A 130,370-nucleotide genomic window follows, 5' to 3' on the forward strand; every position below is an offset into this window, starting at 1 on the left:
CCATAAAATGGCATTTCTCCCAATTTAAGACCAAGTTCTTCTCGATACATCTCTGCAGAACTAGTGTTAGATGATGTAAACATTGATCAAATGAATCACCAAAGACAGAAAAGTCATCCATAAAGACTTCAAGGAATCGTTCAACCATATCAGAAAAAATGCTCAACATGCATCGTTGAAATGTAGCAGGTGCATTACATAATCCAAATGGCATTCTCCTATATGCAAATGTGCCAAAAGGGCAAGTGAAAGTAGTTTTCTCTTGATCTTTTGGTGCTATGGGAATCTGATTATATCCTGAGTAACCATCTAGAAAGCAATAAAATTCGTGGCCTGCTAATCTATCAAGCATTTGATCGATAAATGGTAAAGGAAAATGATCTTTACGTGTGACAGAATTCAATTTTCTATAATCAATGCATACACGCCATCCTGTAGTTACTCTAGTTGGTATCAATTCATTATCGGCATTCGTAACTACTGTGACTCCTGACTTTTTGGGGACAACTTGTACAGGACTGACCCATGAACTATCAGAAATGGGGTAAATGATACCTGCATCTAATAGCTTAAGGACTTCAGTTCTAACAACTTCTTTCATGTTAGGATTTAACCGACGTTGCATCTCTCTAGTAGTTTTAGCATTTTCATCAAGGTGAATGTAATGCATGCAGTCTACTGGGTTTATACCTTTAATGTCTGCTATGGTCCATCCTAATGCTCCTTTGTGCTCTTTTAAAACATCCAACAACTTACCTTTTTGTTCGTCATTGAGGGATGATGAGATGATTACCGGTAGAGTACTTTCTTCTCCCAAAAATGCATATTCCAATGTGTTGGGTAATGGTTTGAGCTCGAGTTTCGGTGGTGATTCTGATGATGGGATGAGTTTCTTCTCTGATGGTGCTAGTTGTTCAACTCTTGACTTCCATTTATTAGTGTCCATAGATGGTGCTGAGTCAAGCAGGGCGTTGACCTCATCAACCGATCTGTCAATATCAAAATCAAAACCAAAGTGAGTTAAACATGTTTGTAAAGGATCATCACTAAGGTTTGAAACAAAAGTATCATCAACTAATGCTTCAATTAAATCCACATCAACAATTCCATCATCTGCACTGTGAGGTTGTTTGGCAATGTTGAAGATGTTCAGCTCCATAGTCATGTTGCCGAAAGACAACTGCATATTTCCAGTCCTGCATTGAATGTGAGCATCTGCAGTTGCCAAGAAAGGTCGGCCTAGAATAATGGGGATGTGCTTCCTTGAATCCTGTATTGGTTGAGTGTCAATTACAATGAAATCAACAGGAAAATAAAACTTGTCTACCTAGATAAGCACGTCCTCCACAATACCACGAGGTATTTTTGTGGACCGATCTGCAAGTTGTAACACCACTGGAGTTGGGTGTAATTCTCCCAGTCCAAGTTTCACGAAAACAGAGTAAGGCAACAAATTTACACTAGCTCCTAAATCCAACAAAGCATTCTCAATTGTGTGGTTCCCTATACTACATGAGATAGTGGGGGAGCCAGGGTCTTTGCATTTTAAAGGAATTTTATGTTGGAGTATAGAACTAACGTTTTCTGTTAAAAATGCCTTCTTTTGAACATGCATGTTTCTCTTTTTAGTACAAAGGTCTTTAAGAAACTTGGCATAAGATGGAACTTGTTTAATAGCATCAAGCAAAGGGATATTAACACTTACCTGTTTGAAGATTTCGAGAATCTCACCTGTGGATTTTCCCTTCTTTCCTTTCGCTAACCTTTGAGGAAATGGAGCTTTCGGAACGTATTCTCGTGGGTTGGTTTCTTCTTTCTCCTCCGGTGATGAGTCCTCAACATTCACAGGTACAATTTGATTTTCTTTTGTCACCGGCATCTCCACTTTGTTGTCGACTTCCTTTCCTTTTCGCAAGGTCATTACTGCTTTGACCTCTCCATGCTGCTGTGGTGAACTGGTACTTGCTTCATGTACTCCTTTAGGGTTAGGCACTGGTTGACTTGGAAACTTACCTTTTTCAACGGTCATTGCCAAGGTCTGAACTGAAGAAGCAAGTTGTCCCACCATCTTCTCGAGGCTTGAAACTGATTGGGCTTGTGAATTGAAGCCTGCTCTCAACTCATTTCGTAGTCCATCAATGGTGCGATTCTGTTGCTCAATCGTGGAGTGAGTAACATTCTTGAAATTTTGGAATGCATCCTCCCATGGTCTGGGTTGAGAGTAGTTCTGGTTCTGATTGTATGGTCTGAATGGGGGCTGAGAGGCTTGAGGAACTTGAGGAATTTGTTGCATTGGTGGAGCTGGAGCTGCTGGTCCATTCTGTTGGAATCCTTGAGACCATGAAAAATTGGGGTGGTCTCTCCATCCAGGGTTATATGTGTTGGAGTATGGGTTGTAATTTGATGGCTTTCTCATTACACCTATGGCATTGGCTTGATCTGAGTATGAGTCCTGGTCATGTGGTTCTGTTGATTTAGTAGTCGATAACGATGCTATTTGTCGAGCAAGACCTTCAACCATCTCCTTGACTTCTTTGATTCCTGAAGTTGATTCGCCAATTTGAACCTCATTCACTCCTTTAATTCTTCTAGTAGTCCTAAGTGATCGACTCCGTTGTTGGGAATTGTCCGCTTGTCGCTGGAAGAATTCCCAAATTTCTGACGCACTTTTTGACATTAGCTCTCCTCCACTTGTTGCCATTAGCCATTCTTGCACATTCGGCAATAATCCCTCCAAAAAGTATTGACATTGGTGCCATTTTTCGTACCCATGATGTGGACACTTCAAGAGTAGCCCATTGAATCGCTCCCAAGTTTCGAAAAACTGCTCGTCCTCTCTTTGTGTGAACTCTGAAATTTCCCTGCGAATAGTATTGGTTTTATGCACTGGGAAATATTTATTCAAAAATTTAGTTACCATTTGTTCCCATGATGAAATGCTATTAGCAGGTAAAGTATTTAACCATGAACGAGCTCTATCTTTTAAAGAAAATGGGAATAATCTGAGTTTAACATCATCGTCTGAAAAATTCTCATATTTAAATGTTTGACAAATGGCATGAAAATCATTCAGATGATTTTATGGGTCCTCATTTTCTAAGCCATAGAATGTGGGGAGACAATTTAGCACACTAGGTTTTAATTCGAAACTCCTAGCAGCTACATTTGGGTATCTTATGCATGATGTGCTCAAATTAGCTAAGGGACTGAAGTAGTCCTTAAATGGCCTCTCTTGTGGTTGCAAATCCATTTCAAATTTATTTTTAATGTGCTTTTGTGTGCGAAGTGTTTTTTCTAATTCAAGGTCTATAGGTTCAAGATTAGGTAATAATGACCTACGACCATGCATGCAAAATAAATAAAATAAAAATAAAGATGCAAACAAAACAAAAAATAAAGATGGGAACAAAACAAATAAAAATAAAGAAGAGGGAGAAATTACGATACTAACCTTATTGCGCTATTACAACCTTTCTATAAAAATACACAAAAATAAATACGTGAAAGAAATTAACTAAAAATTAAATTAATAAGATAAACAAAAAAAAATTACAAAGAAAAATAAATAGAAAATTAAATTACAGAATTTTAAAGAAGAGAAAAAGAAAAGAAATACTAACCTTTAAATGTAGATTCACTTTTTTTTTCTTTTTTTTTAATTTAATAAAAAAATACAAGAAAACAAATAAAAGAAATTATTCAAAAAAAATTAATTCTATGAATTAAAATTACTTACCTCCCCGGCAACGGCGCCAAAAACTTGTTGTGCAAATTTTAATGTACTCGCAAGCGCACGAATCTATTGTAGTATAGATCTATGGTGACGAGTGTCGATCCCACGAGGAGGTGGATTTTAATTGTGTATAGAATTAATTTTGTAAATGGGTTGTTGGATTTATGGTGGAAATGATTTGGTATATGCTAAAACTTAAATTAAAATGGCGAGAATAAATTCTAAAATTGGTATTGAAATGGGGAGAATAAATTGACGAGAATTATATTGAAATGACGTACTTGGGTATCTGGATCCGTATCAACATGCATCATGGGCTAAATAATCCGTATTAATGCCAATTAAATCATGAGGGGGGAATCCACACCTCATGAACCACGCTCTAATCAATATGGTGCTAAGGGCTTATCGTGCCAAATAATAATAACCTTATACTAGAGGGCCGGTGAAACCAAGGCGGTACTAGACAAGATTAGTATTATTTGTCGACGAGAAGTCAAAACATCCACAAAAACTAGAGGGGAAGAGAAAATAAATTTACCAAATTAAGCCCATGACACATGTTGAGACTTCACCTTCAACCCAAGCTTGAAAGAAAATTAGCCACTCATAATTGAACTAGGGGCAAAATGAGAATTTATTAAAATACGAAGAAAATACAAGATGGAGAGAGAATTACAGAAAATGGATCCCAAAAATGGATTCAGAGATATCAAATTAGGGGGGGAGGCCCCCTTTTTATAGATACATGGAGTAAATCATGGCCATCGGATTAAAAACAGTTTGGACGCTCAGGATTGCGCCACGTCATCAGTCAACAGTCCACGGTTTGACCACGTGGATGAACAGTAACACGGTTTGACCCGACTTTGAACAGTAACGCGGTTTGACCCGGATGAACAGTAACGCGGTTTGGTTGAAAATAATCCTGTGTGATGCATGCACCGTACGCGAGATTTTTCGTCCACTAATATGCTGCCACGTCACCATCAACAGTACATAAGAATTTTAGTCCAACAGGATCGTGACACCTCATCAGTCAATGCCACATCATCGGTCAATGCCACGTCATCATCCGTCTATGTGAACAGTGTCGTGAACAGTAACGTAGACAGTACCGTACGCGTGAATAGTACCGTGCATGTGAATAGTGCCATTTTTCCTTTTATGCTCCTCCTAAGGTTTTTTACCGTCCTGAGTTCAAAAGTGATGTCCGTTTTGCCGTCTGATTTCTCCTTTATTGTGAAATGACTATAATGCCCCTAAAATACATAAAATACTTAATTAAAATAAAACACATGTAATTAAATCACAAGAAGGTTAAATACATAAAAGTAAGGGTTGTTAGTAAGACTTGAAATGTAAAATGACGGTTTTCTCCTTTATAAATATGCATTTTCTAACACTCAACACGTACAACTTTTAGTCTACTAACATGCTGCTACATCACCGATCAACAATACATAAGAAATTTTGTCCAATAGGATCGTGACACCTCATCGGTCAATGCCACGTCATTGTTCCGTATATATGAACAGTACCGTACATGTGAATAATATCGTACACGTTAACAATGTTATTTTTTCTTTTATTCTCCTCCTAAGGTTTTCGACTGTCCTAAGTTCAAAAGCGATGTTCGTTTTGCTGTCTGATCTCTCGTTCATTGTGAAATGACCATGATGCCCATAAAATACATAAAAATACTTAATTAAAATAAAATACACATAATTAAATCACAAGAGACTTAAATACATAAAAGTAAGGGTGTTAGTAAGACTTGAAATGTAAAATGACGATTTTTTCCTTTATAAATATACACTTTCTAACACTCAACACTCACTTAACAACCTGTAAAAGATAAACGAAGCATGAAATGGTCACACAAGCTGACAACTCTCGGAATAACCTTCTCAAGACTTTATAATATGGGAAATTATCAGCCATATACCCTTAAATGATACCCATATCAAACGTGCTACAACACTTTTCAAGTGTATCACTTGTATACCCTAAGTTGACAAAATATTTCTACTGTCCACAAATCCGTTAACTTCCGTTAGAAAGTTAACAGAATTGTGCCAAATTAATTATTTCGCGCTTGAAACTCAAAATGAGGTAAAAAGATAAATTTACCTTAAAAATTAACGTAAATTTTCAATACACAATTTTTTTATTTTGTTATTAACAATACATTTTTTATTAAAAAAATTATGAATTATTAATGGTATATATTATTAACAATTATCTGTAAAAAAATCCATAATCTACCATAAAAATTATTAACAACATATTATTTACAATTACACATATTATACCATAAAAAATTCCAGTTAGAGATTGGAGGAGTAGATTTTCAAAAATTTAGGTTAAATTTTGGAGGAGTGAATTCAGTTGTAAAGTAGTTTTTTTTAGCAATTATTAACAATTATCCGATAAATGGGATGACATGACATTTTTATCAATATATATAATATGACATGTCATTTTTTATTAGGTAAATGGGATGACATGTCGTTTTTTAAAAAAGACTAGATTACCCTTTTGATGTCAGCGCTTGTAAATGGCAGTTAACGGATTCGTGGATGACAGAAGTGTTATACTTGAAAAGTGTTTTAGCACGTTTGATACGGTGTCACTTAAGAGTATATGACTGATAATTTTTCTTATAATATTAATCTTATTTGCACTCTTATTGCATTGTTTAACTAAAATATGCAAGAATTCTATGTAGTTCTACAAACTGATATAGCCACGACATTTAATTGGAAAAACAAATTAAGACAATTCCACCACCTTTAGTCCTTCAATTTAACAATTTTCGCTGAGCACCTCCTTATCGTGTTAGATTTGTAGCAACCAGCTAAAGTTAAAAAAAAAAAATTATTCAATGCCTCAATCTCACTTCCCTTAAATTCCTCTTGCAAGACTAATTGCTGGCTAGAAATTGCAGTTTATATGTCAAACAGGAATAAGAATATCATACTATAGAAATAGAATTGTTTATAGTGAACAAACATGCTGGTGCAGTCAATGTAAAACAATCATGAACATCCACTTATGGCCCATGAAAAACATGGTGTAAAAGGAAATTTAATTGTTTTTAACGAGTATACAATGCTGTCCAAGGGGGTTTGTCCTCACAGACCATCAACATACAAGTTAATGAATTAAGCAAGGAAACCATTTTCTCATCATCCAAGTGCAAGCCATTAACAGAGCAAAATAAACAATTCATAACCGCAATATCATCCTTACATACTTGGTCACCAGTAGAGAATACAGAAAACCGACCAAATGAGAACATGTCGTACAAGTTAGACCTCTTCAACTACCGATATGGTGACATTTAACCCTTACAATGACATTATCTACCTGCACAGTTTGTTGAAAGGTAATTGTCATATCCTTCTTCATTTTCTTCTCCAAGAAATTAATTCCCTCTCGTTCGCTCCTTCAGTACAACTCTTCTTGCAATGAAATTAAACAATGACTCATTCCTACCAATCTCACTTTCCCTAATTCTAACAAATAAACATAAACGCCCCTCCGAGCTAATTACCACCATCATACTCTTTGAAACAAAATTAACCAATTTTTGTCTATTGTGTCCGCTTCGAATGGCACATCAATAGAGCAAATAGACGCGATATTCAATCTAGTTTCAGATATAGATAATTACTAAACTTTCAGCATCACTCAGTTTGGGTTATAGTTGTTGGCTAGAGTACCAAAATCGCAATCGAATTCCTACGCATGACAACCCATGTTCATATAATAATCATCGAAATGGTTTCCCCCAAGAAATTGCAATCCTCTTCTTTCATTTTCGGTGTCTATAGATTAATTCTCAAAATGTAATCACTTACACTGGCTGCAGTAACAACATCGCCATTGAATTTATATAGCTTATAACCCAAGTTGCAATATACGCGAATCGGTGAAATCTTCTCCCCTCAAGAAATTGCAATCGGCCTCTTTCGATTTAATTGTCTCCATATTAATTCTCAAGCGCCATCCATTAAACCCTAATTTATATTTTTCAGACATAAAACAAAGTTATTCTTTTTTTGAAGAATTTTTTCAAGCCGACACTCCCTCTGATAACCACATAATAGATCCACCTTTTAATTTCAATCGTTAGGTACAAACAATTTACATTCAATGGTATTTTAGAATGGAGATAAAAGGTGTGACATGCTGCAACAATTGAAATATAGCCGGACACTATGATTGATATGTAACATTATTCTAAAATTTCCTAATCAAGCAGTAGTTGAAAAAGATTATTTTACGTTTTATCCAACCAGCATGTCACATATTAACCGGGCCCAGGCAAAAAGACAGCGAACCAAACATGTTGTGGTAAAATGAGGAAAATTTGTTTGAAGAATCAAAGACAAAATCAAACGCACCCTGTGTATTTGTATTTATTAACTTATTGTACTTTACTGACAATTTTCATGGTATAGTCAGCCTTCACTAAAAATATCATTTTTTTAAAAAATGAAAGTATGCCTTTTTCCAATAAATCAAGTTAACAACAAGTACATAATATCAGTGGAAATACATCAAACCATAAAACAGTTTCCATCCTTTGCAATTCTAACTTAGTTATTGAATGAGCTGTGACATTACACTAAAAATATCATTAAGGAAGAAAGAAAGGTTGATTGTTTTTGGTAAATATATTATTTAAATAATAATTTTGATAACAAACATAACTTAAATTTTTTATCATATAGCTGTACAGTGCAAAAGCAAGCTTAACGTCTCAATAACTCTTGTAAGTACCATAAACTACTAATTAACCAAATGCAGTGTAAGTACCATGAACTATTAATTGACCAAATGGAGCCTGATTAGTCATTGTCATGATGTCGTGCACTAGATTCAATTGCTGGATGGAGTAGTCTTTCTTGGTCCCTTTCAATGATAAGCATAATTTTACATCATGCATGTGAATTGCTTTTGAAGTAATGGCGCAATCAATTCATTGCCCGAGAATCGATCTAACTCTGGCTGTGAACCTACGTGGTCAATCAAACTACCAGAAAAATCAATAAATAAATAAAAAAAGATATAGTATACCTCTTGAATTGATCAAGTGAGATTAATGAACTTAAATGTAAATTAGCTGTAACTTGGGTTTCTTTAGTAACTGGCTAGGGCTGCACTGCATTTAAACACCATTACCCTTAGCGCATCTTGTTCCTAATTAATTAAGACATCGTATAATCGACTGGGTCCTTATTATGGTAATAACTAGAATAAAATCTTATGAAAGAGCTAGTAAATAAAATTCGACCTCTTTCACCTTTAATGTGGATGCTTTCCCCTCTGGGGGTTAGATTTCACCTTAACCGACTTGTATTATGTACGTAAACAAATTGAATCAAATTGTAGTCGTTATGATGAATGTCTTTTGTACCATACATTGATTATACATTTTTTTCTTTTCTTAAAAGGTAGGGAGCAGTAAAGTAAAAAAATCACTATTTAACCCTCGCTCTTATTTGAGTTCAAATTAATTATTTAACCCTCACATTTTCAGAATTCTAATACAAGTGACCAGTAAAAAGAAAAAAAAAACTTCAAAATCATTCGATCAAGTCCTTATGATGTATTCAATACGTGTGTGATAAATGGAGATATATCAAGCCGCGTTGTATGGGCTGAATAAACATTTATTAACCATTTGATTTCTCCATGCCCGATCAAATATATAAATTATACGTGTTCGTCGTTAAGAAAAAAAAAATGTTATAACCTATTAGAATATAAAAAGTTGTTAAGTCAAGCATTCCGTCAATTGAAATTGATGATCACACCATCTAATTTCATTAAAATTTCTATTTAATTATTAGAGGTAATATATAATAAACCATTAACAAGGTAACATTTTTTTTAATTTAATTAGAAATCTGTATTCGATTTTGACGAGAAACTTAAAACTTTAAAATGTGCATCCATGCATATATTTAATGATACCTATAACACTTTGTACCAAAATCAATTACAAGTTGATTAAATAGGATGCCAAACTCATAAAAGCGTTGTCAATGATCACAGGTATCTTACTAGCTGCCTTTAACCCCCCCCCCAACCCCCCCCCCCCCCCCAAAGAAAAGTTCATTTTTATTTATATTACCAAAAACAAAAGGAAAACAAAAGAAAGGGTACTAGTTAGACAGGGTAGCAAAATGGACCATGCATGCAGCATGCGAGCATGTGATGAGTGGACAGGTGACAAGATGATGTGCTTGTAAATGCATATGCATGGCGCAAATGTGAAAGAAGGGAACATGCCACACATTCATGCTGAGGGTTCATTTCATGCTTAACTCCGAATGATTTGGAGGTTGATGTGATAATTAAGCTATAGTCGGTAGTATTTAGACGTCGATCTTAGATTAATGTACGTAGGTCTTGATCACGGTCTCCATCATCATTACTCATTGTACGAAATACTCAATTTAACTTAAGTTTCACATAACCTATGAGATGTTTACTTTGTTAGCGTTGGTCCCCTTTCCTTATTAGTGAGCGTGAGCACTGAGCACACATTTATCAATCGCATTTATGAAAGTTCCAATTTGATCCCTAAACAAAACCTATTTACCCTTCAACTTTGATCCACACAAGTCTAATTAGTTAACTTCAATTAAGACTAGTTCATCACTTTTTTTATTAACATAAAAGATTTTATTAGTTGAACCAATTAGGTTCGCTACTTCATCACCTTGAATAAAAGCTTTTATATATAACAAGTATATATATAACTATTATATAATTCATTAATTTAATGCTCAGATGATCCCCTTCTTCTCAGTTTATTTGAATTTGATGGATCCAACAAGATGAAATGTACAATGCGCAGGTGAAGGTCGGTCGGCCGGTGAACTGCAACCCTACCAAGAAAGAAGATTTATACTTTGAGTTCGGACTCTCTCTAGTGATTGCTGGCTTGCCTTTAGCAAGATAGATTCTATTCAAACTGACAATTCTGTTCATTTGTAACATTGTGGGGTAGATAGAAAGATTTGAGAAATATTCCTCCGGCCCGAAATCCTCGGCCCTCCTTTTCATTTGCTATTTAACGCCTACAGCTTTTGCAGTAAATCTGTATACCCACAAACAAAAAGACAAACAAAAAACTATTCATATGTTAAATTTTTAATCTGTCAAGAGGGTAATAAGATATTATGAAAACGATAAGGAGGTGGTAGTGTTTTAAACATTAGAAGTTTTTTTTTTTTTTTCCTTTGAATACAGAAATTCTTGATAAATCAGGACATAAAACCTCAAAAACAACAAGATATTTCTTGTGCAAATTCTTTAATCAATACAAAAAACCTACTATTATGTAGCAGAAACTTAGGTACACCATCTGTAGCTTGATTACAATTTCCTACTACGTATTGAATCCTAAATTCATATTTTGATAAAAAAAAAATGTTGCATTTTTTGCTATCATTAGGAGCATGCAAATTAAGAAATCACAATCTCCCTTTATAAAATTGGCACTTTCGTTTTCAGTAGTCGATTTTATTTAATACTAATTGATTTTCTTACTGCCAAATGGCGGCTTTTGCCATAAGCCAAAGACATTACTTATTTCAAGCTTTTTATGTAACTTTCGGCTGTAAATCGTTGAAGTTAGTCTGTGAAAGGTAAAGCCTTAATTCACATTCGCAGTTCAAATAATTAACAAAAATTAAGGAAACCAAGCAAATCGATTAAGTCACCTACTTAATTAGCTAGGTAAATAGTATCGCTAAGTCACGTAGCTAGTGAGATGTCAAGTATCGTTTGCAGTCCCATCAAAGTTAAAGTCACTTTTATATTATGTTCACATGGAATATGGCAAAAATTATTAATAGGCCTAGCGGAGGATGCAAAGGCCAGGGCAAAAGTAGTAAGCAAAAGCAAGCCCCATTCATAAATACGGTAGCTATTGCGTTTTTAAGGAAGGTCATGTCTGATGTAGGTGACATTTTTTATTTTTCATTACAAGTCTCTCTTTGTACGATACATCTAGTTGGCCGACAGTCACAGCTTCTACTGCTGCTGGCCCTTGTCACTCATAGTTCTCTCTCTCTCTCTCTCTCTATATATATATATCTTCATCGATCTGTACATTTTGTGTGTTGGTACTTCGTTTTTCATTCACTCTAATTAAAAATGGTGCAATCAAATAAGAAGTTCAGAGGTGTCAGGCAACGCCACTGGGGCTCCTGGGTGTCTGAGATTCGACATCCTCTTCTGTACGTACTTTATCTTTTATATATATATATATAGGATCAGGCTACGTTGCAACTGTGGTACCATGCCACGGTTGCATCCAGCTATTTGATGCACTTGAATTGGTGGAGTCCACTGGCATCCAACGGCTGGATGCAACTGTGGCACGGTACCACAGTTGCACCACAGGTTTCCCCATATATATATATATATAAATTGCTAGTTCCAATTTTCATTGTGTGATTAATTATTTATTACAGGAAGAGAAGGGTATGGCTAGGCACATTCGAAACAGCTGAGGAGGCGGCACGAGCTTATGATCAAGCTGCAATCTTGATGAGTGGGCGAAATGCGAAAACAAACTTTCCAGTAACACAGAGTTCAAATGGCGACCCTGCTCAGCCTAGTGAAAGCTCCTCATCATCATCACCTACAAACGAGTTATCCCAACTCTTACACGCCAAGCTTCGGAAATGCAGCAAGACACCGTCGCCTTCTATGACTTGTCTGAGGCTCGACACAGAGAATTCTCACATTGGTGTGTGGCAAAAGCGGGCGGGTCAACGTTCGGATTCTAACTGGGTCATGACCGTTCATCTTGGAAACAGAAATAGTGGTGATCATACTAATGTTAATAATAATGCTGATGATGTTTCGGGCAATGCATTGCCTTTGGCTGCTGATTCACAATCTCAAGGACCAGAATTGATGATCAGGACAGAAATGGATGATGAGGAGAGAATCGCCCTGCAAATGATTGAGGAGCTTCTTAATAGAAACTGTCCAAGCCCTTCATACGAGGTTCAAGAAAAAGCCGATGATCATCAGTGATGATGGATTGGTAGCTTCTTTTCTCTTGACTCTAGCTATTGTAATTGGTTTCATAAAAAAGAAATGCATGTGCTCGTATATCCTGGCAAGTGACTTAATTCTGTACTTCAATTTCTTTGTGTTTTTTATTCTGTAAGCTTACGTATACAGGGAGCAATGGATAATGATTGACTTGGGGTGTACGCTTTGAATTGGAATAATAGTATATGCAAAGTTTATAAGGAAATTGTGAATAAGGTTTTTCTTATTGGGCAAAAGTCCATTTTTTGTAATAGCTTTGTACAAGGTGATGGTAATTAGTATACTAGCTGGATGTTCATGTTCTTTCTACGACTGGATACATGGCTGATTGATTTCTCGAATAAGACTTTCCTTTCCCATAATGGACCTTTCTTTCCTTTTTCTATTATATTTTATAAATTCTGAGTATCTTTACCATAATGGACATCCGACTACTTAGTTATTTATATATCAAATTTTTAATTTTGATTTTATTTTATATATGTGTCTTATAGTTGGCTCAGCAAGACGGTTAACTAGAAGTCTAGAACCTCATTTAAGGCTTTTTTTTTCCGTCTTATTTAGAGTCATTTTGATAATACTTTAACTTTTAAAATAATTAATTACTGTTAGCGATACTGTAGAAATAATCAGTTGTAAAAAAAAACTATTAAATGTTTGGTAAAACTTGCTTTTACAAGTACTGTAAATTTTAAAAACAATCGTAGGTTTTGGTAAATCTTACTATTAAACTGTTGTAAAAATATAAATAATTAAATTGGATATTATGTTAGTGATTCTCAAAATTAAATTTTGAAAAACTACTTCTTTCCTGATTTTTAAAACCTGTTGTAGGAATGAACTTGCCAAAAGTTATTTTAAAAAAAATTTACCAAACATCAAAATTAATTTTTAGCCTTTCAAAATTACTTTTTAACTTCACAAAAACAATTCCAAATGGGTTATTAATTTTCCAATTCTTGGTTTTAATGGTCAGCCAGTGTAGTCCTTCCAAGTTCATAATGTCATAAACTAAACTTTGAACTAAAACTTGGTTAGTATTACTTTGAACAATAATAATAATAATAATAACAAAGATGATGATGATGATAAATTGAATCTTAACTTAACATGCTAACTCTAAATGAGGAACAGCCAAAAGAAAAAAAAATTATTTAATCCAGCTATTAATTTATTGAGAATTCATTTTAGAGTAGTGTTAGGTGTAGAGAAAGATGAGAGAAATTTGCCTTCTCTCTCTCTTCCATTTTCTTCTTTATTTCTCTCATCTTTCTCTACACCAAACATTTTCCTTAATTTTATCAAAGTTCTATAGTACATATAATGTAAAATGGGTAAATACTTATTTTAATCCTATATTTTGAGTTAAGTGCATATTTAGTCTTGATATTTAAAAAAAAATACTTCAAGATACCCCTACTATTAAGTTTGGTGCACTTCATGTGATGTGAGTTGCACCTATTTGTTGCCAAAGGAGTGTCTTCCTTATTTGTTGCCAACACAACTGGAAGAAGATCATTGAAGAAAAATCAAGGAACAACAATATCTTAACTCAAACTATGCATGGGAGTCCATAGTTTTCCCTTGCCAGCTTGAAAGAAGATGAGAAGAACCAAAACAAGGACGAATACAAAGACGGACTGATTGTCTCAACTTTTGTTAATCAGTTCGAAGATTAATTGTCAATCAATCCATTAAAATTGATTGAATCTGTCTTTATGTATCAATCAAGCTCTTACTGATTATAATTATAATATTTTCACTTTTATATTTGCAAATCTTTGTGTATATTAAGCATTCTTACTCATGAATCAATAAGAGAGCACGTAAAAGTTCGTAAATCTAATTCATATTCAAAAGTGAGATTTTTCTTTTCCCTTTTAACACAAATGATTGGATTGTCCTGCTAGTCTTACGAATGATACAGCCCGTACCCTATTAACGCCCTATAACTTTAAACTTGTGGAACCCAGCTGATCACTTTAGTTTAGAAAAGTATGCATGCATGTGAATTGATCTTTCAGGTCTTAATATCTATAATAATATTGATAAGTAGTTAGGGTCCAAGCCTCAACTGCCTTTAACAATATCAATAAATTGCCCTTTTGCAGCACACAATACGAATAAGAAGGTAGCACGTGTTTGGCAAATTTACGTGCTTAACGAGGTTGTGAAAATATATGTACTATCTTTACTTCTTCTATTTACTCTTTTTTTTTAACTGTTAGATTCGCTCAGTTTTTATCATCTGTTTCCTTGAATGAAAGAGAACGATGTATATATTGCATCTGATCTCTCTCCACTTAAAAGGAAAAAATAAATAAATAAGTAGCCTGCTCAAAAGTCAAAAGTAAATCCAATGAGAGCCCTAATAACTAATTAATTAATTATATTTGAAGAGAAGGTCTTTGATGCAGGAGCACCCAACACTTTTTCATAATTAAAGTGCACACAAAATTTCGATTAATTAAAAAATAAATAACACACCAAACCCTTTAGTACAAATCATATCAAGTCACATCATTAATAATTTATTATTTTTTATGTCATTAATTAACTTGCATGAATTTACCCATCACTTAATCAACCATCACCAACTTTCCTTTATGCTTGATAAAAGAAGAAAGCTTTTGTCAAGCAAAAAAAAAAAAAAAAAAGAAGAAAGCTTTTATTGGCCAGCCGGATGCCGGCAATTCCTGGAAACAAGGACCAACAAGACGATGAACTTTTGCTTCTCTCATAATCTCCAGGAGTGCAATTCAATTGCTGATCATATATAGGGTATGACCATGCATATGATGTACATTTGAATAGGTGCTGTTAGCTTATCTTATTTATCTTCACCATTCGGATTCTCCCTATTTAAGCCGTCGAAATTGATTTAGAAATAAAAAAAGACAACGCATTAACGTGCATGTAAATTAAGACTTATCCTTCGGCAGTCTCTCAATCAATGATGAATCTAATTAACATGACGAAAGTCCCAAAAATGGGGCTGCGAATTCAGACAGCGGGGTTGGGCCATCATCAATGGCGTACTGTTTTATTGGATTGTGTAAGCTGTCTTTGGACCCTGACTTAGTGACTTCTCACCAATTTCTGTGCCTAGTTTGAAATTGTAATTTAGTAATCGACCTAGTTCATTAGCACCTGTCATTATCATGGAGCCGGTTGTGTCATTGCTTCACAAAAGCACGTTAACGTCATGGACCTGTTTCATGCGTGTTTCTCGGGAAAATGGTATTTTTGTAGGCACCCCATATCAACAGATATAAATGCAGTATAAAAAATGTCTACCTTTTCGACTTGTTTGCAGTTATATATATTTCTTCTGTCAGTCAAAATATATTGTGTTTTTATAAAAAAAAAATCGAAAGAGTTTTATATTTTAATGTGTCGTTTAATGATAAAATTGGAATATAAAGGATAGAACGTCAAGGACTCAAGGTTGTAATGGATTTTTTTAGAAAAAAGAAAAAAAAGAAAAAAAAGGACATAAATTTTAGAGATAAAAATCATTAGAGACATAAGTATCATTCCCCTTGCATTGTACCGTAAGTTACTATTAAGATTTTAATTTCGTCTTGTTTTACTTCTCAAATATAATTCTCCCAAAAGTTTTTTTTTTTAATAACAATGATAGACGTAATAGTAGAGATGTTACTCCAATTATTTTTAGGGTACATGAATCAATAGAGTTATTAAACCATGCTCTAAGCATATGTTTGATTGGAAGAAATAAGAGAAGAGGACCGGAATGGAAAGGAGAGAGTGGGGAGAGAAAATGAGGGGAAAAAATGATCAATCTCATTTTCATTAATTAGCTTTACGTGTAATTCATTTTTTTCCCCTTATTTCTTTGCACTCTTCTCTCTTCTCCTTTCATTTATTCAAACCAAACATACCATAAGATGATTTATCATCTTCATCTTCTCAAAAATCAAGTCATTCATATCTCCTCACGTTATTATTTTAATCATTCATATATATATATATATATATATAATTACACACACCCCAATTTCCAACTTTAGTGATCCAGGTTAACTTGCAATCTGGTGAGGACATGATCCACGTATGTTTAGGTAGCTAGCTTGCTTGCGTCTGGCTTACTAATTAGTAATTTACCAGGTGACATCATTCGGGAAGGTTACATATGACGACTATTTGAGCAGAAATTTGTATATATTTGGACCACAATATAACTAATTATGTAATTAAAATCATGGCCTATGGCATTATTATCAACCCGTATTAAATTGCTGTACAAGTTAGGAGAGCTTATCAATCACTCCTTTGGAACGTGCTTTAGAAAAACAAACTTCTTAATGAAAATGACACCAATTCCTCGCAAGCGTTTTTATGCATGCATGCACGTCTGCTACTATGCTTAGATACACATTTGGTATGCTAGATTGGATTGGATTGAATCGGATTGGATTCGATAAGATAGGATTGGATTGGATAATACTGGATTATAAATAATACTATGTTGTGTTTGATATGCCATGAGATTAGCTAGTAACTAATAATATGTCTTATATATTAATTTATTAAAATCATTGTAGATTTACTTTAAATTGATTTGTAATATAATCTAACTTAAATCAATAATTATTGGTAAATTTATAAAAAAAAATGTAAAATCTTCCCTTAGTTTTTTTTAATATTTAACATGTTATAGTTTTTAATCCCATGAATAGTAGAGGACAAAGTTTTATCTTAGAAAATGTAATCCCAAGGGTCCCCTTGGAATGAAATTTTGTCACTATTAAGATTAAGTGGTGGGCCTATTATTGTTATCCTACCTTTACTTTTTTTACATCAAACATGATATAATGATTATTTTACACTAAAATTATCCAATCTCATGATATATAACTAAAACCAAACGGGCCCTATATGTTAAGTTGTCAAACCATCATAGGGTCATTGATTCCTTGTATAATAATAGCTGTAAGAGTCACGGAAAGCACATTAATAACGATGACAAAAATAAACCCTGCATTCTTTTGCATATATATATATATATATATATATACACACGCGCACGCACACACACACATTGTATGAGCCATGAACGTGCTCATAAACAATGTGACATTTACCATAGAGAAATATAAGTTAGATTTCTATTTAAATTCATTTGTATATATTTTTTAATCAACATTCACACCAGTGCCTTATTTAATTTTTTTTTGTTATTTAAAATTTTCTTTTCTCTTTACAAAAGAATTAATAAATCTCTTATACTTAATTTTGTACTTTTATTTAGCTTAACTGTAATTTTATCCTTCTTTATCTATGTGATCAGGAATTAAATCCTAGATCTCTTATTTTTAACACAAGAGATTTTACCGCTACCATTAAATGGCATCTATAAATATATAATTTACGCTCATCATTTATATTTTAGGAACTTTATTTCGAGAATTTATTTCACTAAATACTAGTGTAGTGATTATTTGTTTTTGTTCACAATTGATCATTTTCAGATCATGATTTTTATTTCTTGCCTTCTCTGCTCCAATTCTTCAAGATAGGGTTTGACTAAGGCAAAAGGTTGGGGTTGAATAATGAATGGTACCATTTTACTTCAAATTCGGCTCCTTCCTGTTATTCTGTTAAGCAGCCTTCTCCATGAATTTTTTCTATGGACACCCACGGTTAGTATACATGGGCCAGGCCTACTACAAATAAACCTAACAATGCTGGGCCAAATTGCACGCGTGAAAAATGTAACGCATTTGTTCGCCCGTAATGCCTCTTGATATTGGTTGTTTCCGCCTTTCCGGGTTTCATTGTGGACAGCAAATCAACATTTCAATATTTTAAGCATAATGGAACGCATATTACAAAGTTTGATTCTTTTTTTTTTTTTCTTTTTTCAATGATTTGACATCACTTAATTATTATAAAAACACGAACAATATGCGACTTCGAGATGAGAGGGGAAAAAAAATAGCGAGAAATGAGCTAGCAAAGATGCCCTATGGACCAAAACTAAGAAAACAAGAAATACTTGGATACAGCAACAATTAAGTTTAATATTATCAAAGCCACCGACAAAACAATTTGTATTGTCTCGACACATCTCACTGTAACTAATTACTTTTTTAAAAAAAAAACAAATCTTGTGATTACAAACTTGCGGGTCAAGAAATAATTTGCTTAAAGTTAGGAATCTCAAAAAAAGAAAGAAGTTAATGGAGGTTAATGCTGACCAGCTACGAGAAAGAAAAAAAAGAAAGAGACTGAAAAAACAACTGATGCGGGAAGACTGAATTCAAAGATTTGTTGAAGAACACGCGCGGGCGGCAAACATTTAATTTTTTAATAGAAGTTAATTAATTAAAGTGAAGTTATTATTATGAGGGCACAAAGGCACAAAATAAAGAATATGCTAATCCTTTCTTTTTCTTCATTTCCGTGCAAAGTCTTTGTCGTATCGATATCTGTGAACAAGTTCCATTTACGTAAACAGATATGTCATTTGTTGAACAGTCAGTCCGAAGTAACAATGCATGGTGGGCAGAAAAGGTTAAAAAAATGAGATGAAGCATATATCGCGCCGTTTCTTTTGAAATTATCCCAGTAATATGTCGAGAATATACCTCTTGAGTGTTGAGAGTATCAGAGTAATGATATTCTCCGTCGATATTCATCTCATCAACTATAATTTTTCAGTTAACTATTTGAGGAGTTATTTTTTTTATTCAAATTATAAATCAATTTAAGAAAGTGAGAGAAATATGAGAGAGAAGAAATTAATCTAGTGAGAAAGCTGAATAAAAAGTTGACAAAAAATATACTTCAGCGAGGATAAAAATTTATTTCCCTCTTGAAGAAATAACATTTTGCGATTTACCCTTACAAAGTTCTCTACTAACCTTAAAAACATAAAAAATATTTAAAAAATACGTACTACAGTGAGGATTAAAATGTCTTTTATCCATATGAAATTCTGAATTTTATCCATCGTGGACGGATAGGATAATTGATCATCTGATACAAAAGGTAGAGAAAACAGAGACAAAACTACAAATAAAAATAAAAATAAAAACAAGGGTGTCCTGTAATTATTTCAGTCATCTCTCTATTAATATATTTTGGATCAAGATCCTCTCCTGATTTGATTTTTATATGAGCAAGTGCTATTAATATTATTGGTGGTTAATAAATAACAAAAAAAATAATTAAATCTTAATCATTCACTAATATTAAAATACAAATGGCACAAGATCTGTAAAAAATCAAAAGTGTTCAGATCAGGAGAGGATCTCAATCCATATATTTTATCCATCTAACAAGATATCAGACTCCAAGCAGTCTAGGAAGTGGCAGCCTACACCACATGTAAATAATGCTATATATGTATGTAGGAACTATTAAACAGTCGCTCATCATCCAGCAAAATTGAGTCTCTCTTTTATTGATGATCTTGTTTGGCTCCAGGATCCTCCCACAAACATTGTCGAACTTTCGTAACTTATGTTTCTTTAGCAAAAGAAAGGGTACTTTCATTAGAAAAAAAAAAAAAAAAGGAAGAAAAAAAGATCGCTGTCTTACAAATTGATCGGAGCTGAAAATAAGGAATGATGGGATAATAATACTCTAAAATGGGAAATCCTTTTAAATAAAAATAAATAAATAAATAAAAGAAGAGTTGGAAAATTGAGGGACCATTTTTTTTCTTTTTTTACCGATGATGCAGAGAGTAGATTCCAGGTTCAGTTTCAAGAATATCCCCCCTCTCAAGGATCCGAATCGTCTATGAAAATGACAAATTTCCCCACCTGAAATTACTAATATAGCCTTCAAGCTCAAACGTTCGTGACTACATGTTACGCGGGGAGAGCCCAGGTCATTGCGGGCTATCATCAGTTCCAAATTTATCCCTTTGATTTGACTTTTCCCCAGTTCTTGCGACGTTGCGCTGTCGTTTTATGACAAGCTGGATGTGAAGATCGAAGGCCCACCACCGCAATCCACCACGCTTGTGGTTTTGATTTTTGAAGGTGACAGAGGCATGGATATTCCGCAAGCCCTTCAGAATTATACCATGCGTCATAAATGCGCAAATCCAAAAGCCAATAATTGCTTGGCTCGGCTTCGTTTCAACACCATCTGTGGCTCTGGCTCCAGGCTGCGGGCCATAGCTTCAGCATATAAACCTCCAATAGACAGCAGTAAAGACAAAAAGAGAAGTTCAATATTACCTATTAAAATTATTGGTTGTTCATTTAAAGTTTATCTTATTATTAAAATTTTAAAATATTATAAAAATTTAAATTTATTTGATTTTACACCCTTAATATATATAATTTATAACAGCCATTCATTATAAAAAATTCATTACCCTTATAAAATAATAAACAAAAGTAAACACAAATTATTTAGATGGCCATTTTGTTAGGGTGAAATTAAAAAAAATTAAATTTATTTGTTAGGATAGAATTTAACAAATTTAAACTTTAGTAAATATTTTTATAACATTATAATTTTTATAACATTTTGTTACGGTGTTATTTTTAGAAGATACTTTTGGGGGCACTATAATAATTTAATACAATTAGTTCACGTTGATGCATAGATACAACAAAAAAAAATTACATTACATTCAAATATTGTTTAAAGAAATCATTTACAATTTAACATGTTATTATCAATAAATATCTATGGCCTTTTCAAACGTCTATATATTAGTGAATACAACAAACCAACCACTAATTGATTTCCACCTCATTCTTCATATATCTGGAAAGGGTCCTGAGTTATGTGCATTATTATGAAAAATTCTTCTTAGAATATTTTGAGATAGATTTGACAGATTTTATTATCGTAATCCTACAATATTAAAAATATTATAAGAAGAAAAAAAAAGGAGAAAATCTTAATCAAAATAAAACTTTAAATGTCTATATTATAGTTAATATACAACTAGGGGTGGGCATGAGTTGGTTTGGGTTGGATTTTAAGTCATCCCAAACCAAACCATAAAAATTTGAATCCAACCCAAACTAACCCAAATATTTTTAACCCAACCCAAACCAAACCATTTGGGTTTGGTTTTGGTTTGGTTTGAATTTTATTATCAAAATAGTTTTTATTTTAATAAAATTTATTATAAGATAAATAATAAAATATTTTACCTATACTTTTTACATTTAATTTTAAAATATTACAAAATGTTTATTTTAAGAAAATGTTCAAAAAATAAATAATTACAAGAAAAAAATTTATTATTAATTTTTTTGCTCATATCAAAACATATATTTCTTGTTTTAATACTTAATTTTTTTATTTAGTTTCTATTCATGTAATTTATTTAATTTATAATAAATGTAAATAAAAGAGTAGTTAAAAATAAGAGTAATATTGTAAACTTATGTTGTCAGGGAGATTTTTGGCCATTTAAAAACAGAAATGGGGTAAATGATATATGTTAATTATTGTAGGGGGGAAAGTGGCAATCCCCTTTAATTTTATTTACATTATGATATTATATAGTGTGTATGCTTTATGTTCTAATTTCATTATATGATAAGCAAAGTTTTGTACAGGGCCTAGTATGAGCATTACATTCAATTATTGACCAAAAATTAGCCGCCATCTAGCATATCAGACGCAGTCCAAGCCGAGTTATTATTGATCACTAGTAGAGTCTCCTACTCTTTCTATGATGATCCTTCCATGTGAAAGGAATTATTTTTGTAAATAAGAAAAAAAATTATGTTATTTACAATAATATTTATTCAATTTAATTTTTTTTTACTATTATTTTCATTTTTTAACTGTTGATAATTGATCACGCCGTAAAAAATTTAATGGTGGCCTTTCACTTATTTGTGTTCATTTATTTTGTTTTCATTTATTTCATTTGAAAAATTTGAGTGTTGGGGTTTTGTCCATGACCCATGGGTAAACCATACCCAACCCATAATGAAATGATTTTCTATATAAAACCCACATCTAACACATTTTCATGATTTACTCAACCGAAACTATTTAATTTGATTTGGGTTTGGGTAAACCCATGGGTTATGGGTTTATACCCACTCCTATATACAACAATATAAATAAATCTCTCACTTATTTGGTTGCAACTAAATTCCTTATTAAGTGAAATCGAAAAGAATATACTAAATTTACTAAATAAATTTTAAATTACCAACTTGGTGAAATAATATTGCCAGCTAGCGTACAAGTTACAACCAGATTCTCCGTGTTCAGTCACCTTCACTATGTGTCTAAAGTCATATTGGTGGTTGTGTAGTTAAGTTAGTTGTCGTTCTAACTGCATATGACATGGGAGTTGAAACCATACTCAGTGAAGCCAAGTCATTTATCATGCATCACAGTGCCGTGAGATTAGCATCTAGCTATAGCTATTTTGCACTTACTTGAAACTAAATAATTATTTGGCTCATCTCATGCGCCATCTTCCCGCGGTTATAGACAAGACGAACGAAATAGACACTCTCGAGCCGCTACAAAAGTGAGAAATTTGCCACGTGTCAAATTAAAAAAGGGCAGAAGAGAGATATTTAAAAAGATAAAATAAAATAAAATAAACAAAAGCCGCAATAAAATATAATATCTAATCTCTCAAAATGGAATAAAACCAGAGATATACCCTTTCTAAACAAACGGATATTCCAGAACTGACCTCCCGAATATTCTTCTCTTACCGTTATATCTCCCCCGCCCACCCTTTTCTCTGCCTCCTTCTCCTGCTTCGACACATTTTCTTCTTTTAGCCCCTTTACTTTCCTTCTTAATTTCTCACCAAGCAAACAAGCCCAAAAGCCATGAAATTTGGCAAGAGCTTGAGCAACCAGATCGAGGAGACCTTGCCTGAATGGCGGGACAAGTTCCTCTCCTACAAGGACCTCAAGAAGAGGCTGAAGCTCGTGGAGCCTTACAAAGGCGGTGATAGGCCTAGTAAACGGCCCAGATTTGACGAATCTGCGGTCGCCGGAGAAGACGTCAAGGCCACTGATGGTTATATGTCCAGGGAGGAGATCGATTTCATTAGTTTGTTGGAGGACGAAATGGATAAATTCAACTCATTCTTCGTTGAGAAGGAGGAAGAATACATCATCAGGTTAAAGGTAATTCATTAATTTTTATTTGTTACTTTCTTTGTCTGTTCACTGCTTGGTTGCCAAGAAAAAAAAGATCAGGACTTTATTGTAATTTTATCAAATGAGGATAAGAAGAGTAACAAGAAGATGACCGTTTTAGATATATGCTATTCTGATGTACATGTATCTAGTCTAGTCATCTAGATGCTTGAGATATGGGCCGTTGGCAGTCATTGCCGTTACTTTTGTCAACTAGCTATTTTAATATGCCAGCTGTTGTGAGATTATGGAATATTCCATGGAATTTACTGCGAATATTGCGCTAGGTGTCCTGCTTTTTCTTTGTCAGAAAGCGTACTGCATTTGTATGGCTAATAGATGGTTCGTGTGACTTCCACTTATGTTGCTACTATGCTGCCGAAACCTCAATATATACGAACAAGGGTAAATTTTGAATTATTCTGTTCGGGAACAGATTATTTTCAAATTACTTCTTTTATTTTCGAAGAAAAACTCTTAAGAATTAACCCATACAACAATTCCTGTGTATGGCTTAACTCGGGGACTAAAAAAATGTTAAAAGACCTTTGACAAAAAAATACTTATGACGACCATAGGATAGTAGAAGTGGAACCGAGTTATCATGTCACGTAAGAAAACTTATAATCTTGGTGCAAGTTTCTAATGGTTTGATACAACAATTTTGGATTGTAAATTAGGTTTTGAGATTGGAGATTTATATTCCAAATTATATATAAGGAACCAAGTTTTGCTGGCCATTCGTGTTATATGTGCAATTAACTGGACAAAAATTGACTAGGCGTTAGCTTGGAGTTGGTTTGCTTTTAGACATAGCCGAATTGATGTTGACGATTTACTGGTATCTCTTTGATTGGAGTGCAGGAACTACAGGATAGGGTAGCAAATGCAAATGATTCAAACGAAGAGCTAATAAAAATCAGGAAGGAGATTGTTGACTTACACGGCGAGATGGTTTTGTTGGAAAATTACAGTGCTCTGAACTATACAGGTACTTCAAATTTTTTCGTATGTGATTTTGTCAAGTTGATTTAACTGTTGTACTGTATTTCTTTTACTCTGTTTGTATTTGCAACTTTTCAGGGTTATCATATACCAGAGATTATAAAATGAAGAGGAAAGTGATTTGTATATTTGACTTGTAGTTGAAATAGTAGTCTACTAATAGCTGGCATGAGAGCTTATGACACCCAAGTAAAGAGGAAAGCTGTAGCAACATGTATTTTTTGTGGAGCTGATATGCTTGCTGAAATACCTTGGCCATTAGTTAAAGGACAAAATATGGAAACTAAGACTGATTTTAATCTAAACACCCAGCATCACATGTTAACCTAGAAAAATTTAACTGTGCCTGTGGACCTTTGTTTGTGTTCCTGTGAGCTGTTTCCAGATACATAGAGAGTGAGCAAAATGAGTGTCTTTTTTAAGGGAATAATAGGTTTAGAATTTGTGAGTTTGTGATACTCAATACCTATGAACTGACACTTACAATGTGTACGAGTAGTTAGTTACTCACCTCTTTCTGTGACTAACATGGTATGCTATTAGCAGGATTGGTGAAGATACTCAAGAAGTATGACAAAAGAACTGGTGCTTTGATCCGTTTGCCTTTTATACAGAGGGTCTTACAGCAGCCCTTCTTTACTACCGACTTGATTTACAGGCTCGTAAAGCAATGTGAAAAGATGTTGGATGGCCTCTTCCCAAAGAGTGAAAAGCCAGCTTCAACTGAGGCAGCCCAAGAAGGTTCTGAGCCCACAACGTCAACAACCACAAAAGAAACTAGTGGTGATATTCTCCAAATGCCCAAGGAACTTGCAGAGATTGAGTATATGGAGAGCTTATACATGAAGAGCACTATATCAGCATTGCGAGCTTTGAAGGAAATTCGAAGTGGAAGCTCAACAGTTAGTGTTTTCTCATTGCCGCCACTGCAAATAAGTGGTTTGGATGATTCGTGGAAGAATATTCCGGTTCTCGAACAAGTGGCCAAATAGTTGAGGACTCCATGAAGGGAAACAGCACGAGAATGCCTCTGGTTTTTTTTTTTTTAATTTTACATTTTATACATCTATCATCTATATGCTGGTCTTTTAAGAAGTACTAACACAGGTGTAAAATGCTAAAGTTAGGCTGGAACGAAGTAATATGATATATACATAACTTTTGTTTATTAAGAATGTTTGTTATTTGGAGAAATATTACTCTGCTTTTCGACAAGAGGGTTTTTTGTTTGGCAGCTGTTAATTTATATGTAAATTAGAAAATATCACCGTGCTTTGCGCAGCTTTAAAAAAAGAATTTAGTATTATATTTTTTATTTTTATTTTGTATTTGATGAAACTGATAAAAAATATAAATTAATTTTTTTTAAAGATGACTTAGCCTTATAGAACTAATGTTATTTATAAAAATTAATTATTTTTTGTTAATTTTAAAAATATATAATAATATGTATAGTTAATTGTACACAATTTTTTCATCAATAAAAATTATGTTCACACTAATTAATTCTCTATTTTTTTAAATATTAATAGACTCACACGTCCTACAAAACTTAACTCTATTTATCCAACTATCTTTATCATTGTTCAACTCACGAAGAAAATAGTATTCTATGAAGCACATAATACTAAAAATTCAAATAAGTCAAAAAATAAAAACACAAGAACATTTCTAAAGAGGATACTTAATACTTAATGTTTATAGAGTTTGAAGAAACCAAAAGACACTAAACAAAAGGTTGCATAATTAAATGTGAGATTATGACATTAAAATTAGGTCCTAATAGCATTGGTGAGGGAAGATGAAAGAACATTCTTTTCTATATTAATTAGTTGATATATTTTAAACCACTAAAGTTTAGTTGTTTGCTTAATAAAATAAATGAATGTTTCAAATTTTATAATTAATTATTATTAATGGTTACATGTTGTTGAATTTAAATAGAAAGAGGAAGAAACATGTAATCTTTTGTAATCTAATAATTATTTTCCATTTATTTTCTATTTTTAATATTTTGTAATGTAATTATTTTTTAGTCTCAACCAATATATTAGATAATAGAGAATATAAAAAGATGAGAAATAATAATGCCATAAATCTTAACTACTTAATATTTATATAGTTTGAAGAAGCCAAAAGATACTAAACAAAAGGTTGCATAATTAAATATGAGATTATGACATTAAAATTAGGCCTTAATAGCATTGTTGAGGGAAGATGAAGAAACCTTCATTCCTATATTAATTAATTGATGTATTTAAGCCACTAAAGTTTAATTATTGGCATAATAAAATAAATGAATGTTTCAAGACTTATAATTAATTATTATTGATGATTACATATTACTGAATTTAAATGAAAGATGAAGAGACATGTAATCTTTTGTAATATAATAATAATTTTTTATTTTTAATATTTTATAATGTAATTATTTTTTTAATCTCAACCAATTTATTAAATAATAGAGAATACAAAAAGATGAGAAATGGTGATGTTACATCACCTCCTCTAGTCCCAACTTTACATATATACTAGAAAATAGAACCACGTTTCACGTGGCTTTGAAAAAAGAATTCAGTATTATCTTTTTTTTTTTTACTTTACACTTGATAAAACTGATAAAAAATATGAATTGATTTTTTTTTAAGATGAGGCAGCTTTATAAAAAACAAAAAACGCTATTAGCCAGCAATACAAATAAAGAAGCAGCGCAAGATAAAGAATAAAATTAGAGAATATATTATAGAGTGATTTTATTCATTCCAATTGTGTGTGTACAAAACAAAAAGATGAGTTCTCCTTTTATAGTTACATAATCACTCTATGAAATTAATGAAAAATTATGGATCGTAATTTCTTGTGAGATAGTGGGAGTTATAGGGAAGCTAAATGTTACTAATGAGAGATAGTGAGGAGACTAAGAGATATATGTTATGAACATCTACATTTATTTTAATAAATTCATCACTCCCCCTTGGATGTTCATTACAAAGGATATGCCTCATTAAAATCTTTACATAATTGTTATTGTGTAATAACAATCAAATTAATCATAAGAAGATGAAAAGCCAAATCTAAAAGAAAATTTCTCTATTTATTAGATAATAGAGAATATACAAAGATGAGAAATGGTGATGCCACATCACCTCCTCAAGTCTCAGCTTTATATATATACTAGAAAATAGAACCGCGCTTCACGCGGCTTTGAAAAAAGAATTTAGTATTATCTTTTTTTCTTACTTTATACTTGATAAAACTGATAAAAAATATGAATTGATTTTTTTTTTAAGATGAGGCAGCCTTATAAAAAACAAAAAAAACTATTAGCCAGCAATACAAATAAAGAAGTAAGATAAATAATAAAATGAAAGAATATATTATAGAGTGATTTTATTCATTCTAATTGTGTGTGTACAAAACAAAAAGATGAGCTCTTCTTTTATAGTTACATAATCACTCTATGAAATTAATGAAAAATTATGGATCATAATTTCTTGTGAGATAGTGAGAGTTATAGAGAAGCTAAAAGTTGTTAATGAGAGATAGTGGGGAGACTAAGAGATATATGTTATGAACATCTATATTTATTTTAATAAATGTATAACATTCCCCCTTGAATGTTCATTACAAAGAATATGCCTCATTGAAACCTTTACATAATTGTTATTGTATAATAACAATTAAATTAATTATGAGAAGATAAAAAACTAAATCTAAAAGAAAATTTCTCTATTTATTAGATAACAAAAAATATAAAAAGATGAGAAATAGTGATGCCACATCACCTCTTGTAGTCCCAGCTTTATATATATATATAAAAGCTATTAGCCAACAACAAAAATAAAGAAGAAACGCAAAATAAATAATAAAATGAGAGAATATATTATAGAGTAATGTTGTTCATTCCAATTGTGTGTGTACAAAACAAAAAGATGAGCTCTCCTTTTATAGTTACATAATCACTCGATGAAATTAATAAAAAATTATGGATCATAATTCCTTGTGAGATAGTGGGAATTATAGGGAAGTTAAATGTTGCTAATGGGAGATAGTGGGGAGACTAAGAGATATATGTTATGAACATCTACATCTATTTTAATAAATTTATAACACTCTACCTTGGATGTTCATTACAAAGAATATGCTTCATTAAAACCTTTATATAATTGTTATTGTATGAGAAGATGAAAAGCTAAATCTAAAAGAAAATTTCTCTATTTATTAGATGATAGAGAATATATAAAGATGAGAAATGATGATGCTACATCACCTCTTCAAATCCCAACTTTATATATATATATATATAGAGAGAGAGAGATATATATATAAATTACTTACAATGATAATAACAGTGGTATGTGAAAAACTGAAATTGAGATATTTTGATTACGATACTACTCATTGGCGGACAAGCAATGGTGCGCGTATCGGTCTCCAACCAAGAGACTACACCTGTGTCATTCAGTTGCAGTATCCCCAAATGGGCCTACGTCATACCGATGGGCCCATTTGTAATCCTTTGTAATTCGAATACAACTCCTTTGCTTTCTACAAAGATAAAAGCCGGCTGTACGTAATATACATTTGGGCTCGAAATGGCCGATCCAGATTATCATGTTTGCAAGTTGGATGTGCAATGTTTCTGTGGCTGAGGCTATTAACACCCCTCTGATCGCCCGATAAACCCCACTTTACGTTTACAAATTTAACCTTGAATTTTGTTCACATCCTAGTATCATCGTTCTTCATTTTCGTTGTGAAGGAACATGAAAGCTATTGTAGAATGTAGATGCGTTCTGTTCATACGCCGAGACTTCAGAAGATTTTCAATTATTAAGATTGACATTAAATGAGATATGAAAGAACCTTTATTTAAATTTAGATGATAAGTTAAATAAAAAACGAAATAGTTATAGAGAGAATGTAGCAATGAAAGAGATAGGCACCATTACAAAATCCTTTAAAGAATTGTTTAACCCGAAGATAAAAAAGATTTTGAGAGAAATTTTCAATGGAATATTTCTTAAGGCAAACAATACTACCATTCATATGTTTCATAGTATTTAAACATTATATCACTTATGGATACCCTAATTTGAAGAATGTTAGGGAGCTCATTTACATGGGAGGATACACTTACTTCTTTCTCACTTTTGCCCGTAGGGGGAATTAAAGAGAAAATGAAATGCACCCTATTTACTTCTCTTAAAAGTATATCTTTACTAATGCAAGTTTGGTTTTGTTTGCTTGTCAACTTTCCTGACCATGTTAGCCACCTACGGACTGTTTTTAAGAAAGAATAACCTCTATGTAAAGATAAAGAAAGAGAAATCATCATTTGAACAGATAAAGATCCTATTTCTAGGTATTGGGTGGCCATAGAGCCATCGAAGTGTTGCAAGCACCTACTAAAGTGAGTGAGCTAAGATCATTTGCCCGTTTAAGGAAGAAAAAAGATAAGGATTGATCATTGATCTTTAAATAGGAAAAAGAATAGATTCGTAGATTCCCAAATGAATTGGCTTATATGAAAAATTGGACTGTAGAAAATTATTTCAATTATTTCTAAGATAGTATGTAGAAAAGATTGATATTTTTCATAGGGAAGGGTTATTTGTGGACTAAACATGGGTGTTTACAAAAAATTACTTTTTGTGCATTATTAATGGGAATATTTAATAAATTTGTTTTATAAGAAATTTGGAGGTGGTGGCAGTAGCGCCACTCCATTTTTGTCCTACAATCATACTAAAGTACTGTCAGTATGAAAATGAGATCAGTGGCGTTGTCACACCACTGGGCCAAATGAATGAAATGAATGAATCAAATGATTTTCTTGCTTTCACACATAATTGTATAACATGAAAAGTACATAATGGAAGTACATACTGAAAAGAAAACGGTATCTTACTGTACCGAACCCGAAAAGAAGAGCCGTGTATTTGTTGATTTGGTCCAAATCCAATAGCAAGAGCCTTGTATTTATTGTTAATTTATTAATTGATGAGAACTCCGCTCACTAGGTGGTGCGACGTCGAGGGCAAATTTTATACAATTAACAGTAGCATTGCTTTCTTTTTATGTTAGTATTTATATGATAAAACCATAATCAAGTTCATATTCTAAAAACTATTGGATTACTCGGTATTTTTCAACAACTGCATCAAAATAAAGCTATAGATATTCTAGAGACTACGCATGCGTCTGCATTTTCCTATTTAGATCAATTTGTCTTTTGACATACACATGCTGTTCAAACTCTTACCAACTTGATCGCAAGTGCATGTCCCTTTTAAGGCTGCGCGCCGATGAAAGTCGAGTATACGATTCCGAAAGATGATTTTGGTGGATAAATACATTCCAGGATGTAATATTCCATTCACACATCACTTGTACATGTTAAGGAAAATCTCGTATACATAACAAGAAAATCTTCATCCCGTCACCCATCGATTGCATACGTACGTAGTGGGTATCTGATACATGTTAAGAAATTTATCAAGCAAATGAATGAATGGCATCTCCCAAGTTAAATAATAATAATTGAAATTGTACTTGACTGGGAAAGACTTGCGAAGTTAAGATACTAAGTTTATATCTCAACCAATAATCTAATATACAAGTATTACATTACTTGAAATACCAATTTTATATCTCTTCTTTATAAATTTCACCTATCTCGAATTTCTAATTAAATTTGAGAAGATTGTAATATTGTTATATATATATTGTGAATCAATATTCGCTCCTAGTTCAATATTTCTTCCATTGTGTTAATTGAAAATTTAATTTTCTTCGATTATTTCGTTCTATACAAAGGATTGAGACCTTCAGTACCTAATCATCATCTTAAAAGGATTAATGTAAATACGTAGTATATATATTTAAAACATATCAAAAGGCAACATATTTTTACTCGTCATGTCCATTAATCAACCTATATAATCAGATTAATTATTCCTTTAGTGACAGTGATTTTGATTAAATGAATGTATGATCGATAATGAAATAGAGTGGTCAAATCAATTTAAATTTCAATGAAATAATTAACAAACTTTAAGGACTCGAATTATTGCTCATCCATTTGTAAAGTACTCCCTATAGTATCACACCATTGGAGGAGAAACTTTCGTCCGAATCAACAAACTGATCCACCCCATGTAAATTAAGCACAGCTCAGATTAAAGTTAATGTGAACACCATGAAAACAATTGTGGGTGCAAGGAAATGAAGAGGAGAAAATATTTGATAGCGTGTTAAATAAAGAGGCAAGACGCGTCGAGGAACAGTAAGTCTAAAAGTATATGGATAAAGCAGATTCTTCCATTATCGTTTAACCAGACACACAATAATGCAGAATGCAGAGTGAAGTCACCCCCAACTCTTCCTTTCTTATAAACACAAACCAATAGAACAGAAAGAGGAGACCACTATATATTAATTTTTATTGGTCCCTACGCGTCTCCACTAATAAAAATGACAAGTTCAAAGATCAATGAAAAGGACTGGCAAAAGAGCAGTTTAATTAATAAGCACATATAAATACACATACAAGTTTTGGTAGGAAGGAGATAATTAAGAAGCTTAAAAGAGTGTCTTTATCTTATTGAGATTGGCTTCTAATTGTGGATAGTTCAAATGGAAGCTTTACGATTGTCTTTTATGGTGATATTGGTAATGGCTACGTCAGTACAAAGCCAAGGAGGATTGAAAGCCGGGTTCTATTCTTCATCGTGCCCAGGGGCTGAGGCCATAGTTAGGTCAACTGTTGAATCACACTTTAAGAAAGATCCCACCGTAGCGGCTGGCTTGCTGAGGCTTCATTTCCACGACTGCTTTGTTCAGGTTGACTCTATTGGATGTCTTGAAATTGAAGAACAATTGTATATTGTTATTAGAGGTTGCATGATATCATGCACGTATACTATATAAGCTAGCTTGGGGCGTAATTAATTCAAATTTGTTATTGCAGGGTTGCGATGGTTCAGTCTTGATAGCTGGGTCTTCTGCTGAGAGGAGTGCGTTGCCTAACCTTGGCTTAAGAGGATTTGAAGTAATCGATGACGCAAAAACACAACTCGAGGCATCCTGTCCTGGTGTAGTCTCCTGTGCTGATATACTAGCACTTGCTGCTCGTGACTCTGTGGACTTGGTATGCTAACTTTGATCGGCTGATTTTTTTTTTAAGGATCTTATGCCATGCACTTATGCAATAACCACAGATCATGTTAGATATATGATATTCAATAACTACCAATCAAAATTAAAAACAAAAATAATAATAATAACTATGATTTTACGAAAAGATGAGCACAAATTAAGTTAAAATCAACACTGAACCCAAATACGATTTCTATATATCTGAATCTGAACTGGCGTGTTTTTTGAAATGGGGACTTGTGCTGTGTGTTTTCACATGCAAGAGCGATGGACCAAGTTGGCAAGTGCCAACAGGAAGAAGAGATGGCAGAGTTTCATCATCGCAAGGTTTAAACTTACCTTCTCCTCTCGATTCCGTTACCGTCCAGAGGCAAAAATTTGCTGCTAAAGGCCTTGATGATCATGATCTAGTGACCCTAGTTGGTAACGCTCTGATATTATAATGTCTTTCTGTGTGTGTATATGTGGTATCATAAATAAATCGTCAAGACAATTAATTTACTAAACGTATTAGATTTTATGGCCGCAGGGGCACATACAATTGGGCAAACAGACTGTCAATTCTTCCGATATCGTCTGTACAACTTCACAACAACAGGCAATGCGGATCCCAGCATTAGCCAGTCGTTCTTGGCACAACTGCAGACCCTTTGTCCCAAAGATGGTGACGGCACAAAACGTGTAGCACTAGATATAGATAGCCAGAACAAATTTGATGTGAGCTTCTTCAAGAATGTACGTGATGGTAAAGGAGTTTTAGAGTCCGACCAAAGGCTGTGGGAAGATGCTGCGACACGCAATATCGTGCAAAACTATGCAGGCACCATTAGGGGGTTGCTTGGTTTTAGGTTTGATTTTGAATTTCCAAAAGCTATGATCAAAATGAGTAGCATCGAAGTGAAGACTGGCTCAGATGGGGAGATAAGAAAGATATGTTCGAAGTTCAATTAGTTATATAACTTACAAAGCAAATTAAGCGCGTGTAAAATAAATGTTTAATAAAAAAAGACTGCAGGTACGAAAATCAAATCGTCGCCTGAGAGATTCGAACTCTCGCGGGGAAACCCCATGTACTTAGCAGGCACACGCCTTAACCACTCGGCCAAAGCGACAGTTGCTACAAGGGGCTCTTTGCAAAACTATTATCATAATTACTTAATTCAGCTCTCACAGTGACCATCCAGGAATTAGGCCCAAAAAGGAAAAAAAAAAAACAGATTTTGTTGTGAATTTGTGATATCGGCGACTTCCTGCCGTAAAAAATAACTTGGATGAAAAGAACTAGAAAGCAACCATAGAATCAATCATAGCATATTAGCATTTTAACATGGTGATGTTTTGGAAGACTAAACCGTCTTGTCTGTAGTGTATATATTTATAGGAAAGCCCAAATCTCAATTGAATCCACCCTTGTAAGGACTTGGTAAACTATGATTGGCCCATGCACACTATACAGAAAAGGGGTAAATTTGTACCGTTGGATTTGAGAAGAGAAAGGATGATTGCCCTTAAAGGGCCTAGCATGAGCCCGGAAACCTAATCTCCTGCTGCCGCTTTTCGCCCATGCTTTGCGGCGAAAAAGAAGGAAAAAAAAAGAAAAAGGACAAGCAAGCAACAAAAGCTGCTGCCGCTTCTGTGCCCGTGTTGGGCCCTTTAGGGGCAAATATCAGTGCTTCCTCATTGTCTGTTTGTTTGTGTGTGCGTGGTGTGTGGTATTTGACCTTTCGAAAAAGCAGAAATACCGGTGCATATTTGAGAATTGAGAATTCTCTCATAAGGTATAATATCATCCACCCCCCTTTGCTCTTAGGTATTTGTAGATTTATATATTTACTTTAGTTTTATTATGAATTCATCTTTATTTACAGCATATTGATTTACAGATGACAATGAGTATCGCTCGCTAATCGCTATGAGTTTGTCATTACCAAACTCTCACTCGTAAAAAGTTAAATTATCAAACTAGTCCACAACTCGTGAATTTTAACAATTACCGACCCGCCTGCAACTCCTAGCTTGTGATTCCCACATTTAAAATCATAAATATTAAAAAAAATAATTTCAATTAATACCTACAAATTTGAATTATATAGTTTAAACTATAAATTTATAACAATAACCTTAATTCTATATTTGTTAATGTAAATGAGAATCAAAGTGTCAACATTAAAATAAATATATAAAATATATCAATATAACACAAAATATTTCTTTTGTAGGCAAACAACATCGCTAAAATCAATGCATGACTCTATTTTTTAATCAATATACAAGTATTGTCAATAATATTAACAAGTAAGTTTTGGACAATTAAAAACACAACTTTAGCAATCAACAGTTCAAGTCATTAAAGTAAAAGAAAAAAATTTAATGAAATTAAAATAAAATATCAGCAATATTAAACTTAAAAAAATACAAATTTCTACTTATTAAAAACTTTGTGTGTGTGTGTAGTCCCGATCTGGTCCAAAATTTTAAAGTGCGGGAAAGTTCGGAAAAGTTTTAAAACCATGGGGTTTAAGAGGTTTAAAACTTAATACGTGTTTTCCTAGATTTTTGTGCACTTTATATATATATATATATATATCGATGTATGCATGTATGTATGGATTTATGTATGTGTGTATATATGTATATATGTATGTATGTATGTGAGATAGATTAGATTTAAGAATTAGAAAGATTAGGTCATGAGTTGTAATTCTAGTCAAACAACCCAAGAGGGTGAATTCGGAATTTAAGATTTCTCCAATAATAATCACAATCCAACAACTCTGAACACTAAAAATCCAACAAATAACAACTACAATAATTAATATAAAGAGATATTTATATATGAAGATATATGAATAGTGAATTCGGGTTAAGAAAATGAACACAACAAGTTTTGTGTAGTTAAGTAAACTTGCTTATACATTGGCAAAATTCCACAAATCTCGATCGAGACTTGGGATCTTGATGCTTTTGTGGTGGGATCCGATAGAAAATTTTATCATGATTTACTATTTAACTTTGTATTAGGGACCTAATTTTATAATGATTCACTATTTAGGAGATGACAAGTTAATTTGATGAATCACATTGATTTAATATGTCAGTCATATATGTATAACAAGTCTGTTTGATAAATAAAAGATATATAACATATGGGGTTATAGGCATATGACATGTCATTTATATTAAGATCTATAGTGTATGACAACAAGCTAATGTCATCTGGGATAATTCGGGATCCTATTAGAGATTTATAATTTTAATTGAGATAGGATTAAGACACATTTTTTGTCCCAATTTACCAGTCAAGACCAAGTTTGAGACATGTTTTTTTAGGTTAAGATTGGCAAATCTGGACCCATCTTATCTTGTTGCCAATCCTACCTGTCTATGTCCATGCCGCTTGAATATTTGAATAACCAAGCCTTATACTCGAAGGCTCCAAAATGAGTACAATTGACTTCACAAGTGTCAACAAATCTTTACAACCTTAGATGATTCTACACCTTTTTGCTCAAGTATATACCACACTTACAACTTCTCAATTTAAAGAAAGAAATTATTCTTACAAGACCAAACTCTTCAAGACTGTATATACAAGTTATAGCTTAACAATGAACTAATATATGTAAGCAAGTTAAAGCTCAAGAATACGTAGAATAAGCAAGTTTTAGCTTAGCAAAAGTTATGAAATCGAGTTAGAGTTAGCATTTGATAGGTTTATCCGAAAACTAATGTTATTCTCTGAAAATTAGACATTCTGTACACAAATGGATCAAGGGTAATATGAAGTGGATAACTGCTTGCTGACGTAACAAGTGATAGTGGAGAGAATTTAAAATTTTAAGCTCAAAATAGATCATTACTAAGATATAAGCAAATAATTGTTTTGCAACATAATGCTAGCAGATGACTACTTAGTTGATTTCTCATATTTCAAATTTTATATTTTAGCCAAACTTTTTAAAATTATAGATTAGTCAAAATTATTTTAAAGTATTTACAAATACTTCCTTCTATAGAATTTCAACAATACTTTTATGATTTTAAAGTTTCAAAACTTTTCAAATTGATAAACAATCATTTGATTAAAAAACACCCATTTTTCTTTAAGTATAGGAACTTTTTAGTATGAAACAAAGATAAATTTAAATGTCATGATCATGATAATAACATGAGATTTTAAATACTTAATCATGCACACGTTTAATCATGCTAGTTTTACAAGAACTATAATAAGAAAGATAATTTATGCTAGTATCCTTGATGTTTGTGCTTGATTTCATGAACTTTATTTATAAATGCTTTGAACTTAATCTCACATAGATGATATTTGTACTTCAAGAGCTAGTGAGATTAAAACAACATGTTTTCTCTTTTACCTTTGACATGTATTTTGTTATCATCGAAATTAAGGTTTGTATATCCCTTAGGTCAACATAAGTAATAATTTTATCCTATATATTTATGTGATTAAATTCATTTAATGCAATTATTATGATTAAAATTAAAAAGATAAATAATTAAAAAAATAATGTGGTCGGCAATTACTCATTAGACTTTTCTCAATACTCAACCCACATGCAATCTGCAGTGGGTTCAAATTTAAAATACCAAACCCAGTCCACAACATATAAAATTACCTCCAGTGCGTCTACAATTGGGTTTTATCATCTTTATTATTGATAGCATAAAGAAGAAACTTGTGTTATTTTGATAATAAGATAGATATTTTGTAAATAAATTGATTGCTCACAAGTATCAGGACCAATGATCAAAGTCTACTATCTTGTTATTGAAATCTAAAAAAAAATAATCATGGGATAAGAAAACAAACTCCTCATTTGTATTTCAATATCTTAACTTTTGAAATCAACAATAAAATGGAAAAAGAAAACTATCACAAAAATAAAATTACAAGAAGTTTTGGCATAAAATGTTTCTAACCCACTCATAATCATGTGCTTTTAGCTCATTTTTTATGAGCTAAATTATAAGAAAACATTGTCTTTGGGTGATTGGGGGATGATTGGAAATTTCCACTTAGGGCATCTAAGAAGAGGGTAGGTGTTTATGGGACTTGCAAAAGAAAGCACCATTAGAAGTCGACGTCGGGGTGGTTGGCGACGGCACTTTGACGTTAAAGTTAGATAAATACAAAAAGGGAGAAAGGTGTTGAGGTAACTAGAGAGCAATGATACTATGAAGAATGAGGAAAAAGATCCCATTACCTATAAACATGACCTTTTGGTTCAGGTGCTCTTGAGGGTGTTTCTGTGTCCATTTAGATACGTGGGATAAACGTATTTGTCTAGTCCCTCCTCAAATAAGGGTATAATAACACATATGACTTATATTCAAATATTAGAGTCATTATGATATTTCTCCTTATTAGACAAGTGTCTTCTCTTGATTGGTTGATTCTTTGAGTTCGGTAAGAGCTCATATTACTTTACTTGTTGCATGCCCTTGTTGGATTCCAAATACCTTAGAGAAGTCGGGTGCTCTCTGATCCTTAGAGGCTAGTCATGACTAACAATCTCCTTGGGATAATTAACTAAGGTGTTGTTCCTTTTACTAGCCAATGAACGTTTAGACTTACTTGGAAATGAGTGTAATTAGTCAGAGCAACCCTATTGGTCCACAAGGTAAGTTGCTCAAAATATGATAGAGGCCCTGCCACATCAAAACTGAAGACAATTTGAAGTTGGCTTAAGCGAGAGAAAGACAAACTCTGAAACCTGATATGCTTAAGTCATCTTTGTGTTATGTCTATTTATTTATTCAATATTTTAAATATTTTCCATATCTCGAAGGAGTCTTAAAGCATTGAGGAATGAATGAAATTTATCATTCCTGTGTTGGGTGCTTCTCGACTTTCTCCTTTTCCAAACCATGTGGCATCCTCTTGTGGTCCCTGAAATTAATCATCATTATGTATTATTCTATTATTTAAAATAACTAATTAAGACGTATCCTTATGATTATTGTTAAATTGCATCTGCCGCATAAGAAAATAATACTAGGTAACCCTAAAAAATAAAATAGAGAATTTTTTAAGGTGGGCAAAAAAACTCAGGAGAGGAGCTTAAGAAAAAAACCCAGGCGTGCCCCTCTATTTAAAAAAATAAATAAATTTATAAATAGAATAATAAATTTAAATTTAAAAATTTTACGAAAATATAAAAAGAAAACTTAAATTCCTAATCTTTAAATTGATAATGATTCCAAAAAAATCTAAAATTATAATATTAAACTATCTCTTAAGCATTAATTACTATTTCGTTATTAACAAATTAAATCTCTTAGCTATTACCGTAACTTCATTTTCTCATTTGTTATTTATTTTAAAATATATATTTTTAAATTATAATAATTTATTGATTATCAACTCATTTTAAATTTATAATAATTTAAAAATATTAAAAATAGTGAAAACCCAAGCCCAACCCATATCCAGCCCACGCCGTATGGATCCGGCCTAAGTCCGAGCTATATGCTTCCTCTACAATGGACTTGGGCCTAAACTTAAAAAGGCCCAACTCATACCTGCGTTCTGCCATTCCTGAATTCTCTTAAAAGTGAAAAAAAATTTGTCCAAAAAAAAAAGTGAAAAAAAGGAAAAAGAAGAGGAATATTAACAAAAGTTGCCAAGTGCGAAAAGAGAAGGATCCGGAAGAATGTTCCAAAGTTGGTAGTCAGTCCAAAGTCCACACAAATCTCCACGTCCACAACCAATAAAACCACAGAAACTAACGAAGTTGTATTACATATTTGCCCCTCCGTGCCATGGCATTCAACTACGTCGTCGTTTCTCCGTCCCCTGACCTAACCCAACACGACATTACTTCGACACGAAACTTTCTGTTCCTGCAATATAAAATTCCCAAAAATTTATGGAGGGTTGCCAATTACCATACGCAGCAAACACTGTCAGAGAGACCATGCCCAAGTAACGCAACACCCACCCCCCGCCTCCCATTTCATAAAAAAAATACACAATTATTAAATACCAACGATAATTTAAAAAATTAAAAAGAAAATTAAACCCGTTTCTAATATCTATCCATTAGCTTTAGCTTCAAGAGTACTTGAACCGCCGTGACAAGCCAAACCTTTGTCAATTCACCGTTTTCGTACACTCTTCGTATAAACACAAAATAATTTTCAACGATTTTCAATGGCTTCACTAACCTCAATTTCTCAGTCTCAATCCTTTTTAATGAAACCCCACTTGATAAACACCGCCATCACAAGCGCCAGACCTAATTATTTCAGTTCCAATTTCTTGCCGCTTTGGTCTCGCTCTTTCTTCAAACTTCCGAGAATGACCCAGAAAAACGGCGTCGTTGTGGTGTCTGCCACGACTGCAGAGAAGCCCAAGAAGCGGTATCCGGGGGAGGCTAAGGGGTTTGTGGAGGAGATGAGGTTTGTGGCAATGAAATTGCATACTAAGGAGCAGGCTAGAGAAGGGGAGAAGGAAGTGAAGGAGCCTGAGGAAAGGCCTGTGACTAAATGGGAGCCAACTGTTGATGGCTATCTCAGGTTTCTTGTTGATAGCAAGTTGGTTTATGATACACTTGAGGGGATCATTGAGAAAGCGCCCTTTCCTAGTTGTAAGTGTTTTCTTCTTCGTTTTTAATAATCTTTGGGCACCCTTTTGTTTCTTTAGGTTGATCCTATGGATTTAGTTGCTTGTTTGGACTTTGGAGCTTCTTGTTATTTGATACTTTTGGATTATGATTGGATTTGTAGTTACTTATATGATTGTGGTAAGTGTGGGTTAGTAGTTGCTTATATTATTAATTGGCATTTTAAAACAGAGAAATTCTTTCTTAAGCTGGGTTTCTTTCACGCAAATACCAGTCTATGATTAATTGTTGTTAGATAAGAATGTAAAATTAATTAAATCTTGACCATATGCACATGTGGCTGAAGATCTTGAAAATACTCGGAGGTATTAGATTAGAAGAGAATCCTAATTTATTAATGGAGCTTATTGTCTGTTTGGGTTAATTTGGTTTTGTTTATCTATGCTGGCCAAATCTGGAGGTGAAGTAATTTTGAATATGGGTTTAACTAGTAGTGGCTTTTTCTCTTCTGATACACTGCAGAGCCTCCTTAGTCCTTAGAGATTTAACTTATCTTCTGCTTCAATGTGGCAAACAATGAACTACTTGCTTCTTGAGATCCATTATTATTCTTAACTTCTGTTGGTCTTTGCTTTGTGATTCTCTAAAGAGTCTTCTTAATAAAATCTCACATTGTCAATTTTGTAGTTTATTATATAGACTATATTGGGGCTTTAATTTATTTCCAATGGGCTTCCTCAACTTCAAGTGATCTCAATGTGAGAGGCCAAAATTTCAGAAAAACTTGTGTTCTTGTTTGTCTAAGAAATGGCTGTATCAACTTTATAATTTCAAAGTTTTTGAGCTTTAATGCGTTAGTTCTTGTAGTTCAGTTGTTGAACTGAAGCTGAGTTTGATGTTTTACAAATAGATCTTGGTTCAGTGTGTTTAGGTAATTGCTTAAGAGCAAAAATTCCCTTTGCAGTGCTTATTTGCCAATGGCTTCACCTTTGTGTATGTGTATGTGAAGTATTTTATGTGTATTACATTACATGCATAAGCTGAAGTAAAATTTTGTTACATGACTTTGCTGCAGATGCTGAATTCAGAAACACAGGATTGGAAAGATCAGAAAAGTTGGCCAAAGATTTGGAGTGGTTCAAAGAGCAAGGATATACCATTCCAGAACCTTCTTCTCCTGGTATTTCATATGTGCAGTATCTTGAGGAATTGTCGGAGAAGGATCCTCAAGCATTTATCTGCCATTTCTACAATATATATTTTGCCCACTCAGCTGGTGGTCGAATGATTGGGAAAAAGGTATTGGAATTATAATGTTCTGATTATTAGATTTTTTCCAGACTATTGCGAATGTCTTTTCCTTCTTCTCTCCAGTGTTGTGTCTTACGTGACAGGAGTTTTGCAAAATAAATTCTGTCAGTAGGAAACTGGAAGTTGCTCGCTTGTAGTGATTTCAATTTTTTGTATAATCTGTTAGTTTCTTTGGCATGCTGACAACAGTAGGCATTCATGGTAAAAAGCTATTTTGTTCCCTCCTAACCTAGGTTGCTGAGAAGATACTTGGTGGCAAGGAGTTGGAATTCTATAAATGGGATGGTGAACTTCCCAAATTATTGCAGAATGTAAGAGATAAACTAAACAAAGTTGCTGAGGTAATTTGCTCGTCTATTACAGAATTGGACTGTCAGCCGTGTTTTTCTTTCAACTCAATGTTCTATGTTTTCAACTAAAATTTTTAATGAATTACATGGTAACTGATACATTTATTTATATGTGGGAATTCACAGAGCTGGACTAGAGAGGAGAAAAACCGTTGTCTGGAAGAAACTGAATTATCATTCAAGCATTCGGGGGAGATCCTCCGTCTAATATTGTCATAATGTAGATGATTGGCTCTGATGTACTTGTGACCTTGTGCTACTAGTGGCGCAAGCCACAACATTCATGTTAATATCCACAAGCTTTTTAATTTTTTTAACTTTTCAGTCACTTAAATCAAAACATTGGAATTACTGTTGTTGTGCATAAGCAGAGCGTTTCATAAAATGGTGTATGAGTAATTTCAAGATTTGGATACGCTAGATTTTTGTTATTGCCGCCTAATCAATCTGAAGGCACGGCGCTGATTGTCTTAGATTTGATGATTGGACGGGTTCAACAGTGACTAATCCGGCAATGGGACTTTAAATTCCTGGAACGGAAGCTAGGGCTGCTGAATGACGAGGCCTGACACTTTTTTTTTAAAAAAATTAGTTTTAACCCTCTCTTCTTGGTCAGGCCCTATCTCTCCAATTTTTTTTTTCCTTTAAAAAGCACTGATATTTATAGTACATTATAATTAAAATGTTATTGACATTTACAATAAAAAATTATCGACTATCCTAAATCCAATCTCTTATAGCAGAGTCAAGATTTGGGCGGTACCTTATTTGCGGCAACAGTGGTGTACCTCAAAATCAGAATATTCATTTTAAATTTTACAATTTCAAGGCCAGTCGTCTTGGCCGCTCTTTTTATAATTGGAAAATACTTGGTGAAGAGAAAAACGAGAAAAATAAAGAAGAAAATAGTAGAGAGTGAGTGGGTAGAGAGAGAGAGAACAAAATTCTCTCGTCCTTATCTCGTGCTTTTCTACACCTAACACTACTCTTTATAATTTTAGCTAATTTTCGAAGTTTGATGTTGTAATTATCAGACCAACAACAGCACTTCCAAAGTAAGTCTCTCTCCTTATGGGTTTTCTCTGAAAACAAATAACGATGAGAGTGAGAGTAGAGTTGTCATGACCCATTAAGTCACTCCGGCAAGTGAGTGGAGTTAGTTTTGTTTTTCCGGGGCCTTGTGACCTATGTAGCTAGAAGTCCGACAAGTCTTGGGGATTTAGTTGGCACAATTTAAGAGGTTGGCTACCTATTAATTTTAAGCCTTTATTGTAAGAAGCTGCACATAGATGATGGATCCAGATGAATTAATTAAGAGGTGCAAAGCAATAAGATTGAGTGACAAGGAAGAGGGGAGAGTCTCTTTCAAAAACAGAACGAAGATTAAAGGTGAAAAGATTTTGGCGGGTTCTTTGGTTGGAAAGGTGCTCCACATGCGAGAAGTTAGCATAGAAGGTTTAAAGACGGCAATGCAATGGGTGTGGAGAACCTTGCGAGAAGTGAAAATAGAGAAATTGGGAGATAACATCTTCATGTCAAATTTGGGCCAGAGGTGGACAAGAGAAGCATCATGGTGGGAGGTCATTGGCATTTCGATAAAGTGCTCATTGCGCTAACTGAACCAGCAGAAATCAGAGATATAAAAAAGCAAGATTTTAACCATGTTTCATTTTTTGTTCAAATCCATAATGTTCCTATCATGTGCATGTCTAAAGAAATGGCAGCAGAACTGAGAAAAGTGATTGGGAAAGTAGAGGAAGTAGAAACTAATGCAACAGGAGAGTGTTTCGGTCAATTTTTGAGATTGAGAATATCTGTAAATATCACAAAGACATTGAAGAAGATTATCGAATTAGAACAAGAAGAGGAAGATGCAGATGATGTTCCAATGCGTGTGATGTATGAAAGACTGCTTGATTTTTGTTTTTATTGTGGGCGAATAAGATGCTAGTACCGATAGTGTGTTTACTACAAATCCCAGTCAAAAGATGAGTTAGCTTATGGTCTATGGCTCAAAGCAACTACAGTAGCTGAGAAACTAAAGCAAGGCAAGGGGAGAGATAGATGGACTGTAGAATCCAACAGGTTTCGCTCAGAAGAACCAGCTCCTACAAAATCTGATATGGGGATAAATAAAGAGAAGGGAGTGCAACAAAGGGCAGCTAAACCAGGTAGTGGGGATGATTCGAACCAGCCCCTTTTGGATCCGAGTCCAAATAGTTTGGGAATAAAAAAGGGTGGGGATCAGATGGTGGTGGAAACGCATTTAATGCATAATGTTATAAGACATGGTGAGCTAGTGAGTAACTGCAAGGAGCAAAAAAGTGCAGCAGAAGGGGTTGCAGTGCATAGGGATGTGGATGTAGGAGCGGGAAATAAGAGGGGGAACAAAAAAGAGAGAGACGAATTAACACAAAAAGAAAAATCAGAAATGATTTTGTCTTCTGGACTGGAAAAAACGGGAGATTTTGAGCGGGAAAAGAATGAAAACAAAGGAGCTTTGGAAGATAGAGAGGGCCAACAAAAAACAAACATGAGCCTAGCCCAAATGGAATCGGAAGTTAAAGATGCAGAAAATGAGCCGAGAATGGCAAAACAAAAGCTTAGAAGAAAGAAGTGGAAACTTCAAGCCCGAAACGTGGAAGGAATTGGAGGCAAAATAGAAGGGCCCACAAATTTAAAAAGGCATATGAGCTCAATGAATTAAGAAAGCCTAAAGGCAAAAAAGAGCAAAATAGGCAGCCCACAGACTTTTGAATTTTCACAATGGGTTCAAAGAATTGTTGCAGCAGCTATGAAGCTAGCTTTCGAAAATGAGAATGGTGAGCTAAATGGGGAGCTTCAGAATGCAGCAAAGGAAACATCAGCCATGAAACTTATAAGTTGGAATATTCGAGAGCTGGGGAAAAATCGAATGTTCCGAGAAACTCAGCAAATTGTGCAGGAGCAGAGGCCTCAAATCTTATTTCTTTGTGAAAAAAAAAAAAACTGATGTCAAAGCAAATGCAAGCGAAAGCAAATAAACTTCATTACCAGAACTGTTTTGCAGTCAATAGGGAAAGATTGGGGGGTTGTGGAGCTTAGAGGTAACAGTGCATATCAAATCGTTCAGTCAACACCATATAGATTCAGTAGTTCAAAATGAGAACATGAATTACTGGAGATGTACCGGAATATATAGCCATCTAGAATCAGACAAAAAAAAAAAAAAAGCACACTTAGACTCTTTTGAGAAGGTTAGCCACTTTATCCTCTTGACCATGGTTATGTTTTAGAGATTTCAATGAAGTGTTAATTTAAATGAGAAAATATGAGGGAGAGATAAGAGAGTTAGAATGGTGAATGATTTTAGAAAAACTCTGAGGGACTGTGATTTAAAGGATTTGGGGAATACGAGGTATTCGTTTACATGGTCAAATCGGAGATTTGGGTCAAACATTATTGAAGAAAGGCTGGATCAATTTCTATGTAATGGTAGTTGGGTTATAATTATCAAGAAAAAAAAGCTGTGAATCTAACTTCCTAGAGTTCGGACCACAACCCTATATTGATGGAGATCATAGAAAATGGGAAGGGCCAAAGGTATTCAAAGAGCACCTGCCCCAGAATTTATTACGAGGACATGTGGAGCTCTTACGAGAAGTGTAGGGATATTGTGAAGCATGAATGGAAGGAAGTGAGCTGCTGAAATAGAGGGAACCTGATTGAAAGTTTTAAGTGAAAATCAAAGGAATCTCAGGCAGAGCTGAAATTATGGAGCAACATGGAATTTAAAGGTAGAGAAAAGAAGTTAAAGCAGCTCATAGAAGCTTAGAGCTTTAAAAGAGAGGTACCACCACTATGAGCATGGGGGTGAGATCAAAATAGTAGAGCATAAGATTGATAGCATTATGCTCGATGAAGAAATTTTCTAGAAGCATTTATCAAGGGCAAATTGGCTAAAGGAGGGAGACAAAAACACGAAGTTCTTTCACTCAAAAGCTTCTGTGTGGAAAAAGAAGAATAAAATATGTGGCCTAGAAGATGGAAATGGAAGGTGGATTGAGGAAGCTGATGAGGTGGAAAAAATGTTCTGTGAATACTTCACAAACATTTTCACTACGACAACTCCTACACCTGATCATTTAGTTGCAGCAGTAGCGGATTTGCCTACTAGAAGTACAGGGGAAATGGAAAGTCACCTGGATCAGCCTTTTACAGAAGGGGAAGTAGCAGTTGCTCTTACTCAGATGTGTCCCACGAAAGCTCCAGGCCCAGATGGACTCCCGACAACCTTTTTTTTTTTCAGAACCATTGGAGTTCAATCAAAGAAGGAGTCATTACAACCATACGCATATTGCTTTGATTCCAAAAGTAAAAAAGCCTAGGAAAGTGACTGATTATAGGCCAATTAGCCTCTGTAATGTAATATATAAAATAATCGCTAAAGCAATAGCCAACAGACTTAAGCAAGTGTTAAATGATCTCATATCCCCTACTCAATGTGCTTTTGTTCCAAATAGGCTTATTATTGATAATGTAATCATAGCCTATGAATGTCTAAACAAGATTAGACAAAGTATGGGAAAAAAGAAGGCCTAGTAGCCCTCAAGCTTAATATAAGCAAGGCCTATGATAGGATTGAGTGGAGTTTTATCAAATGTGTAATGCACAAGATGAGGTTCTCTGAAAAATGGGTGAACTTAATCATGAATTGTATTTTTACAGCTAGTTTTTCAGTGTTAATAAATGGAGTGGCTAAATGTCTCATCCATCCTCAAAGAGGTTTGAGACAAGGATGCTCTCTCTCCTCATATTTGTTTATTTTGTGTGCGAAAGTATTCTCAAACCTAATGTTGCAGGCAGAAAACAAAAATCTTATACATGGACTAATGTTCAGCAGCAACATCTCAGTTTCGTACCTTCTATTTGCGGATGATAGTTTAGTTTTTTCAAGAGCCAATAGCACTGAATGTAGAAACTTGAAGAACATTTTTTACTGTTATGCAGCAGCTTCGGGACAAGTTTTCAACTACGACAAGTCTTTGATGTTTTTCAGCACTAATACAAATCAAGGCCAAACAGAGGAAGTTAAAAGCATTTTTGAGTTGAACGTTGTATCCAAGCATGAAAAGTACATTGGTTTACCAGCTATGGTGGGGAGGAAAAAGACATGTTTTTTCAATGATGTAAAATTGAGAGTCTGGAGTAAGCTGTCAAGCTAGCAGAACAAGTGTTTTTCTAGTGGAGGGAGAGAAGTTTTGATTAAAGTTGTTGCTTAAGCAATCTCGGCTTATGCTATGAGCGTTTTTAAAATCCCCCAAGGCTTGTGTGATGATATTGAAAATGCTATAGCGAGATTTTGGTGGGGTTCATCCGATACTCATAAGAGCATCCATTAGACAAGATGGGAGAAGTTGTGCCATGCTAAGATAAAGGGAGGGCTGGGTTTTAGGGACTTCTCTAGCTTTAACCAGGCCCTAGTTGCTAAGCAAGGGTGAAGAATCCTTCATAATCTGGAATCCTTAATGGCAAAAATCTTAAAGGCAATATACTTCAGGCATACAAGCTTTATGGATGCAAAATTGGGGTCAAATGCTAGTTTTGTTTGGAGAAATATTCTATGGGGCAAACGAGTGCTCCATAAGGGCTTGAGGTGGAGAATAGGCAATGGGAGTCAAATCTCAGTCTACAACAGCAACTGGATTCAAAAACATAAATTCAAGAGACATGACATACATATGGAACTTCCCAATGACATTGTAGTTGCTGACTTTATAGATGAGAGACATCAGTTGAAAGAGGATATAACTTGCCCGCATTTCTAAAAGGAAGCTTCAGAAAGGATTTTTCAGACCCCTCTGCCGAGAACCCCTCAGCAGGATATTCTCATCTGGAAGTTTGACCAACATGGAAGCTATTATGTCAAAAGTGGCTACCAGTTAACTTTGAAGCAAAAATTCTCAGACAATCCAGGCTGCTCAAACACTACCAAAACCCACTAGGAGGTTGTTTGGGCAAATGAGATCCCTGAAAAGATTAACGTTTTTATGTGGAGAGCAACAAAAAATTTGTTACCAATAACAACAAATCTGTTGAAGAGGAAAGTGATAATGGATCCAATATGCAAAAGATGTAGCTGTAGGAGTGAAGATGTCTTCCATGCCTTATTGGAATGTAGGGCTGTGAAGAAGGTGTGGAAAGCGACAGAGTTTTATGAGGAGGTAAAGTAGATACCCAATCAAGATATGTTGAGTTTGCTCCAAGAAATGACTTCGAAGAGAATGAAGAAAGATGTAGAATTGATTAATGCAGTATGTTGGGCGATTTGGTACTCCAGGAAATGCTTTATTTTTTATGGCAAAGAAGAGGATCCTCTTATTTCATTGGCATGAGCAGCAGCTATTGTAGAGTCTTACAAGAGGATTAAAATCCCAAAAGATCAAGCAATCTCAAGGCATGGGCAAATCAGTCAGCTAACATGGACAACTCCCCCAAATGGTTGTTTTAAGGTGAATGTGGATGATGCAGTAAAAGTCTCAGAGCAAAAGGCAGGCTTAGGAGTAGTTATAAGAAATTCCAGTGGAAGGGTTGCGGCAGTAACAGTTCAAAATGTTCCATTTTGAGGAAATGTAGCTTGTATGGAAGCTGAAGCTGTTTTGTTTGGAATTCAAACTGCTCAACAGGTGGATTGTGTGCCAATGATCATTGAGTTAGATTCAAAGGAGGTATTGGATCTTTCATTAAATAGAAAGGAAAGCAAGATAGAAAGAGAATGGATTATTGTAGAAATCCAGACAAAACTTAGGATTCAAGCATCAATCCAATTTGCTCCAAGGGGCTGTACTGTAGTTACTCATTCCATAACAAAGAAAGCTCTAGATGTCGAAAACCATTGTATTTGGCTGGAAAATTTCCCAGTTCATGTTATGATGCTACTGTCAAAGTTTGTTTAATGGAAAACTTAACTTCCTTATAAAAAAAAATAAAATTTATCAGACCAACATCTCAATTGGGTTAACCAGTACCTCATTCTCTGAACTCTAAGGTGGAGGCATGATTTTTCTATTGTGGGCCTAGCTTTGACATATTGGACTGCTTACATGTATTTACAGTTTAAGAGAAAGTTTGGGTGCATTTTTACAGACCTTCTCTGCTGTTAGTATAAATGTATGTATAGCATCAGCACACAAGGGGTAAATTCATAAAAGCCCATTTAAAACTTAAAAAAATTATTAAAAATTAAATGGAAATTGCATTGATAATCAAGAAATAGCTATTGTAACACGCTATATCACACCCCATTTTATTATCTATTGTGTAATAGATGCATTTTCTCTTTCACGAAACCAAACTTAAGCAAAAAAAATTTCACTTTCACACTTCACCTTCACTTTTTAGCAGCAACCATTTACAAACACTTAAGGATTATTGAGCGTAAGGAACAAGATTCATCACCATTTTCAGCTTAGCCAAGAACAAGACAAACTTGGGTAGTGGCAGATGGTGACCTGGTTCCACGCTTGGTATTGGAACTCCAAACAGGTTAGTATCCATTAAAATTTGTTGTATGCAATTTTTAGCTTTGGTTTTCTGCATTTTGGAGACATGAAATGAAAAAAATTGGAGCCGGTTTGTTGAATATTACAGCCGTTGTTGTAGAACTTGTTGATAAGGAAAACGAGTTTGGATGTATGTTGAATTAGTAGATTAATCATGCTCTTAGATCCTTTTTTTTAGTTTTTCATTTATGCTGTTCAGAGGTTAATAAAGAATATAATTGCACAAATTTGTAACTTTTATGTGATTGGGATGAAAAAGATTGGATTTGGTGTTTAAGTCAAAGGTTCTGTGTGTGCGCGCGTGTTTTTGTTTATTTATTTATTTTTTTGCCATGATGGGGAAGATGATAAGGGATTCTTGGTCTGTATAATGGATGTTTGTTCATTATTTGGTGATGGCTGTATGTTTATTTGCTGGTATTGCCAAAAACAGTAAAGTGCGGCCACTGTAGGTTTCAGTCATATAGTACAGTTTCTGAAAGCGTGCAGCTGACGATTTTATAGTTCAAATGATTAGTAGTTAAGGTTTATGATATAGTGATAGATATATGAGTTAATAACCACCTGTACTGTTGTCTTGATGGAGTAGTTAATGCATAAGTTGTTGGGTTGAAAATGTAAGTTGTGTAATATCATTAACGCACTTGTGATCTCAATAAATATAACGAGCCATGTACATTCAACTTTTTGCGGCAAACTATTGAATTATTTGAAGATATATAATGCTTGAAACCTAAGAAACTAATATACTAATATGCCTATGCTATGTTTTCACTTATGATATATATCTGCATATGTCATTTTATTTTTGCTTACAGCATGATATGACTGTCTTGAATCTAAATGAATGCTTATATCTTCTTCTTTTTTTCAAGCCACTGTTACATGAATATAGAGGCTGTTATTGGAGGTGACTTGCTCACTGTTGCATCACTGATACTAGAGCGGTACAACTTGAAGAAACTGTTGGGTAATATCGAAGATTTGTGCTTTGATTAGCCTATTAGGCATGCCATTAAAGTGAGAGTTGAAGTAATGTTACCTTGGGAGACAAGTAATGCCAACAATACTATATTACAGTATATCATTGTCTTCATTGCACACTCAAAGTGACCAGGTTTCTATAACTTCTTCACAATGCTCTTCACGTCCTTCATATTAGTATTAATTATATTTATGACATGAGAAACCACTATGCCAACCATATTCCCTTAAAAAACAATCCTATGTCTTAAGTCATCTTAATTTAAAACTCACTACTTAAAGTATCCACATTTTGATTTGTTCACTTATATGTAATAAAGCTTATGAGAGTTATCATTTGATTATGATATCTTCACTTCATCTTTAATATGTCGTCTGCATATACGATTTAAGAACTTAGATCAGTCTTGCATTAACCCAATTTCAAACAAGTTAGTTCATATTCTTGTTGCATGTTTGACTTGCATAATGTATTTGAGCTTTGGAAATACATGTATTTGTTGATGTGTTTAGTTTTTTGGTTGTGAGTGCATGAGAATAGAAGATGAGAAGTGTTGAACGTGAACTTGCTAAGGCTATAATGGTGGTGCTTTCTTTTGCATGAAAATAAATGTGAAATGGTGACGGTAGCTCATGCTTGGTGATGGAAGTATTTATAGGCAAAGTTGCTACCAATATAGCAACTTTGATATATATTGTTCCACCAAATCTTGTTATTATTAAGTACTGTAAAATTTTACTTGGACGTGGGTATTCTAAACTTTTCAGTCCCCTTATAAATTTTGCCCCCAAATATTAGCTGTCAAATTGTACTTGTCAATGGCCTTTTTGCCTTAGAAGGGTGCATTGGTCATTTTGTCAACCCACAAACGGTTAATGGATAGAAACACTAACGACCTGCAGGTGTGTAAAAATAGGTCCATGCTTTCTGCTAAACTATAAATAGGTGTAACCTCAAGGAGGCATCTAAAAGTTATCCAACTTTGATGGTACCTTTATATTATAATACTAAAAAAATAAATTAACACATTAGGTATCCAACTTTGTAATACTTAAGAAAGTATAGTTAATGCAATGATGATCACTATTTGACGTACCGAGTGAAAACTAATTTTTACCATTAAAGAATGGTTTGGGAACGTGTCTTTCTTTGTTGGTTATATAAAGAGGCAATTTCCTTTTTTTTTGTATTTTTATATCAGTTAATGTTGTTGCTGTAGCTGTAGCTGCCTTGTGTGTGTGTGTGGTGTGGAATGAACTGATATATATCTAGAGCGCTTCAAACTCTCCCTAGACAAATCTAACGAAAGAAGCCGAAGAAAATGGTGAAACTTTTGTTATTTTTGCTGATCTTTGCCACCGCGACCATTTTCTCACATGCTGGATCATCTATCATCAGTCCCACAGAAATCAAATCCTTCGAGCCCAAGACAGTCCAGGTATTTCTTCTCAAAGTCAACAAATTTATAATCTCATTGTTCAAAATCAAACATAATTTTTATTTTTTCTTTTTTTTTAATTAGTTTATCGCAATCCAAAAAATTTACCCACTGCAGCTGCAGGTGGCTGCAAAGAGCTGTTCATACACTGTGATCATAAAGACCAGCTGCTCTTCAAAGTCCTACACCAGAGACAAGATCAGTCTCGCATTCGGTGACGCCTATGGTAACGAGGTTTGTATACTGATTTTGCGTTGTTAGGAGTCAAACATAATCAAAATATTTTTGAAAAAAAAAAAAATAAGATAAGCATCCCATTAAAGAAAATATCTTTCGCACCGATGGGTATTTGGAAAATTTTGTTTTTGACTTGAAATTTGATGTTCTTTAGGTGTATATAAAGAGGCTTGATGACCCATATTCAAGAACATTTGAGAGCTGTTCCACCGATACATTCCAAATAAGCGGGCCGTGTACTTACGACATCTGTTATCAGTACTTGCTGAGGAGCGGATCGGACGGATGGAAGCCAGAGAGCGTGAAGATCTGCGGTCAAAATATCAGAACTGTGACCTTCTTCTACAACACGTTCATTCCAGACGGAGTGTGGTTTGGTTTCAATCAGTGTCGCCGTGGCTCTGGCTCCGCAGTTGTGTAGATGACGACGACATAATTGTTGCCATTAATTTTTCTTGTTTTTCGGTCGATGTTAAGTCAAGGATATTGCAGTCTTTAAATGCTTGTCACGTTGGCAATTTCTTGTATTGTGGCCCGTAGTTAATGTCTTTCCCAAGATTGTTAAATCATTTTGCACCTGATTTTGGATGCCTTTTATGCGCATATGAAGCTGTCAGTTGTTTAATTTGGGCTGATGATTAGTTATTGTCTTAATGTCTTTCACAAAATTGGTAAGCATTTTGCAGCTGATTTTTAGTGCCTTTCGTTTCATTTTCATGTTTTTGTTACGTCATTTGGAAACAATTTTTCATTTGAAAAAAAATTATTACAAACAAGTAGACCGCAAGCGGCGCCTGTAGCTCAGTGGATAGAGCGTCTGTTTCCTAAGCAGAAAGTCGTAGGTTCGACCCCTACCTGGCGCGACCATGCACACGTTTTGCACAGATTTCAACCAATAAGTTCCGCTTAAAAAACAATTACAATATTATTAGGCATTTTCATTTTAATCTTTTTGGTAGGGAACTTGTGAGTTTTTAAACCACTGCATCAAAATGATTTAGAATTTTCATTGAACATGGGGGACGTCCAAGAAGCAAGAATGCACGTGACAATCATTCAAGATACACAAATAAGACTGAAAAATGAAATTAAACATGTAGGCTTGCAGGCAAGCATAATCCATCCAAAACTCAATTTCCTAGCTGACTTTTAGCTAATCACCTGTGCTCATAAAACCACCCATAAAGCCAGCTCCATTACAATTCCCACACAAGATCTCTCTTTTTCCCCTGCAAGAAACCACGCGTTTAATAGTATCAAATGTTGATTCAAATGAGAGAAGGCACTTATAATTTATAAGGGCCACATAGGAAGCTGACTTCTGATCAGGGAGTCAGAACAGAAGGCTCATACAAAGCAGAAACATCTCTCAATTCAGCAGATCGTTTCATCTAAATATCTGGAAATTAATAAGAACACAAGGGGCAGACTGTTTTGTTGGGAAGTATCATATGGACAGTCTTCAGTGCTGCATATCTTTTAGTGGAAGAAAAGTAGCAGCACAAGCCACACAGTATTTTTCCAGATTGAAAAAAACTCAACATTCTAGCTTCGTGAGTTTAAACTATATACCCAGATTTGAAACAGAAAGTGATAAATGTGTTAAATAAGGTCTTGTAATGAAAGTGATGCTATGTCAGTGAAGTGCATGTAGGAAATGTGATGAAATGAGACATAAACAAAGCCTAGTTCCTTGTTGTCATGATCAATGACATTACTTTAGAGAACTCATGATGGAAAAAATAGCAGATGAACATCAGAAAGAATTGAAAACTGACAAGAACATGTTTTTCTGGGCTTTGAAACCATGATATTTTACAAGTGGCAACGACTGATTGCCATAGACTAGGTCTTATATAGAAAGCATCAGGTCATGCAAGCAAGAGATCAATATCAAACTTAGAAAGTTGTGAATTAACATGAAAGAAAGGAAGCAGGGGTGGACAAAAAGAATGAACCAGGTGTTAAGCACTGCTACTTCTACAAGGGAAATGTAAAGGTCATGATGATGGTGGTACTTTAGACTGGTACAAAAAATCCGGCACTTTACGAAAAAAGAAAAGAAAATAACATGTTTATATGCATACCTGCAGAGCCAGCATAATCCGCCAGCTTTGAACTGTCCATTGAAGTGATCCACAGAATTAATACCATTGCCTTTGCATTGAGAACATTGTTTGGCACCTGGTAGTCATATAGGAAGATTAGAACAGCTACAAACTAGAATCACTCATGTGGGTAGCTCCAAAAGATCATAAACATTATTTGTCAGGTGTACATGAAAGCAATTGCTCTTTCTCAAAAACAATGTATTGGAAATTATATATCATTCCATTGGCCACCAAAAAACACACACACACAAAGGGACAGAGAAAAATTTAAGAACATCACTGAGTGGTTTTATAAATGAGAAATTATTTCATGCTCACAACTAATGGATCAGACAACTGAAAAAAATCAAGATAAACTAATGTAAAAAGGCTAACCCATACTTCACTTACCATTCCCATCACAATCAGGACAGATTATGCTATTTGTTTTTGTGCTGCTTTGATTACTATCCGTAGCCTGTTGAGCCAAAATGAATGTCGTAAAGGAAGATAAGCAAAATTTCAAACTAACAAACAAAATTTCCAACGAATGCACTTCCACCTCAAATCAACAACACCATCCCTATTTGCTAAGCCAGATCTAAATTGTTTGCAGTTAAGCATAAAAGAATACTACCTATTTGTTTAGACAGTTAAATTCATTAAATAACCATCCAAAATATTTATTCAACTTCAATTCTGTGATAATCTCCCCCCCCCCCCCCCCCCAAAAAAAAAAAAAAAAGATTGCTCAACCTTCCACTAGTACTGTAGCACCTTCAACCATAACGTAGCATCATCATCAGCCCGTTCGAACATTCTAGTATGCCTGATGGGGTACCAGATAACCATGGAAAGAGTTTGGTTTCTAATTTGCCTTAACTCGGGCGATCAACCTTCGTTATCTCCGTATTTATACTTGTAATTTCACATACGATTAACTACTATACAAGCAACGCACCGTTTCATCGAATCCTAGAATTCTAAAGCATCTCTTCTCAATTCAAATTTTAAATGGCCAAAAAGGGTCAAGCAACCTCAACTTATTTCTCAGTGTACTCAAGTTCAACAAACAAGTTGGGAAATTAAGCATCTTTTATACGGTATCAAATTGAATCCGGGCTAAACTGAATAAATGAACCAGCTTTTAGCATCTGGGACAACAGATTCTAACCTTAACTTTCAAAGATCGAATTTTGACAGTTTTTGAGCTGTGAAACACTTCATTTACCCGACTAACTTTTCGAGCAACTGAGCTTTCAATAGCTATTCCTGCAATAACCCATAAAAAGAAAAGATGAAATACTTATCACAGAAGAAAAGAAAAGAAATACAGCAATTAATCTGAAACATAAACATATTTGAATACATGTATATGTCTTTAAGTACATACCGGGTCTATTTGAAGATTTCAAGGAAGAAACAGGTGCGAAACAAAGAGAATTTGACATTCTTAAGAGAGTTTTAGTTTCAGTTCAAGTTCTTTTGCTTTGGATATGTTTCAGTGTTGGTGGTAACGAGTATACATTGCGTATGCAGATATCAGCAGTAGATAAGGCAGGCTCACACTACACTACACTACAGAGAGACAAGGGGGCAGTCTTATTGTTGAATTACGTAAATGACCTTGTCTAAGAAGTCCAGACAAGGTCGTTCGCAGTTCCAAGGATGTCGTTTTGGGTGTATTTACGTCAAGGTACATAAATCAATTTGAAAACCGGAGAAATTGTTTTGGAAAAACAAAAAAAAAAAAATGGCTAGCGCTCTCTTATCAACTTCCAGATTCCTCCCTTCACTCAGTAAGCTTTCTACAGTGTCTTAATCTTCAAACTTATGAATTTGCGTTTATTTATTGTGCTGTTATGTCCTTGTAGTATTTTTTTATGTTGCTCCATTTTAGTATCTTTATTGCATTTTTTTTTTTTTTTGCATTTTCCTATAGTTTGCTGAAAAAAAAAATCCAAGTATTGAGTTTTTTCTGAACTGTGAACTATTCTTTTGATTATTCAAGCGAGAAATGAATCTGTATGGGACTAATTATCTGCTTATTTTAAACAGATAAGGAAGTGGGTGGTGGTTATTTGAGGCATTGCAAGAGTTCATTCCATGGCAAAGTGATACATGATCAAAGTTTTTTAAGAACAGAAATCAGTAGCAGCGTTGGAGGCCGCATTGTGGTTGCCTCAGTGGTTTATAATACTCTGCCTTTCTTTATTTTAGATTCCCTTTTTTTTTTGGTTGCTTACAATTAACCGTTGATCACCTTGTAACTGTTGAAATTTTAGTAAATTATACCAATTTGGAAATGACAATAGAAAATTAACGGGAAATCATTGTACAGAATAAGAATTTTGTTTGAATTGATTTGAACAGCTTATTTCTGGATACTTAAAAGAACTTGATCAACGAGTTCCTTTATGGGTCTATTTTTATTGACTTTGGCAGCTTGGAAGAAAGGTCAAGAAAAGAGAGACTGTGGTTCCCGATCCAGATTATCGAATCCCAATTGTACTTATTGGTGGGTAAAATAAGTAATCTTTTGGCGTATGTTTTATCGTGTACTGCATTCTAATAAACAAAGCTTACAATTATCTGTTGTAGATAGGCTGTGGGCTATATTAAAATGCCATTGAAATGCAAGCCAGGTTCTCTTATCTCAAGTTTTGTTTCATTCATTGACTGTAAATTTCATAAAATAAAAGTATTATTAAAATTAAGACTTCTAGAATCCTTGAATTATCATCTTCATTGTTTGTAGATGCATAAAAAAATTGTAGACTGTGGGAGCCAGCCCCATTGCAAATCTAACATTACAAATGCCATTTGCCCTCAGGCCTGTCAGCAAGTCTTTTTTCCATTTGTGTCAGGATACAATTTGAGTTTTCTCACTAGTCAATGAGACAAATCTGATACCTTGTACCTTTATAGTTGCTAATTATTCATTCTTCCTTTCTTTGAACTTGATTATATTTATGCTTAACATTTATATCTTATATAAATTGTTTATAATACAGGTGTGGCTGGTGGGTTAGCTTATACAAATAATCTGTTACCGGCGGCGCCAGTTGGTCTCCTTGGATTACTTCTGCTATTCCAGGTAATTATAACCTAAAAAAGACAGTAAGAAGCAGACTTCAAAATCTTGCTATATCTTATAGTAATAGGTGATCATGCCAACTACTTCTGTACTGTTAACTACATTTACAATCTCCTATGAGAAATCACTGAGGTGAGATCTACCAGTCATAATGACAAATATGCATAGAGATTAGATTTTTTAGTAAAATTGGCTCTCTCTTTCTATCAATTATGATGTATTGTCTTTTTACTGATTCTCCTTTCAATTAAAGTCAGCTAACACTTGCTTCCTTTTTCCAGACTACTAGAGTGAGGTTTGTTTTTGATGATGAGGCTCTGGTCAGTTCACTCAATATTTCCAGCCATTTCGTCTTTTATGTCTCGTATCTGCATTAGACAACATGATGGTTTATTCTTCTGTAGACCAGGTGTTTTGATGATGGTTTCAACTGGATTACCTGTTCAGATTAGTCTATATCATTGTGTTTTGCATTGGACACTGGATTCTGTTTCAGTTTTATTTAACCACATTTTAAATTTACAAGAAGTGTTTGCTTGTGCCTGTGAGGAACATATAGAGTTGGAATTTCAAAGCCTGATACTGCATATTTCTAGTAGCCTCTAAAATTCTTTGCACTTCATGTGCAAATGATATTTGTGATTGTAGGAGGTCAAAGTAGGAGATGAGCTCAATGAGTCTGGTGAAAATGTGTTTGTGGGTGGAAAAAACCGCTGGAAGTAAGTACTCTATTTCTTCCACGAGAATTGAGGGAAAAAAAAAGTGACTAACTTACCTAAATATTCTTCATCAGATATTCAACTTTTGTGAATTGGGAGTTATGGTGGCCGAATTTCCCCATTCTGGTGTATTTTAAAGAGACGCAAACAAAGCCAGAAGGACAAGTTCACTTCTTCCCTGTAATTTTTGTAAGTTATCACTTATCATTAAATGCAAGTTTTGCAAGTTATTACTTGGGTGGTGAACTTACAGGGCTAGCAATTCCATAGTGAAGTCCTTGATATGTGCTGTTTCCTTATTACACCTAGAATGGCAAGCAACTATATGATGTTATGGTGGAGAGAGCGGGTCCTTCAAAAACTAGTGGGCCAAAATAATCACACCGCTTTGGCTTGCGATTGCCACTGTAAGGGATGAGCATTGAATCGTATGGTATGACAAGAACCCTCTAGGCTTCTATTACCATCCAAACATGCATGTTCCAGGCTCCACTCAGTATCTCTTTCTCTCTCTTACAGTTCTGTGTTAAATTTTTCTTGCAGGGTCACAACTCACAAGTGTCGGCCCTCTCCGATGAAGCTACATTGATCTATATATTACTGTGTGATCTCTGAATAAATCAGATCAGTGATTAAAGTCTTACCTCATGAAGTACTGCTTGTGATCATGTCAGTTCTTAAAATGTATGTCTCTAACAGACCAAAAAAAAAATAACTTTTGTTGTACATACTACATATGCCTATATTTTTGGGGCTGGGGTCTATTTGGAAAATTTTCTTTTCTACGCTTAGTTATGCGAGATTCATTCACCTGATGAGTTTGTAAAACTTTTGTTGCCGTCAAACAGGATCCATTTTGGTATGCTGTCTGTGGAATAAGAAGAAACTCTAGCCGTAAAAGCAAATACTATAGTTATTTGACAAACACTGCTAGTTGTCAGTTAAAAGTTATATTATCATTTTAATGAAGATTTTTCAGTAAACAACGGTGACAAATATTCAGATGTGTGGCCAAAGCTAAGCTGACAAAAAGCACAAACCACGTCTTATAACAAAGTTTGCTTTTTTCCGACAAAGGAAACCAAAGACAGAAGGCTATTTAACAATACTATTTGAGGCAAGTGGACTCCAGTTAACAACAATGTAAAAACTTGGACTAAAATCATTATTAAAAATAAAACATTCCACTATTCTATGACAAAAGCAAGTTTTCTTAGAAATGCAACATTTTGTTAAGGAACAAATCCGAGCCAGAGATATTAAACACCGTCCAATCTCATAACTCCTCCATAACAAACTCTAATAAAACTATTCACTCTTTTCATATCAAAATCTAATAAAACAACACATTAGTTGCCAAATTAGGAGAATAGAATAGAAGGTAAACAGTGAGATAACACTTTAGATGCTCCAAAAACAACCAGTGCAGATGATGACCAATGATTCATAACAGAATGGAGTCTCAACAGATATGACCCAGATGCTGGGCTCCCCTTCGCTTGAATTACAAACCTCGATTGAGTCAGTTGCTTTCATCGTTATGAATAAAAGCCTGAAGTTCGACTAATAAATTTGCATAGACTACGGTTGCAAACCAGTGTGATAATAGTATCATCAAAACCTCTTCACTGTCAAGTATTCTCTTTGAAAAAAGATATACTTGTTATCACCGAGCAGCTGATTTCCTTGGGGGTGAATGCATGCAAGCTAACAGAGGTGCAGTTAGATTTGCTTTCCTGATGCTAAGTTGAAACTTTGATCAATCCTTGGTGCAGTGGGCATCTGTACCATGCTGGTTACAATGGTGATAACCCACACTATGAAGAAATTCCCGAATCTCTTTGGCACTGCTGTTGCTAGCTTGCAGCAGATGCTCGTCTTCCTCATAGATTAGGTAGGGAGATTCACCTTTCTTTCTTGATAGCAACTTTGTGGCTCCCTTCAATACATGATATTCCCAGCCCTGAACATCTATTTTTAGGAGAAGCACAGGCTCGGCCTCCGGGATTACTTCATCAAGCGGGATGGACCTTACTTGAAGTGCAATTTCTTCATTGGACTTGAATGCCAATTTTGCACCAGTAGCTGAAACAGCACTATTGTCAAGACGACCGACCAACTGGCACAAAAAAGCAAGGCTAACAAAAATCAGATCACGAAAGTAATTATACAAAATTCATAAATACTCATAAGACCTGGTGGTCTTTTGTATCATTTCAGCATCTGAACATTTATATTGGACAAAACCAGCCAACGCCCTTTATAGCTATAATTTTATATTCAGAAGCTAGCTATGCCATGCTTCCATGCAACACCTACAGCAAATCCTAAAGGAATACAAGCTTAAAATCAAAAGCAGAAAAACTACTGGTGCTTGAGCACCATGATCTTCATCCAAATTTATCTTAACTATATAAAAAGTCCCCACACAGCTCGTCAGATACATCATCTCCTACTTATGACATTTTCCCTCAAAACTTCATAAATGGCTGCTCATGAAGATACATCTGCTGGATCAATAGTTCAAGTAAGCTAAAATAGCACTTCAATAACCTACCACAAACTTCAGGATACTATATAAATTCCAAGATTCAAGACTTAATAAACTTCATATAAACTTCTTAACACTCAGAAAAAGAAAAAGAAAAAAAAACTCATAGCAGCACAAATGTAATCAACATATAAAAATAAGATATTGCAATTTACCTTATGAAATGTAATATTCCCAATCCGATCAGACACAGCGGCCTCATAAACAGTAACCAGATCCCCAACTCTATTAAACCAAACCCCATCACAAATCCGTTGCAAGTTCTCAAAAACAGGCTCGAAACTCAAAACCCTAAATCCCATAACAGCCGCTGCAAAACTCGCCATGCCCACATTAGCTCCGACATCTACAACTAGCCCATTCTTACCTTCCTTCTTCATTTTCTCCAAAATCTCCTGAATCGTCACCGATATATCGGGCTTCCTAAAGGGCTTCCCTTTTAGAAGCCTGACAATGTTTTTGTGTGGCTTGTCGGGCAAGTTTCCCAGATCCGAAAGAGAGTATATAAATGGGTATTTGACATTTTCGACCACGTTGGCAATTATGGGGTGGGATTGGGGGCATTTTAGGCAATTGAAAGCAGGGAAGGAAGGGGAATGGAAACTGGATGTGACAGAAAGATAAGGATTAGGGTTTGGGTTGTATGAGTGACTGTTGAAATAGAAGATGAAGAAGAGGAGGAGGCAGGGAAATAGGAGTGAGAGGAGGATCTTGGGAGTGAGTTTTGGGTGTTTTGTGTCTCTCTTCCAGGCATTTGCCATGGAAAGGGAAAATAAGTTAAATAACCTTGAAATTTTCCGAGAAAAGCTGATGGAAAATTTAGTCTGAAATAGTGTTAATGTGTTACAGTGACTCTCTGCGCTTGGGGACTGGACTGCCGGACCTATGATGTGAAAAAATTGGTACTTCGGCTTGGGGGTCCGCTTATGTTCTCATGAAATTGGTAAAAGGATACTATAGTAATTTCGTTCGAGTGAGAGTTTAGTTCGACACGACCACGAGTACTTCCTTTTTTTTAAATTCAGAGATGTTACTGATATTACATCATATATTATAATTAATATTTATAATTATATTATATAATTAGGACCACCGTCATACATTAATATACTGAATCACTTGCTTATATATTTTAAATTCTCTCTAATATTCGAGGAATGTGTCTATTCTACTTATATTTCATAAGAAAGAGATTGTCTTCACTTAATTATAAGAGAATACTGAAATTAACCCCCATAAAATTTTTATGAAGGCTCGAACCCTTCCACTACCACGAGTACTTGACTGGAATTTTTTTTTTCCCTTTCTGGTATTTTATGAAGAATTGTGTTGCAGACATTTGCCCTTCATACCATTTACCACGTGATAACTATATGATAAGACAAGTAACAACTAACATATAAAAGGGTACGCTAATTCTCATTGTTACAAATTATTACCGCGTGTTCAAGTTCATTTAGAAATATAGGGAGTTTTGATATTAATCAGGTTATTTGAAATCAATATCCTAAAATTTATGTCAAAATTTTAAGATAAAGAAAAATTTTGGTAGAATTAATGAGTTCGACATGCCCTCATTAGTTGAGTTGATATAGAAATTTTATATTCTAACCTATCTGATTTATCAATATTATTTACTTAAATATGTTGGTAGTTTTAAAAAATCAAACATAAACTCCACTAAATCATGCCAGGAACTATTTGATATTGTAGTTGGATAGTTAAAAAGATACGATATTAAAGTATTTAGTATATGTATCTATTTATGTGAATTAAAAATTAACTGATTTTATCTAAAACTTACACACACTATCAATTTTTATTTCAAAACTACAATTTTTTGCTTTGTCCACATCTTTTAAACCACATGGTTTCAATACCAAATAAGAACATAGATGGATTTGAATCCTATTTTTGAGTGATATGTTCTTGGCCTTTTGGGTGGTGGTGGAGTTAGGTCATTTTTCCCTGATTGAATTTACTCAGTCGAAGAATATATAGGCATATTTGGCGCAATTCTAGAACGATGGGATTGAATTGAATTGTGTTAAATTTAGTACTAGATGATTATCGTTATTATTTTTTTTTAATGAACTAAAATATGTTTGCTGATTAATTCATTGTCCTTAATTTCAACTACGCCAAGCCTGCTTTATCTATTTTCCAATGTCTGGTAACTAAATAAATGAATGACAGCACATTTGGACTCCCAATTAAAGAGGAAACTTCGGAGGCACATTCCCTCAGTTGTTCCGTAACAATTGGCTTTCTAAACCAAGATAAAGAATCCGCATAGTGCAAAACTAACGTAAAAAATCATGGCAACAAAACAAATCGAACCTATATAAACATGGAAACGATGAATACAGATCATATTACAGATGAAGGATCACAATTTACAAACGGCCGGCACATCAGTGCTGACGTCATTTTAGGAAAAACATGAACAAACTGTAACCTGACCATCTATTTTCACCGCTCAAGACATTTCATAGAGCCAACTTCTGTATCGTCATTTCTTTAAGCGAAGTAACTAATCGGCGGAACACCTTAAGGTCGCGGCCAACCTTATCCTGAGTAAACCAACAATTAAAAAACAATCAAATTGCAATTTTGACTAAAACCCAACAGTCTTTCCAAATAATTGGAGCCACCGTACAAAAATCTCAATGTTTGCATAAATCTTTTGCTAACGGAAATAATTGAAGGATCTTTATCTGTGCCATTGATTTTCCAGAGTCACTTTCCTAAACAGAACACTAATGTAGGCAATGACAAATACGTTGTAAACACAAAGTCAAGTCTGTATGTCTAATTTCTATAATCCTATCACCACCAATTGGAAATTTTTTTTCTTCTTTTAAATTATTTTTTAAGGTTTGGGTGGGAATGAGAAACATGGACCACTAAACATCAACCCTTGCCCGCTATTATTACTTGAACTCGGGTGATATCGAGCGCAAAGCATATTCAAGGCCCGCTGAGCTACACCCGGAGGGGCCAATTGGAATGTCCGGATGATTACGTTGTTTAATTATTGAGCTGGAAGTTGGAACTAGGAATGATCAGACTAGTAGGCTTAAACAAGAAGGTATGGAAAGCAGCATACCTCACCAAGTAGTTCAAGCCGTTCCAATATTGGAATTAACTTTCCACTCAACAAACTTATGTCCTGTCCTGAGTCAGACTTAGCACCATATGTTATCGTTCTCATAGCTTCACTGCTAGCTGATACGATAGAACTGCCACAGGGAAACAGTAAAAAGGTTAAGAAGCTAACTTTGGCAGCAATATAGCATCAAGCTACAGACCATTTACCAATCAACCCTTCAGATAAAGAGGATTCCAAAGCTTCCCAGGTTAAAGGTCAGAGTTTAAACCCATGAACATATATATTAGGGAGACCCCACCCCAGAGTGTTGAGATACAGCTTTTCAGGAGGAAGCATACCTGTCCTGAAAATGGATAAGAATCACATTCAGCACATGCTCCGTAAGAAGAAGTAATAACGTAATTAGCTGATCTCTATTGCCAGCAACCTGGCACATTTCCACCATAGCTACATATCTCCTGTGGAGGGAGGGAAAAATAACCAACAAATTGGGTTATATTGATACCAAAGTCAATATGAGGCAAATATCTGCAAACCAAGCAGTTGTTCAATAAGATTTAATTACAAAGTTAAGCATTCATAGAAAAGCACAGACAGACAATTTTCGCAATCAAGCAAGCATATCTGCTGCAGTGAAGCTATAATACGAACACCAGTGAACAAAGAATATGATGGTTGTGACAACATAATGACTAAATACTTGGCTCCAAAGCCTCAATAAACAGAATTTGAACATATATAGACCATTAAGACAGTACAGTAAATAATTGCAATACTGGATGAGCAGACTGCAGGAGTGCAAAATCCTTTGGAACCAGAATCAAGTAACTTGAATTACTCTGAGAATAATAAAAACCATTCATTGAAGGTACAAACGTAGGACAAAGAAACTACGTAGCAACTAAGCAGAGTACAAAATTATACTTCATTTGGAGTGTTGTGGACTAAGAACTTAGGCTGCATTTGGGATTGCTAATAAAAAGTTGAGAAGGCAGCTTATTTCACAACTTATGACAAAAGGTATTTCATAACTTTCTCCACATCGAACACAATTTTCCAAAGCAAGCAGGGTTAGTTTTTAGAAACAGTTTATCAAATAATATTACTTTCACAGTTATTTTTTTAACCTTATTACTTTAACGAAAAAAAGAAAATTTATATCATATTTCCCAATAAACCCAAGTTTATCAATCATAAAGCTTATATATCATAATTTCCATGTTTTATATGAATTATGGAGTTTTTTTTTTCACTGTTGAAATTGGAGTGTTAGAAAAATAAAAAAGATGTCTGATGGATAACTTACACTCGATATACAAATACCACAAGAATATAATAATAAAATTTACCGAATATATGCACTTTGATTTTTGAAACTGAAAACACTCGACAACACATTTTGGCAAACACCTATCTGCTTTTGTGTACAGCTGATCATCTCTTCAATAAAGAAAAACATTATTTTATAAGCCGCAGCAATCCCAAAACTAGCTCTTAATCAATCAATGGACTAGAAACTTAAACAGTCGATCCAGTGTAATGCACAAGCTAGAACCTAGTGGCACATTACAGAATAGTCTTCTTTCTTTGGGGGACTTATAATAAACTTCTTGAATAATGACATGATGACGAAACAAGAAAGAGGGGGAAGTGGGGTTGCAGGGAAGTAGACTTAATTAAATTTAATAATTTTATGCAATAATTACAACCCATGCACAGGCTTCAAACAATGTAGATTATTCCCAACAAATACTCAAAATAACAGCAAATGACCAAGAAATAACCAAAATAAGAGTAAACACGTGTCGGGGAGGAAAAAATTCAATTAGTACATCAAATAACAGTAAATGATCAAGAAATAAGCCTAATAACGGTAAACATGTGTTTTTTTTGTGGTTTTTTTGGGGGTGGGGGGGGGGGGGAGAAGAAATCAATTGGTACATTTAGGTAAAAGCAAGAAAAAAATATTGGGAAATCAATGCAAAAAATCAAGTGAATACCTTTTCTGTATGTTGTCGGATGATGAAACATAATCTTCTCTAACACACATGTTGATAACTTCATCCACCTCCTGCCTTGACAGTTCATTAATGTCCCGAATCTGCAAAAAGCCACAATTTTTAGTGCCAATGGTCCCAGTATAATACATAAGCAGTGAAACAGGGATTTTCTTCAGGTGCTTTTTGCAATCCTATTACACCTTATTAAGTAGTAAGGATTTTTCTTCAGCCGCTCTTTCCAGAACTGCAGTCGCAGAATTAAGAAGAGAACCAAGCGAAGTCAATGTGAGCTGCTGCAATCCTGAATTGGTATTGTAATCATCCAGACTGCGTGAAACCTACAACAAGGTAGGTAGGCCAGGTAAGAAGAATTAACTTATAGATTAAAGCACAATTAAACCTAACAATTCCAAGTTCAAATAAATGATTCACCATCTCAACCTTCATATACATACCTGCAACCTAAGAGATTTCTTTGTGACCATAAAATATAAATAGGAGCTCAAACTAAAGCATAACTGGAATTTTTTCAGCTCTGACTTTCTCTGGTTCTGTAAATTTACACAAAAAGAAAAGTAAACCGTAAGTAAATATACAGCATTGATGTTTACTTACACTTGAAAAGGACAAGAGCATACCTCAAGAGATCGTGCTGATTGGGAAAAAGTCAAATTCTCCAGGTCACTTGAGAAAAGAGAGCTCATCATACCAAAAAGGCCTTGCACAAAGCCATACTCATCACTTTCTTCATAAGGCCAAACCTATAAACAAAAATGTTGGCTCATATAAGCAGATTAAAAACATTTTTAAAAAAATGCTTGAAAAGCCAGCAGATAAAAGTTGTAGCAGAGAAATTTCTAACGCAGGGGGGGGCGGGGGAGGGAATCAAGAGCCACTCAGTAAATTTCGTAGTGCTTGAACTACATATCATTTAGGTCACAGAACATCCAAAAGCCACTTGTAGTCATGCAAAAATATTACATAACTTACCAACTGAAAGTATCAAGCTAACTTAGTGTAGATACAATAAGCATCATGTTTCACCTCTTTGAACCATAAAATCCAGATCACATTAGTAGCAAATGCGGTTACCTTGCTAAGTATACCAACAACAAGATTAATCTGCTCCATCGTCAATTCATCAGCTTCAGATATGTTTTCCTGAAGAACTTGATCGACGAGCAATTGATGTCCTTTGATAAAATCCATGACTTCACGAACAACTTTATTCTTTACCTATCAAACCAAATTAAAAAGATAAAAGAAAGCTCATACACAACATGCAAAGAAAATGAAAACCAGGATCGTAGAGAAAGAAAGGAAAGTGACAGCAACAAACAATAAGCAAATCCAAAACAAGGGAACAAACAAGTTTTATTCTCCTTGAAAACTTTTATCATCCAAGAACAAATATCACATTTGGCAAATATTTACGATCTTATGAAACTGGGATATAATTATAGTGATGATAAGCTTGTGATCAAACAAGCTTGAAGTCATACTAGGCTTGACGGGTCTCATAAAGAATAATGACAAATACCATGGAATTACGCCTTAAGTTCCAAAAAGGAAAAACATTTCATAGATTTGCTATACACAGCCGGAACACTCATCACCATGCTAATTACACATGCGATCAGCTAAGAAGAATTGGGAAACCACTGACTCTCTTATACGCCTGTCGTTGGAGAAGTTGCTGTTTCCGTATGTTAACAGGAAAGTTGAAACATGATCTAAGAATAAGAAGGCTAACCTCAAAAAAGTCAGATGTATCAACTAATGATGTCAGAGAAAACACCAATCTCAACATAGGAGTTACGATCATTCGTTGACGGTCAATGTCCCCACCCAATGCTCTTCTAGGCTTTGTAGCAACCCGTCTTAAACTTCCCTGCAGTTAACTTCAATTTCTGAGAAATCAAAGGGCAAGAAAAATAGTACTAAAGAGCATAAGTCTAGAAGTATCACCTGCAAACCCACTGCCTTGCATGAAGCAATGTGCTCCAGAGAACCCATGGAAAATAGAACTTGGGCCCCAGATTTTCCATACTTGTGACTGATTCTTAGTAGCAATGCAAGTTCAGCCTCAAGTGTACATGCTCGTTGCAATGTATCTAGAGAGCGTTTGCCATCCTAAATCATAAATTCATTTTAAATTAGATCTCTGACATATACACAAATAGTAGTGGTCAAGCAAAACACCCCAGGAAAAGAACTCCTGTGGGGCCTGAATAAGCAATTTTTATTTTTACTTTTCATGCATAAGGATCAGGTGGTTAGCAGGATCATATACACACTGTGAAACCATATTCAGAATTGAGAATGTCCAAGCAAATAAAAAAAAAAAAAAATTCATCACTAACATTTGTGATCTCTAAAAATATTCATCATTTTTTTTTAACTGGAAAACATTCATACTATGTAATGATTAGCAATATAATCTTCCAAGAAGATATCTCATTACATTTACGACAAACATTTGTGATCTCTAGTGTTATGCAATCTAAATTTACATGTTACTTGTGTAAAAGCATGATATGATGCAATACAGAGAAAATAGACACCTGGTAGGAAACATTGCTGACGTTCATTAAGCAGGATCTCAAAAACCCTCTACTTTGAAGTTGATTTAAGAAATATTTCTCATGATCAATACAAATCAATGCATCCAGAACATAGAGTGATAGTGTTTTCCCGGGTTCACTGCCTTGGGTTGCATCTTTTATGAACTGAAACATTGAAATTAAACAACAATTATGTGAAACAGAAAGGAGAAAAGAAAAACAGTTATCGAACCACATAAAGATCAAAGTTGTACCACGTGAGAACCTGAAAAATGAGAAAACATCTTTAACAGAAAATAAAAGATAAATAACTAAATCAACAGTGAAGCAGAAAAAATTAGAATTTAAGTTAATAATAATATTTTTAAAAAAATCACAAAGAAAATAAAAAAATAAATCGTTAGAAACAATTAAGCCATCAATGGACCAAAAAGAATAAAAGGATATAAGAATAAAGCTATCGATAACTAGACTCAAATCAACTCATCTTCTTGATTTTCATTTGCTCAGTCTCATAAAAGTAGTGAATTCAACTCAGAGAAATATTAAATTATCTTATAGTGTAAACTTGAGGACATGGATATGAGCATCGAAATATTTAGGGACATGAATGAATCTGTTTGACTTTTATAGTCGCACAAGAACTTGTTTGATTATAAGAGAATGAACAACAGAGCGACCATAAAGTGCAGGTGAATATTGTGAACTCCCCAATGGACAAGAGCGGCACATCTTAAAGTACCAGGAAAATAAAAATTAATAGCAGGGAATGAGTCCAACTAATGATAGCTCATACCCCGTCCCACCTATGAACCCTGACCTAATTAGAACTTCATTATCCATTAAAATCCATTTAATCTTCTTATTGATGATAAAACATTGCTGTGAGTCAAAGTTGATACCCACCAAATCCAAGATGGCTTGAGCCTCTTTCCTCAGTGTAGAGAAATTGGCATGCGTTAGTTCGGCTTGTTCTTTATCAATCTGGAAGAAAATATAACACGATATTTCTTGATTAAATCTTTCTTTCATCAAAGAAAATAGCAAGGAAAAAGAAATGACTTCCCATACAATATAGAAACTACGTGCCTTCTGGAGATCCAGATCTTCACCATCTTGTTCATCAAGTAACAAATATTGCAAAACTGTTGTCGGAACATCTGGAGCAAGCATATGTTGACAATACTGAAAATAGCTCAGTAGCAAGGCGTATTGGCTGAACAAAGAATGATAGATCAAGGTCAGGTTCCAACAATAGACTACAACAAGCAGAGACCAGAGCTCCTAAAAGAACCATACCGTCTCCTTAAGGCTTCTGATGATTCGTTTCTCAGGATTGCCATTATAAGCTTAAACAATAGCGAGTGACAAGCACCATTTGACAATTGTTTCACCATTATAACATCAAGAAATGTGACACTATCAGAATTTAAACCACCAGGGCATAAAAATTTTTCATCTCGTAGCTTAGCCATGCATGTAAGTGCAACCTAGCATTGTTGAAAGTTAAACAAAGTTAATCAAAATAGACAACAAGAAAGGACAATCTGCAGGAATGACTTAAATGCAGATGGATCAACAATACCTGGCACAATATAAATGCCATCCTCAATGAACAGTCTGGAGAAGCGGAAGCACCAAGGCATGCATCAAGAATTCTGTCAATACCATAAAAAACAGTTACATAAAGTCTACAAAAGGAGGAGAAAAGTACTATTAGTGATAGGGGCTCACTGATATAGTATCTCAGATCGATTTCCAAGAGCAGAAATCCGCCTCGATACAGAGACCTATAAAAGCAATTTGTGGGGAAAAGCACAAAGTTAGAGAAAGCTTACTAAAAATTTCTTTCAACCATCTCTAAGAAGGGCAATACAAAGATTTTTCCCATAAAATTTTAAAATCTAGAACAAAGAAAGATATGTACCTCAACAACCTGTGACCATCCTGTTAACATATGAAGTTGGGCAGCTTGTTCTTCGAGGTTCTTATTGTACTTCCATCCCCATCTTAGTAACTGTTGAATTGCCTCTTTAACATCATTTAGCTCAGCTTCACTGCCAAAGTTACTCAACTGGGGATAAACAATATTCAATTTCTGGAATAACAAAATAAAATCAGCAATGGCATCCTCCTTCCATAGTTTCAAGAAGAGAACATTAACAATAATAGTAAAATAACAAATCCTGATTAAAGAACTCTAAAGTTAGTGAGAAAAACCTTCCACAGTTTGTCACTGAATGAAGAGAGGTCAATCAAACGGTCGCCTCGCTCTGAATAATAGTAGATACCACCCTTTCCAGAAGTAGTTGGATTCCCAAGTATCTCCTCAGCCTATAACACAATTTTAATGAGAATATGGCATTTCTGGAGGACAAAAAAGGATCCAATTTAGTGGCTAGAAACTTACCAGCAAGTCATATTTCATATTAGAAACAATCTGAGAAAGCTTCATAGCAGTATCTGGAGATCTAAATTGGACAACTTCTAGCAACTCTAACACCTACATATATCCCAAAATAGAGAGTCAAATTTAAAGAAACAGAAATAAAAATAAGAAACCAGGTCTCACTTAACTTTCCACAAGTACGTTATCAAGGCAAATGATATACACACAATACTCATTCTACCAGCTATAAAACATAAAAGAATTCATAAAGCATAATACAGGCTTAGGTTCAAGTCCACATTCCATTAGATAGTTTAGAAAATTGGAGGATAGACAAAATATCTTATGGAGGTATCAGTCAAACAGCATTTGAATTGCTATGGAGGATGTGTGTGGGTGAGGGAGAGAGGAACATCAATACTGAAGGTCTAAATAAACAAGTTCCTAGTGTAGAACGATTTCTACAGAAAAGCACTATTAATTACTAATAACATGCATGTGCTTTGTTCCAAGCTTTGTGTTTAATGACTAATAACATGCATGTGATTTGTATCATCAACACGTGTTCCAAAAGAAGCCATCCCCTCATATATACCTTGTTCTTTGATCCCAAGGTTTGTGTTTAAGGTCCTTAACCTTTTCAAGAATATCAAGTGTTTTAAGAAATTTTCCTATGTTGAAGTAGGCTATGGGACCTGGGAAATCCACCCAAGAGCATTGTCTTAAGGCCTTTTAGCAACTCAAAACTAGATTGTCTCCTCACCTGATAGATAGCTTGTTCTAAATATCAATAATAAAACACTACCACAACGAATATGTTCCGAGAACTAAACAATGCATGCAAACACAATATGAATATAAGATTTTTACAAGAGAAAGGGGTGGCAATAGAACATGACAAATACGAAAGTAACTAACAATACCTTACTCTTGCTGATAGTTCTGGTTCCAGCATGTTCTGTGATATTTTGAACCATGAAAGGGAGAGAGAGAGTGCGATCAGTATCTTCAATATGATCCCGCCCAAAAAGATGAGCAAGGATGGTCTGACATGCCTCTTGGTGAGTGGAACTACTCCCATAACCCGCATGCAATTCAATAGCTAAAAGCTTCAATAGCCATGCTCTCTGGGGGAGATAAGAGATAACATGAATGAAAATTGGTTTACGTAGCAACAATTAGCAAGCACCCCTGGATACCAACACTTGATTCCTGAATCAGACATTTTGTAGCACGCATCGCGAATTCATGAGATTGCATGCACACGTGCTGGTATTGCCAAGGAATTACGAAAATAGGGGAAAGTTTTTCCTAAAATCTAGAATATAACAGCATCATCAGGTCTCAATGAAATCACTCTTTTGTTTCGATTTGCAAGGGGAGGGGAAAGGAAGGAAAGAAGGTATAAGAAACAATATATTTTCAGTGTGTTTCAAGGGCTTCACTCATCACCAATTAAAAACAATACAAAAGGTTGGTTCAATTATGATCAATGTGACTGCCCTTTTTTTTAAAGAAAACATACAACTCCTATGACAAATAAGAAAAGTCACATATAGCCCCTGTAATTTCTTACCAGAAACTGTAAGCATAGAAATTGTATGATCAGAACAAACATTAGGAATAATACATGAGGAAAATCATTAAAATTGGAATATTGCATAAAAGTACCTGATGGAGGGAACTGATGCGGAGTGCCTGGTTGCTATTTCGTTTAGGGAGTGGTGCTACACCGATAGCATCAAGGTGCTGTCATAATAATGATAAAAAAAACAAAGGAAACAACAAAAAAACTACAGTATTAGCAGATATATATATATTGGTAAGAATCTATGAGTATTACTAAACGGCTTTTAAATCATCAAAACATGTGCATGTTGTACCTTAACAAAGAATTGATACTTTTTATTGCTCAAGAGATCCATGGTAGGACCACACGTTAACGGATCCAAGCACAACTCATAAAGTAGCTGTGCAAAGCAAATAGTCAAATTCTCAACGGAAAATGATAAAGAGACCCCAAAGAACAAGTAAAAAAGAAGGGGGAAAGGATAGATACATTTAACGTTTAATGTTTAGTAAAAGGATATAAGAAAAGTGATCAGATGGCACCTCACCTGAAAACCAAATTCGTGAAGCAATGCATTTACATCTGGCTTTGAAACCTTCTCCAAGATTTCAAGGATAATCTTCAAGCAACTGAAAATGACATAATAAATGCACAATCAAACATGAAAACGTAGAGATAATAAAAGTCAACAGAGGCAACATATAAACAGCTAACCTGTAATGAAACTTTGGCTGTAAAACTGTCCGTTCAATAGGCGTATCAAGATCAAATTTAAGCAGTAAATGTGTGATATTTGGAGCAGGCCGACTAATATTATCAATTAGAAGCTGCCAAAACATATAAGAGAGTATATAGTATATGTAAACATCATAGATGATTGTTGAAAACATTCTTTACATCTTAAAGTAAGGATATGAGACAAACCTGCATTATGAGAACCCCAGGATCATCCCCACTTTTCTCTATAATTTGACTTTCTTCTGACCGCAACTCAAGGCAAGCTGCATAATCCTCCACCAAACTACTTGCAGCATTGTACTTTAGGAGTAACTGTACAAGCCCAACCATGCGAGAACTGTCGTCCCAAAGTAGTATGAAAACAATATTAAATCAGTCAATCATAAATTAGACCAATAAAATAAATAAAAGAAATTTGACACACAGGGAATACCTTAAAATACTCATGATTTTGATAGAACACTGCTGTATTTGTGGAAGAAAATCATATCTTACATACTCCAATAGAGCTACAATTTGATTATGATCTTGAGATAGTATAACATCCACGGGCTACACAGAAAATGAGCAAGAAATGAAAACCTCACTGAAGTTTTTTTCACATGACTAAGGCATAGTCATGAGAAGATAACTTCTCAGGAACTATATGATACTTCACCATTCATGAATTTGAAGATTGACATTTGTTCCACCTAGCTAAAATGTTCAGCAAAGATCCAGCTTTTTTTTTTCCCTTTTGAGAAAAAGCAAACATCCAACATCGAAGTAATTACCTGGTATAAAGGACGCCAGAAATCAGAAAGAAGTAAATCCTTTTCAAAGACAAGGATTACAATTTCCAAAGAAAGTTGCACAGCCTTTTCTAAAAGTGGCCCATATATTTGATTATTCCGTTCAGTAATGATTGAATCAACTCCAGGCTGAAGTATCCCCATAATATTTCGGAAAACAGCCTTGCCACTCATGAAATCCTGAAAAGCATAACATCAAATACAGCAAGAAGATGAGCTCAATTACTAGCACAACCTCGAGTCTGACAATGCAGCTCCGCTAGTAAATAAACTAGATAAACAACAATATTATGGAAGGCAATCAGCCAAAGCATCTCTTTGCTATAAAGAGAAAATAAGTCCAAGGAGATAAAGCATATTGTCAAGCCCAATTGGAATGACACAAATTCATAACCATTTTTTCTTTATTTTGATACCTCAAAAATCCCCTAAACACAAACAAGAAACTTGTATCTACCTACTAGGTAGGAGGCTCCAAGAAATCAAACCCAGACCCTGTGGGAGCAACCCCACAAGCGCCTTCTCAACTAATCTGAGTTTTATATCCAAAGATTGTACCAAAGTTGTAGTACAAGTAATAAGTATCTTTAGCACAGAAAAAATAATTGTAGAAATAATATAGACTATATTAAACAATGAAATCAGATAGAGAGGTAGAAATGGCATAACTGTTTGATATCCATGCATGTTACTAGTCACTAATGTTAACATCAAGCCGTAAACATTAGTGACTGGTAATATGCATGTGCTTTGCTCCAAGCTTTGTGTTTAATGTTCTCTGCATAACTGTTTATTTCTAAGTCTTTTTTCATACACAAACACATATATGTATGAAAACTGGCTTATATTGATGGTGTGAAAGAAGAAGAAACCTTCAAAACAATATGCACGTACTTTTAGCAACTCCAGTACAGGGAGCTGCATCTGAATTGGAGATGATTGAGTAAGTGTTGATGATTGTTCCACAGCATTGTCAATATCTTCTTCTTGAATGTCATACATGTTCAATATCCTGCACAGTAAATGATATCAAACATAAATATCAAACCAAATATAGTCATAGTTCAGAATTCAATAAACTCACTGCCTCTACAGAACTGGCCTAATATTTATTCACATATTTTTGTGTGGGAGAATTCTAACAGATAGAGAGGTAGAAAAGGCATAAAAAACAAGCATATGATTGCAATTGAAGAAAGATAAAGACAAGTTGATTAGATAGCCAACCTAAATGTCTAACAAAATAAAAATAACTCGCAAGTAAAATATGTAGAAGCTCAAAATCACAGGGAAAAGCTTCCAGAATAAACTATGGGAAATGCTCACATATGAAAATGCTTGAGACAAGCAACAACCAATTGCCATTTCTCACAAGGGTCTGCATAGGCTCTTTGAGGGAAAGGCCCAAACACATGATCATATACGAACCTAAAGATGCCAACAAATCTGCAAAAAAAGACCCTTAATTTTAAAGTTACTAAGGAGGAGGAGACATCCTAATACCCAGAAAAGAATAGGACACCAAATCCAATACCTACGCCCTCTGTCGCTTACGTCTTTTTCTTCAGCAATTAGAGCATTTAAGAGGTTAAGGAAAGATATTGTCGAAGGGTATTGCTCCCTCCTCGCTTCTATTTCATTCAGTTCAAATTGCATATCGTAAACCTGTCAATGACACCATATGACATAAGCTCATACAAATTACAAATAAGACAAGCACTATTTCCTGTAATAATTAATGGTGATAGTCCAAGCATTTTGGAAGGCTTGCCTGAACGCAGCACAGCTAACAACTTGATATCCATACATTTCCTAGACCGTTTTCTCATACCACCTCTTAATTTAGTTAACAAAAAATGCCATAACAACATTTATGGGCATTACCACAGATCAAATTCAGCAGTATATATATAATGAGAAAAGTCATGTATTTTATTTTATTTTATTTTTTATAAGAAACTATAAATTGTGTTAATGATGATGAATTGTACAAATCACCATTAACTTTCTGAGAAAGAAAAAATAATGAAAACTTTTCCGTGCTATACAAAATATACCAATCACCCCTCTACAATACTAGACCAGCCTAGACACCTATCTCAAAACACTCTCCCAGCTTAGATGAATGAAGGAAAAAGATGAATCTATGAAAAGCAAACATCTTTAATGTGCACCTATAAACATCGATAAATTACATTACAAAAAGTATATGCATCACGTAAGACAATAATGAATGTTTGTTAACAAAATTCATGCAATATTTGTCGTCCTATATAACTGAAAGTAGAAACTATGAAAAGCAAACATCTTTAACGTGCACCAATAAACATTGATAAATTAAATTATAAAAAGTATATGCATCACATGAGACATAATAATAATCAGCAATTGGACAACCATTAAATTGATGCAAAAAGAATAAACAGAAGTGAAAAGTAAACTACGATGAATTTTGTTAGCAAAAAAAGGAAGCATAGTTGCAAAAAGTAAAAAGACAATCTTGGACAGGCAAAGGGAGGGTGTGTATGAATCAATAATGTAATACTACATCAAGTAACATTAACCATGAATTCATATTTTTTTATCAAGTAACATTCATTTGGTCCATTTCGGTGGTATAAAGATTAAAGAACCGGTGGACCAATATCACGTCCTGTGGTTCGTAAAAAATATACTTCATCTTATGAAAAACAATGGCATCACAAAAAGACAAGAAAAACTCATAAACAGAGAGAGAAGGATGTGCATCCCAAAACCATATGTACAAGGAGTACATCCATTTGTCCAAATTTCTATGTGAATCAAACTCCGGTTTCTCCCATCAATAGCCATTTATATAAGGAAGATGGTAATATTTTTCACATCTGGCTTGTTGCTTGGTTTAATGGTGGTTTGAAGTGTTCATATTTATCTAGCTTTGACTGATTAGTATATTATATTATGTGCAAGTTCTTGACAGTTAGTAGTACGAGTTATTTAAATCGCTAACTCTTCTAGAACATGACTTGAAAATATTTTCTGCGCTTCTACAATGTATACATTTGAACACTTCCCCCAACCCCCACCCGCTTTTACCCGTTCCCTTGATAAAGCTAAGAGGCACACATAGAGGTTTTATGGACCTATATAATGGGATGTAGCAGTTTCGTCTTCTATCTTGGTGTACAACCTGTAATCCTTCCTTTTTGTGTATTAATGTTTTTGAATCTAGAAATTCATCATGTTTTGGCATAAGTAATTATAATGCCACAATATCAAATAAAAACCAAGCAAAGACATTTAAGCAATAAGCAAGAGAAATAAATACTATGCCTTAAGCTGATGCCTTCCAAGTACCCTTCATCAACCAAATACCAAATTTTTACATTGCACAAGAAACTAACCTGCCCTGCAATTGGTTGTGCAGTATTCCCAACATGAGTCCCAACAACTACAGGTAGATCATACTGCTCAAGCAAACGCCAAATGTTATCCTTCATGACCAGGGAAACATGAATGCAGGCAGCAATTGCATTCCGCAAGGCACCCTGAGAAAGCATGTAGTATATTTGATTTTAAATGGAATGCATAATATTTTAGTGGAAGCTTCTAATCTGCAAATGCTATACTAGAATATTCTCAGCATTAATCACAGCTATTGACCTTCAGATAAGGAGGCACATTTTCGTAACTAAGGAGCTTGAATAATGGTTCAATGTCAGGAAACCAGTTCTTCCTTTCAATAGAATTTCCATTTTCCATAACCTGCAGCACACACCAGAAAAACAAAGTATTCCTTTCAATTAAAGAAACAAGATCAAGGTGATGCATTGGTACATTCAGAAACGAGATGGGGGAAAGAGGGAAAAAAAATAGCCATACAACCTAAAGTTTGGAAAGAAAGGTCCCACTGGACATTGCAGAAACTCTAGTTGTTTCCTTGAGTGTTTTGGAAAAAAAAGGGGGGGTTTTTTTTTTGGGGGGGGGGGGGGGGGGTCTTTTTGAAAAGGGCAAGCAGGAAGAAATGGCGCACAACCACAAAGTGTTTCTGTTTGTGCAGAGAAGATATTTACTAGAACAGCAAAATGAGTTAATGGATACTCATCAGCTCAGTTATCCTGACAACCCTCAAATTTGAATGCAATAGTAATTAAACAACATGAAACAGATGAACCAGCCACCAAAAAAGCAATCAGCTATATATAAACATCGGCATACAGAAAAATATTGATAGAAAAAATAATCCTAAAAGGGATGATAAATTGAGCAGCTGTGCAGGGAAAGATGTCAAACCTTCTGAAGGACATTCAAATATGCAACAAGTGCTTTTGCATCCCCCTCTTGAAAATCTGGTAAAAGGGCCCCACCAGTTTGAAGAGATTGTTTGAACTTTTCATCATAAATTGATAAGCAATCAAACAATGTTCTCCACCCAATGGAGCGGAATGCTTTACCCTGGAGCAACTCATAAACCTTTGAAGCACCTTCTTGACTAGAAGCCTGAAAAGAACATCATATCAAGGAATCGAGTATAAGCATCAAAACAGAGGGTAAATAGGCATGTCTCACATATTTAATTACAATATTTTCCTACCAAGGTACTCAGCATTTTCAAGAAGGCCACAAGTGTTTGAAAATTTGTATGATCCTCTCCCGCAAAAACCACAAATGTCCACAGGACATCATTGCCAGACAATAGCTCTGGTTCCTTCTGAAATTTGTTTCAATTACAGTATCATCATAACAAAATAAGCAAATGATGTAGCAAGATAGCATGAAATTTAAAAAAAAAAAATTAATTAATTAATTAATTGTTACAGCAGAAAGTTATTGATATAGAAGAGACTCAGGATATTTTGATGCAATTAATACCAGTTACAAATCAAATGAAAACTTAAGTCTAAAGAAAAAGTTTCCGAATTTACAATAGAGGAGCTTATTTAAGCGTCACATAACCAACAAGTGTGAATGAAGAGAAATTTAAAAATTGTACATAAAGTTTTGGAAAATTGACAAATCAGTGTTGTAGGCTTAGTCCAAACAGCGAATTTTTTTTGTTCAAACAACAGTCTAAAACTTAAATTCTTTCAACATTTACTTAGATTGCTAATATACTAAACTAAGAAGAAACAAGACTACATTCTTTAGTTTGAAATTCTTTCAGTGCCACATTTATTGTAAAACAAACCTGATAAATTTCACTGACAAATTCCAAGAGAGAGACAAAAGGCAAAGGGCCTATTTCAGTATCCTGTTGAGAAGGCAAGTTGCTATCATGCACAAAATCATGTGATCCAGCTATACGATATGAATTAAGCACACTCATGGCTTTATCCTTTGATTCTTTGACCTATAAAATAGAATAAAAAAGCTTTATCAAAGTAATAACAATCATAATTCAAGATAAATCTCTTCAAGACCAACACACGCAGAAGAGCAGAAGAAGATCTGGGTTCCATGCATGAAGCGTTAATGTATTAAAATTAGCTGACACCAGGTCACAGAGACAGCAAGTTCCTGTTTTTTGTCACAGAAACTAAATCATCTTTGAATTTGTAGACATGAATTCCAAATGCTACAAAAGGGATACTAATAGTATTAGAAAGGAACTACCAAAAAAAGCAATAAAAAATTGACAGATATCTGAGATAATTTAGTGGCATATTCATTTGATAGACATTTTAGTTGTCCTCCAAATAATACCATCTAAAGTGTCAATTTACAATAGAGTAGGAACCAGAAGAATTCAGCTGACCTTGTCCCTAGCAAGTTGGTGAGATAGGAAGCAAGTAATCAGCTTGTGCAAGTAAGCATTATTCATGTAGACCATATCCTCGTCATCGTTCTGTAGACATTAAAAATAGACAACAGCTTTTAAACTATTCCAATGGCTAATCAACTATTACAAGTATCAACATGTCCACCACATGATAGACAAGAAACCAAAAAATGACCATTATCCCATATTGAGAAACTAAATCTCAATATGTATAACCTAGAGTGCACAATTTGCTTAAAAGGGAGGAGAAATAAACAAAAGTGCTACCAGACCAAACAACATTAGAAGATGGGAACAATAAATGGCATGAATGTGGGAAAAAAAAATTGTTACCAGAAAATTTACTAGAGAAGAAATTTAGTAAGATAACCCAGAGACACGGGATCAAGAACGCACCAGCAGTGCAAAATAAAATAGTTTCAACAGTATGATATATGAACTTTCCAAAACATCCGGCATAGAGTCAATGACCCAGCACAAACATGCAAATGACTTTTAAAGGATACATTTCACAGTCAAATGGAGCAAATAACCATAGTTGCAATATTAAGAAAGCACTTGAGTAATTTTCAAGTTGTTGAACTATAAAGAAAACAATTGTCTTGAAGGTGCCTTATTAAGAAATGAATTTTTTTTAACAAAAATAATTAGATGACGAAAACAGACCTGGTAGGCAGCAGTTCGTAGAGCTTTATCAAGTAAAAACTGGAAAACATTATTCGAGAAAATTGTTTCCAGACATGAGCGTATATTACTCAATTCACTAGATGAAGAACTTGAAACTGTTTCCCTTGCAGCAATCTCATCATGTATCAGCATCAAGTGTACAGCCCAAGCAAGCCTTACGCCACCAACAAAGCCCTCCACAATTGGATCACTTCCTGTGGCCATCACCTAAAGCAAGGAAAATCATCAGCAACTAGCAAATCATCAAATATGAAAGGTTACCACGAATGGCTAGGAAAATTTCCATAATTGTTAATCTTACAATTTCATGAAACTCCTTCCTAAAAGAAGCATCACGGGACAGAACAGATGATTTATCAGGTACTGTACTCAGAGCATCTGATATGAAAGCAATGACAAGAGAAAAGAGAAGGCTAAATGTAATCTGCATTGGAGGAGGAAAGGAAAAATATAAGATTAAGTGGCAAGGCAAAAAAGTTTGAAAACACAAGTCCATGTTTGTAAAGATACATGCAGCACTGCAAACAAACAAGCAGTACATATCCATACAGTCAACAAAAACAAAAGGCATGCCTGATGCTTCAAGGTGTCATTGTTCTCACTAAGTTCTGCAGCGCTGTCCTTTAAAGCAGAAAAGGCATCCTTTACGTCTTTTGGACCTGCAACAAGCAAATTTTACAATGTAAGTGCATAATACCATAAAATTATTCTCCTTCAAGCAGAAACAACAAAGCATCCGTAAGAGAGATGAGTCCATTCATAATGCTGAAAACATCTTGAGTCCATTCATAATGCTAGAAAAACTAACTTAATGTCATGGTGAGAGGCAGCAATATTTGTCACCTGTCCTGGTAACTTAGCTTCTAGAGTGAGAAAGGAGAGTAGAAAGTCAATGATACTGTAACAAATTATTAGTTCTTGATTAAGAAGATCCTACCAAAACCCTGAAATACTAGAACTCAGAGGTAATTACATAAGTTGGAGGCACTGACATCAAACTAACATACCACAAACCTTCATCAAACACAATAGAACATGTAAACCCATCAAAAGTTTTTGTCACTTACTTGTCCGCACAACCAGAACAGAGAGGACAAGGCAGTGTCCAAGTATTAGTCTTTCCCTATAAACCACAGCTCTGCGCTCAACAAGAGCTCCTCTAGAATCAAGAACATAGCGCTCACAGAGGGGACCACCCAAACCAGTAGGTTCTTCTCGATTGAGTTCCTAAAACCAAACCAAAAAAAAAAATTGTGTCAAATTCTAATTTGATTTTTTAAATTCAATACAATATTAAATTAAATAATAGGAGATTGTAAATGAATGTTTATTTCCCACACCCACTCTCTTAACATTGTTGGAACAAAATTTAAGATCGTATGCCTTGATATGAAAATATTTTATACATGAAGCCACAGTTTGATTCATATGTAAGTCTTTTTATCGATACAAATTTAATGTTAAACAGAGACCAATTCTCGTATTTGGTTCACGAAACAAAGAACCACACCAAGAAATGCATGAAACAATGCTGCAAGTGGACTCCTATGATCAACATTGGATTCTAATGCTGAGGTAGAAGAGGATAGTATTCCAAGGATTTGGAGATGTATCTATAAAATTAGAAGTGCAGCTTGAAAGATGTCAAAAAATCAGAATATGGTAGCTTACAGGTTAACAAGTTGCTACCAGAAGTTTAAATTTATCACATAAATTCAAACCTTAACAAAGTGAAAATAAAATATATTATAAACTTCCAGCCAAGACTATGAACTCTGAACAGCATGACAAATAGAGTTGCTCCATGAACAACTTTGAAATAACTTTAATACCCAGAACACTTTGCCATCCAACACTGACAAGGTTATGAGTATATTAAAGAAAGCTATTTTAAACAATAAGTATAAAATCAAGTCCATGATAGAAACGATCAATCAACACAAAAGCTGAGACTTTCCATTGCCAAGAATATAAAAGTAGACATTGCACTAATAATTTAAAAATATATATATATTATAAACCCATTAGCCTATTTCATCAGCCAAACAAAGATGATTCGCTCAAGGAATTTTAGAAGGGACTAAAGAAAGCAAAGCAGAAATGGACTACCTGAATGACATGTACAACTAAGTAGCCCCCCCCCCCCCCCCCCCCGGTTTCCAAAAATCATGAAATACTGCATCCAGAAAATCTCAGTACAAGACAATGACCCATAAACCACTCAGAAATTCTTCACATTTACAAGGCATAACGTAAAAGGGAACATCAAATTGGTTCAAACCTTCATAAGGGAAATCAGCCGCTGCCTAAGCCCTGTGTTAACAAGATCTTCCAAATACTTCTGAATGTCAACCACAATATCTTCTTCAAGTCCCTGATCAAGCACAACAGCCTACAAAAGTATCATAGTAACAATTCTTGGCAGAGATTGATGAAAGGCCAACTAAAACTGTATTGGACAAGGATGGTTGATAGGGTTACAGAAAGGAACCTACTCTGAATAGTATATAAAGAGCTGTTATTAGATCTCGTCTCTCAGTGTACCAGAGTCCAGATGCAAGACGTAAGATTTCTATAGGATCTCGGCCCATCAGACCGCACTAGAAATAGAAGAAAATTTAAAAACATAAATTCAGTTAAAATATGATAATAAGCTGTATAAGTCACAGAAAAATATGAGTAGCAAATAGATCATACCTCTTGATTGGCAGAAACAAGCAAACGAACGCAGTCTACTTCATTGAGATGGAGGTCATCACTCAATTTCAATGCCTATAATAATTTTTAAAAAAAACCAAAAAATCAAAATAAAAACAGTAATAAAGATAACATAGGAAATTGAATCAAATACTGTAAAGTCTGCAAAGCATGGTTCCCTCGAGATTCAACACTAAGTCAAGCACCATACGCAAATAATCCAGAATAACAAAATCAATTCAAATGCAATAAAGGGGGTGAACTAGAGAATAAACTTTCATGAATATGGTATAAAACAGAACTTAAAAAATAGTGATATCTACACAAGCAAAAGCAAATAACTTTCAAAACACTATTAGTTCCAGAAGAAAAATGTTTACATTTACTAATTAATCAAACAGTTCAATGAAACTAGACCTGAATGAACATCAAACTGAAGACACACAACCATAAAGTCAAATCATAAGTGCAACGACCACAAGAACCATTAAATGTCTAAAGAATTAAGAGCAGATTGCAGTGGATTCAGGGACCAAGTGCAATATTAAGAATAGAGATCAGCTTGAAATTGTGTGAGAATGAATAATTTTCAAACACAGGGAGTAAAAGCAAAAGACCCATGTATCCAAAAAATGCTCCTTTTAAATTCTTTTTACATTTTTCTATATTTGAATCTTCCAGGTTTTTGTTTTCCTACTGTTGTTCAGTAATGTTATACACTTAATACTTTTTATATATAATTGTTAGTCTTCTTTCAATCAATGAATAAAATTTTCAGTTCTCACTACTAAGTTTCTCCATATTCTGCATTTATGTTCTCATCCTTTATACTATGAATTGGATATGCATATGTTATCTTCATTTATTAGATTTGATTAATCATTAAAACCTTTATCAAATAATCAAAAATGTTTTTTGTGTCAAACAAATCCTTTAGATGTTTCCAACAAAAAGCTTTTGAATTTAAAAAAAAAAAATCATTTAGGAACTGAAATAATATATACCAATGAAGCTAATGAAAGAAAGTTTATAATTCCAAAGTGGATTTTCTTTTTCCTTTGACAATGTGGTTGGCAATGAATTCCCACAATAGACGAGAGTGCAAGCACTCCATTTCAACATTTGCGCCTTCTAATGTAAAATATATGAAGGACTCCACAATCTTAATGCTATCTCAATGATGAAGAATTTAACACCAATTGATAAGCTATTTTGAAACAAAAAATGGCAATTAAAAATACACAAACAGTTCAGCTATTGCGAATCCATTAATAACAACATAGTAAGGAGACATCCCAAAGAATCTCTTTCGATCCAGAAGCAACTATTTCTCCGAACAGCTGATCCAATGCGAGACAATGTGTGCTAGGTTAAACAATGGCATTATAATATGAAAGGGACATATCAGTCAAAAAATTTAACACGGTAACAAAGCTTACAATCTGAACATCCTGATCATCGAGCGAAATAGGCGGTGAATCCGGAAGCCTAACTTCTCTCGACTGCACTTGTGCTCTGTCAGACGGTTTAGGAGGCTAAAAAGGTAAAACAAAAATAAATAAAAAATTAAACTAACATTTTCTTTTTTTTTCTTTTTTTCTTTTTTGTGAGTTGCAGGGAAGCAAAAGAAAAGAAAAGAAAGTATACCGGATAGGAGAGGAGGGACTTAAAAGACGAAAGAGAGTTGTGAATGGCGTGAATCAGCTCGATTCGTTGAGCTGGCGACGGAGGCGAAGGACCGAGGAGTGCGGATTCGATTGTGGCGAGAAGTTGCTTTGTTGACACCATTTGTGGATTTTCTGGTTCTTTCCCACTATGTTGAAACCCTGGGATTCAGAGAAAGCATAGAGCATGACAATTTGGGGACAAATTGGGCGGGAAATGGGGACGAGTTGAGCGTGTGGAGTGATGTAAAACCCTATATAAAGCCCTAACAGTTGTTTTTGTTCCTAGTCTGCTCTTCCGGGTCCAATAGACAGTGAAAGGGAAGCGGAAGCATATAAGTAAGTAGTAACTACTAAACGATTTTCACTTACATTTGAGTGCGGGGGCCGGTAACAACTTTTTTTTTTTTTTAAATTACATTATAATAATGTTCTTATTATAATTTATATTATACGAGGTTTACCATTAATATTTATAATATAATTACAGAAATTAATTTATATTAATTTTTATATAGTATTATTTATATTTTATATATTTTTAAAAAAAAATTATCTTCATTTATTTATATACCATAATTAAAAAAGAAAATTTTTTTTTTCTATTTTTTCCTACACCTTCTAAAAAAAAAGAGAAGTAAAATGAAGGATTTCAAACTTGAGTCTTGTCACGGAAAACCCCTTCACAAGACAAGACCACATCCCATTCTATGCGAGAGTTTATATTTTATTGTTTTGCTTTGGTCGTTAATAGTTTGATCATTTTCAGACAACAGTAGATAGAAACAACGCTCATAACGTGTCCTATTAAAAGCAAGAATGAAAGAAATGTAAGGCCTAAGCCATCCGCACCAAAATAAATGAATTTTTTTTTAAATTAAACCACTAATAGAACTTGATTGTATTATAAAATATATGTATATCCACATCTTATATTGTAATATAATTGTATATTGTAATTATAAGTGCTAAAGATATAGTAACTAACACTGCGCCATGTATCCATACATATTACAAAAATCATCCAAAAATAAATGAAAATATTATGTATTTCGACTAGTGTAAATTCAACGTACCATTATTTGAGAGTCATGAAATAATCGTATGAAACCCAGAAAAAGGTTATTGATCCAAACCGAAAATATAATAATTAGTGGCACTTGATTACTAACAAAATCATGTGCCCAAAAGTTGAATAAAGTAAAATAATCATTATGAACCTAACGATGAACAAAAAAAAGCATGATGACTGAACCATAGATATTTAGATCTAAGATTTTAACCAAAAATGTCAAGTTGTTCTCTGTAGCACCAGCCAGATGACATGACATCTATATATTTCCTCACAAACAATGTCTCATCTTCTATGTTGAATTCCAAATAATTCTAATAAAAGTTTTTTTTAGTTTTAATAATTACATGGAATAATAATTACTACAATTGTAATTACAAAAAAAAAATTAAAAAAATATATAAATGAATCAAACATTTGAATCCCAATTGTTACGGGTCACTCATCTATTAGATGATGAATATTCTCAAATCCAAGGCCAATCCATCATATTTAAATTTTATATTCAGCATCCAATTTGATCCAATCACTTATTGAAATCCAATATAATTCAAACCAATGAAAAGTGAAATGAAATTTGCTATGATCCGATCAATGTGATGAAAACAAAAATTTTCAAATAAAAATCATCGACTGCACTTCGGAGTTCTGATTTCTAACTACTAGTGTGTGTGTGTGTGTGTGCGCACACGCGCGCGTGCATATCAACTTCTTTAATATCTCATGACTCGTGCTTTTTATTATAATATGGTTGGAGAAAACTACAATTGAAATTTGAATATTTTTAATTTATAATATGTATTATTATTGTTGTTGTTGTTGTTGTTGTTGTTATTTATACTTATGCAAAATTAGGTTTTAATTTTTTTAAGAAAAAAAAAGCTTTATTTTTTTATAATGTGTAATACAAAGACAACTACAATGAAGATAACTCGTTGTATTTTAGTTATTCGACAAGAAGACATGTCGTTTTCCTGAAACGACATGCCGTCCTCATAATTCACATGCAACTGCCATGCAGAAAAGTATGCACTGATGCATACTATTTCTAACTCGTCGTTTACGCTATAACAAAGAACTTGAAGTCGTTTGGCATATAAGGAGAAAGATAATATGACATCTGTGTATTTCCTTTTAAACAACAAACGACGAGTCACCTTTATGTTGAATTCCACATTATTTTAATGATTTTTTTTTAATTTTAACAATTACATGGAATAATGATCATTACAATTATAATTGCTAAAAAAAAAGAGCGAGTCGAATACTTGAGTCCCAATTATTGTGGGTCACTCATTTATTAGATAATGAGTTTTATAATTTGAAAATTGCTTATTTACCGTCCAGTTGATTTATTACTCAAATCTTAATATTTATTATAGTAAAATTTCTTGTATTTTTTATTATTATATGGTTGGAAAAAAAAACAACACTTAAAATTTGAATACTTTTAATTTATACTCTGTATTATTACTACTACCACTATTATTATTATTATTATTATTATTATTATTATTATTATAAGGTTTTAATTTTTTTGGGAAAATAAGGTTTTATCTTTCTAGAGTGATCAATACAAAGAAGACTACAATGAAGATGACTCGTCGTTTTATTCCATAAGAAGTCATGTTGTTTTCCTGAATAATTCAATCAGCAAACATGTGGAAATGGTATGCACTGGGAAACCTCAAGTTGTTCAGCATTAAACAAATAAACAACATGACATCTTCTTATTTCCTCATAAACAACTTGTCATCTTCTGTGTTGAATTTCACATGATTTTAATGAATTTTTTTTAATTTTAATAATAATAGAGTATAATAATCATTACAACTGTAACTACAAAAAAATTAAAAAAAAAAACGAGTGAGTCAAACACTTGAGTCCCAACTTTTGCGGGTCACTCATCTATCAGATAATGAGTATTCTCAAATCCAAGTACAATCCATCATATATTGAATTTTACATTTTGCATCCAATTCGATCGAATTACATATTGAAATCCAACATAATCCAAACCAATGAAAAGTGAAATCTATTTGCTCCGATCAAATCAATGGAATAAAACAAAAATTACAAATAAAAATCATCAATTGCACTCTAAAGTTTTGACTACTAGTGATTGACACACACACTCACACATCAACCTCTTCAATATTCCATGACTCTTGTTTTTTATTATAATATAGTTACAAAAGAACAACAGTTGAAATTTGAATATTTTTAATTTGTATTATTATTATTTACACTTATTTTTTTAGAGTGTTCCATACAAAGAAAACTACAACAAAGATGACACATCGTTTTTTGGTTATTCATCATGACGTCGTGTCATTTTCTCGAAATTAGGTTAAACAACATGTCATCCTTATAATGTACATAGTGGAAATATTGTTGACTCGTCATCTTCTATGTTAAATTCTGCATGATTTTAAGACAAGTTTTTTTTAACAACTACATGGAATAATAATCATTACAATTGTAATTGCAAAAAAAGAAATACGAGTGAGTCGAACACTTTAGTCTCAACTATTGCAGGTCACTCATTTGTTAGATGATGAGTTTTTCTCAAATCCAAATCCAATTCATCATATATTGGACTTTATATTTTGCATCCAATCCGATCCAATCACTTATTAAAATCCAATATAATCTAATCCAATGAAAAGTGAAATTTAATTTGTTCTGATCCCATCAATGCGATTAAAACAAAAATTTACAAATAAAAATTGTCAATTACATTCCGAATTTTTGATTACTAACAATTTACACACACACACACACACACACACACACACACACACACACATAGACATACATACATACATACATATATATAAAATGTATGAATGAGTAGAAATATTAGGGGACAAGTGTAAGTCAAGCGGCTACTGTGATAATAAAAGGATCATCAAACTTATTAGTAAACCAATTTTTAGCTGAGTTTATTTTTAGATCATTTTTATATATTTTTTAATTACATCGCAGATTATTTATATATATATTTTTAATTACATTGCATCCCATCTCTCTCGACCCTCAATTTAAACACACTACTTGAATTGGAACCCACGAGCTCTTACTTTCACTATAAGTGACTGTTTGGTATAGTTTATACAGTAGCTATAAGTGTTTATTCAATCTCATAAGTTTTTTTTTAAATTTTTTGTTATTGTTTGGTTGTTTTGCACTATAAGTTATTTGCCCCTACTAGTAAAAGTTCATATTTTGGATTTTTGGAAGTAGAAATAGAAAAGTCTTTTTAAAATATTAAAATATCATTTACTTATTTAACAATTTTATTTTATTTATTTCATAACATAACTTTATAAAAACTTTTATATTAAAATACTTTTATAATTTTTAATAAAAACTCTCATTAATAATCAAATATCTAAATTTTTTTAATAAAGACTCCACTTGTATAAATTCTACCAACAAAAGCTCAATAAGTGTGAAAGCGATTGAGTTTAGTTATCTTATTTCAAAAAAAAAAAAGAGTTATTCATATGGAAACAAATCATCAGGCCAGGCTTGGGCTTTGTAAAGCCCGGCGGGAGCCCAATAGGAATGACATCACAATTAAGTGTTGTTTTTTATTTTTAAAAAAGGAAAAATTGCTGTCAGAGCAAGGCCTAAGGGCTCAATCTCCAACTGAGCACTCCAACAAAAATCTGACCAGCCGACCAAGACTGACAGTATGCTTCCCAGAATCCAGCCCAGAAAATTTTTTGACCCAGTTAATCATGAGGTCTACGTAAGTTACATTATCAATAAGAAGCCAAAAAAAAGTGGAACGAAGTTGTAGAATGATCTTTGGATTTAACTCTATTCTCTTTCTTTCTCCATTAATAAATCATCAACCACCACTAAAATCTTACTAATGAGAGAATCTTGACCTTATGATATTGGATTAACTAAATTAGGTTTTACTTTTGATTGGTTTGAAATGTTTTGGATTTTAATAAGTTGTCAGGTCAGATTCAATCCCAAGTATAAAATCTAATATACAACGGATTGGGTTCGGATTTGAGAAAAATCTAACGGATTTTAACTATTGAACTCCCCCTACTACAAAAATATATTTAGATAACTGAAATTTATTATCTTGTTATCGTCACCATAATTATAATTATGGTTTTAATTGTAATTAATAGTTGTAGTTGTACATAAGAATTGCTACTACAAGTACTATTAAAAATTGAGAAACAAATTTATTGGATGGTAAATAAGTAATTTTCAAATTATAAAATTTGTGATCAAGATTGAAGATTATAATTTTGACGTAATGTGACATCATGAGAACAAGTTTCTAACTATTGAAGTGATTGTAATGTGACATTATGAGAACAAGTTTCTAACTATTGAAGTGATTTATTTGAAGCCAATGAAACCAATATTCAGTGACTCTGATGTTGAAAGTGTGACTTTAAAAAAAACAAAGTCAAGAGTTTTGGCTGTCAAAAGCAAGCAGTGCCTCAAATGAAGAAGCCGCATTATTTGATTTTTTAAGCCCATAATATTGAAACTTTTAGGCAAAATTTTGCCTAAAGAAGGAAGCTCTCATTTGAGAGCTTGAGATCCCAAAATTGAAAGTATTCAATTGGTGAATACAAAGAAGCATTCAGGCTTTTTGACTGAAGAGAAATATTTTTAGGTATGTAGATATATTGTAAGAACATTTGGCTTCTTACGAGTTTACTTTATATAAGAATATTTTTTTGGATCATGTATTTAGGATTTCGGTGAGAAAAAATTATTTTTGAAATTATAGTTATATATTAGATTTTTTTGTTGTTTTTTCACAACAATCGTAGTTTTTTTCCATATTTAGAAATTTACACGTAAATTTTACATTGTGTAATTAATATATTCTCCATTTAATTTTTTCTATTTATTTATTAATTAACAAATTAATTTAATAATCTTTAAAGGAATCTCAATTTCCTAACATCTAATTATAGAACACACAAAAAGAGCTGCCCCCCCCCCCCCCCCCCAACTCCACAAAGAAGTGCCCCCACTGACGTTGATGCTAACGAACGGTGACGTTTTGCTTCTCCTAAGTTTGATATTTAAAAATTATGCCATCTTGTTGATTCTTAAAAGGAAATATAGCAATGATTTAGACGCATAATTCAATTATTCCTTCTTGTTTTTCAATGAAGGGTTAGAAATTATGTGCCCTTTAATTCACACTCAACCCTAATTAATGCAGTCGCGTGTCAAGCTACGATTGGACCATGGATTTTGAATTAAATCTCTAATAACACCCACCCAGGAAAGTAGCGAACCGGCTTGATACAGACATTTGCAAGATCAAACTCAGTATTAAAAACATCACCCGGACGGCAACAACAATGATCACGTGTTAACTACTTTGTTCGTAGCCTTTGTGTTTTGCAATGCTCTAGCAAGAGAATTGTCGTGGGATCATTCATCACAGGAATCTGCTAAAACTTGTGATTCCACTCTTGTCACGTTTGCCTTCCTGTAGAACGGTTTCTTTCATAGCTTTTGTCAGCGACCGGGTCCTATGTCAGCTTCTGATTTGTCTATAAACTAGTAGCAGCCAGGAAAATTTAATTATTCATCAAAATCCCCGGCACCTCGTCTTTATAAATTATATTATAGTTTATGACATCAGAGCTTCTACAGCACAAGGGAGAAATTAACAATGGAAGTGACGAATAGGTTCATAACAATAAAGAATCCTGTCGACGCTGCACCAAGAGAGTCGGATTTTGAGACCAAGGCAGAAGCTCTTTCTCTAAAACTTGAGCCTGGTTCCATTGACATTATTGTGAAAAATCTTTATGTATCCATCGATCCTTACCAAATTAACCGCCTAAAGAGTCACAGCTCCTCACAAAGTGCATCGAGTTTTGCAGTTCGAATCATCCCAGGCGACGTAAGTCATCTTAGCACTCTTTTGAAAACAGAGATTGCATAGTTCTTTAATTGATATATCATATGTACATGATGTTTCTTTGTTGACAGACGATCGATGCTTCTGGTGTGGCCAGAGTTGTTGCTTCGGGGAATCCTGAATTTGAAAAGGGTGACTTGGTTGTGGGGCTTCTCGCCTGGGGAGATTACACTGTTGTGAAACCTGGGGGAATGTTAAGGAAATTTGATCCCATGGGATTTCCTTTGTCTTACCAGGTTGGAATCCTAGGTAATCAATTCGTAATAATCATCTTTTTGGGCATTTGGGCCCAAGCCAATATCAACCGACCTTCTCGTTTATAATCTTATATCACATCTCTGATTTTATTTGTTCTCGCAGGATTTAGTGGCTTGACAGCCTATGCTGGATTGTTTGAAATAGGTAAGCCCAAGAAGGGGGAGAAAGTGTTTGTATCTGCTGCTTCCGGATCTGTCGGACATTTGGTTGGACAATATGCAAAACTCTTTGGTTGCTATGTTGTTGGCTCTGCCGGAAGCAAAGAAAAGGTAATCTTTTTCTCATTACCTTTCGAATCTACTGATATGTGTGATGATACAATTTACTGAAACCAAACTGTGCACATAGGGACTCGATATGAATCCCGTTAGAGAGATATTAATTATGTACTTGAGTTAGAAAAATGTCTTATTATCCACACAATTCAATAATAGGTAACATTGCTGAAAGACAAGCTTGGCTTTGATGATGCATTTAACTACAAAGAAGAAACTGACTTGAAGGCAGCTCTGAAAAGGTAACAATTTCTGTTCAAAGCAACAAAAACAAATCTATGAAGTACATAAATTTGAAACGAATTTTACAACTTAATTGAATTTACTTTTACAGGTACTTCCCTGATGGAATTGACATATATTTTGACAATGTGGGGGCAGAAATGCAAGAGGCTGCGATTGCTAACATGAACACTTATGGAAGAGTAGCTGTCTGTGGGGTAATTTCTGAATATACAGATGGTAAAAAACGAGCTGCTCCAGAAATGCTAGATGTTATTTACAAGAGAATCAAGTTTCAAGGGTTCCTGGCAGCTGATCACTTGAATTTGTATCAAGATTTTATTTCAACAACTTGCAATCACCTTCGATCCGGCGCGATTTACCCGCTTGAAGACATTTCAGATGGAGTCGAGAGCATCCCCTCAGCTTTCACTGGACTGTTTCAGGGTGGTAACATTGGAAAGAAGGTTGTTCGAATTACAGAAGAGTGAAATGAGCCAAAAAATAATTTTGCTTTATAAGTTGATATCTCCAGCAATAAGTAAGCACAAGAAAGTTGTGGCGCTGATGAGTGCTAAACAGAAATATCTGGAGTGCAATTTATATTTTGTAGTGTATGTCAATTTCTTTCCCTTGGAATGTTTGCCCGTTGGTGTTCGTTGAGCTATAATTGACTCGGTAAATTAGAAGAATATTTGCATCACTAGGATCTCAAGTTCTCAACTTAACAAGAAAGTCTCACATGGGTTGCCCGGACGGATGCCATTTATGCACCCGTGAACCCACCTAACATAGTTTTACCATTTTAGTATAAAGAAAAAATTACAAATATATAAATCACTAGTACTATAATTGGAAAAAGTACATATGAAAGGTCAAATCAGCTACATGATTGTAGCCAATGAAGAATCACATAGAAGGTGCACCAAGCGAGTCGAATTTTAAGCTTAAAGCTGAATCTCTAAATCTGAGAGTTGAGCCTGGATCCAATGACGTTATTGTGAAAAATCTCTGTGTCAATTGACCTTTACCAGCTTAACCGCTTGAAGAGTTATAGCTCTTCACAGGAAGCAGTTAGTGCAGCAGCACGTATTACTCCGGGTGAAGTACGTTAAGTGCATGCGACTAACATACATTTGAATTGCCATGCTATTAGTTCGATATATTTTATACTAAGAGGACCACTAGTATATGTAATAAGTACAATTTTTGTGCTACCCGCTGCGCGCAGGCCATTGATGCAAATGGTGTGGCCAAAGTTGTTGTTTCTGCAAATCCGGAATTCAAAAGGGATGATTTGGTTGTGGGATTAATCAGCTGGGGAGAGTACGAATTAGTGAAAGGAGGTGCCATGATTAGGAGATTGGAACCCATGGGATTTCCTTTGTCTTACCATGTTGGAATTTTAGGTAATTGCATCTGCTTAACTGTGGAAAGCTATAAAGCCACGAAAATGCTAAATTTTGTATTACATAAATGATGCCCTTTTTTTTTTAATACTAGTTACACACTAGATTACTGCATTACAGATATTTACAACTATTGTATAGCAGACATTACACTGATATTTACAATCAGATATACATAACTAGAACTTACATTATTACATTAAATTTTATGAAGTACATGCCCAGATAAATAACCCTCACAGACGAGGGATGTCCCTGCTCCACTCACATTTCGCAAGAAAAAGAACTTATAAATATTTAGCCCCCACAATGCTTTTGTGGGGGCTTGAACGCTTGTGAGGACAGCAGCCCAACCACTAGGCCAAGGGCCCAGTGGAGCAGTAACAACTTATAAATGATGCCCTTTGAACCATGTTTTTTTTTTCTTTTTTTAAGTTGTAACATAATGTACCAAAATTTCATTCTTGTCCTAACCATACGAGCGAAGTTTAAACTACGGATCTTTTATTTTCACTTAAAATTTTATACCCACCGGACTAACTAATACCTTTTTTTAATTATATTATTATTACAATAGACAAAGTAATTTATACCCACTAATGTATGCATGTAGGTATGTGACAAATTAATCCATGCCTAGCTGCTATGTGTTTGCTAATGGGGCAGGAACAAGTGGATTTACGGCCTACGTGGGATTTTACGAAATATGTAAGCCCAAAAGGGCGAGAAAGTTTTTGTTTCTGGTGCATATGGACACCTTGTGGGACAGTATGCGAAACTCTGTGGTTGCTACGTTGTTGGCAGCGCTGGTACCAACGAAAAGGTTCTCATTTCTAAAGGGTTATTATTGATATATATTTTGTTTGTAACAATTGAATCACATGAGATGCATATATATTCTCAAATATTATATGCTTGCATTTAGAAACTTTAATCCGCCTAAAAATTACAGGTAGCTATACTAAAGGAGAAGCTCGGTTTTGATGATGCATTTAACTACAAAGAAGAAACCGACCTAAAAGCAACTCTAAAAAGGTATAATTGGAATATCAATTAACGTCAAAAGTTTTGGCATTAATTCACTATACGTATGTGCGCATGCAGGTACTTTCCTGATGGGATTGATGTGTATTTTGACAATGTGGGAGGAGAAATGCTGGAGGCAGCAGTTGCTAACATGAACTTATTCGGGAGAGTGGCTGCCTGCGGAGTGATCTCCGAGTGCGCGGATGCTAGCAAGCGAGCTGTGCCGAATATGATCGATATTGTGTACAAGAGAATCAAAATCCAAGGGTTCTTATCAACGGATCATTTCGATTTGCATCAAGATTTCATTTCGATGACTTGTGATGCCCTTCGTGCTGGCAAAATTCAGCCACTCGAAGACATCTCTAATGGTGTTGACAGTATCCCATCTGCTTTTACAGGATTCTTTCGGGGTGATAACATTGGGAAGAAGTTTGTTCGAATTGCAGGTGAGTGAACAGCGCAAGAAAATAAAGAGGAATACCTGACATTTTCTGTAAGTTTTTAAGAACAAATATAAACATTTGACATTTCGTTAAAAATTGCGTATTGTGAAAATATATAATTGATACTATTTGTTAGGGATGACAATTTGACACGACCCTAATTTTAGTCCAATTGATCAACCCTAATTTTTCAGGATTTGCCCCAAATATTTGGGTTTCGGAACCCTATATAAAAAAAAATAGTTGTGGTCCTCGTGGAATTGAATTGTGTGTGGAATAAATAATTGTAGAATTGAATCATGTATTTTAAATTTAATTGCATTGTGTGTTTTTAATGTTGAATTGTGGAATTGAATTGTAAAAAATCATTCCTATTAATTTAGTTGTTTTGTGAATTATTTTGTAATTAATTATATTATAGATTTTGCATATTGTGTTGTGAATTATTTTAAATTTGAAAAATCATTTATTTTATTTTATATTCATGGAATTGCAACTAGAAAGAGAACAAAAATTGTAAAGTAAGATAAATAAAATTAAGATGTAATCATAAAATTAGAAGATATTGACAAAATAGTGCGAAAATAAATACCTGAATCAGGTCCGATCTGACCTGTCCCCAAAACACAAATGAAAGGGCTTTTCTTAAGGTCGGACTTTTGATTTTATTAATCGGGTCGGGCTCGGGAATCCGATGGATTGTCATTCCTACTACTTATGAGAGAGAAATGTGCATGGACGTAGGGAGTGTTGACGAGGCGACCGTTGAGCAAGACCCCACGTGGTCAGCCCTTACGAAAAGAGTCTGCACAACTCCTTTTATGAGATGAGAGAAGAAAGCTGTGCAGCTTTCTTCCTGAGGGCCGCCCAGTGGGATCTCAGTCTTTATAATAATAATAATAATAATTTATTTTATAAATCTATTTGATATTCTAATTCTATACATCAATATAACTATTCACTTCAAACCATTTTATTTTTCTCGAGTAGTTCAAGATTGCTCACCTGATCAAAATCTTATATGCAGGTATTATTATCAAACTACATTTAAACCACAGCCCATAATAATTACCTCAACACAATGGTTTGGATCCACCATGAAATACGTATGTTATGAATTGAACTGGGCCTTTTGCAAAAATCTTGATGCATCCTTAGCCATTAATAGAGTAGTGATATTTGATTATCCTTATTATATTTCACCAAACCCTCAATTTTCAGTTAACACCAATAAAAAAATTTAAAATTAATCTTTATCTCTCAACGTACTCCACATAATCTCAAATTTACTCTTATTATAATTTTTATCTTTTTTCTAATCATCCACTATATAAAAACATATAAATTTTATTTTTAAAAAATCTTCAAAATCACTATAACCTCTCTTTCTTTTTAAAGGTTTTTATTCATCATTGCCATAACCATAAAAAAAGATTTGATCATTCTTCATCATCCCTTATTGATTGTCGTAAATTAATTTCTTTCTATTACAACAATAAAGTATACAATATTTAATAAGAGATAATAATTTAAAAAGTTAAAAGAAATTAGATTAGCTAAATTATACATTAATAGAAATTATCATGTGTGTGCACTTAAAAACTATTTAACCTTTTAAGTCATTTGATATAAAGATAAATAGGTATTAATATAATATTAGCAGGGACTAATGAGTCATAATAAAGGGGTCAAATATTACAACTTCAATTATTATTATATTTTTTTAATGATTTCATAAGTTAATTGTTAGCTATGCCTATTTTCTCTTGACATGCTTAACTTTTACCATAAGTTTTCACGGATCAAATCAACATTGTCAACATTTAATATCATGCATGCTTTCCTGTTATAATTAACCAAAGCTGATTCATGCATTGGATATGAATTTAAAATTAGGTTGATCTTTTTGCTAATTTTTTTTTATAAAGGTACAATTGGTAATTATTAGGTAAAAATATAAAATTAATTAAATTTTAATTGTATATTATTATACATATCTATGTGGCAAAATATTATGAATAATTCAGTACATGTTAGCTCATTAATTGTCCCAGTACAATAGTTCAGATCTACTATGAAATCCGTACTTTATGAATTATACTGGACCTTTGAGCCTAACATCATTTTTTATTTAGTAAAAATAGTTAATAAAAAAATATGTTTTTAAAATATTTTTTAAGTTTGGATTAGATTGTTATTAGCTAATCTAATATTTATTACTACTATATCTGAATTCAGAGATAATGGTTAAAAATATTTGGGTTTACCCACTTAGAGCTAGAGGCACCCCTCGGCCTTAGAAAAAAGGGCAAAAAATAAAGAGTATACTGTAGGATATAAATTCACATTAAGATGTTGATAATATATGTCAGCTTGTTATACGTATATATAGAAATCAGTAACGAACAAGTGGCGCAATTCTAAAACAAGAAATTCCAAAGGGAAAAAAAAGGGCAAAGACCGTAAGTCACTTGGCAATCCCACATTTATTTTTATTTTTTGGGTAATTTTTAAAAAACTCTCATGAAGTTTGGGTTTGTTGTAAGTAGATGGCGAGAATCTATTTATTTGTAAAAAATCTCCTACCGTCAGTTAATTTTAATATTGACCGTTAGTTGACTGTGCAAAGACAATATTACCCTTAACAATAGTTTGTAGACTGACATAACTAAAAAAAAACTAAAATTGTTGGCGCGAAAAGCACAAACTCTATCTTTTGACAATTTTATCCTTGTCAATTTCAAAGATTTACAATATTATAGGTAAAGATTATGACTATTTCATTTTCAAATTTTTAATTTTATCTTTCTTGTAGGAACTTTAAGGAAATATCAATAATTTAAAGAGGATTTTTTAAGTTTTTAATTTTATCTTTTTTATAGGAACTTTAAAAAAATATTAATAATTTAAAGAGGGTAAAATAGCCAATAATTTTAGTTTTTTTTAATTATTTTCGTCTACAAACTATTGTTAAGGGTAATATTGTCTTTGCACAGTCAACTAACGGTCAATGTTAAAATTAACTGATGTAGAAAATTTTTTATAAATAAATTAATTCTCACCATCTACTTGTAACAAGCCCAAACTTCAGGGAGATTTTTTAAAATTACCTTTTTTTTTTTTTAATACTTTGGGAATCCCAATTTGAAAGTTCCATGGTGCACAAAATATAAGCGGCCCGGTATATAATCAAACACTCACAAGATGTCCCGCCAATTCAAATGATTCAAAAAACAGTTACTGGAAACAAAACCAAAGCCCTGATTTCTCTGGCACAAAAATGCAGAACCCTAAACCAACTCAAGCAAATCCATGCTCACCTTCTTAAAACCTTCCTATCCGAAAACCCACTCGCCATCGGACCTCTACTCTCTGTTGCGGCAATCTCCAAAATCCCGTCTTTTTTCTCTTACGCTCGCTTGATTTTCAATCATTCTAGTCACAGAAACACCTTTATGTACAACACTATGATTAGAGGTTATATGCAAGCTAATTTTCCCAAACTCTCCGTTTTCTGCTACTTAGATATGTTGGATATGGGGTTTGAGCCTAATAACTATACGTTCCCGCCATTGATCAAAGCTTGTGTAATTCTTGGTCCTTTGGAAAATTTCGGGATGTTTGTTCATGCCCATGTTGTTAAGTTTGGATTCGGTGAAGACCCTTTTGTTGTTAGCTCGTTACTTGAGTTTTACTCGTTGGTTCATAAAATGGGAACCGCACGAGCGTTGTTTGATAAAAGTCCAGATAGAGATGTGGTCACGTGGACGACGATGGTTGACGGGTATGGTAAAATGGGGGATTTTGAGAATGCGAGAGAGTTATTTGAGAAAATGCCTGAGAGAAATGCTGTATCGTGGAGTGCGATCATGGCGGCTTATTCTAGGATTAGTGATTTCAAAGAGGTTCTTTCTTTATTTAGACAGATGCAAGAAGTTGGCATGAAGCCTAACGAGTCGGGTCTTGTGAGTGTTCTCACAGCTTGTGCTCATCTGGGCGCGATTACTCAAGGTCTGTGGGTTCACTCGTATGCTAAGCGGTATCATCTTGAAAAAAACGTGATATTGGCCACTGCAGTAGTTGATATGTACTCAAAGTGTGGTCATGTGCATTCAGCTTTGTCAGTGTTTGAGGGCATTTCTAATAAGGATGCTGGAGCATGGAATGCTATGATTTCAGGTGTTGCCATGAATGGAGATGCCAAAAAATCACTTGAACTATTTGATAGAATGGTTAAAAGTGGGACACAACCCACAGAGACAACATTTGTTGCAGTTCTCACGACTTGTACACATGCCAAGATGGTTAGAGATGGTCTTAATTTGTTTGAAAATATGAGTGCTGTCTATGGGGTCGACCCCCAGCTTGAGCATTATGCATGTGTTGTTGACCTCTTGGCTAGAGCAGGTATGGTAGAGGAAGCTGAGAAGTTTATCGAGGAAAAAATGGGGGGACTAGGAGGAGGGGATGCTAACGTGTGGGGGGCATTATTGAGTGCATGTAGGATTTATGGTAAGATCGAAGTTGGAAACAGAGTGTGGAGAAAACTTGCTGAAATGGGAATAACTGATTTTGGTACTCATGTGCTTTCGTATAATATCTATAAGGAAGCTGGCTGGGATATGGAGGCTAATAAAGTTAGAAAATTGATCTCGGAGACTGGAATGAAGAAAAAACCTGGTTGCAGTGTGATAGAGGTGAATGGTGTAGTTGAAGAGTTCCTAGCAGGTGATAATCGTCACGCTCAGGCAGGAGAAATATACAGGGTGATTCACTCTTTTCTTAAAATGTCAAATTTGGTGTAAGTTTTGTGAAATATGCCTCTTTTTTCTTTATCGGAGTTTTCATGCAGAATTGTTTCTTCCTTGGAGAAATAATTTTTATGAAATTATAATGCAGTAAGCTACCCATTTTTTTATGTGCTGTTGCATTCTTTTAAAGTCATAGCTTTTATTTTTTTGTAAAGAAAATAATGCAATGGAAAAATTGCTGCTTCATACTTAATGTTAGAGAGGTATTCTTTTGTATACTTGCTCTTTTCTACTCTCTTCGAATTCCTTGCTTACTCTGGTGCAGTTTGATTATCTGGAGAGTAAAAATTAGAAAGAAGAGCGTTGCTTTCATGGGAATAATGGGATAATCAGCGAGGTTTCCGCTCCATTTCTTTTGACTAAAATATGAATCGTAATGATGTACACCGCACTATCAATGATAGAACAACGGAGCTGCTACCTTACAACTTACAATTAACGTAAGCTACAATCCTCTCTATTGGTTGTGGGCTCAAGAGAGACCCACAGCTCAATTTGTGAGGGGATATACCAGTAAGGTAGAGAAATCCTAAAATATATAGCTTGCATGTTAATTCCACAGGCATTCTGCAGCTTGTGTGGGTCCATGGGAATTAAAAAAATCAGGAAAATGCTACTTGTCCCGAGTCAAACCTCGGGTCAAACTCCGAATTTAAAACGGCCTCGTTTTACTAAGCAAAAAAACGCACTATTTGATGCCAAAATTGTTTTCCCTTTCCTTCGTTGATTGAGGTCAACTCCAGCCATTATTGTCCTGAAATCAAGCCTTCGCGCATACCCAACTACCCCACTGCCACCACCGACAGCCACCACCGTTTCATTTGTACACCGGAGATAATCGCCCACAACTCTAGTTCCGATTGTGTTTGTGTTTGTTTGAAATTTGGTCAAAAATTTTACACCATATCCATCAACACAAAGCTAATCAATCACCACCGAATGAGGAAAAAAAACATGATATCTTGGTTGATGTGTAATCTGTAGAGATTTTTAAATTTTTTGGCTCTTTATCATTATCCGTGAATTTTGTGACCTGGGTTTGTGGCAGTGATTGAAGGGTTTTAATTTCAGATTAAACATATATGTTTCGTTTTGTATGTTGAAGCTCATCTTTTTAAGGGGATAATATCTTTGACCAAGGTATAATATGTAATTGCTTAAAAGTAGATGAGTTGTGAAATCCATTTGTTACCTCATAAGATGAAGAAATACAGGAAGATGAGGATCCTATACTGGAAGTTGTAATTGAAGTAGTTCAAGAATGGAAAAAAGACAGCATTCCAAGTGAAGTCTATAATGATGAAATTATGGCTGTGGAAGTACTCAAGGATGAAAATTCAAAGATGAGAAAGTATATTGCTAGAATACCAGTTAAGGGACAGCTGGGAAGCAAGGAAACCAAAAATGAAAAGTGATAGAGAAACAGCAGATGAAAGAGACAGGCAAAGGAAAAGGAAAAGAATTGTTACTGTCGAAACGGCGTCGTTTTACTAATTTTTCGGGGCTTGACCCGGGGTTTGATCTGGGATAAATAGCAGAACTCAAAAAATCATCTTAGACAAGAAGTTGAGGCCCGATGCATCAAACGAATTAATGAAGCATCATCACACGAAATTCCTTCATTATGAGACTGAACAACACATATAACTAAGCATCAGCTAACCTTTTTTTTTTCATTCTTTTGAAATCCTATGCATTAACATTTACCTACAAAATATGGTATAGAAGGTTGAAAAGGTAAAGGTATAACATATACTCTTGCGTGGGAAGTGTTTTCCCTTCCAGTCTTCCGCTTTAGTTCCTAAAAGGCTGTTATCCGTCCCATTACCAGTCTGTCTCAATAACTGACACAACATTTGAAGTGTTAATTTTCTCATCAAACGCTATGTGAAAGAAGGTTGACTTCAACAAAGTTGTTCTACTGCACTTCAAACTTCAGGGGTCAAATGCAGTGCTTTGCATGAAAATCTTCAGCTGATATTAAACCAGTGATAAGGCGTTTAATCCTTTCAGCACCCGCACCAGGCTTCAGCTCACTGGTGTTTGCCACTGCATGATTTGGAGCAGTTAAGTTTGAATTTCTTTTGTTGTTGAACCATCCACCGGGCACAAATCCATCAGCAATGCGGCCTAGCAGCTCAGAGTCAATCTTATCAAGAACTGGTTCATTTCTACCAAATTTCCTGGCAAAGGGGGCATTGCTGTCGACCATCCTCTGGTAGTCATCAACATTGAGGAAATGTGGGTGTTGTTTTGGAGGATTGTCCCAAGATATGAAATGAAGATCGTGATTTACGGTAGTATTGCGGAACTCCTCAGCATTGCAGATAACAGTATGAAAATATCCTTCCGGTGAAGATAAAAAGTTGGCATAATACATGAGTACTATCCTCGGGAGATTGTCCCATCCCCATAAACAAAATTCTATGAAAGGGCGAGAGAGCATCATCCAAGCAGAGCCTGAAGAAATCAGCAAATGAAATTGATTGGTCAATAAAAACTAAGTATGGTAAGATCATGTATCCAAACACCAGAACCTACAATTCTTCTGATAAAGTGAGGAAAATATACACGAATTAAAGGCATACTTAATTAGATAGTTGGTCAAATATATTGCTGTTTTGTTAATCTTTTAGTCAAATACAAACCCAATCAGGACGGGTCAATGAAAACTTGGGACCCTAAACAGCCTTGAAAGCAAACACAATACTTTTTATATGTTCTATAGGCATGAGAAACGCAGCATGGTAAAACATAGGAAAATTGCTTCAGGAAGGCAGCAGGCTAATATCTCCACAGAATCAAGAAAAACTATGAACTAAAATTTTTTCAGAGGCATGTACTCCATTTCCTAAAATGAGAAGCAGAAGAAACAAAAGTACTCACCAGTAAATAGCTTATATGCAGTTGGAACATTCCTTTTCTCTGGCACCCAAAACACATCAGATTTTTGCACAGTATAAAGCCCCGGATCAATTATAACAGGCTTGGCTCTCTGGTACCTGCAGAATTTCAGAGGAAAACCTTTCTTAAGCGGCTTACGCATGTTATTGCAGATGTCTCTTTCAATTTCCATGTCCTATTAATTACAAAGAAAAATCAACAGAAAAGGATGAAACACATACTCCTTCCAACCAATGTCACTGGTATGCTCAATAAAATTAAGGTTTCTTGGAATAGTTGACAACACATGGAGTAAATCTGTTGCACAAAGAAAAAAAAACAACAATTAGAGACATCTGAAAGTCACTTGGAGCATAAACAGTCAACCAATGCTTCTGTCCCAAAATACATTGGCCTAATTTATGCCAACGATTGAATACACAGCCGGTAACATAAAATATACTCTTGTTTTATACTCAGAATCCAAATCAACAAATCAAACCCATTAGTGATGCGATTATATTCAAAAATCCAAAACATTGCTGATTAAATCAGAGGGCTTAGATTAGTTTAAAGCTCGAATCGGCCAAGCCCCTAGCCAAAATTAGCAACAATCAAGTGGGTAATAAATAACTGATAAGCTGCTAAAACTATAAATGGTGTATTTAATGAGACCAAAAAGCTAAGATTCCAAAACTCAAAATAAAATCAAATACAAATTAACTCACATCCCCATTTATCCATTGACTTACCATCTTGAGTGACCAAAGGATAATCAGAAGCACTTAAGTTAATAAACCAATCCCAATCGCCGCCTTCCTTAAACAAAATAGCCGCAGCATGAAGCGTGTTAGTAACCATAGTAGGCCCCCTATAAGTAACCAAATTAGCCTTCGAAACCATCCTCACATTACCCACATTCACAAACAGAGGCTCACTCTCGACAAACCTCGCAAGCTCCAATCTCTCCTCAACAGGCGCCTCTAAATCCAAATGAACCGCGTACTGATTCCTCGGATGATACAATGCCTTTAACGTCCTCTTCAAGCTCTCCCCGTCTCCCGTTGAACCCGAAATCAAGTAAGCCAGCCTTGGAATCTTCTCAGATGACGTGGACACCACTTGCAGCTGTTGTTCGACGAATCTGGGACGTGGGGTTTGAACGTAAGCCCTGTTGTAGAATTTTGTGGAGGTTGAAGACATTGAAACGCTTATGATGATGAGAATAGTTGAAAGCAAGAGTGAAAACACAAGTGAAAAGAACCATTTTTGCTTCTTCTGCTGTGGCTGCTGCTTGTTGTTGTTAATGTTGTCCATTTTTTCTTTTTCCAGTGAACCGACGGAGGGCGAGGATCAAAACGACATTTTCATTAAAGGAAAATGGGAATCAGAGTGCTTTTTAGTTTTGATGATGATGGTGGTGGTGTGTGGGTGTCATTGGAGTCCAAGAAAGTGGAAACCATTTATGATTCTATGACTCTGCGGAGATAAAGATCAAAGCATAAAGAGGCTTTCGTTTAAAAACATTAATAACATGAGCTGGCAGGTAGTGATTGGCCCCAGAGGAATTGATTGGGTGGCACTGTGGGTAATTTCATAACATACACACACACACACACACGCATATATGGGTGTATGTATTTTTTTTTTCTTTTTTTCCAGCTAAAAGCTGCTTGGAAATGACGATGGGTGAGAGAACTGAGAATTGTATTTGACAAAAATTACAGTTTGGACTTGTACCTGACTTAGAATTCAACGAAAACAAAAAGATAATATTAAATAGAGAAATTATTATTTTATTATTAAAATTTTACTGACATATTATGTCAGGATTAAAATTTATCGAAAAATATATTTTACTACTAAAATTTTATGCCGTTATCAATTCATTATCATTAAGAAAAGTTAATATTTAACAGAAATTGAGTTAAAAGTCAATTTTACCTCTAAGAGTTTGGTAGTAAAATAATAATTTCCTTAAAAATTCGGTAGTAAAATGATAATTTTCTTAAAAATTTAGTAATAAAATGATAATTTATATATTAAATTAATAGATAATTTTACTCTTACAGTTGAAAATATTTTTGATATCCTTATGACATCAGTAAATTTTTAACGTTATTAACGAAATGGTAATAAATTAATAACGACGTAAAACTTTAATAATAAAATATATTTTTTGATAAATCTTGATACTGATATAATATATTAGTAAAATTTTGATAGTAAAATGATAATATCCCATGTTTAAATAATTAGAGTTAACAATTATCTAATTACGTGATAAAAATCTTATATTAACAAAATCAAAAGCATTAGATTTGGAGAATGACGCGAAGCGCGTATTTAATTTTTTTTTTTCAAAAAAGTTTAAATTAATAATTAATTGGTAGACAAGAAACTAATGTGTGAATTGTACACTCGTACCCCACGATCACGGGATTAATCAGAGAAAAAGTGGCCACTAGAGAAGAAGGGAGTGTTGCGAGCGTGACAGACAGTTTATACCTGTGGCTGGTCATGGTTATTGGGTAGGTGAGGCGCACTCTCTCTGTGATTGGGAGGTGCGGTGCTGCGAATGGTGTGATTAATAAATTTTTTGATTTTGTAAAACGCGTACAAACTTCGAATAAATAGATTTTGGAAGAGATGGAGGATCTTAACGTAATTTACATTAATTATTGTGATGAAGAGATCCCCTCAAAAATATTTGCACAAAGACGAGAGCAGGCTTCATCTAGTCAACTTTTTAAGTCAAGTCAACTCAACACTATGCGTATGGTCCTGGTTATCATCCGTGGGCCCATACGAGAGCCGCCCCTGCGCCCTGGCTAGTGGCCACCATTTTTCTGAGCTCGGATAAATGATAAATTGATTATATGTTTGCATAAATTATTTATCCAAAATGCATATTAACATTTCATATTTATCCTGATATACATTATAAAAATTTAAAAATTATCCTTATTAATTGGAGGATTAAATTATTAATTTCAAAAATTATTATTTCTAATCGTAGGTGTAATATTCTAAAGACACTTAACCATGCCACGTGTCTTTCCTTTCAAATAAAAGAAGTTACTCTAGAAAAATAACACCTAAGTTATTCTGGGAAATAACAACTAAGAAAAAGTTCCTCCATAGCTCATAAAGATGGCAAGAGGGGGGGATTAATTCCACAATCCATTAGTTTAGGAAAATCACACCCAAAGTTCGTAACGATAGGGAAATATGCACGTGTTCTATGATCAAATTCACATCCACGTGTATAAAAATGACAGATGACACATGTCATTAGGTTGAGGGTTCAAAGAAAAACTTTAAACCCATATCACTCACCATCTATAAATAGAGATCTATTTATAAGATAAAGGGGTCTTTGGCTTCCAAAAAGCATTGTTCATTCAAGAGAGAGAAAACTATGTCTCTTTAACCTTGATCAAATACTAACTTGGGTGTCGAAGTAACTTTTTCAAGTACTCACCTCGTCGGATTCAAGGTTAACAGTCGTGATAAGTTCTCCATAAACTATAAATATGTGTGAAGGTAAAAATCCAACACCTTTAATTGGCGTCGCCTGTGGGGAAGAAAGTTGCTGAAAATTTTTTTCTCTCACTAAAACTCACACAATCATTACTTTCCCATCATCTTTTTAGATTATATTTAGTTGTGTATATTTGTAAAAAGAAGTAAATACTCACATATGATCATTAAAAATGAGTTCATGTGTGAGACCTAAATTTCAAACATGATTAAAAAGGGAATAAAGCCAAAAATCCAAGCTCAAAATATAGAAGTCTCACCTCTATTTTAATTTACATTTACTGGCAATGAAAGCAAAGAAAATGAAAAACTCATTTGGTCAACATAAAAGTTTGACCAAATAATAAAAAGTCAAGATGGTAAAATATGGTTAAAATGGTTACTAAAATAAAATCCAAGATCAATTTATCTTTTATTTTATTGTCATTTTCTTTTTAATTATGCTAATTCTCTAATAGTTATGCTAACTTATTTACATTTCTGCCATTTTAGTTATTCCAATGTACTTCTTTATTTTTCTATGAGTGAGGTTAAGGAAAATCCAAGCATTCACCTTATCCGGGGAAATATATGAAGGGTAGTAAGTCAATGTGGATCAACATAACTCTATATTCTAATTTAACAACTATGATTCCACATCTAACATATTAACACATTTTATTTTCAATTTTCCTATGTCATTCCTGACTTTACTTGACTTACCCACAAGTGAGGCTAAGGAAAACCCAAACATTCACCTCCTAATAGAGAATAAACAAATGGGTACTATGCCAACGTGGATTAGTCTAGCATTCCTTATATGTTATGTAGTTAACAATTATCTTTACACATCTAACCTTAACACTTCCGCATTTACTATTATGATTATTTATAAATTTTATAATATTTATAAATATTATAAATTAGCCCACCAAAAGAAATTACCCTAGAGCAACAATCAAAAGATTAGCCTTAGAAAAACTGAAAATAGGCTGAAAAGAAAATTAGCCCACCAAAAGAAAGAGTTAGAGTCCACACAGAACAAACTTAAAAAGGCACATAAGGAATCGATAGTGATGAGGAACGAATTTTGCAAGAATACCTATATAAGGAAATTCAAAAGATCCTAAGGAAACTCTTGAAAGAATTTCCAAATGGCTTCCGCAGCAGATTATGCCTGCTTTTGAACAACAGTCAAAAGAATAGGTTTGGAAAAACTAAAAATGGGCGGAAATGCAAATTAGTCCACTAAAAGAAAGGGTCGGAACCCACGCAAAATAAACTCAAAAAGGCACGTAAGGAACCAATAATGATGAGGAATGAATTTTCTAAGAATCCCTATTGAAAAGAATTCAAAAGATCCCAAGAAAACTCCAGAAAGAATTTTCAGATGGCTTCCATAGCAAATTATACCATGGTATTGACCCTCTAGAGAAAAAGCTAAGGTCCATTTGAGTCACATTTTGGACTATTCTAAATGCTTATTTAGATTGACAATTTGTAGATGAGGAAAATTTTGTTCTAGCCAAGACGAAGATATGAATTATTTAAACTCTTAAAAATATTGATCCAATTAATAATGTACAACTCACTATTATTGATCACAAAACGTAAAAAATATTTCATAGTTTCAAATGCATCATGCACTACACTAATGAGCATTCACATCTTAAATACTCATATCTATGCATCTCACAAGAATTCATATTTATCATTGTCTCATGAGCGCTCATGATCATCTCATACATTGCCATATATGCTTCTGAAAATCTCAAAATTCATTTTAGAACTGACCAGATTACCTAGGGAAAATTCTCATTTCCCACGGAACTTCTTTATATAGAAAAGTTCAAAGAACAATAAATATGCCCCCTCTATCAATGGAAAATAATATCTCCTCCTAGAGCTTCAGTTCAAGAAAAAAGTTCAAAGAATAAGAAACATTCCCTCATATGTTAAGGAAAAAGTAAATTTTCTCTTAGAACTTTTGTTTAAGGGAGAAGTTCAAAGAATAAGAAATATTTCCTCCTACATTAAAGGAAAAGATAGATTTTCTCATAGAACTTTAATTCAAAGGAAAAGTTCAATGAATAAAAACATATTCCATCCTAATCAAGGGAAAATTAGATTTCTTTTTAAAACTTCAGTTCAAGAAAAAATTTTAAAGAATAAAAAAGATTCCCTCATACGTCATAAGAAAGTAGATTTCCTATTAGGACTTTGGTTCAAGGGAAAAATTTAAAAAGAATTAATGTTCTCTCTTATGTTAAGAGAAAAGTATATTTTTTTTCCAACACTTTAGTTCAAGAGAAACGTGTAAGAATAATTAATATTCCCTCTTATGTTAAGGAAGAAGTATATTTCTACCAAAGAATAGTTTAGTGAAATAGTTTAATTTTCATTGCTCAAGAAAATGAGGAAAAGTTTCTCTAATAATATTCCACTAGAATAGCTCACTTTTCCCTAGCCCAATGTAAAGGAAAAACTTTCATAGGCCAAAAAGGAGAAAATTTTTCCTTATAAAGTTCTTCGGAATAGCTTTCTTTCCTATGCCAACAACAAGGAAAAACTTTGTTAGGCTAACAAGAGGAAAAATTTTCCTAAGCCAATAAAGAGAAAAAGTTTTGTGATATTATTCTTGCAGTATAAGTCACTTTTTCCTGTGTCAAGAAAAAGTCAATGCCTTGTAAGACAACCGAAGGTTAAGGAAAAACCTAGGCAAACAAAAGGCAAGGTAAGAAGAGCATGCCAAGCCATGAGCGAATGCCCAACAAGATAAACAAAAGCTAAAGAATGATAATAGCAAACAAAAACTAAGGAAAAACAAAGTCACAAGCTAACCAAGGAAAAAATGAAAGTCGAAGCGAACAAGAGAAAGCCAAACTAAGGAATGACCAACCCTATATAAGGCAAGACAAAAATGAGTCAAGCTAAACCAAGGTATAAAATATCTGCTTACCAAAATCCGGAATAAAAACAAAGATTTTCATAAAACATTCCTGAAGTAGTTAAAATGCCTAGGGATGCATTTTCCCTTAGAACTTCAGTTAAAAAAAAAATTGAGAAAACTAACATTTTCTCTCAGAGTTTTAGTTTGGGGGAAAATTTAATGGATTCAATTATTTAAATAATAATCACAATTTCTATTGGAACTTCAATTCAATGGAAGAGTTCAAAGAATAACTACCATTTTCTTTGAAACTTCGACTTATAAGGAATTGAAAGAGCTAACATTTTATTTAGGAACTTCAGTTAAGAGGAAATATTTCACTTTTCCTAAGTTAATAAAGAGAAAAGTTAATTGATACATTACTCCTGAAATACATTCAAAAGCCTAAGGCATAACTCTTTAAAAAAGGCCATGTGGCCAGTCAAACAAAAATCAAAACTTTTTATTCTACTCAAAGTATTTTCTAAAAAAAATACACTCGTGGGGGAGAGTAATGTATGTGACATATTCTAAAGACATTTAATCATAAAACGTGTCCCTACTTTTAAATAAAAGAAGCTATTATGAGAAAATAACACCCAACCTATACCGGAGGAATAACGCTCAAGAAAATTTCTCCCCATAGCACATAAAGATGGCAAAATGGGGGATTAGTCCACAATCCATTAGTCCAAGAAAATCACACCCAAAAGTCATAACGACAAGGAAATATGCACGTGCGGAATAATTCATTACGATCAAATTGGTGACATATGTCAGTAGGTTGAGCATTCAAAGAAAAACCTTAAATTCATATCACTGATCATCTATAAATAGAGATCCATCTCCAAGAGAAATGGGTCTTTGGACGGAGAGAAAACTCATTTTCTCCTCAATTCACATCTCTTTAACCTTGATCAAATACTAATTCGAGCGTCGAAGTGCCTTTTTTCAGGTACCCACCTCGCCGAATTCTTGGCATACAAATTCTCCATAAACTACAAATATGTGTGAAGATAAAAATCCAACACCTTCACTTATTATATTGAGATAACAAAAAAATAATAATAATAATATACAAGTATTAATTTTAATAATCAATTATTGTATATATAAAATAAAAAAAATTTATATACATGTTTATTGATGTGTAAGTAAATTTATTTTAATATTATGTTCATTTTAAGTCATTTAAAATTTTATGGTTACTCTTCTTCAGATAATTAGAGTAATGATAATGTGTCAATATTTGAGTCTAAATTGATAAAACATTCATCGTTAGATGAGAAAATAATAATTTTAAAGCCTATTCTTCTTCTTCTTCTTCTTCTGATATGGAGTAGCACGATTAAATTAATTTACCTAATTTATGTATGGTCTTTTTTAACATTTTAAGAAGTGTAGATAGTAAAACTTAATTTTTTTTTAACTTAGCACATGAGTATACAAAATATTAATAGAGTGTTCAAAATAATTTTTAGTGTGCAAATAGCCCCACCCTTATACATATATATCATGGTCCTTATTGGATTAACAAGTCATCTATCATATTGCTCAAGTTTTAAGATGCTTAACTTTCAAATTTTGAAGTAAAGGTTGTCATATTTCCGTTAAAACCAATTGATGCTCAAAGTATGGAAATTCAATTTCATCGCTTTGTTGTCCAATGGCTAGTCGTTGGCTCTCGTAAGGCCAACCATCCTCATATGCAGCCCTTTATATTTTATTATGTTTCTATTATATTCTACTTAAGTTTATAATTTCAATATTACGATCCCATCATTCAAACCGAATACATTGAGCTCATTCTCTTCAAAACCTTTAATTTTTCATTAGAATTTCAACTTCACAGGTGATTCTCTGTAAATCCCAATGGACATTTTAGAATAGATTTAAGAAAAGTTTTCTCAAGGGATCTAGTCTTTCTTCCCAAGGCTTCTCTTTCTCTAAAAGAGAAACCAGGAATGAAAGGTACATGAGTCATAAGGACTCTTTACATCACTCACAGTTTGGGTGGTTGATTCTAAATTTCCATTTAAACAAAACCTTAAGTTCTTTCTTTGGGAGATATTTAAGGCATTCTGTTGAAGTGGTTAGAAAGATAGTTATTGCTTTGGTGTAGCTACGTTTAAAATCATAAATACGGAAGAAATTATTCGTAAATGTCAAGCTATAACGCTGAAAGAAGAAGAATAAAATACGGTTGCATTGTTAGGCAAGATGAAAGCAAAAGGAATAAAGATCACAACAAACTGTCTAGTAGAGAAAATACTGCTAACAAGAGGAGTTAAATTAGAGGGCCTAAGATATGCCATGAGATAGGTATGAAGATCCATTAAGAATGTGAAAGTTGAAAGCATGGGGAGCAACGTGTTCTTATTCAAGTTTGACACAGAAGAAGACAAGAAGATAGTACTAACGGGAGGATCCTGGCATTTTGACAGAGCATTAATTATTTTATCGAAACCCATGGGGTGGGAGATGTCCAAAAACAATCCTTCACTCATGTTACTTTCTGAGTGCAATTTCATAATGTGCCCATCATGTGTATGCACAAGGAAGCCATTCAAGAGCTGGCGGAAAAAGTTGGAACAGTGGAAGAGGTGGATACAGATGAAGATGGAGAGTGTATTGGAGCATTTACTAGAGCTCGGGTCACTACAGATGTTACTCATCCCTTAAAAAAATCATATTTATCAAGCCGGAAAATGAAATGAAGATTCCAATAGCAGTCATATATGAAAGATTACCAGACTTCTGCTTTTGCTTTGGGATGTTAAGGCACCAGTATAGAGAACGCTTAAAGTATAAAAGGACAATCAAAAGAAAAGCTTGCATTCGGAGGTTAGATGAAAGCAGCTACGCCTACTGAAAGGGCGAGACAAAGCAAAGCAAAGAGTAGAGAATGAGAGAATCAAGTCAAGAATCGAACAAACATAACCCGATCCAACACAACACACCAAGTCCAAAACAATCTGCAGGAAAACCCGGACGAGGAAAATGGGTCAGGAGAGCCTCATATTGAAGAATTAATCCAATGATATCGAGCAATGTGCCGATAACAGACGAATCTTTATTAATGAAAAGAGATGAGGAACTGCAACAACAGCTAATAGGCAGCGTGAAGCAAGCAAGTACAATTGACATGGAGGTAACTCCTCGAAATAGGGGTTCAAGGGTGGGAATGAAAAATGAAAATGGGAGGGAATTGGAGAAGGAAAGGAAATTGACAAAAATGACCCAGTGAGCCCAAACTAGCAAAATCCTGGGAACAAGCATTGCCAAGCAAAGAAAAAGGAAGCGGATCATGGGCTTACTCAACATAGGCAAAAGCCCACTAGGAGAAAGTGGAAGCTGCAAGCAAGGGTTAAAAAGTCTAAAACAGAAAACCTTATTAGGCTATTGGGAAGCAAAATAACAGGCGGCGACATTGGATACAAAAGCCCAGAGAAAAAAAAAACGAAACTGATTAGCCCAACAAAACAAGTAGAGTGGTATTCTTAGCTTAGTCCCCCTCAAACTGAACTGATGCTAGAAAAAAAAATGACATCGAAGGCAGTAATGGAGAATTTAGAGGAAATGTAACAAGAAAGATCAGCGGAGGCTGGTGACCAGCCCCACAGGCAGCCATGAAAACCTTGAGTTGGAACGTTCGAGGTTTGGGGAATCCCTGAACGCGTCTAAGCTAAGGAAAATTCTCCAAATGCATAGGCCTCAAATCTTATTCTTGTGTAAGACAAAATTAAGGTCTAGGCAGACGTACGAAGAGTGTAGAAGGTTAAACTTCGACAATAATTTTGCAGTTGGAAGGAATGGAATGAGTGGTGGAATAACTTTATGTTGGAAAACAGATGTTCAGCTCAAAATTATCTTTTATAGTAGCCATCACATAGATATTGTGATCAATACTGCTAATGGTAAAAAGTAAAGGTGTACATGGGTTTATGGTCACCCGAAAATGTAGCAAAAGAAGCACACATTGACACTGCTTAGGAGACTAGTAGGGTTGTCATCTTACCCTTGGCTGTGCTTTGGTGACTTTAATGAAATATTGCACATGCATGAAAAAACTGGTGGCAACAATAGAAATCTTAATTTGGTGGTTGACTTTAGACATGCTATTAAGGATTGTAACTTGGTGGATGCAGGCTGTACAGGATATCCCTTTACCTGGTCTAATAGAAGATTTGAACCCTACTTGATTGAAGAAAGACTAGATAGATTCTTCTACAGCAAAGAATGAGGAAAAAGCTTTTATGACTCAACAATAACCAATTTGATAACCTGGATATCGGATCACTCTCCAGTGGCTTTTGAAGTAAAAGAAATGAGCTTTGTGCCGAGATATGCTAGAAGAACATACTCACAGGTGCATTATAAAGATATGTGGAGTGCCTATGATGCATGTAAGGATATTGTAAGACAAAATTAGTACAATTGCTAGGACTAGAATGATGGAAACCCGGTTCAAAATTTTCACAAAACAGCCAATACCTCTTTAGCTGAATTAAAACTTTGAAGTAAAGAGGAGTTTGGAGGCAGGCAAAGAGAAGCTGAAAAGCTAATAAAGCAACTGAAGGAGGTCAAACAAAACTACAAGCACTATGAAGATGGGAACGAAATCAACAGAATAAAAAAAAAAGCTCAACAATTTGCTGATGGATGAGGAAATGTACTGAAAACAGAGGTCAAGAGCTGATTGGATAAAGGTAGAGGACAAAAATATTAAGTTCTTTCATTCCAGAGCTTCCGCTCGAAAAAGAAAGAACATCCGCTCGAAAAAGAAAGAACAAGATATGGTGCGTGGAGAATAAACAAGGTAATTGGGTTGAAGAAAAAGATGAGACTGAGAAGGAGTTTTGTGAGTATTTCTAGGAGATATTTTCAACCACAAAACTAAATCAAGTTCAGATGGATGTTGCGTTGGAAGGGTTAAAGCCTTTGGTAACAGAGGATATTAATGATCAATTGACTCAACAATTCGCAGCCGAAGAGATTATAAAAGCCCTAACACAGATGTGCCCAACAAAAGCACTAGAACCAGACGGATTACCAGCTATTTTATTTCAAAAACAGTGGCAATCAATGAAGGTATGGGTGCTCTTAACTTGTCTTTATGTGCTAAACAACCAAGGTAATATAGCTCCCTTGAATCATAATTGCATTGCCTTAATCCCCAAAGTAGTTAAGCCTAGGAAAGTCACTGACTTTAGACTTATCAGCTTGTGTAATGTAATTTACAGGATAGTTACTAAAACCATTGCAAACAAGCTAAAACCTATCTTAGCCCAAATCATTTCCCCTACATAAAATGCATTCATTCCCCGCAGACTCATTACCGACAATATCATAATAGGCTATGAATGCCTTCACAAAATTAAGTATTGTAAAGGAAAGAAGAATGACAAAGTAGCTCTGAAGTTAGATATTAGTAAAGCTTATAACCGAGTTGAATATGGATTTTTGAAAGAAATAATGAGGAGAATGAGGTTTCCAAGAAGGTGGATAGAGTTAATCATGCAATGTATCACTACTGCATCCTTCTCTGAGCTTATTAATGGAACTTATAAGGGCTTAATCCAACCTCAAAAGGGTCTGAGGTAGGGTTGCCCGTTATCTCCTTACTTGTTTATCATTTGCGCAAAAGTTTTTCTAATCTGTTGATGCAGGCAAAAAAAAGGAAGATTATTCAAGGCCTGAAATTCAGCAAAGACTTAACCATATCTAATTTACTTTTTGCTGAAGATAGCATGATTTTTGCAAAAACATCCGTAGAAAGCTGCAAGCATCTAAAGGCCATCCTTAAATGTTATGCTCTAGCCTCATGACAAGTCTTCAATTATGACAAGTCTTCCATGTTCTTTAGTGGAAAATTTCTAGGAAAACAAGTTGAAGCAATAAGAGACATATTCCAGTTCAAAGTGGTTTCGAGGCATGAGAAGTATCTTGGTCTTCTATCCATGATCGGGAGGAAAAAAATGGAGTTCTTTCATGAAATAAAGCTTAAAGTAGGAAGCAAAATTGCAAGTTGGCAATATAAGTTCTTATCTAGTGGAGGCAAAGAGGTGCTTTTTAAAGTGGTGGCACAAGTTATCCCGGCTTATGCCATGAGTGTGTTTCGAATCCCAGTTGGCATTTGTGATGATATCTAGAGAACAATGGCCAGATTTTGGTGGGGCTCTAAAAAAGACAGGAAAGGGATGCTTTGGGCAAAATGGGAGAAGCTGAGCTGTGCAAAGACCAGAGGAGGACTAGGATTCAGAGATCTCACTAACTTTAACCAGGCTCTAGGAGCCAAGCAGGGGTGGAGGCTATTGCAGTATCCTAATTCGTTAGTAGCTAAGGTTTTACAAGCAATATACTATAAGCAAACTGATTTCCTTCATGCCAAGGCTGGTTGCAACCCCTCATTCATTTGGAGGAGCATATTGTGGGGTAGACAAATCTTACACAAAGGGGTTAGATGGAGGTTGGAAACAGAGAAAAAGTGCAGATCTTCAAAGATAATTGGATTCCTAAACCAATGAGCTTTAAACCAGTCTTTCCATCAACTCTTCATAAGGAAGCTCAAGTTGCCGAAGTGATTGGTCCGGAAAACCAATGGAATGAAGGTCTAATCCGTCAGCATTTCTCAAGAGAAGATGCAGAGGCAATGCTTAAAATTCCACTGCCAAAGGAAGATAAGGATGATGAAGTGCTATGGCACTTTGACAGGAAAGGGCTTTATTATGTGAAAATTAGCTATCGAATAGCCCTTCAACTAAAGTTTTATAATTCCCCAAGCTATTCCAATAATGTATCCAATGCTGGAATGATCTGTGGACCTTAAATCTACCTGAGAAAATCAAAATCTTCTTGTGGAGAGCAGTGAGGAATCTGTTGCCAACAATAGAGAACCTTTAGAAAAAGAAGATCTTGCCAACCTTAGTGTGCCAAATTTGTAAACGAGATGTATAAACTGTTACACATGCACTATTACAGTGCAAAGGCCCTCAAAAAATGTGGAGGCAAATTTCCTTTACAGTAGAATTTCAAGATATCACACATCAGGATATCTTAGGCATGATACAGGAGTTAGGGAGGAATTTGTCAAGAACTCAAATGGAGTTATTGGTGGCGTATTGGTGGGTGGCTTGGACTGAAAGGAATAAAATGATCTTTGAAGGCAAGAAACTGAATCCTTTAGTGGCGGTATCCAAAACTGAGGTAGTGGTGGAAGCTTTCAAGAGGGTTAAAGAGCCTGGGAAAACATCTGTTGTTTCAAAGCCAAATGAGCTTAAGAAGCAGTGGGATCCTCCCCCTAGCGGCATTTATAAGCTTAATGTCGATGCAACCAAACAAGCTGAAGCTCAGATAGCTAGACTGGGAGTTGTAATGAGAGATTCCAATAGTAGAGTAGTGATGACAGTTGCTTTTAGAGGAGAGGTAAGATTCTCGAAAGCTGAAGCAATGGAATGGGGTATACAGGCTGCAATACAAGCAAAAATGCACTCTGTAATTGTGGAGACAGATTGCCTAGAAGTGGCTAACTTAGTCGACAACTTCACAGGTGAAAACTCTAAATTTGTAATTAGGCCGACCTTTTTTTTTTTGTTGTGTTTAGTTAACTAATTCAGGTACTCACCTGGGTGCTATTTATTTTGCCGGTCTCTTTCCTTTCCCTCTCCTGCTTGACTTCTCGCTTGTGCTTGGTGACCTTTCATGTCAACTCTTTTTCATACTGTGTGAACGCTACCGCAATCGCATCATTCACTTCCGCGACAGACAACAATCAAGCCATAGTGATATTCAATTAAAACGTTAATGTGGCAAAGTGTTTGTAGACATACAAGTATTTGACTAACCACCGCCCTGATGATCTGATGATTACCAACAACTTGAAAAAGAAAATTAACCTCAACAGTCAACATAGACGAGATGAAGGTGATGCTGAAACAAGCAGCTTCCAACTGCAAATTACACAGACTACTATGAACCAACTTGATAACACTGTAACTTACCACTACAATGTCATATGTTGAGGAAAGCTCTTGGAACAAGTCCTCTAATGACAAAAAACCAAAATGGTTTCTCAATTTCACGGGGCACAGTCTGCAAAGTATACAAGAGATTTGCTCAAGTTCATTTAATCCATTCAACGGTAATCTTTACGACAATATCTAACCAGAGAACAGAGCACATTAAACACAGTTATAACCATTGTTTGTAGCATCATTCATTCATTGCAGGTTCTGGTAAATATGATTCCAAAAGCTTTCCCATAATGCATGACAAGAAAACATAAAAGACAAAAATACAAAGATTAATAATAGAAGATTTCCAAGCAGCACAACTACACCATCAGTCAAAGCCTCTAACCACCATCAAAGAGGCCCATCACACCGAATATGAATCCCATTATATTCATATCAAGAGCTTCTCAATGGCATCCTGCATTTTGACAACAGAAAGCAAAAGTCAGAATGCAAGATAAAACAAAAAATAGAAGTGGCTAACAATAATAACTCTTGATAACACCAAATTAAAATAGAGTACCTTCAGCTGTTGAATTTGAGTCTTCAACTGACTCGCCTCATTTGAGGTCACAGAGCAAGCAATGACAGGTCTTGTGACCCCACATGCCCTGCCAAGAGCCTGCTTTGAAGGGACAAAAACATAGGGAACATTCTGCAAAATTCAAATGAGAAGTTCATTTAGTTTCATGCTCATGGTAAATCCAAACACATGAAAAGCAAATGTGAAAGTCAATTATAAGACTCTTTCTAATCTAGAAAGTGTTCCAAAAGAATCATGGAATTTAGCTAATTCTTGTTTATTTCAAAAGAATCATCCCCTGAAAATCTTTTCCAACAAGAAAACATTATATTGAACAAATACCAATATAACTCCTACAATTACTTTATCGTATTAGTTTGTACACGAATTTCCACAGAACGGAATAGGTATTGTGTATTTGTGTAGCTGATAATATAATAATCCAGCAAGCAACAGACAGAAATATTGTCAAACCTTTTCCCATGAACAAAATATAACTTGCCTTACTGTATATGGTAATTCTTTCTCCATTGGATTATAAACAGTAGATATAATAGCCCTTTTGAAACAAAGTAACCATTTTCCAACTTTTCAAAATAATCCATAGATGTTTTCGAAGGCAAAACTTCAGTTTACTGATCTAAAATTCAAATGTCTGCTTTTTTTGGGGGGGGGGGTGGGGGGGGGGGGGGGGGGGGGGGATGACCCTTAAGCCCAACATAACTTGTGCTTTTAGTGATGCCACTTACTGAAATTAAGCATTGATTTAAGAGACAGGTTGCACTCAAAGAAGTGCTCAAGCACACCAACTAAGACATGACTATTATAACCTTCAACTTGCACAATTTACTTTACAGAGATTAGGATCTCCCTAGAAAGATCCTAGTCATGCAAACAAGAAATATCTAGCTGATCATATACAAATCATAAATGTAAAAAGCGATAAAGACGCTGTATAGAGTAATTTCCACCACACACAAAAAAAAAAGAGTTCAAAACCTTCTTTTAACACTTTCACGATAACTTCTGAACACAAAACATAAAATCCAAATAAATTAAAAAGCAAGCAGTCAAAGTACCTTGTCCTCTGCAAGCAGTGGAAGATGAAGAAGAATCTCCAGAGGCTCGGTATCAGCAGCCATCACAATAAACTCGGAGATACCTCTGTTAAGAGTCTTAGTAGCTGAAATAGCAACAATCAACCAAAAACGACACCGTATTATACAACCAGACATAAATACTTCCGTACGAGTGACAAAAAGAATAATTAAAGAGAGAGAGAGAGAGAGAGAGAAAGCAAGGAAACCTTCATTGGCGCCCTTTTTGAGCTGCTTGTAATTGGCAGCTTGCTGAACGAGATCCAGTATCGTGATTGTGAGATTAGAATCTGCTAGCGGGTAAGCTTTAGGGTTCACTGCTTCTCCTGTCTGCAAATGCAAATAAAAACACAACAATCAGTAAACGAAATCACTTCACAGATCGTATTAGAAATGAATTAATTGAACAATTACAGACGGGCTGTGCCTGAGAGGGACAGTACCATTTTCGTGGTGGCGGGGACGGAGGCTAGGGTTTTTGTGGCAGCTAATGAAGCGTACAAAGGTCCCAGGGTTTAAGCGAAAGAAGAGGCGCTCGAAACATCGAAAGAGACTATTTATACAGAGAGGGTCAAGCTCAACCAAACGTGAAAAATCCAATACGCAGCGTTTTGTCGCCTCCAAAAACATTATTTCAGATTATTTAGGCTTATAACTAGTTATTATTATACATATTTTTGTGCTAATGCTAGATCTTTTTTTAGAGAGGGTGTTGCCTAGTTGTTAATCTGAGAGGCCTTAATTTTAAGTATTTTCTTGACAATTATATGGTCTAAAATCTTAATTTTACTTTGGGAATATACTTTGTCATAAATAAATTTTGCACATATCATGTGCAAGCTAGTAATTAGCTAATTTTCGAAATTAAATAAAATTTTGAGCTCCAAATTAGACCAAACGGATTTTAATTGGTTTGAGTTGCTCAATGATTTTGATTAAATTGATATATATTTATATATTGAAGGATTCATTTGTTAACATATATGTTTCCATAATATTGATTTTGATGATAACAAATAAGTTTAAGAATTATTAATCTTTTAAGCTCAAATTATTTAATATTCTTTTTAAATAAATCATTATTTTCACATTATAAATGTTTTGTATTTAATGGAAAAATGATTTTATGAAATTGATTGTTTTTATTCTTTTTAAATAATAAATCATTATTTTCACATTATAAATGTTTCATATTTAATGGAAAAATGATTTTATGAAATTGGTTGTTTTTCAAAGTTTATGGTTTAATTGAAAGCATTTTGAAAACTTTGAAACAAACAAGTATTGCTTGAAATTTTGGTGAAGGACTTATTTGAAAAGTGTCATAGCATTTTGGGCTATAACATAATTTCAGAAAGTTTTGGGATTAACAAAGTATTATTTAGAAATTCTGAAATTGGACCTATTTGCAAAGTTTCATAACGTTTTGGGCTATAGTACAGTTTTGGGGTCAAACTGTAATTTTGAAAAATAGTACACTGTGTAGGTTACTGTAGCAATCACTGTAGCAAACGGCTAACCGTTTATTTAAAAATGGCTAACCGATAATTTCCAGAAAGCATGTTCTGCAAAGTATTGTTAAAATGATGATTCTGGAAACTAACGGTGAACCGTTTACTGAAAACGGTTAACCGATTATTTCCAGATTGCTAACCTTGAACCGTTTAGTAAGAACGGTTAAACCAAATTTGTTTCGCAGGTCTCTGGAAATTAACGGCGAAAGGGTAAGCCTAAACGGCTAACCGTTTATTTGAAAATTGGCCCAACGGTAACTTTGACCAGCCTAAACGGTTAACCGTTAATGGTTAACGGCGAACCGTTTTCGTGCAGACAATCTATAACGGCTAGTTTTTCAGCTCCAACTATAAATAAGCTCAATCCAATTCAAACAAGAAGAATTCCAACGATCATCATTGAGCAAAATATAGAGAATACAACTTTCATTGAGCTTTAAATCTTTGTATTCATCTCATTCATTCACACATTGAGCTTTCACTTGTGATCAAACACATTGTGTGAGAGAGATTCATTTGTAATCTTTTTTGTAAAATCAAGTTAAAAGATTGTAAGTGTTGGGATACACTTGGGTTAAGAGATTGGAGATAATTGTTGTGCAAATTTTAATGTACTCGCAAGCGCACGAATCTGTTGTAGTATAGATTAATGGTGACGAGTGTCGATCCCACGAGGAGGTGGATTTTAATTGTGTAGAATTAATTTTGTGAATGGGTGATTGGATTTGTGGTGGAAATGATTGGAATATGCTAAAACTTAAATTAAAATGGAGAGAATAAATTCTAAAATTGGTATTGAAATGGTGAGAATAAATTGAAGAGAATTATATTGAAATGACGTACTTGGGTATCTGGATCCGTATCAACATGCATCATGGGCTAAATATTCCTTATTAATGCCAATTAAATCATGAGGGGGGAATCCACACCTCATGAACCACGCTCTAATCAATATGGTGCTAAGGGTTTATCGTGCCAAATAATAATAACCTTATACTAGAGAGCCGGTGTAACCAAGGCGGTATCTAGACAAGATTAGTATTATTTGTCGACGAGAAGTCAAAACATCCACAAAAACTAGAGGGGAAGAGAAAATAAATTTACCAAATTAAGCCCATGACACATGTTGAGACTTCACCTTCAACCCAAGCTTGAAAGAAAATTAGCCACTCATAATTGAACTAGGGGCAAAATAGGAATTTATTAAAATACAAAGAAAATACAAGATGGAGAGGGAATTACAGAAAACAGAGTCCAAAAATGGATTCAGAGATATCAAATTAGGGGGGGGAGGCCCCCTTTTTATAGATACATGGAGTAAATCATGGCCATCGGATTAAAAACAATTTGGACGCTCAGGATTGCGCCACGTCATCAGTCAACAGTCCACGGTTTGACCACGCGGATGAACAGTAACACGGTTTGACCCGACTTTGAACAGTAACGCGGTTTGACCCGGATGAACAGTAACGCGGTTTGGTTGAAAATAATCCTGTGTGATACATGCACCGTACGCGAGATTTTTCGTCCACTGATATGCTGCCACGTCACCATCAACAGTACATAAGAATTTTGGTCCAACAGGATCGTGACACCTCATCAGTCAATGCCACATCATCGGTCAATGCCACGTCATCATCCGTCTATGTGAACAGTGTCGTGAACAGTAACGTATACAGTACCGTACACGTGAATAGTACCGTACATGTGAATAGTGTCATTTTTCCTTTTATGCTCCTCCTAAGGTTTTCGACCGTCCTGAGTTCAAAAGTGATGTCCGTTTTGCCGTCTGATCTCTCCTTTATTGTGAAATGACTATAATGCCCCTAAAATACATAAAATACTTAATTAAAATAAAACACATGTAATTAAATCACAAGAAGGTTAAATATATAAAAGTAAGGGTTGTTAGTAAGACTTAAAATGTAAAATGACGGTTTTCTCCTTTATAAATATGCATTTTCTAACACTCAACACACCCCCCAACCAGCTTATTGCTAGTCCCTAGCAAATAAAGCGAAAACAAAATTCAAATTCAAAATAATTTTTTTTTTGTTTTAATAGAAACACTCGTATTTATTCCATCAGATTAATGATAGCAATCAAATAAAAGTATAAGCATTATCTCCAGTCTAAAGCAACATCACACCCACATCAACTATCCACATGAATTAGCCTAGTAGACTTTGTTTTAGCTACTCTCAAGAATGACATGTCAAACCCCAAAATCTCACTGGAAGTAGTGACACTCTCACAAATAAATTAATCCCAATAAAAATAGTCACTCCAATGAATGGTAATTGAGAGAGAAAATAATAAAGAAGTGATATCACATGCTCTCACCAAGATGAAATAAATATGCCCTCAGCTTAGAAATAATACGATCTCAAGTCAAATAAAATGTTAGTCAACCCACTTTATTTATCTTTTTTTTTTTTAATTATGCATCACTACATCTTTTTAGCCCATATAACTAGCTTCTACTTCAAACTATAGTTCCCTAAAATCAAGAAGGACTTTTATTAGGACGAAACGTAGGCTAGGGACATGGCTAACAAAGAAGGAAAATAAAGAAAACAAAGTGTATGTTTGAGAAAAATGCAGAGAATTTTTTTTTTTTTTTTTTGGAAGTTGCAAGGTGGATTTCACCTATTTTTATTCTTTTGAAACAACAACTTTTGTTTTTGTTTTTATTATTTTTTTTTTTTTGCTTTTATTTGGCATAACTTCACTGAACAAAATAATTATTTACATTTTCTCAAACATAAATAGGTGATGGAACTTATAAGATATCGGGTAATACTCCAAATCGGAGTGGGTCAAGATAATAAGTTGACAAAGAAAAGGTTTTTTTTTTTTTTTTTTTAAAGGCTCAAAAGGGTTAACTATGGATATTAAATAAAAGGGATGGCTTGAAAGGCTCAAACGGATCAAAGATGGCCTCTCCATCGTCTTTTAGGGCTCTAAATAATCTTCCATATCTACTAGTTAGATGGGCCTCCAAATGTAGCAACACACTCTTTTTTCTTTTTCTTTTTTCTCTTTTTTTTTATTTTACAATTTTTTTTTTAAGGGTTAACTCAAAAGTAATTTAGAGATCGTGTATAAAATAATAAACTGCTAAGCTGTATAAAGAGTGGGCAAAAGGGTTATTCTCCAAGAAAAATAATAGGCTCAAAAACTCACTTGGTACTTATTATGACATGTTCATTCCTTCAAGCAACTCACATTTGTCTCCGACATCAACATGTAAAGTAGCAAACATAGCGTAACATCACTTAAGACCAAAGATAATACAAATACTAAAATTTGAAATTAATCATGTCATCCAATGTTAAAACAAATCACACATTTTTTTTTTAAACATCATTCTACCCCCCAACCTATTCTAAACATGAAAGGAAAATATGCATGCAGAAATGTGAAAATGATGTATAAAAACTAATTAGAAAAGTTACACGTAAAATGATAGAAAACGAAAATGATTTTTTTTTTTTTAAAAGAAGATGCGTTTCTAGAGGAACTACACTCCATATTCAGCCATCTTCGACTCAAAAGTTGGAAAATGTATATTTATAGAGGAGAAATTAAAGAAGAAAAATAAACATAAACACATAATAAAGAAAAAGAAAATGTCTGAATTTTTTTTTTTTTGAATTTTTTTTTTCAAACAATGAAGATGCGTTTCTAGAGTAACTACACTCCATATTCAGCCATCTTCAACACAAAAAGTTAGCAACAGTTAGTTTCTACAACAAAAAATTAGTAAAAACTTAACCAAAATTTCACAATTGTCGACTATTCCCTCCCCCCAACCAGAACGAAACATTGTCCTCAATGTTTGAAATGAAAGAAGTAGAGTTTAGAAGACATCACCTGGGTGGTGCAACACAGAAGAAAATATTTACAGGCGGAGAGTTAAATCTAATTTGTACTTCTTACTGCGGCTACTGTTACCATCATTATTTGGACGCTCCAACACAAAGGTCCAGGGGTCTGGCTCCGGTCGATAAGCTTGTAACATATCAAGTAGCTCATTAGCAGTGTGAGCACAAATAAAGAGTTTTTTCACATTAGCGGGAATGAAATAGTTTTTTATTGCATGATTAAGAAATGCGATAAAGCCATCATAAAAGTTATTGACATTTAACAAACCGATAGGTTTCTGGTGGATGTGCAGATGGGCCCAAGATGCTAGTGTGATAAGTGCCTCTAGTGTTGCAAGATCTCCTGGAAGGAAAATAAAAGCATCAGCATAATTAAGCATTTCAGTTATTCTTTCTTGCATACCTGAGACGACTAACTCTTCTCCAGTTGATGAGTCAGACGAACTGCCCAATGGTTTTAGGACTCTTGGGATGATGCCTAACACTTGACTTCCTCTGATAAAAGCTGCTTCTGAGACCATTTTTGATAACCCTCGATTACCTCCTCCATACACCAAGTGTAATTTTCTCGCTGCTATGCTTCGACCAAGATCTATGGCTGCCTCAACGAACTCTTTATGTTTGCCATAGGTAAAACCGGAAAGCACACAAATGTTCTTGAATTGTCTATTGGGAGTAGCTGCCATTGCGATACTTCTAAAAAACAATTTGTGAGTGCTTGACAAAAGATATCATATTTAAGAGTCTTGGTGATAGTGGGTCATGGTTGTGTATGAGGTAATATGTCAGTGTCAAATAACGCGTAAAGCACGTGCTCGCAAGTCAAAAAGAAAACAGTAAAAAGGAAAAAGCAAACAGTAATAAAATTATTAAAGACAATAATGCAAACAATAAGACAATAGTGAAATAAAATAACAATAAAGTAAAAGGATATTTACAGGTAGTTGCGACTGTGGCTCACATCTTCCTCTGGTTTTACGTCCAGAAACGGCTTGAACGCCCTCTATGGGTCGAGGATAGGCTTCCTATCCAGTTTTCTTATAAACTGGCAAACAGGGTCGTTTATAGTCAGATTCCCGAGACTATATCGTGCATGCTCTTTCTGGAATAATGGCCATAACTGGAGAATCGCTCCTTGCACATATCCACTGGGATGCGTTTCAAGAGACAAAATGATATCATCCAATGACTCCTTATTCAAGCCATCCCTAATGAATTGAATCTTATCTTCCCTGTTATCAGACACCATTCCTAAAGAACATGGGTTTTTATTGCAACTCATTCTGGCACACTTATGACAAGCAACAGAAATTCTTCGAGCTCGTCGTTTTCTTGCATAATTTCCTTTACCACAACCAGGCATGTATGCAATAAATTTTGGAGGTAACTCACCTGCCGATCGTACTTTAGCCTCGATTAACCAACGGATGTCAGCAGGTATGTTATTCCTCATGAGTAATCGCATGCGTTCGGACCGAGCTTTATAGATCGTAAGGAGGGCATTCTGAGGAAGTGAAGGGAATCGCTTGTGAAGCTTCGCTAGAATCTCGTTTCTGTCCATACCTTCGCCTCAGAATATCAGTTATTATGGGAAACTGAAGTAACCGACTTGATTGTCACGGAGTACCGTTATCCGCCACTTCACCGGGGTAACAAACTAAAGCACACAAATAGAAAAACAAATTAAAACACACAAAGAAAATTAAAATCGTCCTCTTATTGAATTTACCTCAAGCTCCAACTGGATGTCGTAAACACTTCTCTCAATGTCTCTGAGTTGGTGTTCTAAACCCTCAACATAGGCTACTAACTCTGGTGGTTGTAGAGTCCAAATGCGATGTGTTTTACAAAATTGAATCTGTCTTTTGAGATGAGTTTTGACACGTTGAAGTGGTTTAAGAATGTTCAGGAGGAACGGTCTAAGTATGAGACTCATGATTAACAATGATAAGAGAAAACTTAATGGTAAAATAAACACACTTATGCAAAAACAATTTCAATTAGCAAAAGAATAATAATAAAAAGAAAGAAAGAAAAATCAAATCAACGAAAAGAGAAAAAAAAAATCAATTCAAATTTGGTGGGTCACTCAAATTTATTTCGGTGTCTTCTTCATGTGGTTGGTACTCTAGATATGGCTTTAATCTTTGACCATTAACTTTAAACGTGACACCATTCTTTGGGTCTTTAATTTCAATTGCCCCATGTGGAAAAACAGTATGAACAATAAATGGGCCAGACCAACGAGAGCGTAACTTACCTGGGAATAGGTGCAAGCGAGAATTGAATAAAAGCACTTTCTGACCTGGAGTGAACGATTTTCTCATAATTTGCTTATCATGGAAGACTTTCATTCGTTGCTTGTAAATCTTGTCATTTTCGTACGCGTCATTGCGAATTTCTTCAAGTTCTGCCAGCTGTAATCTTCTTTCTGAGCTGGCTTGCTGCATGTCAAAATTGAATTTCTTGATGGCCCAATATGCACGATGCTCGAGTTCCACAGGTAGGTGGCAAGCTTTTCCATACACTAGCCTGTAGGGTGACATCCCAATCGGGGTCTTGAAAGCCGTTCTATATGCCCATAATGCATCATCAAGTCTTAATGACCAATCTTTCCTGTCTGGCCTCACCGTCTTTTCTAATATGTGCTTTATTTCTCGATTGGAGATCTCAACTTGGCCACTGGTTTGCGGATGATACGGGGTCGCCACTTTGTGTGTGATTGAATACTTTGTCAAAAGTGCTTTGAATGCTTTGTTACAAAAGTGGGCACCAGCATCACTGATTATTGCTCGAGGGAATCCAAAGCGTGAAACAATGTTACTTTTCAAAAATGCTATCACCACCTTGTGATCATTGGTCCTACATGGAATAGCTTCTACCCATTTTGATACATAGTCAACAGCAACCAATATGTATTGATGACCAAAAGACGGGGGAAAAGGTCCCATGAAGTCGATACCCCATACGTCAAAAATCTCAACCACTAAAATTGGATTTAGTGGCATCATGTTCCTTCGCATAATGCTCCCCATTCGTTGACACCTATCACATGAAGAACAAAAAGTGTAAGCGTCTCGAAATAGTGTTGGCCAATAGAAACCACATTGTAAAACTTTAGTCGCTGTTTTCTTAGCACTGAAATGGCCTCCACAAGCTTGTTCATGGCAGAATGAAAGGATATTCTGAATTTCATTTTCTGGGACACATCGTCTAACAATTTGGTCTGCACAATACTTGAACAAATACGGGTCATCCCAAAAGAAATTCTTTATTTCCGCAAAGAATTTGATCTTGTCTTGCTTGGTCCAATGCTCTGGAAGTTTACCTGTAACAAGATAATTAACTATATCAGCATACCAAGGTAATACTTCCACACTCATTAATTGTTCATCTGGAAATGACTCATTTAATGGTAATTGTTCTATTATTGTGTCAAAATGGAGACGAGAGAGATGGTCCGCCACAACATTTTCTGACCCTTTCTTATCTTTGAATTCCAAGTCAAATTCCTGCAAAAGTAACACCCAACGAATTAGTCTAGCTTTTGCATCTTTCTTTGTGAGAAGATATTTAAGAGCAGCATGATCTGTGAACACAATTATTTTACAACCAATGAGATAAGATCGAAATTTTTCTAATGCAAACACTACTGCTAGCATTTCTTTTTCAGTAGTTGAATAGTTCAACTGTGCATCATTTAATGTCATACTAGCATAGTAAATAACATGGGGAATTCAATCAACTCTTTGTCCTAATACTGCTCCTACTGCATAATCAGATGCATCACACATGAGCTCAAATGGTAATTTCCAGTTCGGGGCCTGAATGATGGGTGATGATGTCAACAACTGTTTTAATTTTTCAAACGCCATAAGACATGAATCATTAAAGATAAAAGGTACATCCTTAGCAAGTAAATTGCATAAGGGTCTAGAAACTTTGCTAAAATCTTTAATGAAACGTCTATAGAAACCAGCATGCCCAAGGAAAGATCTTACTTCTCTGACTGTTTTGGGTGGAGGAAGATTAGAAATGAGATCCACCTTGGCTTTGTCAACCTCAATACCTTTACTCGAAATGATGTGACCGAGAACAATACCTTGTTTTACCATAAAATGACATTTCTCCCAATTTAAGACCAAGTTCTTCTCGATACATCTCTGCAGAACTAGTGTTAGATGATGTAAACATTGATCAAATGAATCACCAAAGACAGAAAAGTCATCCATAAAGACTTCAAGAAATCGTTCAACCATATCAGAAAAAATGCTTAGCATGCATCGTTGAAATGTAGCAGGTGCATTACATAATCCAAATGGCATTCTCCTATATGCAAATGTGCCAAAAGGGCAAGTGAAAGTAGTTTTCTCTTGATCTTTTGGTGCTATGGGAATCTGATTATATCCTGAGTAGCCATCTAGAAAGCAATAAAATTCATGGCCTGCTAATCTATCAAGCATTTGATCAATAAATGGTAAAGGAAAATGGTCTTTACGTGTGACAGAATTCAACTTTCTATAATCAATGCATACACGCCATCCTGTAGTTACTCTAGTGGGTATCAATTCATTATCAGCATTCGTAACTACTGTGACTCCTGACTTTTTGGGGACAACTTGTACAGGACTGACCCATGAACTATCAGAAATTGGATAAATGATACCTGCATCTAATAGCTTAAGGACTTCAGTTCTAACAACTTCTTTCATGTTAGGATTTAACCGACGTTGCATCTCCCTAGTAGTTTTAGCATTTTCATCAAGGTGAATGTAATGCATGCAGTCTACTGGGTTTATACCTTTAATGTCTGCTATGGTCCATCCTAATGCCCCTTTGTGCTCTTTCAAAACATCCAACAACTTACCTTTTTGTTCGTCATTGAGAGATGCTGAGATGATTACCGGTAGAGTACTTTCTTCTCCCAAAAACGCATATTCCAAAGTGTTGGGCAATGGTTTGAGCTCGAGTTTCGGTGGTGATTCTGATGATGGAATGAGTTGCTTCTCTGATGGTGCTAGTTGCTCAACTCTTGACTTCCATTTATTAGTGTCCATAGATGGTGCTGAGTCAAGCAGGGCATTGACCTCATCAACCGATCTGTCAATATCAAAATCAAAACCAAAGTGAGTTAAACATGTTTGTAAAGGATCATCACTAAGGTTTGAAAGAAAAGTGTTATCAACTAATGCTTCGATTAAATCCACATCAACAATTCCATCATCTGCACTGTGAGGTTGTTTGGCAATGTTGAAGATGTTCAGCTCCATAGTCATGTTGCCGAAGGACAACTGCATATTTCCAGTTCTACATTGAATGTGAGCATCCGCAGTTGCCAAGAAAGGTCGGCCTAGAATAATGGGGATGTGCTTCCTTGAATCCTGTATTGGTTGAGTGTCAATTACAATGAAGTCAACAGGAAAATAAAATTTGTCTACCTGGATAAGCACGTCCTCCACAATACCACGAGGTATTTTTGTGGACCGATCTGCAAGTTGTAACACCACTGGAGTTGGGTGTAATTCTCCCAGTCCAAGTTTCACAAACACTGAATAAGGTAACA

General features: G+C 34.5%; 14 protein-coding genes, 1 long non-coding RNA gene, 2 other non-coding genes and 1 pseudogene across 19 annotated transcripts; 11 read left to right on the plus strand and 7 right to left on the minus strand.

The window, feature by feature from the left end:
* The first annotated feature begins 11,781 nt into the window (after positions 1–11,781).
* LOC102629569 (ethylene-responsive transcription factor WIN1) lies at positions 11,782–13,188 on the plus strand. The gene is made up of 2 exons (XM_006475780.3): positions 11,782–11,997; positions 12,235–13,188. Exons 1-2 carry the CDS (start codon positions 11,915–11,917, stop codon positions 12,803–12,805), a joined length of 654 nt encoding a protein of 217 aa, XP_006475843.1. The 5' UTR covers positions 11,782–11,914; the 3' UTR covers positions 12,806–13,188.
* Positions 13,189–22,966: 9,778 nt separating this feature from the next.
* LOC127902464 (uncharacterized) lies at positions 22,967–23,607 on the minus strand. The gene is made up of 2 exons (XR_008054753.1): positions 23,463–23,607; positions 22,967–23,316 (listed from the first exon to the last, which is right to left on the minus strand). It is a non-coding gene; the product is annotated as an uncharacterized LOC127902464 (long non-coding RNA).
* Positions 23,608–23,637: 30 nt separating this feature from the next.
* LOC102629287 (SPX domain-containing protein 1) lies at positions 23,638–26,172 on the plus strand. The gene is made up of 3 exons (XM_006475779.3): positions 23,638–23,940; positions 24,817–24,943; positions 25,504–26,172. The coding sequence occupies exons 1-3, from the start codon at positions 23,638–23,640 to the stop codon at positions 25,947–25,949; spliced, it is 876 nt and encodes a 291-aa protein (XP_006475842.2). The 3' UTR covers positions 25,950–26,172.
* Positions 26,173–32,439: 6,267 nt separating this feature from the next.
* On the plus strand, positions 32,440–34,988 carry LOC102629002 (peroxidase 25). 2 transcript variants are annotated; one of them, XM_015529613.3, is made up of 4 exons: positions 32,440–32,802; positions 32,930–33,109; positions 33,381–33,540; positions 33,632–34,988. In XM_015529613.3, the coding sequence occupies exons 1-4, from the start codon at positions 32,596–32,598 to the stop codon at positions 34,066–34,068; spliced, it is 984 nt and encodes a 327-aa protein (XP_015385099.2). In that variant the 5' UTR covers positions 32,440–32,595; the 3' UTR covers positions 34,069–34,988. The 2 variants fall into 2 exon arrangements, with proteins under 2 accessions (XP_015385099.2, XP_006475841.2); XM_006475778.4 differs by having other exon boundaries at positions 32,445–32,802; positions 33,647–34,985.
* Positions 34,148–34,229, minus strand: TRNAS-GCU (transfer RNA serine (anticodon GCU)). The gene has a single exon. It is a non-coding gene; the product is annotated as a tRNA-Ser (tRNA).
* Positions 34,989–39,990: 5,002 nt separating the features above from the next.
* On the plus strand, positions 39,991–42,749 carry LOC102628729 (heme oxygenase 1, chloroplastic). The gene is made up of 4 exons (XM_006475777.4): positions 39,991–40,727; positions 41,779–42,002; positions 42,248–42,355; positions 42,491–42,749. Exons 1-4 carry the CDS (start codon positions 40,292–40,294, stop codon positions 42,581–42,583), a joined length of 861 nt encoding a protein of 286 aa, XP_006475840.1. The 5' UTR covers positions 39,991–40,291; the 3' UTR covers positions 42,584–42,749.
* A 9,334-nt stretch (positions 42,750–52,083) lies between these two features.
* On the plus strand, positions 52,084–53,190 carry LOC102628231 (embryo-specific protein ATS3A). 2 transcript variants are annotated; one of them, XM_006475776.4, is made up of 3 exons: positions 52,084–52,328; positions 52,452–52,562; positions 52,720–53,190. In XM_006475776.4, the coding sequence occupies exons 1-3, from the start codon at positions 52,212–52,214 to the stop codon at positions 52,984–52,986; spliced, it is 495 nt and encodes a 164-aa protein (XP_006475839.2). In that variant the 5' UTR covers positions 52,084–52,211; the 3' UTR covers positions 52,987–53,190. The 2 variants fall into 2 exon arrangements, with proteins under 2 accessions (XP_006475839.2, XP_006475838.2); XM_006475775.4 differs by having other exon boundaries at positions 52,087–52,328; positions 52,446–52,562.
* A 165-nt stretch (positions 53,191–53,355) lies between these two features.
* TRNAR-CCU (transfer RNA arginine (anticodon CCU)) lies at positions 53,356–53,428 on the plus strand. The gene has a single exon. It is a non-coding gene; the product is annotated as a tRNA-Arg (tRNA).
* Positions 53,429–53,552: 124 nt separating this feature from the next.
* On the minus strand, positions 53,553–56,216 carry LOC102627939 (hypothetical protein). Its single transcript, XM_006475774.4, has 5 exons — positions 56,049–56,216; positions 55,830–55,927; positions 55,067–55,133; positions 54,653–54,749; positions 53,553–53,794 (listed from the first exon to the last, which is right to left on the minus strand). The coding sequence occupies exons 1-5, from the start codon at positions 56,104–56,106 to the stop codon at positions 53,719–53,721; spliced, it is 396 nt and encodes a 131-aa protein (XP_006475837.1). The 5' UTR covers positions 56,107–56,216; the 3' UTR covers positions 53,553–53,718.
* Positions 56,217–56,291: 75 nt separating this feature from the next.
* Positions 56,292–59,262, plus strand: LOC102627549 (hypothetical protein). The gene is made up of 9 exons (XM_052435637.1): positions 56,292–56,454; positions 56,714–56,844; positions 57,101–57,173; positions 57,670–57,752; positions 58,034–58,072; positions 58,401–58,471; positions 58,546–58,660; positions 58,781–58,904; positions 59,015–59,262. Exons 1-8 carry the CDS (start codon positions 56,409–56,411, stop codon positions 58,847–58,849), a joined length of 627 nt encoding a protein of 208 aa, XP_052291597.1. The 5' UTR covers positions 56,292–56,408; the 3' UTR covers positions 58,850–58,904; positions 59,015–59,262.
* A 353-nt stretch (positions 59,263–59,615) lies between these two features.
* LOC102627262 (hypothetical protein) lies at positions 59,616–61,924 on the minus strand. Its single transcript, XM_006475772.4, has 2 exons — positions 61,178–61,924; positions 59,616–60,590 (listed from the first exon to the last, which is right to left on the minus strand). Exons 1-2 carry the CDS (start codon positions 61,781–61,783, stop codon positions 60,231–60,233), a joined length of 966 nt encoding a protein of 321 aa, XP_006475835.1. The 5' UTR covers positions 61,784–61,924; the 3' UTR covers positions 59,616–60,230.
* Positions 61,925–63,343: 1,419 nt separating this feature from the next.
* LOC102626983 (nuclear pore complex protein NUP205) lies at positions 63,344–85,313 on the minus strand. Its single transcript, XM_006475771.4, has 45 exons — positions 84,976–85,313; positions 84,768–84,863; positions 83,329–83,403; positions 83,127–83,231; positions 82,913–83,023; positions 81,699–81,858; positions 81,205–81,290; positions 80,933–81,055; positions 80,611–80,838; positions 79,921–80,010; positions 79,354–79,515; positions 78,760–78,876; positions 78,459–78,665; positions 77,829–77,930; positions 77,570–77,713; positions 75,721–75,851; positions 75,513–75,632; positions 75,081–75,198; positions 74,169–74,366; positions 73,829–73,947; positions 73,582–73,732; positions 73,372–73,484; positions 73,205–73,286; positions 72,971–73,057; positions 72,759–72,836; positions 72,011–72,214; positions 71,109–71,201; positions 70,919–71,032; positions 70,626–70,796; positions 70,433–70,488; positions 70,284–70,356; positions 69,998–70,188; positions 69,788–69,914; positions 69,605–69,682; positions 68,699–68,863; positions 68,103–68,267; positions 67,888–68,025; positions 67,227–67,370; positions 66,773–66,895; positions 66,590–66,685; positions 66,335–66,472; positions 66,135–66,235; positions 64,473–64,592; positions 64,132–64,264; positions 63,344–63,595 (listed from the first exon to the last, which is right to left on the minus strand). Exons 1-45 carry the CDS (start codon positions 85,114–85,116, stop codon positions 63,512–63,514), a joined length of 5,658 nt encoding a protein of 1,885 aa, XP_006475834.1. The 5' UTR covers positions 85,117–85,313; the 3' UTR covers positions 63,344–63,511.
* A 6,064-nt stretch (positions 85,314–91,377) lies between these two features.
* Positions 91,378–93,451, plus strand: LOC102626690 (2-alkenal reductase (NADP(+)-dependent)-like). Its single transcript, XM_006475770.3, has 5 exons — positions 91,378–91,975; positions 92,065–92,242; positions 92,354–92,520; positions 92,686–92,768; positions 92,861–93,451. Exons 1-5 carry the CDS (start codon positions 91,742–91,744, stop codon positions 93,237–93,239), a joined length of 1,041 nt encoding a protein of 346 aa, XP_006475833.1. The 5' UTR covers positions 91,378–91,741; the 3' UTR covers positions 93,240–93,451.
* A 198-nt stretch (positions 93,452–93,649) lies between these two features.
* On the plus strand, positions 93,650–95,651 carry LOC102630044 (2-alkenal reductase (NADP(+)-dependent)-like; annotated as a pseudogene).
* A 3,514-nt stretch (positions 95,652–99,165) lies between these two features.
* LOC107177506 (pentatricopeptide repeat-containing protein At5g66520-like) lies at positions 99,166–101,855 on the plus strand. Its single transcript, XM_052438458.1, has 2 exons — positions 99,166–100,395; positions 101,655–101,855. Exons 1-2 carry the CDS (start codon positions 99,166–99,168, stop codon positions 101,853–101,855), a joined length of 1,431 nt encoding a protein of 476 aa, XP_052294418.1.
* A 151-nt stretch (positions 101,856–102,006) lies between these two features.
* LOC102625905 (beta-glucuronosyltransferase GlcAT14B) lies at positions 102,007–104,833 on the minus strand. The gene is made up of 4 exons (XM_006475767.4): positions 104,076–104,833; positions 103,566–103,641; positions 103,327–103,442; positions 102,007–102,900 (listed from the first exon to the last, which is right to left on the minus strand). Exons 1-4 carry the CDS (start codon positions 104,638–104,640, stop codon positions 102,383–102,385), a joined length of 1,275 nt encoding a protein of 424 aa, XP_006475830.1. The 5' UTR covers positions 104,641–104,833; the 3' UTR covers positions 102,007–102,382.
* An 11,940-nt stretch (positions 104,834–116,773) lies between these two features.
* Positions 116,774–118,058, plus strand: LOC107176704 (uncharacterized). Its single transcript, XM_015529540.1, has 2 exons — positions 116,774–117,323; positions 118,003–118,058. Exons 1-2 carry the CDS (start codon positions 116,774–116,776, stop codon positions 118,056–118,058), a joined length of 606 nt encoding a protein of 201 aa, XP_015385026.1.
* On the minus strand, positions 117,955–120,017 carry LOC102625613 (13 kDa ribonucleoprotein-associated protein). The gene is made up of 5 exons (XM_006475766.4): positions 119,850–120,017; positions 119,616–119,736; positions 119,389–119,492; positions 118,310–118,441; positions 117,955–118,204 (listed from the first exon to the last, which is right to left on the minus strand). The coding sequence occupies exons 1-5, from the start codon at positions 119,850–119,852 to the stop codon at positions 118,178–118,180; spliced, it is 387 nt and encodes a 128-aa protein (XP_006475829.1). The 5' UTR covers positions 119,853–120,017; the 3' UTR covers positions 117,955–118,177.
* Between the last annotated feature and the right edge of the window lie 10,353 nt (positions 120,018–130,370).

Source organism: Citrus sinensis, chromosome 1 (assembly GCF_022201045.2).
Source record: "Citrus sinensis cultivar Valencia sweet orange chromosome 1, DVS_A1.0, whole genome shotgun sequence".
Classification (NCBI taxonomy): Eukaryota; Viridiplantae; Streptophyta; class Magnoliopsida; order Sapindales; family Rutaceae; genus Citrus; species Citrus sinensis.

What these genes read in the sequence shown, in the direction of transcription:
- LOC102629569 (XM_006475780.3), top strand. Translation starts at nt 11,915, where the DNA reads ATGGTGCAATCAAATAAGAAGTTCAGAGGTGTCAGGCAACGCCACTGG. An exon ending in GAGATTCGACATCCTCTTCT is followed by an intron (nt 11,998 to 12,234) that starts GTACGTACTTTA and finishes TATTTATTACAG; the next exon opens with GAAGAGAAGGGTATGGCTAG.
- LOC102629287 (XM_006475779.3), top strand. Translation starts at nt 23,638, where the DNA reads ATGAAATTTGGCAAGAGCTTGAGCAACCAGATCGAGGAGACCTTGCCT. An exon ending in AATACATCATCAGGTTAAAG is followed by an intron (nt 23,941 to 24,816) that starts GTAATTCATTAA and finishes ATTGGAGTGCAG; the next exon opens with GAACTACAGGATAGGGTAGC. An exon ending in CAGTGCTCTGAACTATACAG is followed by an intron (nt 24,944 to 25,503) that starts GTACTTCAAATT and finishes TGCTATTAGCAG; the next exon opens with GATTGGTGAAGATACTCAAG.
- LOC102629002 (XM_015529613.3), top strand. Translation starts at nt 32,596, where the DNA reads ATGGAAGCTTTACGATTGTCTTTTATGGTGATATTGGTAATGGCTACG. An exon ending in TCCACGACTGCTTTGTTCAG is followed by an intron (nt 32,803 to 32,929) that starts GTTGACTCTATT and finishes TTGTTATTGCAG; the next exon opens with GGTTGCGATGGTTCAGTCTT. An exon ending in TGATCTAGTGACCCTAGTTG is followed by an intron (nt 33,541 to 33,631) that starts GTAACGCTCTGA and finishes TAAACGTATTAG; the next exon opens with ATTTTATGGCCGCAGGGGCA.
- LOC102628729 (XM_006475777.4), top strand. Translation starts at nt 40,292, where the DNA reads ATGGCTTCACTAACCTCAATTTCTCAGTCTCAATCCTTTTTAATGAAA. An exon ending in GTCGAATGATTGGGAAAAAG is followed by an intron (nt 42,003 to 42,247) that starts GTATTGGAATTA and finishes CTCCTAACCTAG; the next exon opens with GTTGCTGAGAAGATACTTGG. An exon ending in AACTAAACAAAGTTGCTGAG is followed by an intron (nt 42,356 to 42,490) that starts GTAATTTGCTCG and finishes GGGAATTCACAG; the next exon opens with AGCTGGACTAGAGAGGAGAA.
- LOC102628231 (XM_006475775.4), top strand. Translation starts at nt 52,212, where the DNA reads ATGGTGAAACTTTTGTTATTTTTGCTGATCTTTGCCACCGCGACCATT. An exon ending in TCGAGCCCAAGACAGTCCAG is followed by an intron (nt 52,329 to 52,445) that starts GTATTTCTTCTC and finishes TACCCACTGCAG; the next exon opens with CTGCAGGTGGCTGCAAAGAG. An exon ending in GTGACGCCTATGGTAACGAG is followed by an intron (nt 52,563 to 52,719) that starts GTTTGTATACTG and finishes GATGTTCTTTAG; the next exon opens with GTGTATATAAAGAGGCTTGA.
- LOC102627939 (XM_006475774.4), bottom strand. Translation starts at nt 56,106, where the DNA reads ATGTCAAATTCTCTTTGTTTCGCACCTGTTTCTTCCTTGAAATCTTCA. An exon ending in TTCGATCTTTGAAAGTTAAG is followed by an intron (nt 55,134 to 55,829) that starts GTTAGAATCTGT and finishes TTGGCTCAACAG; the next exon opens with GCTACGGATAGTAATCAAAG. An exon ending in GGATTATGCTGGCTCTGCAG is followed by an intron (nt 53,795 to 54,652) that starts GTATGCATATAA and finishes GGTTTCTTGCAG; the next exon opens with GGGAAAAAGAGAGATCTTGT.
- LOC102627549 (XM_052435637.1), top strand. Translation starts at nt 56,409, where the DNA reads ATGGCTAGCGCTCTCTTATCAACTTCCAGATTCCTCCCTTCACTCA. An exon ending in CAGATTCCTCCCTTCACTCA is followed by an intron (nt 56,455 to 56,713) that starts GTAAGCTTTCTA and finishes TATTTTAAACAG; the next exon opens with ATAAGGAAGTGGGTGGTGGT. An exon ending in TTTTTGATGATGAGGCTCTG is followed by an intron (nt 58,073 to 58,400) that starts GTCAGTTCACTC and finishes TTGTGATTGTAG; the next exon opens with GAGGTCAAAGTAGGAGATGA.
- LOC102627262 (XM_006475772.4), bottom strand. Translation starts at nt 61,783, where the DNA reads ATGGCAAATGCCTGGAAGAGAGACACAAAACACCCAAAACTCACTCCC. An exon ending in GGAATATTACATTTCATAAG is followed by an intron (nt 60,591 to 61,177) that starts GTAAATTGCAAT and finishes TTTTTGTGCCAG; the next exon opens with TTGGTCGGTCGTCTTGACAA.
- LOC102626983 (XM_006475771.4), bottom strand. Translation starts at nt 85,116, where the DNA reads ATGGTGTCAACAAAGCAACTTCTCGCCACAATCGAATCCGCACTCCTC. An exon ending in ATGATCAGGATGTTCAGATT is followed by an intron (nt 83,404 to 84,767) that starts GTAAGCTTTGTT and finishes AAATTATTATAG; the next exon opens with GCATTGAAATTGAGTGATGA. An exon ending in TACGAACTGCTGCCTACCAG is followed by an intron (nt 80,011 to 80,610) that starts GTCTGTTTTCGT and finishes TAATGTCTACAG; the next exon opens with AACGATGACGAGGATATGGT.
- LOC102626690 (XM_006475770.3), top strand. Translation starts at nt 91,742, where the DNA reads ATGGAAGTGACGAATAGGTTCATAACAATAAAGAATCCTGTCGACGCT. An exon ending in TTACCAGGTTGGAATCCTAG is followed by an intron (nt 92,243 to 92,353) that starts GTAATCAATTCG and finishes TTGTTCTCGCAG; the next exon opens with GATTTAGTGGCTTGACAGCC. An exon ending in TTGAAGGCAGCTCTGAAAAG is followed by an intron (nt 92,769 to 92,860) that starts GTAACAATTTCT and finishes TTACTTTTACAG; the next exon opens with GTACTTCCCTGATGGAATTG.
- LOC107177506 (XM_052438458.1), top strand. Translation starts at nt 99,166, where the DNA reads ATGGGGTTTGAGCCTAATAACTATACGTTCCCGCCATTGATCAAAGCT. An exon ending in AGGCAGGAGAAATATACAGG is followed by an intron (nt 100,396 to 101,654) that starts GTGATTCACTCT and finishes GAAGAAATACAG; the next exon opens with GAAGATGAGGATCCTATACT.
- LOC102625905 (XM_006475767.4), bottom strand. Translation starts at nt 104,640, where the DNA reads ATGGACAACATTAACAACAACAAGCAGCAGCCACAGCAGAAGAAGCAA. An exon ending in TCCTTTGGTCACTCAAGATG is followed by an intron (nt 103,642 to 104,075) that starts GTAAGTCAATGG and finishes TTTGTGCAACAG; the next exon opens with ATTTACTCCATGTGTTGTCA. An exon ending in AGTGACATTGGTTGGAAGGA is followed by an intron (nt 103,443 to 103,565) that starts GTATGTGTTTCA and finishes GAAATTCTGCAG; the next exon opens with GTACCAGAGAGCCAAGCCTG.
- LOC107176704 (XM_015529540.1), top strand. Translation starts at nt 116,774, where the DNA reads ATGTGGAGGCAAATTTCCTTTACAGTAGAATTTCAAGATATCACACAT. An exon ending in CTTAGTCGACAACTTCACAG is followed by an intron (nt 117,324 to 118,002) that starts GTGAAAACTCTA and finishes CATTCATTGCAG; the next exon opens with GTTCTGGTAAATATGATTCC.
- LOC102625613 (XM_006475766.4), bottom strand. An exon ending in CACTGCTTGCAGAGGACAAG is followed by an intron (nt 118,442 to 119,388) that starts GTACTTTGACTG and finishes TGAATTTTGCAG; the next exon opens with AATGTTCCCTATGTTTTTGT. An exon ending in CTCAAATTCAACAGCTGAAG is followed by an intron (nt 118,205 to 118,309) that starts GTACTCTATTTT and finishes GTCAAAATGCAG; the next exon opens with GATGCCATTGAGAAGCTCTT.